The 144,179-nt window shown below is 36.9% G+C and overlaps 1 protein-coding gene across 3 annotated transcripts; it reads right to left on the bottom strand.

Annotated features, from left to right (window-relative positions):
• Positions 1-62,828: 62,828 nt before the first annotated feature.
• Positions 62,829-114,344, bottom strand: LOC310896257 (uncharacterized protein). 3 transcript variants are annotated; one of them, XM_083828321.1, is made up of 7 exons: positions 114,044-114,344; positions 113,304-113,494; positions 92,254-92,339; positions 87,650-87,771; positions 75,562-75,596; positions 71,809-71,911; positions 62,829-62,924 (listed from the first exon to the last, which is right to left on the bottom strand). In XM_083828321.1, the coding sequence occupies exons 2-6, from the start codon at positions 113,417-113,419 to the stop codon at positions 71,896-71,898; spliced, it is 375 nt and encodes a 124-aa protein (XP_083684447.1). In that variant the 5' UTR covers positions 113,420-113,494; positions 114,044-114,344; the 3' UTR covers positions 62,829-62,924; positions 71,809-71,895. The 3 variants fall into 3 exon arrangements, 1 of the variants encoding a protein (XP_083684447.1); XR_014581318.1 differs by lacking the exons at positions 62,829-62,924; positions 71,809-71,911; positions 75,562-75,596 and adding an exon at positions 93,127-93,191 and having other exon boundaries at positions 86,928-87,771; positions 113,304-114,344; XR_014581317.1 differs by lacking the exons at positions 62,829-62,924; positions 71,809-71,911; positions 75,562-75,596; positions 92,254-92,339 and having other exon boundaries at positions 86,928-87,771; positions 113,304-114,344.
• Positions 114,345-144,179: the final 29,835 nt, after the last annotated feature.

Consider the following 144,179-nt stretch of genomic DNA (forward strand, 5'->3'; position numbering starts at 1 on the left):
TGTGGATTCCTTCTGCAACAGATAAATGCTCTTTGTGATCTTTCCAGTAACAGACTTAAAGGAGATCATTTTGGAATTGAAACATTACTGTACTGACTGATGGTTTCCCCGAGATAATTCCTGCAATACTTTCTTGATGAGGTGAGATTATCAGCAACACAGGTAAAAAATAAAATAAATAAAAATAAAATAAAATAAAACAAAATAAAGCATTTCCAATAGTATCAGTATCAATTAGTAGAAGAAGAAATAAATTTCTATTTAATTAAATGTAAGAAGAGTTATTATGACCTTAATATGATATTAGAGAGAAACACAATATATATGCTATGTTAAAATGGCTAGAGACAGCAAATATGTAAATCATTTTGTTGAGACATCTCAGACTTTACTGTAGTTATTGTTCTCAATTTTGCCAACATAATTGTATGAGTAACTGTTCTCTAGTACAGTCTAGTTCAAGTAAACTGTATTAATGAAGGTCTATTATTCACACTATGGTTCTGCAGAGGTGGTGCGTTGGTGGCATTACGAGTTTTTCATTTCTCTGTTTTTCATTCCTCTGATACAAGTTTTTCATTTTCCCTTAACTTACTCTCAGAGACTCAGCTACAGAAGAACATGAGAACATGACCTCCCTTCCAGCCCCCCCCCCCCCCCCGTGCTGCTCTGACTCAGCTGGGTGGCCAGTTACCTCCCTGGGAAACACTGCTGGATGTTAACAATGTAGTCATTTAACAGTTACATATTCAATTAAAATAATGCATATGAATTCAGTCAAACCATTCTTAGCAGTGATGTACCTAAAGCACAAGCACTATCCAGCTCCCCGGCAATTTGGAGGACCCAGATTGTTATCAAAACAGGCTGCTTGCTTAATACCAAAAAAAATAAGGAGGAATAAAAGAAAGAACAAGAGAATAAGGAATAAAAGAATAATAAGGAAATCATAAGCTTTTGCTACATTTTCTCCTGTCCATAAAGTTAATGAAGCCCCCAAAATGTTAGTTTTGACAACTATGATAGAAATTTATTCCCCCCCCACACACACCTTAGTCACTTTCCACTAGATCAGGTTGCTCATAGACCCATCCAATCTGTCCTTGAACTCTTCCAGGGATGGGGCATCCACAACTTCTCTGGGCAACCTATGCCAGTTCCTCACCACCCTGTGAGGTGAATATCTAATCTAAATCTACCCCCTTTTAGTTTTAAGCCCTCACCCCTTCTCCTGTCACTACACTCCTTGTTAAAGAGTCCCTCCTCATCTTCGCTGTAGATGTCCTTTAGGTATTGGAAGGCTGTTATAAGGTTTCCTTTGGCCTTCTCTTCTCCATGCTGAACAATCCCAACTCTTCCAACCTCTCTTCAGAGGAGAGGTGCTCCAGCCCTCAGATCATCCTTGTGGCCCTCCTATGGACTTATTCTAATGGGTCCATGTCCTTCTTGTGCTGGGGTCCCCAGAGCTGAACACAATAGTCCAGGTGGGGTCTAATGAGAGCAGAGGGGATGAACTACCTCCTCAACTGCTCCCCCACTTATGTCGCAGCCCAGTATTCAATTGGTTTTCTGGGCATACAATTGGTCTTTCTGTGCAAACATCTCACATGCAACTTAATTAACAGAAAGCAGCTGGTGACAGAAAAGTTCTGATGTCACATCACAGCTCTCCTTTAGTGAACATAAGTTTACCACTTAGTGACTGGTTTTTATGGTCCTTGTTTTGGGACAAATACAAGCAAAGACAGAGGCAAGCACTAGAATTTTCAAAAACTTCAAAGTCTTGAGTTCAAAAGTGACACAGACTTAGTTATGTTAAAAGTATTTATAACATTTCTTCACTTCATGTGGCAAAGTCTAGGTAACTTGAAGGCTAAACCCTTTCCTATTGTGCACTTAAGTTGGATCCACAAAAGCAGATGTGTTGAAGACTACTGTTCCTTTAGATTTGCTAATACAGCTGTCTTCCTCACTATAAACTGAGCAGCCAATTGAGTTTGATACTAGGGTGAGCATAAAATATGCAGAAAGGCTTAAACTCTTGGGAGCACACCAGGAGATGTCTACATTAACTGCTAGGTGCCACAGGAACAGAATGTCATACATCCTAGTGTGGTACGGCATGCAGAAGGTAGCATATTTCTTTAGTCAGCTTTTATTGCCCGAAGTAATTTCTGCAAGTTTTCCAACAACTGTTAAGTATAAGACATGCTCATTGGGCCAGAAACATAGACACTTGGCTATGTGGACTTACGTCAGTCCTTGCCTGGTCCACTGAGAACATTTACTGAAAGAATGGATTGTATCTCTGATGGTAATTTAAAGGTTACAGATTAAGACCTTCAGATACCATTTCAGCAGGGAATTAAGTTGGATTTCCACACTGAAACAGTTTTGTGGAATAAGTACATTACCAAGCTGTTTGAAATACATTATATGAGTTCTGTAAGGAGAGTTTGTGTGTTCCTACCCTATGTTCACTTGTTTTTCAGTTTGGCCATGGGGAGAATGAGAGAGACTCCAAGAAACTTATGACAAAAGGAAAAGAAGTACTTGACTTTAGCTTGAAGCCTTCATCACTGCTGTGACACAGAATTTCTGTTGGCAGAGCTAAAATAATAATAGTAATAGTAAAGGTAAAGGTAAAGGTAATGGTAATGGTAACTGTAATGGTAGCGGTAGCGGTAATGGTAGTGGTAATAACTGATCCAAAATAGCACTAAACATATTTATACAGGTAATTTTTGATTAAAAATTTAGTCCCAAGTCCATCCATCTGTCCTTCCGTCCATCCTTCCTTCCTTCCTTCCTTCCTTCCTTCCTTCCTTCCTTCCTTCCTGCCTTCCTTCCTTCCTTCCTTCCTTCTTCCTTCCTTCCTTCCCTCCCTCCTTTCCTCCTTCCCTCCTTCCTTCCTTCCTTCCTTCTCCTCCTCCTCCTCCTCCTCCTCCTCCTCCTCCTTCTCCTTCTCCTTCTCCTTCTCCTTCTCCTTCTCCTTCTCCTTCTCCTTCTCCTTCTCCTTCTCCTTCTCCTTCTCCTTCTCCTTCTCCTTCTCCTTCTCCTTCTCCTTCTCCTTCTGCTTCTGCTTCTGCTTCTCCTTCTCTCCTCCTTTCCCTCACCTCCTTTTATTCCTCTCCTTGTTTTTTTTTTTTTTTTTTTTTAAACTGGATTTTAATCTAGCCAAATGAGAGAGAAAGCATTGAACCTAATTTGGAAATACACAGAGTTGATAATATTTTCAAAATATATGTGTCCCACTCTAAAGAAATTTAAGTATGTTAGGCTCTGTCAAGCTTAAACCTTGCAAAGCCAAAATGTTTTGAAAATGGACTTCAAGTCACATACGTGTGTTTTGAGAATTTTACATACTCTACTCATAATACATGTTCTTTACCTGGTCTGTAATAAGCAGTCTTTTCTTTTTTTTTTTTTCTTTTTTTTTTCCCTACTTTAATATTCAGCATCCCTGAGGCTAGAAGATTATATGCAAACAATGTTAGTAACATAATTTCTCTCCATATTTCCAATGAAACCTGTCAATAAATTAAGTTTAAATAAATCCCTGTCCTGTAAGATAAGACAATGTTTATGATGTCTCTAGTTACGTTTTGGATATTTATTATAAAATTTGTGTTGTGTGCAGCATTGGAAATGAATTTTGGTAGATAAAAAGAAACACAAATTCTATCCCCCATAGTTTGGTACAAATTCAGAGTTTAGCAAACTTTCTTTTGATAGAAATAAGAACTCAAACTCAGTAGTATAAATATTTTTCAGATATTGTCCAGGTGATGTACATCCATGCTTGACTTCAGTTTTACCTAATATCAATACTTCATGAACAATCTTTTACCTAATATCAATACTTCATGAATAATCTATACATCATTTATAAGGTTTTTCCCCTCCTCTCTAATTAATCTACTTCTGTACAGCAGCACCCTTAAAAATATCCCTTGACAGTTAATTGTTTGAACTCACTTTAGGCCACTCTGAAATAACAAGGAATATATCCTCTGGGACATCTGTTTTATCAGCAACCTTTTAGCTCACACACTCAGAACGAAATACTCCACTGGGTCTGAGTTGCAATAGTGAGATTTTTTTTCAGACACTGGTAGAGAAAGAGAACTCAGTCTGTATACTGGCCCATTGTCTAGCAGCCCTATGACTACTGCAACAGGTATAGCTTTAGAGCTCATGGTGAGGCCAGTGACAGCCACTTAGTTCAATCCATCATCAAATAGTCACATCTTTAAGTCACTCTTTAAGCTGGAAGGGTATCTGCAATTCAGTTGCTGTGTCCTGGACAGTAATATCTTCAACCATTACTACTACATTCAGAAATTCGCATTACAGAACTATTTCTACAGCCCTACTAGTACAGTGAACATGTAGGATATGCTGAATAGATCTTGATGGTGAAGGTCTGAGATAACCACCCTAGTCAATAGCACTATTTATGATATGTTGAAGTAGGTGTCTGAAGCAGGAAAGATGAATTACACCTCTGTGAAGTCTGCAGGGAGTCCAGGCTGATTAGTTTAAATGTTGATGTCTTTATTGTAACTTAGAGATAACAGATGATTCACAATAAAGGAGTGTCTGATAGTTATATCATGTCTAATATAATCCAAGAAGAGCAATCTTTTTTTTTTTTTTTTTTTTTTTTCCTATGGTTTTACCTACATAGAATCATAAAATCACAAAATCATCAAGGTCAGAAAAGACCTCCAAGATCATCTGGTCCAACCATCCAATATCCAACATCATGGCTACTGTTAGCATAGCCATTTCAGCTGGAAATTAAACTTTTACACCCTACTTGTTATAACTATGCTAATAAACATTACAGTAATTTCGTGGTCTGGTTTCCTTGTGAGCTGAAATCAAAATAGATATTTTGAAAATAAAAAACAACATTTTTCAAAATGAGCATATTCTAATGGTGAGAGTAAAAAAAAATATATCAGCCTGCCAAAAAAGGTTTCTGAAGTTACCAGTTATTAGATGAACTATGACTAAATATAATAATAACAAAAATAGGAAAAAAAAAAAGAGAGAGAGAAGGAAGAAAATGAAATAAGTGAATAGCTATCTACTAGTCATGTCATTCTAGGACATAGCTAGTTGACATACAAGCATTCATGTTGTTCATAAACAATCAGACATGACACTTTGCCCCAGAGTGTCAAAATCTAATTTGGCTATTACTTAGCTCTTCCTACTTCCACCATTTCTATAAGAATCTTTGTGTCCTGTCTACTGGAGATAAAAACAAGCTAAGGATATGGCTTTTACATTCATATTTAATTGGTTGTAGAGGCTGGGTAGATTTATCCCACATTTTAGAAGCATAAAGATTTAGAAGAAAAAAAATAAATCATATTGACTTCAGGTTTGCGTACACCTGAGAATTTCAAAATCAGTTTCTGAGGTCTGGCTAGAAAAAAAAAATAAAAAAATAAAAAATAAAAAAAAATACTATTCCATTTAAATTTTTACCAGTAAAGTCATGAGAACAGCTGTAGAGAATCAGATCAGTTGTTCCTCTAATCCAGGAGCCAGCTCTAACTGTGAGCAGTACCAGCTTCTTCAAGGAAAGTTTTGAGAAACACTGTAGTGAGTCCCTATTTAATTACCTGCCTGAAGAATGACTACATTTCTTTCCTTTCTAAATCTCTGTTTCTAAATCTAAATCTCCGTTCTTGCCTGAAGCACAAAATAATTCAATATTTTGTAATAGAGTTGATTTAGTTTTGTTTTAATGCTTTCCACTATAGATCTGTATTTTTATTGTTGTTGTCCATGTAGGTATCTGAATCCTTTTAAGGATAACCTTGGCAATGAATATTATTCCATCAATGTGCTTCTAAAGCTATACATCCACAACACAGAACCCTGACAGCACAGCTGTGAACTGCAAGGGTGGAAACAGCTGTGACAGCAGAAATATCCACTGTTCCCAGAACACCTATACTTAGACTGGTAGCATGGCACGTAGCATGATTCTATCCTACTTATATATGGACAAATTTGGCTGATACAAATGCATCCACACATTAGCCCATTTTCAATGTAGAATTGAAGTGTTGCTACTATATGTTTTGGTCATATGAAATACATTCGAATTAAAAATCATGGGGCAAAAAGATTATGTTGCTAGAACACTGTCAAGCAATTGCAAATTGTGGTGAGGGAGCCTGTAGGAATCAGGGTAATCCATAGAGGAAGATATGAAAGAGTGGGATCCAGAGAGAGCAGAGAATAAGGAGTAGTCTCTGCCTCCTGAGTCAAGCACAGACTGTGTGTCTTAAAACCCTGGAGTTGCAGTGGTATGTGAAACCTGGTAAATTCTTTGGTAGATAGTTTGGAACCTCACTGTGATTTTCAGTAGCTGTTTCTATCGAAATTGAGCATCTACTTGAAAATGAACCCTTTATGAGAGCCTGAGTTGTTTTGGAAATCTAAGACAACTTCAAAGCTTTCCAGGACATGCTGCTTTCCCATCATCTTATTTCACCTCCAAAGGATGAACACAAAATGTCCTATAAAACCCTCTGTCCTGAGCTCTCTTCACCCTGAACATTCCTGGTTGGCTGAAGGACCATTGGGACAGAGATGAATCACACTCAGGCACATGCTTATTAGGTGATTTAAGAAAACTTTATAATTTCCAACTTCAATACTCAGTGCTGTGAATATCTCTGGGACTCCAGACAACACAAGGAATAGACAAGAGAGTTTTGCTTTTGTCCTTACCATCATACATACCATGCATTTAGCCATGTGTGCAAAGTTGCCTGATAGCAGTTAGATGCTCTCTTCAGACCTATGGGAACCTAAAGTCCCATCTTTTGGTATGGGTAATGTAATGGTGCATCCTCCTCTTTTTCCTTTTAGAAGTGGAGCTGCATCTGCCTCTGAAACTGGTTGACTACAAATATACAAATATCTTAAAGCAACCTGTTTCTCATACATACACTTTCTAGATGTGTGTTGAGTGTTGACCAGACACACTGGAATCTAGAGTAAAACTGTTTTTTCAAAAGGGTTCTGGAAGACATACACTTTCCACCATGTGTCTTGAGAAATAATAACATGCGGCAGTTGATACTATGCATGGTTGTACCCACAAAACAGCTGGACCTTCTCACATCCTCCTTTTTCAAACAGACAGATGGGGTACCAGAAGGTAACGAGATGCAGGGAAACAGAGCTAATCAATAGCATCTAACCACTAGACCCTGTGTCCTTTGTACAGAAGCATAGAGTTCATAAAACAATGTTTTATTTGGAGTGGTAGAGCTTCTGTGAATGCTGCAGACAACAAAAATCTTTATGAAGAATATATTTTACCATGCAGGGTGGTTTATTATTATTATTATTATTATTATTATTATTATTATTATTATTATTTTAGTGTACTTTAACTTCTAGTTTTCCTGATTTTGGCTCAGACAGTTCAAGGAGCAAAAGATACAAACATCAATGCCCTTTTTTTCTTTTCTTCTGTCTTTTATCAGGACTGGATAAGACAAAAAATACCCACTCTGTTGTTGTTGTTGTTTATTGCCATTGTTTTACCCAGGAGCAATATAAACACCTAAGTGGAATGTCATGATTGAAGGAGAATTAAGCATACTAATCTGTTCTCTATTCCATCCATTAATATACTATACATCCTGTCTTCATTTCACTTTCATATTCATTACTTCTTCAGTGAAAAAAAAAGAAGATATTTTAATGGTCAAAAAAATCTAAATGATTAATGGTACATCAGTTAATGACATTTTAAAAGTATTTCAGGCTGGAAATGTGACACTACAATCATTAAAAATCAGATTCAATTTCCAAAGGTCCTAATCTTAAACTTTATACTGCTGGCAGAAACATAAAATGATATCCCATAAGCTCAGGTGCTTTTGTATGATGGAAAAGCTCAGGAGTTTTGTGAGCACTGCCAGAAAATAATGTGTTCTCGGAAATTCTGGAAGTTGAGCAGGAAGATAACTGGTGAGGATATGACTGAGTGAGTGAACAAATTGTTCAGCATAGAGAAATTCTCAATCCAGACTCTGAGACGTGGTTTGGGGTCCAAGAGCACCATACTAGCTCCGAATGGATAAAAACAACAATAAATTCCATTTCATGCATTATGCATGAGCTCTCACTATTGGAGTTTACTCCACCATCTGGTGTTTAATTATTCCCACTTTACACCACACGGTGGTGCGAATCTAATGAAATGAATATGTACATTATAACAATTTGGTGCATAGATTCTATTTTGCTAATTATTAGGTGTGAGTCATTCTTTCCTTTTTTTTTTTTTAATAAAAAACAAACTTAATTCTATAGATTCTCACTGGCACATACAATGACATTTAATAGTTACATTCTCTAAAGCTCTATTATTCCTATAAGGTTGGTTGATTTTCTTTAACATCTGTACAACATTAATTAAGTATACAGTAGTGTCAGAATTCCTATTCTCATACACATACATAGTATTGTTAGAAAAGACTTTCTGTATAATGTCTGTATTTTTAAATATATATATATATACTTTGGTATCAAAAGATTCACTTCTTGTCTCCTTTGCAGACACAGTGAGTGTCATTATATGAACAAAGTTTTGTTATGTATCCAGGTTATTATTTTTTCCCATTATCACCTGTAGGACATTAGATTTCAAACTGTCATCAGTTATCCGAAACCAATATCCTCTATTATTAAATCAGTTAGGATGATAGTTTCTACCTAGCACTAAGCCCTTCTGTGAAGAGTGAGACTCTTCAGTAAATGCAGCGTTCCCGATACTTACAGGAAGGACACTGAAGGCTGACTGTGGATCCCATCAACAAATTATACTCTCCACACATATTTCTGTGAGCAAAAGTTTTAATGAGTTAGGATACAACCCATAGAGAGACAACAGGATTTTCTTCCCTAACAACAAAGAAAACTTGGAAGGCTTTAGCACTATGTTTAGCAGTGATGTTTTTCTACCAGAAGATCATAGTTACCTGGTAAGATAATGCTGTTAAAGGATATTCAGATGATCACTTCATAGAGCCACGTAAACCTTCCTAACAGTTTACAAACTTTAGATTACTTTTCTACATTTTGATATACTCATGAGCACAGTGGTTTGGGAATTTGTGGGTTAAATGACAAAATTTGTTATGATGTATAGCATCAGAGCCTAAAACAAAAAGCATTTTATTTTTTTATTTCCTTCATTTTTGGAAATTCCTTATTCTTCTTGCGTACATTTTAAATTGAGATGTTTTTCAATACTGTTAAAAATGGAGAAAGAGAGGAAGAATCAGGAACTATTTAGATAGTTTTCTATGAAGAAAAAATCTCCATTTTATATTACTTTGACACTTTAAAACAGGCAATATTTTTCATAAAATCAAAGAATCATAGAATCATAGCATTGTTTGGACTGGAAGGGACCTTAAAGATCATCTAGTTCCAACCCCCATGCTATGGGAAGTGACACTTTCCACTAGACCAGGTTGGTTACAGACACATCCAATCACAATCCAATCCAAAATATCAACTTGTAAGGGTATTACACTCAGTGTTAAGACATTATCCTACACGAACATTTTTTCTGAACCATCTGAACTTGGTGTACTCGTATTGTTGCATTATTAGAGTTTCTGGATTTAATTGATGTCATCTTTTATTTTTTTTCTAATTTAAATTTTATTTATTTATTTATTTATTTATTTTGAAAAAACTGTATCCCAATCCATTATTTGGGCTGTGCTAGAAATAACTCCACAAGTGAATTCTGAAATGATATTTTTCAATATATTCCATTTTCAGACCTAGCCTAGGCAACAGCCTCTGTAATGGCTTTTTGGCACTTATGCTTGCACGTGGCAGGCGAGAATACAGAAGCAAAAAATTACACAAAATGAAAAAACAACAACAAAAATCAAGAAGCTAAACTCCTTTAACTTGTGGTAAAAGGTTTGGGGCAGAGGTTTGACACAGTTCTTATTGGAGCTAATCCTAATGCAGTGTTTTCTAATTATACAATAAACATTCCCTCTCATATGGAGCTGCCTGTCAGCCCGTTCTACAGGAGAAATGGCCATATGAAGTACTCTGCAGATGGCTGGGCACTAGCATGTGTACAGCTGTGCAGGACGAGCATCCAGGTGTTTCAGCCTGCCTGTGATAGGCAGTGAGCTGGTAGCTCTGCAAGATGGGGGAGGATATTCAGCAAGGGTGAAAGAAACCAGCAAGATGGGATTTGATAGAAAATAGCAATAATAATAAATAACAGCAATATATATGTATATATATATATGTATATATATATGTTTTGTTTTGTTTTGTTTTTTGTCTGACCAATATTTTACATTTCATCATGAACAGGAAAATCTGATCTCAGGCTTTAATGATACTATAAGTAAAAAATATGAGTATAACACAAGTGTAGGCACACATGAGGTAGCTCAAAATCATGTTAAAATAGCCATTGGGATGGAGTTGTTTTGGTTTCCTCATGAGCTAAATAAGCATACCTGAAGCAGACAGGTAGCATTAATTTCTATCCCCAGATTTGCTCTGTTCTCTTTCCTAAAACTGCTGCTACTGCCTTCAAGAGCTGTGGTCCCATACTAAATATGCTACTTAATACTATAGAAAGCAAAAAGTCATCTCAATAGTGCCTGATCTTCTTCTGTCTTGTGCTGGTGAAACGGTTACAGAAATGCTAGCTTTTGCCTGTCAGCTGAATAGAAAAAAAAAATTTATGCTACCATTAGCTGAATCCTGCATACAGCTGCATGCAAATTCACAGATACATGCCTACACACAAATAATAAAGCTGTGAAATGGTGAACACAAAGGAAATACACACTAAAAAGCTATTAAAAAGTGGCAGATAGTGTTTTATGTTATATAAAGATAATTATCACGATGTATTTACATTGCTTAAACAGATTTAGAGATGTTTTAAATAGATAGTTTAAAATAATGCAGATATAGGATGAAGATTTTCATAAAAAAAATGAAAAAAATCTCATGTATATGTTTTATACAAGGTGAAATGAATATCTATTTTACCATTTCAGTATTTATTTCAGCATTACAGGATTGATTTTCATCCAAATTCATTTTTTTTGTTTTGTTTAGTATTTCATTGTAATTACAGAAGCCAGAAGTTTCCTGTATATAAATGTATATATTTATTTATCTTTGTAAATATATGTGGATTGTTGTTTTGGTTTGGGCTGAAAAAATCAGAAGAAATTTTTTTTAATTATTTATTTTTAGAAAAAAATGCATTTTAAGAGCACAGTCTTGTGAAAGTTAACATTATAGGAAATGTAATTTTATTAAATATAAAAGAAGTATACTATTAAAAAAAACACAAACAAACAACAACAACAACAACAACAACAAACAATGCCAAGGTATTTACATTCAAACATTCCTTTGCATTATATACACTATTTGCTCATATATGCATTTGGAAGAAACAGGGCAAAGTGTTTTTGTTTTTTAAGAATGTCAGCCTAAGCATTTTTGCACTTTGTAACAAATTTGGGTGTGGGGGTTAGAGGAGGAAACAACATCCAATTATCCTAGCAAACTTTTGAGTGATTTAGCACAATGCCAGTATGTCAGGAGCCTTACACAATTGGGAGTCTAGGCTAAGGAATGAAACAGAAGTGTACAATACACTCTCAAGTTTTGGTCATTACTCTTTAATAAATCAGAAAATATTAAGCCTGTTAATCTTGACATACACTGGGTGTCACAGAAAGTCAGACAAAGTCATCTCACCTCAGGTTAGTTATATGAAAAACAGACTTCTTGGACTTCTCCTCCCTTTGCATAGAAATAAGAAAAATTCTTCTCTGGATATACCTGTCTCTCTCCACTGATTACAAAAGGACCCCAGACAGCTTACTTAGACTAGGCTAGATTTTGCATAGCTGCACTAAGAGGAATGAATCCCATCTGCAGCGTAAGATTTTCAAAAGTGCTTGCGTGACTTAAACATTTACTTTTCATAGGCTTTCCAGATTTTTTTTGTTTCTGTATTATATTTGCAGTTTATTTTAATGCTAATCAAATGAATAGACAGTCACATTAGCAAAATCCAAATAAGCTGATTACCTCCTTTAGTTCTCAGTGTGTTTTTTAAGCATACCTTACAATTTCTTTGTCTATTTTTTTCTGTTGACACATACTTGGAATAGCATTGCAGAAGATGTATGCATCATGATGGGAATACTAAGTTCAAAAATATAACAGAAGCAGAAACATAGCAGAACCTTCATTAAAACTGTTCAGAGGAAGAGAAAATAACCCCTAATGAACTCACACTGCCATGCATACACACAAAAAGTCCTTCTATAACTAGTAATCACTTTTTACACTTTAATGCATTAAAGTAGTACTTGTATTAATACTAGCTTAAGGGAAATTGCATATTGTATTCAGTCATACCTGTCATCTCTATCTGATTATTAAATATAATTTTTCTAAATATAGGATTTAATACTATGTTGCACTGATTATATTCCTAAGAAGAGGGGGAACTCTCCAGATGAAGTTGTGATGCATGGTAGGACAATTTAATACCTGACTGACAAAGCACGTTTGTTCACAGCACCACCAAATTTCACACCCCTACAACTCATGAGTAGTTCTATAGGATCCAAGGTTAAAGCCATTGGACACCTAAATTCCCATTTGTAAAATTTCATAGTCATTTAATCCTGGTATGTACAATAGTCCAAATCCACTAGCATTAAACAGTGAGGTGTCAAGATGCTGCCTAAATCCCATCTTGACTAATAAAATAGATATCAGAACCATTTTACTGGGGTTGATGCATAACATAGCCAGTCTGTTGAGAAATGCAAAAGCTGCTATACCTTTAAGTTGGTAATTCAATGGTGAGTATGATGTGAGGAAACTTAGGTTTGATTCCTCTTTTGGGTGAACCCACATGTCTCTGGTGAGTGCCATCAAAGACCTTTTCCAGGGTCATATTTTCTCAGCCTCCTTCATCTCGCTTTCCAAGAAATAATTGAATCTACATAGGGCCAGAAGGAGATCAGAATTACTCTACAGCCAGTTGATTAGGGCACTCATCCACAATATGGGATCAGTCCCTTCTCAAGCAAACATGTAAGTGATCCAAAAAGGATGGAACAGCTTCCCCATGTAGAAATGGAAGTATTGCCCTTTCTTGTAAACAGTTGGTTTTAATTTACGTAGTAGATGATAGTTTATACCCTTTTAGGAAAGAGGGAGATGAGATGGGGAATGGTAACTGACTATACCTTGCCGTATCATGAGTGGTTTAAGTTCAATAAAGACAGCAGAGAAAGATAATTTTCTATCTATCTATCTATCTATATATGTATACATATAAATCTAAAAGTATGCTTTTCAGTGCTAATCTTAATGCTATATGTTTAATCCAAGACCTGTGAATTCCCATCAAGGCCCTTCTCAGTAATAAAAGTTTAAAAAATTGATTTCTAAAAACTGAACAGCAACCAACTGTACTGATGTCTTTGGAGGAGTATAACTTTTAGGAGTTTCCTGTGGAAAAGAGCTCTTCAACAGATTCATGACTCGTAACTGCAAGCTATTGTCCTCTTCTTTCTCTCCTATGGAGTGATTTCCTTTCGAAAGTCTCTGACACTTGTTGGACTCTTTCTTGAACTGCCTCAAATTAGTATATCAACAGAAAACTGGACAATAACAGTGACTGATCAAGCTACTGAAAGACCTTAGTAAAGCCAAGAGTGCAGCAATACCAGAGCTGGCACAAGCAGAGGTCTCAAAATCCCAACTGAAAGTGGAGGAACAGGCAGGACCAGCAATTACAGTAGACCAGGTTACCACAGAACTGTAGCTACATCATTTTGTCTTTGTGTTCTCTTTTAGGTTCTTTTCTACCCTGATTTTCCCAGGCATGTGAAATGTGTACATCTGTATCCACAGGACATTATTTAACATTATAAACCTTAGTACACAACCATATACCCAAAAACTAACCATTCAAATCTGTTCTGTAAGACTATCCCATTTTGCTTTTCCAAATCTCATTAGACAGAATTCAAGCTGGCATCAGGAAATAAAGTAGAATATGTTCCTGAGGGGACAGTCACTAAATCCTTTTTTGCAACTCAGTCTAAGCATCTTCATAGCCTGGAAATGAACACTAGCTTTTAGTTTTAGATGATTTTTTATTATTGTTAATATTAACATTATTTATTTTTACAGTGTAACATTCAAAACTACTTTTCTATCATATCTGCTTTTCCTTTTGTTATTTCTAGACTGAGACTCTGACCTTGCAAACATTTAATTTTGAGCATGTGAATAGTGCCATGGAGTTCAAGAAGGGCAAAAGAAGTGCCAAAGAACATCTGACCTCAATTTAAACCTTACTCTTGTGAAGATTTTTGAATATGAAATCAATATGACTACTCAGTTAAAGATAGGAATGTGAACTCTTTACAGAGACCTAACTTGAACATGCCCTTTAAATTTCATTTGGTGCAAGAACTCTGTGTTCTTGACAATTTTGTTGCCCTTCTAACCATGTATATTATTGTTTTGACTTTGGGAAAAAGATGATTTCCTCAGGGGTTTCAGCAGGATCAAATATGTTTGGGTGAACCTTCCACTATCTGCCTATCAATATCTTGTAAAAGATCTGAATTTACAGTTATGAAAACTATAGCTATATGCTTATAAAATAATGCATTCAATTGCATTGTTGAACCTTCATAGAATGCAGGATGCTAATGGAAAATAGTCCCCTGCTGGCTTGTGTTGTGAAATGATCTTTCAACGTGTATCATTAATTTTCTTTTTATAATATTAGGCCTCATTAATCTATCCCTTGTTGCCTTGTATTTAAAAATAGAAGTTATTAAAGTGGATTGCTCTGAATTGCATAGTAAATAAATAATATAGGCTATTTGGCTCTTAAGCTCATGTCATAAAAATGTATTACTGACATGTATATGCACACAAGCATAGACACACAATCTTATATTTATCTTAACAAAACAGAAAATAAAGTTAAAGGAAAGCCAGTTCTTTCTACTTTTAGTAATGTTTAGGTACAATGATTTTGGCAATATATAAGAAACAGCCTGTAAACTTTAAATATCCATTCTTAGTATGCATCTTTGCAATTATTGTGAAAATTCAAAACTAGGAATTCAAGGTGACATACCGTTAGCCTAAGTCCCATCAAAGTCCCTAAAAGAAATCCAATATGTACCTACTTTTGAAAATTGTCTAATTCCTAAGGCATTTAAATTAGATGTTTTCATTCTTAGCTTAAAGCCTCCTGAGTGCTTAATTTTAATTGCTGGGAACTGCATTCATACCAGGCAGTGCAAATAGTCACCTGAACTATGTCAAAGTCTTCAGAGAACCTTGAAAAATATGAGTCTTATAGTTCATGCAGGGCAGAGTGTTCATACAACCAGACCTGTGGAGTTTTCCCACTCTTCACTTCTTTACCATCAGGCAGATAAGAGCTGCAGGACTAAAACAAAGACGTTTTTTATCTGGTAAGAAAGGAACTAGTTGATGTAGAGGAATGAGAATGAAATTGTTGTCCCTACTTTGGGTCTGATATCCTACTTCATCCTCCAAATGTGGTCTAACTGCTAACATGAAGGTGGCCACCAGATTGGCAAGGGCAGCTATGAGCAGGATGGATCGCTAATGATGTGGATAATTCACATTTCCCTTTTGTTCCTGAATTCCCAGGAAAAGAGGTAAGAAGTCTTAAATCATAATTTCAAGATGACATGATGGGAGGAGACATCTATATTCTGTATACTGTCAATATAGAAAGAGCTCTCTCCCCTGATGCAGAATATGAAGTGAGGCATATCCTTCTCCAAGCTTCCAGAGGCATCTTATTGAACTGCTGAGGGTACAGGGAACTAGGTATCTATGCAGCCAATTTAGATATCCATTCCCTTAGAAGGACCAGCTCCCCACATTTTTGGAGGGGAAATATTTAATCACTTCTATTAAGCAGCTGGAGTCCCCTTATAATTATACCGAAGAGCCAATAGAGTAGAATAGTATTCTGCATTCCTTTGCTTTACCTTTCCACTTTGCCTTGCTTGATTTACTCTCCAGTGAATAATATTTTGTAAAGATCCTAGTCTTGTTACATATTCTGCTTTTTCTGTAGAAAATTTCACAAAGTCAGTTTTATATTTTTGTATCCTCATTGTCTAACTACCTGTAGATACTTGGATACTCAAATATTTTATCACACTATGCTGAACAGGCCAATTCTAAAATCAGTTTTCTTCTAATGAATGCACTCTTTTATCAGCTCTGTGAGTGATAACCATGCTATGAATTTAACTGTGCCCTAATCTTAGATCACTGTGACAAATTATGTGAATGCAATGTTTTACTCCCTCCTGCATTTCGTCATTCCTTTATGGATTATTTCTGTCATTCTCAAGTTCAGATTCATTTCAAGCAATAAAAAACAGAAAATTGTTTCCTCCTCTCTCCCAGCTTTTTTTTTTCCAAATTCATTCTGCCTTTAGACATAAGGCAGACTGTAAGTTCAATATCTTGCAGCCCTGCAGGGTCAGAAACAGAAGCTTTATCCCATTAGAAACAGATGGTTCTTACCTTCCCAAAGGGACATACAGAGCTCTAACTAGAGTCCCTGGAAAATCCTGAAACAGTGTGTTGTGACAGACTTCACACATACAATCTTGCCAGTTACTAACCTACCATATAAACCTACCTTTAAAAATTGGAACGTGAATGAAAAATAAAGTGGCAAAACAGTAACAATTTCAGACAAAAATAAAATACAATAAATCAAAATAAATTAAAACAAAACAAAACAAAACAAAACAAAACAAAATAAAACAAAACAAAACAAAATAAAATAAAATAAATAAAATAAAATAAAATAAAATAAAATAAAATAAAATAAAATAAAATAAAATAAAATAAAATAAAGTAAAGTAAAGTAAAGTAAAGTAAAATAAAATAAACGCCTTTGTTTTAGACCCCCCCCCCCAAAAATAAGGAAATGTACTAACATAACAAACACTTCCATTTTCATTACTAAATTGATGTGCTAAATACAATTCAACTAGAAGTTGTATACAGCATGTACTGCTGCTGTTGATTAAGATTTTCCTCTAACATTACAACAAAGGGTTGTAATTATGGTTTTACATTAGCCTGTGATAAGTCAGTCCTACTGGTAAGTCAGCAAATTCTTAGGAACATAGAACTGGGTGAAAACCAATTTTTAATGTTGTTCAGCTCCTGCTACAAGTATTATTTAATTACAACACACTATTTTGTAATAGCATATTACATAATGCCTTAAACAAATTAAACAAGTTCCACTTTAAATATAGTACTTCTTTCTTTCTTTCTTTTTTCTTTCTTTTTTCTTTATTTCTATTTCTTTCCTTCCTTTCTTCCTTTCTTCCTTTCTTTCTTTCTTTCTTTCTTTCTTTCTTTCTTTCTTTCTTTCTTTCTTTCTTTCTTTCTTTCTTTCTTTCTTTCTCTTTCTTTCTTTCTTTCTTTCTTTCTTTCTTTCTTTCTTTCTTTCTTTTTCTTTCTTTCTTTCTCTCTCTCTCTTTCTTTCTCTCTCTTTCTCTCTCTTTCTCTCTCTCTCTTTCTTTCTCTCTCTCTTTCTCTCTCTCTTTCTCTCTCTCTTTCTCTCTCTTTCCCTCCCTTCCTTCCTTCCTTCCTTCCTTCCTTCCTTCCTTCCTTCCTTCCTTCCTTCCTTCCTTCCTTCCTTCCTTCAATCCTTCCTTTTTCCCTCATAGTTCTTATGACAGGAATCTTTTCTTGCCTAAATTTATTCATGACCTGACTGGTAATTTTTTATTTGTTTGTTTGTTTGTTTACTTATTTAAATCCTGTGTCAACATTATGAGCCAACCATGCCTGAACATGAGCCAGTAGTGTGCCCAGGTGGCCAAGAAGGACAATGCCATCATGCCCTTCATCAGAAATAGTGTGGCCAGCAGGACTAGGGAAGTGACTGTCCCTCTGTACTTGGCACTGGTAAGACCACACTCACTGGTAAAGCCCCTCACTGCAAGAAGGATATTGTGTTTCCAGCACTCATTAAGAGAAGAACAACAAAGCTGGTGAAAGGACTGGAAAACAAGACATATGAGGACAGCTGAATGAACTGGAGTTGTTTAGTCTTGAGAAAAGGAGGCTCAAGGGAGACTTCATCTGTCCCTAAAATTACCTGGAAGGAGGTTGCAGCATGGTGGGTGTTGGTCTCTTCTCTCAGGTTGCAAGTGATAGGACATGAGGAAATGGCCCAAAGTTGCAGAAGGGGAGGTTTAGATTAGATGTCAGGAAACATTTCTTCATGGAAAGGGTGGTTAGGCATTGAAACAGACTTCCCAGGGAAGTGGAGGAGTTACCATTCCTGGAGATATTTAAGAGATGTGTGGATATAGCATTTGGGATGTCCTGATTCAGCTAGAATAAAATTAATTTTCCTCCTAGTAGCTGGTATGGTGCTGTGTTTTGGATTTAGGATGAAAATAATGTTGATAACATGTTTTAATTGTTGCAGAGCAGTGCAGGCTGGGGCTGCAGCAGGAACTGGGAGGGGACAGAACCAGGACAGCTGATGCAAACTGGCCAAAGGGATATTCCATACCACATGACATCAAGGTGAGCATTAAATGTGGGGTGGCTGTCCGGGGGCAGAGGACGGCTGCTCAAGGATGGGATGGGCGTTGGTCATTGGTAAGCAGTTGCATTGTGCATCACTTGTTTTGTACACATTATTATTACTATTATTATTATATGTGAATATAATTCAATATAATTCATTAGATATGAAAATGTTTCAAATTTTACTTTATATGATTAGTTTTGTGTTTTTCATGGTCATATTACTTTCATGGCAGGCAGTTGTCTATGATGTGTAGAGAGATCCTCTTCCTCAGTCATATCCATGAATTCCAGATTTACTGAAAAAAATAACTAAATTACTAATTACAAAATGCATGGCCATATATTTAATAGTATTGAATTTCATTCTGTTCCTATTTTTTCAGTACTCAGAGTCATTCAGTTCTTTCTGCATGGTATCCAAATTTTCCTAACAAATCACATATTTCATATTTCTTTCAAGTTTATTAAAGAAAATATTAATGAAATAACTCCAGAGACCAATCACTGAGGATGACAGGCTCCCTTTAGCTTGGTCCTCCCTGTTTTGTACTCCTGTTTTCACCTTTTCTTTGGTCATTTCATTACCCACCTCATAATTCCCATTTCAATTCCCCCCACTGCTGACCCTCCTTTTTGGTATCAGATTGATCAGATCTTTTATTTTTATTTATTTATTTATTTATTTTCCCTGTCTAGAAAATCATTTAATTTTCAATGAATCAGGTTAGGCTGGCAAAATCTTATTCTTTCTTTCAATTGTCTTTCAGAATGAGCCTTATATGTTATTATTTCTGAGAATAATGAGTTGTCACTCCCTGCAATGTTTTTCATGCTTCATATTCTGTTCTCCACTATTATGAAACAACTCAGCGTATAAAATTTTACTACAAATTCTGGCTATGATCTCTGCAATTTACAGCTTGATTTTGCTGCAATTCCTGAAATAGAAATGGTTTGGTTCCTCTGTGATTTCAACACTTTGTCTTTATATTTTGCATCCACGTGAGTTACATTAATTTCTATTTCTGAACTTCTATTGACATACTTATCACCATACCTTTGTCATCATGTTCAACATCATTAATTTCATAGAAAACTGAGGAAAATATTCATTTAAATAAGCAACTTCTTATTTTCATTGTATATTACTCTTAGTTCTTTTTTCCTTTAATTATTTTTTATTTATTTATTTATGTGACTGAAACAACTTCCTATGTCTTGACTCACAAATGATATGTAAGAGGTATAGATGTATAATCCTTCCTAACTTCTCTCTCTCTTTCTCTTTTCATTTTTTATTCCTACATATACTTTGTTGTTCCTATTTGGTTTCTTTCCATTGCAAATCCTTCTGTCTGTCTGTCTGTCTGTCTATCTATCTATCTGTCTATCATAGAATCATTGTACTGGGTTTATGGGGCAAGGTTTTGGTAGCAGGGGCCATAGGGATGGCTTCTGCGAGAAGAATCCAGAAGCTGCCCCATGTTAGGTAAGCACTGCTGGCCAGAGCCAAGCCAATAAGTGATGTTGTTTGTTCTTCTGTGAGAGCATATTTAAGAAAGAGGGAAAAATAAATAAATAAATAAATAAAAATGTGGGGGAACAGGGGCTGGGAGAGAGAGGAGTGAGAAACAGCCTGGCAGAGACCAGGTGAGTGAAGAAGGAGGGGGAGGAGGTGCTCCAGGTGACGGGGCTGAAATTCCCCTGTGGCCTGCGGAGAGGACCATGGTGAAGCAGGCTGTCCCCCTGCAGCCCATGTCGTACCACGGTAGAGCAGGTTTCCACACTGCAGCCCATGAAGGAGACCATGGTGGAGCAGGTGGATGTGGCCTGAAGGAGGCTGAGGCCTGTAGAGAACCCCTGCCAGAGTAGATTCCAAGCCAGACTTGTAGCCCGTGGAGAAGAGCCCACGAAGGAGCAGGTGACCTGGCAGGAGCTGCTGCCCGTGGGGGACCCGTGCTGGAGATGTTTACTCCTGATGGATGGACCCCATGGTACAGACCCATATGGGAGCAGTTCTTGGAGAGCTGCTGCCTGTGGGAAGCCCACTCAGGATCAGTTTGGGAAGGACGGCATCCCGTGGGAGGGACCCCACATGGAGCATGGGCAGAGAGTGACTCTGAAAGAGCAGTGGAGACAAAGTGCTGTAGACTGACTGCAACCCCCATTCCCCTGCACCACTCAGGGGGAGGAGGTGGAAGAGGGTGAATGGGGGAAAAGCGTTTTTGGTTTCTTTCCTTTGTTTCTCACTTATCTAGCTTGTTAGTAATAGGCAATAAATCTTACTAGCTCCCTACTCTGAGTCTGTTTTGCCTGTCAAAATAATTGTTGAGCGATCTCCCCATTCTTATCTTAATCCTTGATCCCTTTGTGTCGTATATTCTCCCCGATCCTCTTTGAGGAGGGAGAGTGACAGAGTGGCTGTGGTGGAGCTTGGCTGCCCACCCGAGTAAAACCACCACTGTCATAAATCACAGAATGGCTCAGGATGGAAGTGAACTTAAGGATCACCTAGTTCCAACCACCCTAGATTCCACCCCCTAGATCAGGTTTCCTAGGGCTTCATCCAACCTGGTCTTGAGCACCTCTAGGGATTGGGAACCAACGTCTATGGGCAAGCTGTTCCTGTGTCTCACCACCCTCTGAGTGAAGAATTTCTTCCTAACCTCTAAACTAAATCTCCCCTCTTTTAATTTAAAACCATTCCCTCTTGTCCTGTCATTAACTACCCAAGCAAAAAGTTGCTCTCCATTTTTTTCATAAGCCCCCTTCAAGTACTGAAAAGCTGCAATAAGGCAATAAGGTCACGGTGGAGCCTTCTCTTCTTTAGGCTGAACATCTCCAGCTCTCTCATCGTTTATTTGTAGGAGAGGTGCTCTAGCCCTCTGATCATATTTGTGGCCCTCCTCTCAAGCCGTTCTAACAGATCCACATCCTTCTTCTTCTGGGGGCCTCAGACCTGGATGCAGTATTCTACGTGGGGCTTCACAAGGACAGAGTAGACGACAAACAAACAAACAAACAAACAAACAGCAATCAAATATTTCCCACCAATTACAAGATAAGGAGAGGGTAGGAATTGCTGGACCAGTGGTCACCTAGCACCAGACTCCCTCCTCACCCCCAAACTCCTTTAAATTTATTCTGTCTCCATAGGTGCTGCAGAGGAGGTGAGCTCCATCCTCCCTGCTGTGCACCTGGCTCCTCCACCCACACCTTCTCACTCCACTCTCAAATCTGTCGGTCTATCTATCTATCTATCTATTTAGTGGTCTGACAGCCTGTATTGCAATTACTTACCAAAAAGTCATCTAAACAATCAATGATTCATGTTGATTTAGTAACTAGCTGGTGAAGTAGGCACTGCTGTTTTGGGAATGACAAGAGGGAGGGGTATGAAATAAATAGAATAATTAAATTTTTCAATAAGAAAGGGAGCTGGTATATGCTACTAGCAACAGACTACATTTACAAAATCTTTGCAAAGTTTGTAAGTTTGGTAAGACCTTAATTTTAATTACTCTTTACTGATTCATTTTCTGAAGATATTAAGAAGAAAGTGTGCTCATACAAAATAATTCATAATATTTTGAAAAGCATCATGACATTATCTTGAAAGTCTCTTCTCTAAATATTGAACAGACCCACCCTTGTTTAGCTTGAGAGACTGTCAACATCAAGGTGGTTTGGCTGCAGACTGAGTAGTTTCTCTAGTGAATGGCAGGAGCAGAAAATTGAGAATCAGTACATCTCTACCTGAATATTGATTGTACAATATCTGTCTTTGTTCTTTCTGGAATTAGCTGGTGGTCTATTGCCCATTAGCAAACAGTTACCTGAGCAGAAGCTAATGTTACAGATGCTATAAAAAGAGCAGCAGCAGAGCAAACAGATTTAAATCAGCTCAATTCCAACAAAAACTCTTTCATCTTGAAACAATTTAAACTCTACCAAGGGTAAGTAAACAGAAAGAATATACTTTCTTTCACCTTCAACTGTCGGTAGTTGCTTTCACGTTCCCTGTCCTCAGATATGAGGAAAGTTTTTGTATCTTTCCTGGTACAAGAGTCCCTTAAGGTGTTAACACGATTATTTTTCTTTAGTTTACATAGCTCTTATTGGATTTACATAATATTTAGTGCAAAAATTTTCTAAACTGGAGTTCCTCTCACAGATACAGAGCTATCAATGCTGCTACAGTAGCATAGTCAAGATTTCTTTTTTTACATAGATTTTGTTTTGATCACACAAAAAGATATATATATAAAAGAAATGCCTCTTAACTAAGAAAAGTCATGGGCATGTTGAAAAACTCTCCTGATTGTTAAGTAGTACTAAATTTAAGTTCCTTTTAAGAATGCCAAGATGGCTGAAAAAATGTTCAAAGGTGGAACTTTTTTTTTTTAGAACTGACATTAGCAGTCATACTAACTGCTCCTGGTGCTCAGAACATAGGATTAAGCTGAACAAAGAGAAGATAAATGTTCATTCTTATAAGCAGAAGCCCCCAAATCTAATCCTCAACACACTGCTCAGAGGTGCTACCCTCTCAACTCTGCCAACAATAAGAATTATGTGGGTGCTTCTCATTCAAACTCTTCAGACTAATACAGATGATTTCTGTTTGAAGCAGGTTAGGAAGTATTCATGGGAACAAGTCCATCCGTTGGGCTTTTAGACTGTTGCTGCCAACAGGGGGGAAGTAACAAATATCTGGAATTACAATGCTCTTCAGCACCTGTCCACAGTCTGAGAATAAAATGATAGAGAGAATTAATACAACTTAATTTGCAGTGATATTAATTTTGACTAAAAGTTGCTTATTTTGACTCATCTGACTGATTTATCTAGTCCCAGCTGTTTAACAACAGAGATTGGTAGTCAGGAGACCTTATAAATAAGTACAATCTAGATAACATCAATTTAAGTTACACCAATCCAAGAAGAGATGCTTAGCCGTTCAGATAGACTCTTCACATGAGTGTATAAACCTCTACAGTCAGGGAAAAAACTTCATCACCGAGAAACAAAATACTTGTTATATAATATAACATAATACTTGTTAATAATAATACTTAATAATAAACATAATACTTGTTAATACTTGTTGTTATATGCCATAATCTGTCAAATACCACCCCTGAGGAAAAACACAAAATACAGATATGTTCAGTGGTTACTTTTGCAAAGTACAGGGAGACAGACATTCCTCTTTCATGCGTTTGGTGATAATATGGTAGATCATGGCTGCTATTTCTGTTAACGCTCCCAAACTACTTTGAGTTCTTGTTCAGCACCAGCAGATTCTCCCTGTTATGAAGAGATCTCTGAGTAGCATGCAACAAGCATATACATCTCTGCTCTCTACCCTCAGCCTTTCACATCTGATGAGCTAGGGAATAGGTAATTATCAACAGATGGTGCAAATTAGAATTTCATGATGTTACTTTAAATTTCGTCCAATGGTAGGATATCTTTCTAATAAATCCAGGGGTTAAGAAAATGCAAAGATAATATTTCTCTTCCTTTGATCCATTCATCTTTAGTCCTGAAATAAGTCCAAGAACAAAAGCAACTAAATCCACATATTTTGCTAACTCCTCAGATTCATTGCCCAGGTAATTATTGCCTAATTTAACCCTTAATCCAAAAGGTTCTCCATTAGTTTTATCCCTTAATCTGGTAGTTGACAAGGATGAAGTGTAATGTATATTATTATACAGCAAAATGATTGGATATGAACTAGTCACCTAAAACATCTGCATGAGAATGAGAAATAGTAAACTAAGGACTGAAAGGGATAATGTATAATTGTGGCAATGATTACTTACTGAAAACTTAAAGTAAGGGAATACTTAAGAGGTGGAAATCCTGTGCCGGTTTATGATCAAAGGTTACCATGTGTTAGGATTATAAATTGGACTATTCTTGTTGAATTATATTGCAGAAATGAGGTGTATATTTTTATAAAATAGTTATTAAGGAAGGATAATATTTCTTAATTTTTAGTTAAACAAGATAAATCTCATTAATTATTTATTTTATTATTTTCTTTATTATTATGTTGGGAAGAAATGAACTTGTTAGCAAATCCAAAATAAAGGTTCACAGAAGATTTATTTAAAGTACAAATTAATTTAATCTCATATTTCATAAAAAAAAAAAAACTTTCTCAATTAAACTTGTAAGTAAAATTGTTTTAGATATTTTTCAGAGAATAATTTGGTGTGTAGTTAGTCAGACATCCATATCTGTTCATCTATATTGATAAAAAGAGTTTGCAACAGAATGTTATGTCAATTTCCACTTTTTATCATTTGCTGTCTGCTTAGATTTATTTTCTGAATCAGTTTTTATTAACTTGGACACAACTTTTGGCAATTGGACACAAAGAATCCACAAATGATAATAACACCCCCAAAATTCATACAAGTCTTATTTGAAATGTCAAACATACCTTTTTAAAAGAAATTTTGAGTATTGAAAAGACATAAATTATGTAAAAATATAAAAATACATGGAAAATAATTATATATATAAAGTATAACATCTTTAAAGTTTGGCTCATGTATTAACCTGTATGAATTTTCTTGGGTTCAGTTTTTTCATTAGCTGGAGATGTTAGTTACTATGGTTTTTGGAGTTCCATAATTTTAGGAAAATTTAAAATAAAACCTGTATATTTACTTGATTAAAATGGGTCAAAATAGATTATATCTTTTCTTTACTGTATTTTCTTGGGTACTAATTTATTGAACAACATCCTTTTAAATACCTATGATGCTCTTATCTGTTCTGGAAACAAATGTAATTACAGGGTTTCAATCTCCACACACTTCTTCCGGGCTCATACTGGTATACTAACTTAATTACCTGTAATGGAATTACTCTTGATTTACACAGCTCTACCTGAGCTGCCGAGCCAGCCTATGAAATATTCAATTTGTCTCCTGCAAGCATACACATTGAAGACTGCAGAATTAAGTTTTTGACGTACAGTAAAGAAATAGGCAAGCACTCCATAGGCATACAATTATTTCCATTTCTATATTGTAAAATAATAATAATAATAATAATAAAAAATATTTTCTTATTGTTCTTCCACAAACTTTTCATAGCTTTGTCTTGAGCTATACACTTATATAATACATCCTTGAGTTGTTCAAAATAGTAGACGGCCACTCTTACTACCACTTGTTTTAAAGACAAAATTATTGTCAACTTCAGTGGGAGGAATCCATTCCCCAGAATGTATCTTCTTCTTTTTTTTTTTTTTTTTTTTTTTAATAAAAAAAAAGACTTGTGGAGGTAACCAAAAGGAAGCCACTGTAAAATAAAGCCAATACCAGCAGCTTAATATTTGTTATTTTCTAGATCTTTTTCAAAGAGTGTGAAAGAAGTGTGGGCAGTTGTATCGATGAGAAGACCCTTTGCCATCAAGGCTTGAGCACAATGTCTTTGAAAGTCCCTTCTTACAAATGCCAGTGTTTGAAAAGGACAAACAAGGAAATAAACCTCAAAGGGGATGACAATAGGATATGGAGAGGAAGTGGGTGGGATAATGCATCTGGGAAGCAAAGCCCCTTATAAAGGCACTGAAGAGGTTTAAGGTTCTATTTAGTGACAAAAGGAGTTATGGAATGGGGCATAGTTTTCCCACAGGATTCTTGTCTTTTGATGTATTTGAAACTTTTTTTTTTTTTTTTTTTTAAAAAAAAGGATAGTTTGTAGCTTAATAGACTGAAAGGTTGTTTAGTGGCTTGCTTCTATGTATAGATGGAAAAGGTGGAGAGCCACCAATACGGTGATGTATGTACAATCAATTGAACTTAACATTAATTCTGAAAACTATAAAAAATTTGAAAAATATCAAGTATTATTTGAAAGCATATGTCATGATTTATACCTCACGCCCCCTCCCCCCGCCCCCTCCAGTATGTGTGTACTCTCCCTGTATATGACAGAGACCTAGTGTTGATCCAGTTTTAGGACTACATCTGCCATTAGTGTCATCCTAAAGCTTTGTGATGGAAAAGGAATATGGAAGTGAACTGTAGCATTGCAAGGAGTCTATAATTTTAGCCTTCATAAAGTGACCTTGATCCAGGCCTCTACACTCAGAGTGGGTGTTGATGGAAAAAAAGAAATAGCCTAGGATTTAGTGGTCCTTTCAGAGGGCATCTCCACTGTTAGAGCCCTTCTTGAACCTTTCAAATTGTATTTTCCCTGGTACAAATCTCACAGGATGAACTAGTGTAATGTTTGTGGGAAAATGAAAGAAAATTAAAGATTTTAGATTAGAAGCAAAGTCTTCTTAGTCTATGTGTCCTAAGTAGGTTGTGCATACTGAAAACCTCTTTTCTTGGGTCAATTTTACTTAAATATTGCAGCAATGCAAAAACCTTTTTCATTCTCCTAAGATGTGAATTTCTCCTGATGTCTCAGTTACACAGGTTCATTTGTAACAATGCACAGCCATTACTCACCAGTGTGCTCCATATAGTTTATAACATCATATATATTTCCATATGCATGCATTCAAAAGCATACAAATTCATCTTGATAGTTTGCTTCTAATTATCTAGATCACCCTTCTCTGCCTATTGCACTATATATCAGTGCAACGGAGGGATAGTGCACATAGTCAGAAGTTCTAGCTCTAAGTCCAAAAAGCAGCTGAAATTCAACATATTTTTGCTCAACTAAAAGCACCTGAAGGACTTAGATTTGGATAGTCCTATGATCGGCTTCTGAGTAGAATTATGCTTATATTTGACACTACTTTAACTGGCCACCCAAAAATATAGTGATAATTAACCTTACTTATTACTTATTGCCTCTTTCAGTGGGTATCAAAAGGTTAACCAGCATTTGGATCCTTTCCGGGTAGGTCCCAATTGTCCTTTACAAAGCTCTGCAATTACGTTATTCTATACTTTTTCTAACAAAGCCAGCATCCTCTGGTGCAGATACTTGTACCCACACTGTTGCCTGTGGGATAAAGGTGGCTTATGCTGAACAGTCTGTCAACATAAAAGGACATCCCAGCTTCAAAGTGTTGTATCATCTTCCCTTACACTAGGCCTCCCATGTTATGATTACATACTCAAAACAGCTCAAAAGGCTTTTCTTGGATATAGGATATACTTGGATATAGGTATAAATATACTCAGAATTAACAGTCACAGTTTAGTTTCAAAAGTTTTAGTTTCAAAAGCATGCCCAAGTCCATGATTCTCATCCAATATAGAAACATTGCCATTGTTTCAATCCTGAAGCTTACCTGATAAATTGTTTCAGGGAATGGGAAAAAGAAAAACATAAGTGGGGATTGGTCTATTCTCCCACGTGCCTGGTGACAGGACGAGAGAGAATGGGCTAAAGTTGCACCAGGGGAGGTTTAGGTTGGATATTAGGAAGAACTTCTTTACTGAAAGGGTTGTTAGGCATTGGAATGGGCTGCCCAGGAAAGTGGTTGAGTCACCATCCCTGGAGGTCTTTAAAAGACGTTTAGATTTAGAGCTTAGTGATATGGTTTAGTGGAGGACTGTTAGTGTTAGGTCAGAGGCTGGACTAGGTGATCGTGGAGGTCTCTTCCAACCTAGATGATTCTGTGATTCTGTGAAAAAAAAAAGGGCTAAGTTCACTAGAAACAACAGCGTGTTACTTTCCTGATTTGTTGAAAATGGTTGTTTTAAAGTATTTAATTGTAAAGACGGTAAAAGACAGGAAGAAGACAAAACAAGTTCAGGAGGGAGAAAAACATTAAGAAAACAGAATGAGGAAGGCTGAAGGAAAGAATCTCAGAGACAAACGCTGGATGTGTTTGGAGCAAACCCCGATTATGACAAGGCAGAAAAAATGCTTCTTATTGTGGGGGAAATATTGTCAGGATCTGCCAGCCACTGCTCAGGCTTCTCTGTTATTTTCACTCTTTGGGAGAATTGTTAAAAAAATAATAAAGATGAAAACTAAATGTCATCCATAGTTTCACAGGCCTTGCTAAAACTTTAAATTGTCCCTAATATATCCCTAAGCTTTCTTTTACTGACAAAACTTCATCATCTGATTTAGTGCTACTCAGCAGCAGTCTTTAGAAGTAGAGGCTTTAACCTATCTTGTTCACTGTGATAGTTGAATCAGTACAAGGGGAATAGAAACTTCAAGTACCAAGCAGCCATGCAACTGCACCTTCCTTATGTCCTACTGAGGGGAGCCCACAGTCCCTTGAATGTGTATAGTGAGAAAAGGGACATGGCAGGGAATCTACCCTACAGATGCTAATACTTTCAGTGTTGTTGACACTCCACCAGACAGTCCCCATTACTACCAAGAGGCTAGTTCAGACTCTCTGGAGTTTTTATGAAGTCCTGCAGACTGAAAGCATACTATCCTTTTCACCAGTGCTTCTGATGTTGCGTCAGTGCTATCACATTAAGAGCAGAATGCATGGGAGAATCCAGTCCTATAAATGAAACAGAAAATCCCTTTGGATGATTAGTTCAGACTAATGTTAAAAGAATATTTTGTGTGCATGTCAGGTTCTTTGCCAGTCTCAGAGTAGTTATTTGGATTCACTTCATTATAGACTCTGCAGTACCTTAGGAGAGAAAGGGAGAAATAGAGCATGAGACAGAGTAATAATAATCCTTGAATGATGAAGTCTTTCTTCTAGCACAACTTCAAATAACTCAGACAACTATCTTTTATTCAAATATACAAGCACCAGTGTAACTGAGATCAACATAGCAAGCATCCATAAAGAGGAAAACAAACAAACAAACAAACAAAAACAACAACATAAGCAGAGAGGAATGCAGAGGAGGAGACACTAAATAAAACAAAAGGAGCACTACATCATGGACTAGACTTAAATAGAAGCATGAATACCAACTCAACAGCAGAATAAATGTATGCTGTAATGATGGTTTGATATCTTCCTTTCAAAGTCAATAGGACTATCTCCACTGATTACTGCAGGAGAGAAAACAGGCTATCATTCTTCAGCCTTGTTTCTTTCTATCAGTGTGGTTCTTCTCTCCATCTCAACTTTGACTTTCTGGCCTGTATTCTCCATCTCCATCCTGGGGACTTCTCTTCATTCATGCTCTCTAAGTTTTCCTCTTCTACACCTTTTCATTTTCTCTTTTTCTGAAACTGATACTTTACACAACCAAAAAGATCATTCTGTGTCAGGAGCAGGTGAATAGGTAAATGCCAATGAGGATCGAATGACAAGGTTGGTTTATGAAGAGTAGGATGCAGAATTTCAACTCGTGGTATAGTCAACATATAATATGTGCATTTCTGTTTTTAATTTCTATGTCTAGTGGATGAAATACTTATTAATTTGCTTTACCAATTATTAATCAGTTAATTAACCTACTAATTTATTGTATTTTTTTCTAATGTATTTATTTTTTCCAGATACAAGTTCCTACATAGAAGATCTTTAAATTCAGATCTGGTTCAGTAAAATTATTTTCAAATGCTGAATTTCAATATTATAAATAGTAGATGTGACCCAAATGTCTTACATGAAAATTTTCTTCATTAAAATCTACTTTGGGTTTCAAACAAGAGTATCCTGTGCAAACATAGATTTCTTTCAGATATATTGTTTATCATGGCTTTTACCTCAAAGTTTAATGAATATAGAAAGCAAAGAAAAGGAAGTTTTTAAAATGGTTGATGAAATTGGTTCTCTTTACTAAGAAGAGATTTCAGTAAATATTTTAATAACTGTTTATAAAAACATTGATTGTCATGAAAGTTTTGAGGGAAATGAAAATGAGACCCATTTGAAACTTGTTAAATGAAAATAGTTTGAAATTTGATATCAATATTATTTTCTTTTCCTCTCCAAGGCCTCTATTGAGCAATTCCATTGATTTTGGTACAGCTCTTCCCATTCTTGAACTTCAGCATGTAAGCACGTCCTTAAATACATTTTTAATGAAGGGTGGCTTTTGTTTTGTTTTTAAATTTTGCCTTTTACCTGCAACTCAACAGTAGGATTTGCCTACCATCAGTTATCTCAAAGTAACATGTCTAGTAATTTAGTCTTCTTCTGCAGTCAATGGAGAAAGATAGTTATCTTAAGAAGGTAGTTCCTTCCATCCAAAGATGAATGGTATTTGCAACTGGTGAGATTAATTGTCCTCAGAAGGCACTGTGTTTGCTTTGACTGTAAAAGAAAAAGAAATAACTGCTATGACTAGAATATTAAAGGCTAGATAGCAGTGGTTCATTACACCTCTCAAGAGACTAATGATCTCCTACTTTCTTCAGCTGTTATGAATTTTGTTGGCTGTTCTTTAGTCAGGGAAGCATCCCACAGCAAGAAATGAAAAAGTAGATATTGAGTTGTATATAAGAGCTTATCAGTTTTAATTCTTCTGTTATTGATTATATTGCATTCATAATTCCTGAGGAGCTTTTCTCCTTATTATCAACAACTATGTTTGTTCTAGGTTAAATTAATTCAACTGAATTCATGAATTCATTTAATTTTGAACTTCTGTTTTGTTACTTATATGCTTTATGAAGCAGGAGATTTATGTTCTTACTGAACATAAATGATTGTAATAGAACTTGTTTAACTTTCATAAATATTTGAAACACTTTTTTTTTTAAGGCAAAAATAATAATAATAAAAATCATAGTGAAAGGATGCATTTCTTCATCTGATATTCATCAGTATTTTCCACTTTCTGTCCTACAGGTGTCCTACAGCCAATTTGCTTGTTAGATATTTTCATGCTATACCAATAGGTGGCGCTGAGAATTTCTATATTTTTGTATGAAAAGGACAGTGACAATAGTTGTATCTTTTTATCAGTACAGTAGCATACTAGAAAAAAAATAATATCTTACAGGACCTGGAGAGAAGCAAAAGAGCAATGCTGACATGGCCTGCAGCTCTTTCTTACAACTATTTGATCTTTTAGATATAAAGGTAATATTGCTTAAGGAACATATAATTTATTTATTTATTATTTATTTATTTATTTATTTTAATGCTAAACATGCTCACTTGCTGCAGAAGTTTAGGTAGGATGGAGAGCTGAGCCATATTTCCTGTTGGCGTAAGTGTGCAAAATTTGAATGGCTGAAACAGAATTTCTCTGCTTATGAAATAAGTGTTAGATCAAGTAATTAATATTATCTTTTGTTGAATCATGGGGCACATCTTGACAAAATGAAAATTATTTAATATTTTGGCAGATATACTCCAGAGTTCAGCATTTTTTTCTTCTAACTAAAGTTTTATTTATTTTATTATTTTATTATTATTTTATTATTATTTTATTACTTATTTATTTATTTTTAAATTGGCTTCATAAACTGAACACCAAAATACAGGATATTGATGATGGTATTTTTCATGGCATCTTTGGAGGAGATATCCAAGCACCTGTTTATGACACCTTGAATCTATGCAGTGAAAAAAAATAATAAAAATAACTAAAAAAACGGAATGAACAGGACTAGTTTAGTGATAGGAATGACTAGTTCAAACTGTTAAGCTCCCTTAATATATCCTGAACATCAACAAAATGTTGCTGTACAGGAACCCAATTCTTTTACTCGCACTCATTTTGTAGTGTTTATCTCAGAGGTTCAATATGAATGCAACTATTTGAATTGAGTATGTAATAAACACAGATGAGCTTTACGGAGACTGAATTGTCAGTTTTCTCTGGGCTTGGACTATAAGATATATACCACATTTTTGTGTCTTGTCCTAACATGAGTTGTAAGAATAGCTATTGGTATATAATCCACAGATGGCATTTTACCTCCCTCCTGCACTCCCCCCCCCACCCCCCCCAATAAAATCTTTTAGATGTTTAATAATATTTAAGCAGACACTTTAAAATAAGCATATAGTAATTTCCTCAAATAAGAATTTAATTCCATGAACACTTTTTTCTTTTTTTCTCCCTCACCACCCAAGTTTTTGGCAAAACCTCAGGTATGTAAGGTTCAGCTTGGTTAGTAGAGGGCATAAATTACATTAGTAGATGCAGAATTGCACAACACTGGATTTCAAGTGGCTTAAGAGAGCCCTCTCCACTCAGAAATAGTTGGAAATCGTGTTTACAATGAGGAAAGACAGAAAAGAAGAGAGACCTCATAGTTTTATTAAGTGATAAAGACACATTTGTGTGACTACCTTCTGTTCAGATCACTAGCACCTCTCTTACTACAGACAAATTCCCAAGGTCCTTTCCAGCCCTTCAGCTATTGGAACAGTCTTTTCTGGTAAACTGGGGTCCAATCCAGTTTCACCCTAGCTTTAAGACAAGGTAAGCCATACACATCAGCAGTCATGTCGCATATGCATCAATAAAAGTCAGGAAAAGAGATTATTTAGAACAAGTGGCAAACAGTCGCACACATATGTATCTGTTTTCACATATCCCTTTTCCCTTACATCAGAACCATTAGTATTTCACCAGCTACAAGCAAGCAGACAAAAGTTCGTAGAATCATAGAAAGTTCATCTCATGTTTTAAACTTTATTTATTCTCATGAAATATACAGTTCTAGCTCAAGCTGAATTTAAGGATGAGTGCTTGATGCTTTGAAGGCAGTTCATAATTTTGCATGTAAAACTAGGCACTATATGGAAGCGGGTACTCAGGTACCTGGGAATACATCAGATCAAAATACAAAATTACTGGGGCTTAATCTTGTGAGGTAGTGAATAGCTTCAGCTTCCACTAGAAGTCCTGGGAATGGGTGGGGAAAGCTTGAGAGAGATAACTCGACACCTTCCATGACTGAGCTCAAGATGAATTAGTGTGATATAAGTGTCATGTCTTATTGCTTAATTGACTACCTCTAGGTATAATATAGTTGGTTTTATCACAGCAAAATCATTTTGATTTATTTGATGTATTGTATATCATAAGGAGGTATGTGTGAGACTATTAATGTCTTGCATAGTTGTAATATATTCCAATGGCACAGATAATGCATTTTATCATAAACAGTTCTAGACTATTAGATTAGACTAGATTATCCTGAAATTTTCTGTTTTTATTTTTGATGAATTTTATTTTTGATTGTATTTTTCCTCACATTGCCTGATCTACATGTAGGAGTTGAATACTGCTTCTGGCATAGATAACTATACTGTAAATATTCCAGAACTTTAGTTGGAACACAACAGTTGGAAATATTGACTATAAGTGCAGTTTACAACAAATCATATTTTGTTAATTTATTATAGGCAATTGACTTGTTAATTTTTCTCTTTGGCTCATAAACCTCAAGGTCTATTTGCGAGAGGTCAAGTGGCTGGACCATGCTCTCTAAATAAATGTGGGGCTCCATCACAAGAAAAGAAAAATGTGTCTGGTGAATATGATCTTTTTCCTTGTCTTTTCTTAAATCTTCCAGAGTTGTTGGAAGTGTAAGACAGTTTGTTTAAAAGGATAAATAAATAAATAAATAAATAAATAGAGCAGTCTAGAAACTAAAGAATTTTTTCACAAAGTTGAATTGGTATGATGAGTGCAAGACATCTTCATAGGGGCATCAATAGTAACATTTGGCTTAACCAGCAAAAGGTTGGTAACTTTATTCAGACAGCTTGAATACTTTAAAGAAATAAACATTCAAACTTGAATTTCAAGATCAGATTTACCTATTACAGGCTTTTAGTTTTGTCTTTTTTCATTTTTTCTAAAGTATTCTCCTGGAAACAGACTGCATTTTGTCATGCTCCACCTATACTAGTCATACCTTTAATAATTATGCTTTAATGACTTTTCACAATTATCCCCATGCACTGGGTGGGTTAGCTGAATTCCTCTCTACACAGTAGAAAAAGTTCAAAGAGAAAATTTTATTAATGACATTCAATAACAGCATACTACATGTTCTTATGTACTTCATGTAGAGGTGCATAGAGCATCATTTAGAATGGGAAACTCAATTATTGTTTGCTATTTGACTGTTCAGATAAGAGAAATCTTAAAGCAGGATGGTAACCTGTGAATGTTTCTCTCTGCCTCTGATAACTCCCAGTAAAGACAAAAAGCATTGTCATGCTTTTCATTGTTTTTCTATTCTAGTGCAGTCACTTATATTTCACGTCTATGTGAAGAAGAGGAGAACTAGGCTACTAGCATCTTATTTCTTCTCACTTCAGGGACTCAATCTTGTACATTTAAAGCACAGTAAAAAAGTCCACTACCTTTCTTTCACCTGGACTCTTGTATGAATTTTAGCCGACCAGCGGACATAGGCAAGGCTTAGCCCATGAAATTGTAGATGTTGAAGGAGCTTTTTGGAGATATACTAAGATCTGAGAAATGTTTCCATCTGAATATATTTTCCATACTAGCCACCTACTACAGGCTACACTTGACTTCACCTTAAATAAAGGGCAGACTAACTCATACACTTGATATGTCCATGTCATGATAACACACACATTATGTTTAGAGCCCCATCTGTACCTAACAGAGTTGTTTGCCATATAATCATTTTGGCAATTTATGAGGTCTACTTAGGAATAAAGCTGCCTGCAGTTAATTCAAATATACCCAGAGAATAGCATCATACACAATGTTTTTATATTTATTATGAGCCTGTATTTTAACAGTCTGTCAATGCATTATTAATAGTCTTTGAATCAGTATAAAGTATGGACTGAAACTACTGTTGTTTTTTTTTTTTGTTTGTTTTGTTTTGTTTTTTAAAAATTAAGATTGCAGAATTCATCAGGAAAATCTGCCTTGTGTTTTTGAAACTGAGCTGCTGTATGGCAATATTTAAAATACTGAACTTTCTCCCAGTGACTTCAGGAAGACTTGGAGGACAATGAAAGATTCTTGAGGTTCAATGATTTTCATTACTATTGATGACAAAATTAATTAAAAAAAAGATAAAATTATAAATAATAATAATATAAAAAATCTGCTGATATGGGGTATCAAAAAAGACAACAACAATGGGTTTTATGATTTGTTTTTTTTTTTAAATTCAGAAGGAAAACAAAACAAAGCAAAGCAAAACAAAACAAAACAAACACTAAATGCAGTCCATAATTGTAGTTTCACTGATTGACATGTACTTGTAGAAGTTATGTCACCTTAGCCTGTAGTGTGAGAACACATGGCTGGCACTGAATGCTAATAGTTTCAGGACGTGAAGAATATCTCCAATTAAGTGAAACACTGAGAAGAATATACAATCCATAAGCCATCTAAGTCTCAATAAAACTCTACTGACATATCAAGTCCTGAAACCTGGCTTTGAGGTTAACCCTGCTGATACGTCAAAACCTGAAATTGGGCTTAAATGATCCATTTGCTTTTAGCTACATCTCTTGAAATAATAACTTTACAGTTATCTACTAGCCTCGACCCAGTCATTAGCCAGTCAGAAACAATTGGGTATCCATTTTAACTTCTGCTTGTCATTTTTTCTTTCAATAAAAATGAAAATAAATAAATAAATAAATAAATAAAGCAGGAAATAAAAAGATATAAAGCAGGGAGATTTTCTGTTAAAAAGGTGGGAATGGTGATTGGCCTTAAGACAATTTAGGAAATTTCATTTTGCTCAAAACAGCTCTATAATTTCAGTCATTTTCTCTAAAGACACATCAGCAAACTTTTGGAAGGAAGATGACAAGCACCTTCAAATGCCTAAAAAATCTAAGGATAATAGCTAGAAGAACAGCTAGATATAAATCTATAAAATTAAATCTCAACACACACACACACAGAAAAAAAAAAAAGATTGAGTGATCTGCTGCACTGCAGTAGATTTAAGGATACTTTTCTATTTCTAGGGAGATTATAATAAAAGCTATCAAGCAGTCTTGGTCAAAATATTTATTGCTTGATCTACCATATTAAGAATGCATACAGCATTGGCAGCTCTTCTAGTATATGCTGAGCTGGTCACGCATATTGATGGAGCTGGGAGGCCTTTAAAGATAAACCAGAATTCACTCTTATCTCCTCCTCCCCCCCCCCCCCCCCCTTTCCCCACAAACAATTGTCTGTGCATTCCAACAAGGTGTTCAACAAGAAAAAGTCAGGTAAACATATTTTTTCTCATGTTTTCTTGTTCCAGGAAGATTACAGTTTATTGGCATTTTGTAATAGCTGAGGTAAAAATCTGTGCTTTTTTTTTCACATTTTAAATCTCTGCAACTAGACCTGTGAGGAAAACAATAAAATAAAATAAAAATTATTTATAGAAAAAAAATAAAAGAGGGAAAACTATGTTGTCAAAGATTTGAGAACCATGAGTTATTATAATAAAATACTAAAAACACTATCTTTTATATATTCTCTAAAGCATATTAAACATACCTACTTTATCAGACATAGTAGGTCCCAGTTAACATAAAATTATTAGTCATATAGAAAGCTCTACAAACACCAGAGATCTGGGATGGTTCAGCTGCACTGCATGTGGAAAGCTCACACTAGAATGTCTAAATCTTGAAAACTCATGTTAGCTCTCTCATGAATTCCTTTTGGGAACCATGAAAGGGGACAAGGCAATCCCAAACAAAATACCACTAAAGATGAATTGGTGTTATGTTCTATTAAGGCATGGAACAGGCAGATAGATTACTGAATCTTCTTATTTTGTTGGTTTGGTTTGGTTTGGTTTCTTCTTCATTTTATACTTTGCTTGTAATTTATTTTTGGAACTGATTTTTTCCCTCTTCATAAATGCAAGTGAACTCCTACTATAATGAGTTCATGGTGCTTTACTAAAGCCTTCAGGTACTACCAATTTAATAGCAGCTGGTCTAGTACAGATTGTTACCTGAAATCTTCAGTCAAAGAAGTGACAGTAACATTGCAACCTTATAACTTTCCCACTGCTTGTGGCAATAAATTCTGTTATTCCAAAGCACTTGGAGTCGCTATACATAAACCAGACTACTCAAACTTAATGTAGTAGGGTATATGAGACAAAAAAGTGCTTTTGACTCACAGTACAGCAGGAATATTTTTGTCCATTTTTAAATATTACACTGTCTTAATCCACTATCACAATAGTCTACTAATTCAGAAATAAAACATTTCTGTCAAAGGAATTTAGTCCCTCAAGACATTTAGCCAGCTGGCCTCTTGGGAGACTCTGTCCCTTGTCCAGACCAGCAGGCAATATTTTTAAGCCAAAGCCAACAGAGGTGGGAGGCACGAAATAGCCATAACCTTAAGTTTTGTCCTTTATTTTTTCCTCTATTTTATTCCAAACTTTAAGGAGAAATAAAACAGGTCAGGATAGTGAGAAGCTGTAAGCAGTAAGACATTTCATATGTATCAGTGATCACACACACACAAACACACACAAAGGCAAATAAAACAAATACTTCCATATAATTCTAACTGCAATTGGAAATCTTGAGGTCTGAACCATGACATGATAATGTTACATCAGTACAATACTTCATAGAAATAATGCACTGTGTGCAAAAGATCACATAGTGGAGCTCTGTAAAAAAGATCTATGCATCATTACAAATTGGAGAATGAAGGCATCTTCATGGTATGCAGTGACATCAAAAAGCAATAAGCATAGGAAGAAACAATATGGAAAATGCCATTGTATCAAGCAGTAGTAAATCTTTGCTCTGGATACTGTTTTCAGTTTGGGTTATCTCATTGCAGAAAGTCTGAAAATTATGTGAATATAAAAGAACCAAATAAGAACAGCAATGAAGAGGTAGTGGGTGAGCCTATTCTTCTGTTCTTTGGAAGTAGACAAGGATTAGAACAGAAAGCAGAGAACAAAAAAGTAGAAGATGCAGTGAAAGCATGCTACATATTCTAGTATACTTATTTCTGGTATACTTATTTCTATAGAATAGGCACTGGAAGTTAGTCTGACATTTAAAAACAATATTTTTAAAACAGGCATTGTTATTCTTGTAAGAGATAATTAACCTAAGAAACTCACTTCAGCAAAATATTTATCAGAAATTCCAATGTAAGGCTAAAGTCAAATTAACATTTTGTAAGACTCAACATTGCACAGAACTAAAAATCTTCATGCGCTAGGACATCAGCTGATCACCAGCTGGTGGCAAAGCAAAAAATTCTCATCTGTTAAGGGCAAGCAAAAATGCCTTAATGTAGGTAAATGTTATTTACCCTCTGAAAACAGAGTCTGAAAATAACATAGTATGGTTCTTTGTTCAGTATTTCTTAATGAAGTTCAGCTCAGTTCTGTACTGCTTAAACTTTATAATTTGCAAACTCTATCAGTTCAGCTGAGATCTTAATGATAAACTGCATTCTCTTGGGATATGCAGTTTGGCATCTTCAGTGGATAATGAAATTTCTAGCAAAAAGAATATATTGAGAACTGTAGATAACTTATAGTGTACGGGTAAGTCCAGCTCGCAACCTTACATGCAGAGGCACAGATCACCAGATTAGCAGCAAGACTGGCCAGTATGAGGTCTTTCTTGGACCAAGAAAATCAACTGCTTGATTCCCTGAGACTCAGCTTCATTATGAAATGAAGAGAAGAAAAGCCATTGCCACTTTTCTGTACAAATTTTTCCTTGAGCTCTCTTTTCCAGCTTCTTGAAGGGGTAAGGTAAGTGTTTTATGGCCATATGAAGGTTTTGGTGCGTGGCCCACAGAAAAGAAAGATTTACAAACCCTGGTCATTATCTATGCTAATATTAAGTTACAAATGACAATTATAATTCAACACATTTTCTCAAAACTAGAAATAAAAACTAAACAATTACCAAAAGATCTTTAAAGAAAGCAATAGACTTGAGCTGACTTCAACCCATACATTCCTTCCCAGTGACTGGGATCACCTAGTACCATGATGGTAAGCATATTATAGAACCTAGTAATGAGAACCACATTGGTATTTTGCTTGAAATGTGTATTGCACTTGCTATATTGTGCTAAGTGTAACTTAACTTTATATTGTGTTTTCAGAATATTTTGTATTTCTATGTGTTGTGGTTTAACCCGGCTGGCAGCTAAACACCACACAGCCATTCGCTCTCCCTCCCCCTCCCTCTCTGGGATGGGGGAGAGAAACGGGAAAGTGAAGCCTGTGAGTTGAGATAAAGACAGTTTATTAAGACAGGAAAATAATAATAACAATAATAATAATAGTGATAATGATAATAGTATTAATAATAATAATGTGTAAGAAACAAGTGATGCACAATGCAATTGCTCACCACCCGCTGACCGATGCCCAGCCTATTCCCGAGCAGCCGGCCCCCCCACCCCGGCCAGCCACCCCTATATATTGTTTAGCATGACGTCAGATGGTATGGAATACCCCTTTGGCCAGTTTGGGTCAGCTGTCCTGGGTCTGTCCCCTCCCAGCTCCTGCTGCACCCCTAGCCTGCTCGCTGGCAGGACAGAGCGAGAAGCTGGAAAGTCCTTGGCTTGGTGTAAACACTGCTCTGCAACAATTAAAACATCAGCATGTTATCAGCGCTCTTCTCATCCTAATCCAAAACATAGCACCCTACCAGCTACTAGGAGGAAAATTAACTCTGTCCTAACTGGAACCAGGACACTATGCTAGGTCAGAAATTTGTTTGTGGCATAATATACCTTCAAGTAAGTAAATTTGATATGAAACATTACACCCTCCACACATTGAATATCTAACAGAACTTGTTCAGAGAGTATTGGACTGACACCTATTTGTAGAGGTACGAGGCTTAGAGGTTTCTAAGCTCTTTTGACTCTTAGCATCAGTATTCTTATTTATGGGTTCATGTTTGCCACATTAAAATAAAAACTATCTATCCAAATCAAGTGTTTAGTATTGAGAGGTAATGTAAAATATAGAGTTTTTATTATTTAGTTCAGTTTAAATCAAAGAAATTTATTCTAAGATTTGCAGGATATCTTTTTCAAGTGAAAGGCATAATCACACAGTTGTGTTTGAAGATTTAGGGGGATAAAAGAGAAATGAAGTATAGACCTAAGCACTCACCTTTCTAATGGACATTGAAAAACACACTCTGCTCCTGAGGGTACCCAGGAAAGAATTATAGTTTCAAGCTGCCACACCTCTCTAACTGCACTGAATTAATATACGCTTTGGTCAAGTAGGGAAGTCAGGCACTGAATTAATATTTTATCAATTCTTGTGGTTTGGGAAAAGCAAAATGTTTCTTCTGCCCTAGAGAAAATAGAAGAATTCAACCATGAATGAAGAGCAAAGAAAGAACTAGTTATTAACATTAAGGTGTCTGCACACCCAGTCAGACATCATACATAAGGTAGGTCACAATGAACCAGTTGTACAAAAAATGTTGCACAGTTCAAACTCCAAGCAGCTGTTTCATACATAGCTGAAGCATGAGATATTACTAATATTTCTTGTGTCCTATAGTTTAAGTACATGGGAGTACAGTTTAACATAACAATACCTACCGTACTTATAGTGGTATACAAATGATGCAAATTCAGTTATATCAACAAATAATAACCCACAATGAAGAGAAACTTAAGAAAACCTTGATCATTTAACATTTATGTGCTCTTTAGGCTGTTATGCCTAACCTTAAACATACAATATCATTGACTTATTGACACAGCAGCTTCTGTCTTGTATCCTGAGCTGTTAAAAAATACAGCTACAGCTGGCAGCTAATAGGGCAAAAACACATTTTAGGATGCATTAAACACAGCATAGCCATCTGGTCAAAAGAGGTGATTTTCCATCTATATTTTGTGTCGGTACAGCCTCCCCTTGTCTGGTCTCCACAATATTAAAAAAATAAATAAAGTAATGTTATGGTCCTTGAAATGTCCAGAGGAGGGCAAAAAAGCTGGCACAAGGATTGGGAGGGAAAGGAACAATGCCAGAGGAATTAAAATCACAGAATCACAGAATCACACAGAATCGTCTAGGTTGGAAGAGACCTCCAAGATCACCTAGTCCAGCCTCTGACCTAACACTAACAAGTCCTACACTAAACCATATCACTAAGTTCAACATCTAAACGTCTCTTAAAGACCTCCAGGGATGGTGACTCAACCACTTCCCTGGGCAGCCCATTCCAATGCCTAACAACCCTTTCAGTAAAGAAGTTCTTCCTAATATCCAACCTAAACCTCCCCTGGAGCAACTTTAGCCCATTCTCTCTTGTCCTGTCACCAGGCACATGGGAGAATAGACCAATCCCTACCTCGCTACAGCCTCCTTTAAGGTACCTATAGAGAGGGATAAGGTCAACCCTGAGCCTCCTCTTCTCCAGACTGAACAATCCCAGCTCCCTCAGCCGCTCCCCGTAAGACTTGTTCTCCAGACCCCTCACCAGCTTCGTCGCCCTCTCTGGACTCGCTCGAGCACCTCCATGTCCTTCTTGTAGTGAGGGGCCTAAAACTGAACACAGTACTCGAGGTGCGGCCTCACCAGAGCCGAGTACAGGGGGACAATCACTTCCCTAGACCTGCTGGCCGCACTGCTTCTTATGCAGGCCAGGATGCTGTTGGCCTTCTTGGCCACCTCAGCACACTGCTGGCTCATATTCACCTGACTATCAACCAGTATTCCCAGGTCCTTCTCTGCCAGGCAGCTTTCCAACCGCTCATCTCCCAGCCTGTAGCTCTGCTTGGGGTTGTTGCGCCCCAGGTGCAGGACCCGGCACTTGGCCTTGTTGAACTTCATACAGTTGACCTCAGCCCACCGGTCCAGCCTATCCAGATCCTCCTGCAGAGCCTTCCTACCCTCGAGCAGATCGACACATGCACCTAACCTGGTGTCATCTGCAAACTTACTGAGGGTGCACTCGATCCCCTCATCCAGATCATCAATAAAGATATTAAAGAGGACCGGCCCCAGTACCGAGCCCTGGGGGACTCCACTAGTGACCAGCCTCCAACTGGATTTGACTCCATTCACCACAACTCTTTGGGCCCGGCTACCCAGCCAGTTTTTAACCCAACGAAGCGTACGCCAGTCCAAGCCATGAGCAGCCAGTTTCTTGAGGAGAATGTTGTGGGAAACGGTATCAAAAGCCTTGCTGAAGTTAAGGTAGACCACATCCACAGCCTTTCCCTCATCCACCAAGCGCGTCACTTTGTCATAGAAGGAGATCAGGTTCGTCAAGCAGGACCTGCCTTTCATAAACCCATGCTGACTGGGCCTGATCGCCTGGTTGCCCTGCAAGTGCCGCATGATGACACTCAAGATAATCTGCTCCATGAGCTTCCCTGGCACTGAGGTCAAACTGACAGGCCTATAGTTCCCCAGGTCTACCCTCCAGCCCTTCTTGTAGATGGGTGTCATATTTGCTAGGCACCAGTCAACTGGGACCTCCCCTGATAGCCAGGACTGCCGATAAATGATGGAAAGCGGCTCGGCCAGCTCCTCCGCCAGTTCTCTCAGTACCCTCGGGTGGACCCCATCCGGCCTCATCGACTTGCGTACATCCAAGTGCTGTAGCAGGTCGCCAAACATTTCCTCATGGATAGTGAGGGCCACATCCTGCCCCTTCCCCTTCCACCAGCTCAGGGTACTGGGTATCCAGAGAACAACTGGCTTTGCTGCTAAAGACTGAGGCAAAGAAAGCATTAAGCACCTCAGCCTTTTCCTCATCTTTTGTAACTAAGTTTCCCCCCGCATCCAATAAAGGATGGAGATTCTCCTTAGTCCTCCTTTTTGTGTTGATATATTTGTAAAAACATTTTTTGTTATCTTTAACGGCAGTAGCCAGATTGAGCTCCAGATGAGCTTTGGCCTTTCTAATTTTGTCCCTGCACAGCCTCGCAACAGCCTTATAGTCCTTGTGAGTTGCCCGCCCTCTTTTCCAAAGATTATAAACCCTCTTTTTTCTCCTAAGCACAAGCCACAACTCTCTGTTCAGCCAGGCCGATCTTCTTCCGCGCCGGCTTGTCTTTGGGCACGTGGGGACAGACCGCTCCTGAGCCATTAAGATTTCCTTCTTGAAGACTGCCCAGCCTCCCTGGACTCCTCTGCCCTTCAGAACCACCTCCCAGGGGACTCTGCCAACCAGTGTCCTGAACAGCTCAAAGTCAGCCCTCCGGAAGTCCAAGACAGCGGTTTTACTGGTCCCCTTCCTGACTTCGCCAAGAATAGAGAACTCTACCATTTCGTGGTCACTCTGCCCAAGACAGCTCCCGACCACCACATCTCCCACCAGTCCGTCACTGTTTGTGAAGAGAAGGTCTAGCGGGGCACCTCCCCTGGTAGGCTCACTGACCAGCTGCGTCAGGAAGCTATCTTCCATGCTCTCCAGAAACCTCCTAGACTGCTTTCTCTGGGCTGTGTTGTGCTTCCAGGATATGTCTGGGAAGTTGAAGTCCCCCACGAGAACAAGCACTGACGATTTCGCAACTTCTGCCAGCTGCCTGTAGAACTCCTCATCCGTCTCCTCATCCTGGTTTGGTGGTCTATAACAGACCCCCACCAGGATGCTTGCCTTGTTGGCCTTCCCGCTGATCCTAACCCATAGGGACTCAACCTTATCATTCCCAGCCTCCAGTTCCACAACATCAAAACACTCTCTAATGTAGAGAGCCACACCACCACCCCTTCTGTGCTGCCTGTCCCTTCTGAAGAGCCTATAGCCAGACATTGCAGCACTCCAGTCATGAGAGTGGGCCCATCACGTTTCTGTGATGGCAACCAAGTCATACCCTGCCTGCTGCACGATGGCTTCCAGCTCCTCCTGTTTGTTACCCATGCTGCGTGCATTAGTGTAGATGCACTTCAGTCGGGCCATTGCCTTCTCCTCCGTCCTTGCCGTTGTTCCCCCTGGCACAGCTCCAACAAGCCTTATTTCAGCCCCGTCCCCCTTCTTACCTAGTTTAAAGCCCTCTCAATGAGCCCTGCCAGCTCCTGGGCTAGGATCCGTTTTCCCCTTAGAGATAGGGACCCGTCTGCAGCCATCAGGCCGGGTGCCGAGTAAAGTGCCCCATGGTCAAAAAAAACCAAAATTTCTGTGTTGGCACCAGTCTCTGAGCCACGTGTTAATCAGGTGGGCTTTCCGTGTCCTCTCCGTGCCCCTCCCTGCCACTGTAGGGATAGATGAAAACACCACCTGTACTCCCGCTCCATCCACTAACTGTCCCTGTCCCCTAAAGTCCCGATACTCCATGTTAGCAAACATCATTGATACTACACTTATCCACAGGCTGCTGAGTATCATATACAGTTAAAGACAGGAAAGCAAGTCAATGAATAAGAAGGCATGTGCAACAAAGTGCATCACATATGTTTGCACCAGCATTTGATTGATAATAACTAGTGATGGATTGTTACCTCTAAGCAAGAGTTGATATCAGATTTGTAAAAGTGAAATGATGATTCTTGGTCAGCTGTGACAATGTGACAACCTTCTTTTTTTTTTTTTTTCCTCAGTCGGAGAGATTTATTTTATTTTATTTTATTTTATTTTTAATTTAAAGATTTATTCATTTATAAATTATCTATATTTTCTAGATTGTACATGTAGGGACTTCAGTTTATGGTTTATTCATTCCTTGGCTTCTGGAGACGTTGTCATGTTCCTCAGTGTGCATTGTTATGATTAATCCATGTCTGATACTTAGTACATGTGATATTACATCATTATTGTAGACATATCAATAGAGAACACAGAATGGCATCCCTGTGATTGTCATTTACATCACAGTTATTTACTTTGAGGCCCTTCTGATTTTCAAAAAGAGAATTTAATTAAAATCTTGCTAGCCTTCAGAGAATAGGCATCCTTATTTCTTGAATTTAGCTACAAGGGCAAGCTCTCTCTGCTGGTACATTTGCTTCTAGCACTGGAAAATTCTGTTTATTCATGCCAGTGGGCTAAACAAATAATAAGGCAAGCACAGAAAAATATCTCCAAACCTAAAAAGACTCAAACCTAGATCAGCTCCCTAGATCACCAATAATATTAGATAGCTAAAAGTATAGACTAATAATTTTGAGTAATTGCTATAAAAACAGTTTTAAAACTGATAAAAGCCTAGCACACATTACCTAAAAAATGTGTTTTAAAAGTGGGTTCAATTTTCATTGAAATGCAGCCTCAGTTATATCTGGTTGTAAAAGTCATAGCAAGAGATGTGTAAAGTATAAATTGTAAGTTTAGCCTCCATTGAAAGTACTGTTTAATTTGTTTTCCCTAATGATTTTAATCATGCAACTGATTAATGCCAGTAGCATTGCAGGAAATTGGAAATGGAATAGCTTCAGGTGTGAAGTGTCGTTGCTTCATCACTTTACTTAGCTAAGCAGTAAATTGAAAACTTTATGGTTAGGAAGAAACCTTGATTTGGTTTTGGTTAAGAAGAAACCTTGATTTGCCACATGCCTTTAGCTATGTTCTTGTTATTTAAAATTTGGTTGTATTCGATGCCACTGAAATGGATTCAACTTTCTGATATTCAGAGACAGACTCCCATGACAGATTTCAGAAACACTTCCCATGTTTCCGTGGTGGTTTTACCCTGCTGGGCAGCTGAACCCCACCACAAGTGCTCTCTCACTCCCACTCCTCGAAGGAAAAGTTGGTGATCACTCACCAGTTATCATCCTGGGCAAAACAGACACAGTATTGGGAAATTAATATAGTTTATTGCCTATCACTAGCAGACTAGAACAGCAAGAAACTAAAAGAAAAGTAAAAACACCTTCCCCCCATCCACCCTCTTCCACCTCCTCCTCCCAAGTGGTGCAAGGGAATGGGGAAATGAGGGCTGCGGTCCGTCCCTATCACTTCGTCTCCACCCCTCCTTCACGGTCACTCTCTGCCTCTGCTCCACGCGGGGTCCCTCCCACGGGATGCCGTCCTTCCCAAACTGAGCCTGCAGGGGCTGCCGACAGGCAGCAGCTCTTCAAGAACTGCTCCCACATGTCTCTGTACCATGGGGTCCATCCGTCAGGAGCAAACTGCTCCAGCACGGGTCCCCCACGGGTGGCAGCTCCCCCCAGACCCCCTGCTCCTGCGTGGGCTCCTCTCCACGGGCTGCAGCTCCGGCCCGGGGCCTGCTCCTGCGGGGGCTCTCCATGGGCCGCAGCCTCCTCCAGGCCACATCCACCTGCTCCACTGTGGGCTCTTGGAGCACCTCCTGCCCTCTTTCTTCACTGACCTTGGTGTCTGCAAGGTTCTTTCTTACTTCTCTCTCTCCCAGCTCTTTTTTTCACAGCAGTTTTTCCCTTTCTTAAATCTGCTTTCACAGAGACCCAACCAATGTCACTTATTGGCTTGGCTCTGGCCAGCAGCAGGTCCCTTTGGAGCCAGCTGGAGCTGGCTCTTATCTATCATGGGGCAGCTTCTGGACTCTTCTCACAGAGGTCAGCCCTGCAGCGCCTCTGTTACCAAAACCTAACCACATAAAGCCAATACAGTTGGGAATTGTTTTTTCAAAGTTTCCATTTCCATCCATTTAGGAACTGAATTTAACCATGGATTTGCATGACTTTTTTAACTTTAAGTCTTAGAAATTTTTAGAAATGGACTCTCTGATGTCTGACCTTATTAGACCTTATACTGTGACATGTCCAGTGTTTCTTAAGACCTCAGAATGGCACCACTATGCCTCTCACATGCAGTTATAAACAGTCACCGGGCTAATTATAGATGGAGAGTCTTCAATTTACTTTCTCCTGACTAGGTCTCACAAAGACACTTTCCTGACTATGCTCAAGAGCCACCATATGCTTGAAACTGGTTCCTGTTTTTGTGTTGTTTTGTTTTCAACCTACTAACTTGATCTAAGACAACAGATGCTGAATCAAGGCTATTTTCTTTATAAAATAGGCCAGTCAATAAGGCAGACTTTTCAAGAATGTAAATCCATATCCATTCCCCTTCTGAATAAATTCAAATCCATATACGGAGTGTCATAAGGAGAATGGAATGGAAGATAGTGCAGGACATTCAACCTCTTCTTGACATTTAGGTTCTGTACTGAAGAGAAGTCTGAATGTGTTGGGCCAAAAAAACAGAGAATAACGGATTCTCTTAATTTCTATTCTATTCTATTCTATTCTATTCTATTCTATTCTATTCTATTCTATTCTATTCTATTCTATTCTATTCTATTCTATTCTATTCTATTCTATTCTATTCTATTCCATTCCATTCCATTCCATTCCATTCCATTCCATTCCATTCCATTCCATTCCATTCCATTCCATTCCATTCCATTCTCCCTCTGAAATATATATATATATATATATTTTAATGATCAATAGTTGATAAAAATGGTAAGATAATTCCTCTGACTTGTGTGGTCCCCCTGAGTGAGAAATTTCTTGGCAAATATTTTTATGTCTGTATAGCATTATAAAAACAGTGTAGGTTATGTCCACCTTTTCAATATGTGATATAAGGAAACAATTTTAAGTAGAATATACCACAGACCTTAAATACAGTTTCACCATTGTGTACCTTCTTCATGGAATATAAAAGCATTTGACTAAACTAGGAAGACTAATTTCCACCCAAGACACCAGGTATAATATTGATTATTGTGGTAGCTTCCTTGTCCTCCATATGGGGACTCTCCTTAAGAACTCTAACACCTGCTGATACTTTTTGATTAGCAGTTTTTAGATAGAGTTACCTTAGCAAGCTGACAGAGCCAACAGACAAACCTCTTCTCCCGTAAAAGCTTTAACCTCTAATACTTTAACCTTTTTTTAAAAAATATTTTAATTATTATTTTTTATTAAAACTCATTATATTACAAGCTCAATTTCAGATTTCTCATTAGCAGTCACCAAAGGGCATGGAAGCCTACATCCTTCTCGAAACCAATAAAAGAGTCTTCAGAGTCTTCAAAGCAAACGTTTTCTCAGAAGCCCTAACCCTGCACCTCTGCCTGCAAAGCAACAGAAATGGAAGAAAGCAGTTACAATTCACAGAAAAATATCTGGTTTGGGGGCTGAGCATAAGATACCATCTAGAAAAGCTACTAATTCAGTGCTTTACATTAATGCTAAAGGGTACTTCCACAAAAATATTTAGGACATGCTGCCACTCAGACCCAGGCCATCATTGGGTTAGAGGAGCACTGCTATGAAAACCAGATTGTTCTTTGACCTCATGTAGAGTTGTTTCATATTCCATCTAATGGTTCATATAGGTCATAAAGTGTACATCTTCAAAAGACCTTATTAGACAGTTTACACTGCTTAGGCTACCTACAAGCTTTGGTAATGCACTATCTCTGAAGATGCTCAATTTGTTTAATGTTTGCTTTGCTTCTTTCAGCAAAATTCTTTAAACCACAAAATACCTGCTTCAGGGAATGCCTCTTTGAAGGTATAAGCAGCTAAATGTTATCTCCCTCACTCTCCCTCACATATTCCCAACTAGGCATTCCTCTATTCATCTTTTTCAATCAAAGTATGTACATATATGTAATGAAAGGTCAGTGATTAGAACATGTCCAAGGGATACCGAAATGGGTTGAGATGCATTCTTCTACATGCAATGGACAAAATAAGTTGCTTTTATTTATTTATTTATTTATTTTATTTTTCTTCCCAGAAGAATGTTTCAAATAAAAGATAGCTACTGTGTGGTAGTCCATTTATCATATCTGTCTTTTCCAAATATTTTCCAAATATTCATCAGGAAAAAAGTTGGTAGACCACTCATGTAGAATAGGTGAAACTTGCCTTCTTATTATGGTTTCTTCCTTATATTGTGTTATTCTGCTATGCATGGTTAGAAAACAGTTTAGCCATTTTCTTTTCATGTAAGAAATACAATATGCTTTCTGACAAATTCAACATCTTTCTGACAAGTTCAACAAAGGCAGGTGCAGGGTCCTGCATCTAGGGAGGAATAACCCCAAGCACCAGTACAGGCTGGGGGCTGACCTGCTGGATAGCAGATTGGCAGGGAGGGACCTGGGGTCCTGGTGGATGACAGCAGGCTGACCATGAGTCAGCCATGTGCCCTTGTGGCCAAGAAGGCCAATGGTATCCTGGGGTGCATTCAGAAGAGTATTGCCAGAAGGTCAAGGGAGGTGGTCCTGCCCCTCTACTCAGCCCTGGTGAGGCCACACCTGGAGCATTGTGTCCAGTTCTGGGCTCCCCAGTACAAGAAGGACATAGAGTTACTAGAGGGGGTCCACAGAAGGGCTATGAAGATGATTAGAGGACTGGAGCACCTGTCGTACAAGGACAGGCTGAGAGAGCTGGGCCTGTTTAGCCTGGGAAAGAGAAGACTGATGGGAGTCCTCATCAATGTGTATAAATATCTGAGGGGAGGGTGTCAAGAGGATGGAGCCAGACTCTTTTCAGTTGTCCCAAGCAACAGGGTGAGAGCCAATGGGCACAAACTGAAGCACAGGAAGTTCCATATCAATGTGAGAGGGCACTTCTTTACTGGGAGGGTGACAGAGTTGGGAAGGTGACAGTGTTCTATGGGAACAGGTTGCCCAGAGAGGTTGTGGAGTCTCCTTCTCTGGAGATATTCAAAACCTGCCTGGATGCCATCCTGTGCAATGTGCTCTAGGTGACCCTGCTTGGCAGAGAGGTTGGACTAGATGATCTTCAGACATCCCTTCCAACCTCGGCCATTCTGTGACTCTGTGAAATTAAGCAAATAAAAAAAAGTGTTTTCTATTCATTCATCAAACCAATGTTAAACCACAACCACAACTGATTTTGTTAAGGAGACTGAGACATTTTCTCCTTTCTCACTGCTTTCTTTGTTGAATATAACCATATATTTATATATATTTTTCTAGGTAATATAATAAATCATTACTGACAATTAGACTTATTATCTTTTGTTACATACACAGCACAGTCCCAGACTGTTAATTGCAGTAATTATATGATGGTATATTTTTTGTATGTTTCTCCATAGTTATGTATGTATGTATGTATGTATGTATGTAGTAAATAAATACTAGATAAAGAATGAAAATAAGTCCAAAGGAAATTGGTGTCATAATATGCTTACCTATTTGGGATTTTTTTTTTATTTTTTTTGTAAAGTATGAGTGACTTGCATTAATTGTTAAAGTGTAATGACTTAAATCATTACAAAAATAATTTTCATTTAATTCTCTCTGCTGAACTGCAGACCTTTCATAACACTGACCTAAGTTCCAATAAAAGAATAGAACAAATAACAGTTGATATGTACAGTACTATGCTATAATAATCCAATTATTTCCCATAGTGCAGAAATGGTATGCAATTTCCACACCTGTGACTCCTGAGAGATGTTATTTGCACAGTTTGGATCTGAATACATAGTTAAATTTTGCTATGGTGCCTTGGGTCAGATTTATGTTAAATTTCTCTCTTTATAAACTCCACGGTCACATATTATTTTCTGGTTACATATACTGCTCTCTTGCTTTGCAGGAAATCTGTCTTGATGATCAACTTCTGTACCCTTGTATTTAGTAGTCATGCCATAAAGGCAACACCTGCAGTGAGAATCTCCAGCTTCTCAGTAGTGGGAACGAGAAAGATGGGGACTGTGTTTTCCTCATGACATTTCATCTGTCTTTCATGATACATCTCTGTCAGAAACCTTAACCTTCAGTTGTGCAGCAAGAAGACTAGTGGCCAACTTCTGTGAGGTAGGATTTCAGAATGTCTTTGCCAGCAGATGTTAATACATTTGCAATGCAGAAAGGAGTTTGACATATATCAGGAGTTACAGTCCTAATAAACATTTATTTATTTATTTATTTTAATGAAAAAATGGCAGTCTACCCTGATGCTTAGGGCCACATAAGTACTGACAAATTGATTGTGGTATAAAGGATTTCTGTAGCCTTGAAGAACCTAGATTTATTATTATTATTATTAAATCTAGCAGTTGATTGCATTTTATGTTTTACATTTAGATTTACAACTACCTAAAAATTCTTGACTAAACCCAAAATGTTGTTGACTTCAATTGTGCAAAGCAGAGTCAGAATCATCCTTCTCTTTCTGTATTTACCTATACAAGATTCTCCTGAATCCATGTACAAAGATGTAGGTTGTTTGTGAATGAATGATTGTATGTTCTCTCTCCTTTTCTTTTTTCTTTCTTTTCTTTTTTCTTTCTTTCCTTCTTTCCTTCTTTCCTTCTTTCCTTCTTTCCTTCTTTCCTTCTTTCCTTCTTTCCTTCTTTCTTTCTTTCTTTCTTTCTTTTCTTTCTTTCTTTCTTTCTTTCTTTCTTTCTTTCTTTCTTTCTTTCTCTTTCTTTCTTTTCTTTCTCTTTCTTTTCTCTCTTTTTCTCTTTTTCTTTCTTTCTTTCTTTCTTTCTTTCTTTCTTTCTTTCTCTCTTCCTCTCTTCCTCTCTTCCTCTCTTTCTTTTTCTTTCTTTCTTTCTTTCTTTCTTTCTTTCTTTCTTTCTTTCTTTCTTTCTTTCTTCTTTCTCTTTCTTTCTTTTTCTTTCTTTCTCTTTCTTTCTTTCTTTCTTTCTTTCTTTCTTTCTTTCTTTCTTTCTTTCTTTCTTTCTTTCTTTCTCTCTCTCCCTCTCTCTCTCTTTCTTTCTTTCTTCTTTCTCTTTCTTTTTTTCTTTCTTTCTTTCTTTCTTTCTTTCTTTCTTTCTTTCTTTCTTTCTTTCTTTCTTTTTCTTTCTTTCTTCTTTCTCTTTCTTTCTTTTTCTTTCTTTCTTTCTTTCTTTCTTTCTTTCTTTCTTTCTTTCTTTTTCTTTTTTTTTTCTTTCTATTGTTTCATTAAATATTTAATTTAAACAAAATTCTAAGGATTTACTGAACTAATGATTTATTGTGTGCTTTTGGCAAATGTGGAAATTTCATCTCTCTGTAGTGCATAAAATTATGAGACATCCACTTCAAAAAGTCACTTTCTTGTGACTTTGAGTTGGTGACACATGGGAATTGTAACACACACTTTATAACACACACTATTATATGACTAACTGTAGCCCAGCAAGGTACCATATCTATCCATGCAACATGACCAATCTATTGAAATTCCAGGGACTTTAAGAAATTCAACAAAACAAATAAAAAAGTTCCTGATAAAGAGAATTCTGTAAATCAAAAACCAAACAACCCCACCTCTAGAAAGAAAACCAGAGTTTCTTAGTATGTTTGAAATTCACTTTAGTTCATAACCATGATTTATTTTTTTTTCTCTGAAACTAAGTTGACTGAAGAAATAATTAATCCATTAGAAGAAGAAGAAGAAGAACAACAACAACAACAACAACAACAAAGCTTTCTTACTATTATGTTCCGTTTTATTGGTGTAAAATACTTGAACTAAAACATAGCCTAACGGAAATGGTCTTAGATAACCAGTTATCTTTTGGATTAGAAAGTGATCAAATGCAGTGAAGTTTGACTTTAACGGTCACAGGAACACAAAATGCCTAGTAGAATATGTCATCCTCTCCCATATTCCCAGGGCAGCACCTAGCAGCCTCTGCCCACCTCTGTCTCAGGTCCACTTTCCTCTTTGCTAGGCTTCAAATTTTTATTAACACATCCTCCACTACACAGCTTTAAAAAGAGATGCTCTTCTTGCCCAGGTCACATATTTTCTGTCTTCACCCAGGACTGATTCTCCACAGACTAACCTCTAGATGTTCTTAATCAATTTAGATATCTTTAGATGTCGTTCATTTAGATGAGTAATATTCCCTTTACCCCAATGACTCATTTATGGACCATTTTTCTGACCCAAAGCCAAAAGTGACAAATCATAGCATTTGAATTTAACACTCAAGCAGTCTTCTGAGTACACACAACACACTTTTGTGACAGGAACAAAGACACTTTTTCAATGCAGAAACAACAGGGAGATTGCAGCATTAGCTGCTTGGAAAACTGTACGACTGTTCTTATCTATGGCTTCTAGGCTGGAGATATCAGTATTATCTGTAGCTTTATTTATTTATTTTTATTTTATTTTTTCCCCCTCACTATTCCTAAAAGTGTCTTCATGTCATCACTTGCTTTCTGATAGTATGCTTCTGTATCAAATCATCGGAAGTTCGAAGCTGTACCCTGAGGTATTTAACTTATTCATTCTGTTTTATATAAATGCTTTAAAGAGTTGTCTAGATGTTCTTAGTACTGTTATCTATTTAAAGTAAATAAATAAATAAATCATAACATTACAAGTGAAGCAGTAGAATTTAATTCAATACATGAACAGAAAGTCACACAATTTGAAAATGTGTCTCCCTCCCCCCTGGTAACCTAATTTTATGTGCATTTGGGAAAATGACACGAGCAAGGTGTCCTCATTGTCTATAGATTTGGCCTAATTCACTACAGGTGAGGATTGATTACAAAAGTCCCCACAGAAAATTACTGCCATCAGTCCCTTCTCACTCTTGCTAATTCTCATCTTAGCTGTGTTAGAACAGCAAAGAATGACAGGTGGTTTTCAGAGGAAATGCTACGTACTGACCATAGCTCTCCCACCATCCTCTCCCACTTGGAGGAGTGGATAGAGCAGTCTGTAATGAAGGAGTGAGGTTGAGCCTTTGAGCAGAAGATATTTTTATTTTTGTTTCCAACTATCTGGATCTATTTTAATCGGCAATAAATTATTTTTCCCCAAGTAAAGTCTGTGTTATCTACAGCAGTAATTGATAAAAAAATCTCCCTCTCTCTGTCTGGACCCATGAGGTTTCTCATCCTATTTTCTCCCCCTGTCCTGCTGAGGAGGCAGAGTGAGATAGTGGCTGTTTGGACATTTGACTGTTAACTCAGGCTACTGTACCAGGAACATATATACATATATATGTATAAAGATAAATATATATATATATATATATATACACAGTATGTGTACATAGATGTAACTCACAAATGTAAAACCTCAAAGGGCTTTGAGATTACTTTGAAAAAATTTTGGTATCTTCAGACTGAAAAATATTTATTTAAGCAATTATAAGAAATACTTCAAGCTTATCCTGTCAAAACTCATGCATCTTTGATCTGTCTTGTAGCATTTTTTCCCACAGAAAGTTAGAACTCCACAGGCTTTGTGCTTTGTGTCTAGCCTAGTGAATTTCCTCTATCAGAATCAAGTAGGTAAAATCCTACTGAAAAGTGACAGTCTGCTCTCCAGATGATACTGCAGAGTCTGCTGCATGGAAGTTTCAATATTTCTTATGTCTCAACTTCTGCTGCCACCCTTCTGTTTGGCTTCTGCCATGTTAAGTGGTATTTTTCAAATACTTGTCTCCTATTTAGTTTCTTGTCCATCATGCAGAAATTTTTCTTCTCATCTGAGCTCATATTTAGTTAAGTTCCTCTTCTGTCATGCACTGCACAGAATCACACCACAAAAGGAAAAAAAAATCTATTTAAAAACATGTTTTGGCTCAGCAAATAAAATTTCTTGAAATTTCAAAATGTATCATCATTGTAAGATCATTACTGCTTAAGAATTAAGACTATCTGGAGGACTTATTTTTGCTTTTATAAAAATGTCATTATGCGTTTTATTTTTAATCTGAACTCTGAATTCCATGAGCAAAAGTGTTTTGTTTTGATTCAGGGATAATTACATTTTTTAAATTCTTTTCCTTAAACTATAGATGTTTCCTTCTTAACCGAAGTCTTTGTTCTGGGTAAGTATACTGGGAAATACATGGATATTTACATGTACATATGTAAATAAAATATAAATTTTTACTTAGTAGTAGTACTCATCTATCAAATTGAAATTGTCAATTAAAGTTTCTTAAGTCTTCCTCTAAGTCTATCAAAAGTGATTTTTGTCACATTAGCAAGTAGATTGTTTTGGATTATTATTTAAAATCTGGTTAATTTAGCACTATATACATACATACATTGGATCACAGAATCATAGAATCATAGAATGGTTTGGATTGGAAAGGACCATAAAGATATCTAATTCTAATCCCCCTGCCATGGACAGGGACACCTCCCACTAGACCAATTTGCTCAAAGCCCCATCCAACCCGGACTTGAACAATTCCAGGGATAGGACATCCACAGCTTCTCTGGGCAACCTGTGCCACTGCCTCACCACCCTCACAGTAAAGAATTTATTCCTTATACCTAATCCAAACCTACCCTCTTTCAGTTTAAAGTCATTCCCCCTTGTCCTAACCCTATACTCCTTGGCAGAGTCCCTCCCCAGCTTTCCTGTAGGCCCCCTTTAGGTCCTGGAAGGCCCCTATAAGGTCTCCTCAGAGACTTCTCTTCTCCAGGCTGAACAAGCCCAACACCTTCAGTCTTGTCTTCATAGGAGAAGTGCTCCCGCCCCTTGATCATCTTTGTGGCCCTCCTCTGGACTTGTTCTAATACTTCCATGTCCTTCTGGTGCTGAGAATGCAGTTCTCTAGGTGGGGTCCCATGAGAGCAGAGAAGAGGGGGAGAATCACCTCCCTAGCCATGCTGGCCATGCTTCTTTTGATGCAGCCCGGGATAGAGTTGGCTTTCTGGGCTGCAAGTACGCATTGCCAGCTCATGGTGAGCTTCTTGTCAACCAACACCCTCAGGTCCTTATCCTCAGAGCTGCTCTCAATTCATTGTCTACGCAGCCTGTATTTGTGCTTGGGAGTGCCCCGGCCCAGATGCAGGACCTTGCACTTGACCTTGTTGAACTTCATGAGGTTTGCACAGGCCCACCTCTCAAGCCTGTCCAGGTCCCTCTCAATGGCATCCCTTCCCTCCAGCATGTCAACCACACCATACCGCTTGGTGTCATTGGCAAACTTGCTGAGGGTGCATTTAGTCTCACTGTCCATATCACAGACAAAGATGTTAAACAGTGCTGGTTGCAATACTGACCCCACACATATAAGTGTGTGTGTGTTTATGTATATATGGGAACATACACATATATACCACAGACAATTATTATAAACCACTCATAATATGTTTATAGCAGCAACTCTGGTAAGTTAAAGTGAACAGGGACACTAAGATCTCCAAGGAGCCTCTAAGAATCTAGTATAAAAACATAACTTGTTATTCATCAAAGAGGTAGTTTTCTCTTCTGTGCGAGAACTACACACATGCCTCATGATGACACTTGAGACCATTTCTGGTACAATTGTAGAGGCTTCTGTTTGTTTGTTTGTTTGTTTGTTTTTCCCGATGGTGGAATATACAGAAATATTTATTGTCACTTACAATGCAAATACCTTTGAAAGTAATTGAGATGTATCTTTTTAAACTCTTAAAGTATATCTCCATATCATAATCCAGTTCTCTACAGAGATATAAATGTTTGGGCATCAGAAATACTGATACAATTACGTATTTCTGAAAATACCACCAGACATGCAAGCATGCAGAAATGATATCTTGAGTACCTGTTGTCATTAAGCTGTTGTTCATTCTCACCATTTCCAGAAAGCTAACAAAGTATATGCTAGTGTGGTAATCAAAATGAAACTTGACAAAAAGAAAAATATTCATTGTTATTTTTCCCTTGATTTTCTACAGGACATGACATTCTCATACATTTTCCATCTTAATCCATTTCCGCTGTGTGTAAGTAAGCAGCTATTATGTCTTATTCTAGTGGTGGCTAAGTATCAGATGAAGGGCTTCTTCTGCATGTGATACATGCAAGTTCTCTATTTACACTGTGGACATCGTCAAACTCCATCTCTTTATGTCCCATAAAGATCATCAAGTCCAATTTCTGGGTCCCCACCCCCCAAAAATAATAATAAAAAAAATCAGGTCGTGTCTTAGAGCATTGTCCAAATGCTTCTTGAATTGTGGCAGGCTTGGCACTGTGACCACTTCCTTTGGGAAAAATTATGCACTAGAAGTGCTTGTGTCTTTCCACTGACTCTCTCTCACTCCCTATTCTCTCTTCCCCCCCCCCCCCCCCCCATCCCATCAACATTGTTCAGTTGTAAAAGATCTACTTTGCACTAGCTCAAATTTACAAGTATACATTGCAGGTACTTAAAAGTTAGCTGATATGAATTTCATTCCTAGTGCCTGTTGCCAGAATAACATACAGAATCACGTTTGAAAGACACATCAGTTTTTATGCGACAAAAAGCAGGACAGCAAACTTCCAAATGGATCCCTAAACATATTTAACCTTTTGGAAGCTTGCTACTTATAGCTCGAATGACTCATTGGAACTATGATGTGATGTAAATATAGCTAGAAAAATGCAAATGTCACAACCATCTTCAAGACGAGCTAGACAGAGTGTTTAGGAGATCTTCTGTCAAGGCAGTCTCATTTCAGTCCATGGAAAGATTAAAGAGTTAATGACTTCCCTCTGGAAGCCATTTAAAAGCATACAAAGGGCAAGAAAATTGCAAAGCAAAAGTGGGATGGGTTTGCCTAGAGCAAATTGTATCTTACTAACCTGATTGTCTTCTTTGTTGAGAGGACAGGCTCAGCACATTAGGGGAGAAGAGTACATGCTTTATACTTTTACTTTAGTAAAATCTTCAACGTGATCTCCCATAATATTCTTACAACCAGATTGATGAGATATGGACAGCATAAGAGGACCATACAGTGAACCATCAGACTCAAGGATTGTGATCAGTGATACAAATCTGGCTAGTTACTTGTGCCATGGCCAATATGTTTGCCGGCAATACCAGGTTGGAGTGAGCAGACAGTACCCTGGAGGACAGAGCTGTTGTTGACAAGAGAGGCTTTAATAAGCTGGAGAAAGGGGCAGACTGGAACCTCAGGAAGTCCAGCAAAGACAAATGTAAAGTCCTGCATCTGTGATTTAATAACCCTAGGCAAATGTGCACACTGGACACCAAAAGTATTGAAAACAGCTTTGCAGAAATGGATCTAGGGTCCGAGGTGCACAATAAGTTGATTATGAGTCAGCATTCAGAAATGAAGAAATGCACGCTGGCCTGTATTAACAAGGGCATAGACAAGGTCCAGGGAAGTGATTATTCCCCCTCTTGCACCCGTGATACCACACATGGTGTAATGTGGGTGGTTTTACTCCCCAGTACAAGACACTGAGATACTGGAGTAAGTCCAGTGAGCCACCAAGAAGATTATGGCCAGCAGATCAAGGAAGGTGATTGTCCCCCTCTACTTTACCCTTGTGAAGCATCACTTGGAGTACTGCATCCAGGTCTGGGGCCCAGAGCACAAGAATCATTGAATCATAGAATGGCTTGGGTTGGGAGGAATTGTCTTGTTCTACCATAGGCAGGTATGCCACCCACTATATCAGATGTGGATGTGTTAGAGTGGTTCCTGAGGAGGGACATGAAGTTGATCAGAGGGCTGGAACACCTCTCCTTTGGAGAAAGGTTGAGAGAGCTGGGGATGTTCAGCCTAAAGAAGAGAAGGTTCCGGGGTGACCTTACTGCAGCTTTTCAGTATTTTAAAAGGTCTTATAGAAAAGATGGAGAGCAACTTTTTGCTCAGGCAGATAATAACAGGACAAAAGTGAATGGTTTCAAACTAAAAGAGGGGAAATTTAGGTTAGAGGTTAGGAGGAAATTCTTCATTCAGAGGGTGGTGAGGCACTGGCACAGGTTGTCCAGGGAAGTTGTGGATGCTCCATCCCTGGAGGTGTTCAAGACCAGGTTGGATGAGGCCCTGAGCAACTCGGTCTAGCAGATGGTATCCCTGCCCATGGCAGGGTGGTTGGAACTAGATCATCTTTAAGGTCCCTTCCAACACAAGCCTTTCTATGATTCTATGATTCTAGACATACTGTAGTACGTGACGTACACTAAGAAGCAGAGAGAATTGTTTTTTTTTCAGCCTAAAGAAAGGAAAACTGAGAGGAGACACACTTTCTGTTTTCCCCTCTTTCACGGGAGGATGTAGGTAAGATACAGCTAAACTTCTGATGGGTGTATAGCAATGCATATTAATAGCAGAAGAGGCAATGGAGAGAAACTGGAATGGAGATATTCTGACCAGACATGAGGAAACTTTTTTCTTTATGACATTGGTTAATCTCTAAATCAGGTTGCTCAGAGAGGTTGTAGAATTTCCTTCCTTGGAGATATACAAACTCTATTAGATACAGCCCTAAGCACTCTGCTATATTTGACCCAGTCTCAGTTGGAGATTGGAGTAGATAGCCATAAGAAGTCTTTTCTAAATCAAGCCTAACTGAGTAGATCATTCTTTATGGATCTATTCACCTGAATACTTTAAAAAAACACATACATTAAGTTATTAAAGTACTGGTGAAATTTTGGGAAAAATAGATAACCATCTACTAAAATAGAATATTGCATATGTGCTATAATCAAAAAGACTCAGTTTTTGTATTCTGAGGAGTAATGTAAGTAGATAGCAAATGTACTAGGGACTGCTGTTCATAGAGGTACAGTGAAAACTTTGAATGTTCACACAAAGCTGGCAGCAAATGTGCAGAAACTTGGGTTGATTGTTGGAGTTTTGGAAGTTTCTGTGTCTAATAACACTTTTAAAAGTATACCTAGGGAGTGCTGTTGGAGTGCTATAAATGTGGGTAATTGCTTATTGATTTCGAAAGTGTTAATTTTAGTTTCAGTGTAGATTCAGTTTTCTAGTTATATCTTGTTGATATGAATAGCATCAAGTGTCCAAGCTGGTAAGTAATTGAGGCTCTGGGAGTTTGACTGTTCTTATGCTAATTAAAATCTAATCATCATCGTGAGAACAAACACCTACTGAGACTTTTTAACTGTAACTCCTAGAGGATCTTCTCAAAGTTTGCATGCACACACATTCTTTGTCAAGTGTGAAGGCTACTTAAAATGCTGAACACATTATAGCTGAAATATCACTGTTTCTTCCAAGCTTAGACACAAGAATGATCTCACTATTAGTTCACTGATTAAACCTGTGTAACCTCTTTAGTTTTCTCATGGACTGAGGACTCCTTGTTCCATCCATATACATCCCTACAGTATATATTTATATAAATATATATAATATATATAATATAATATTTATATAAATATATATAAAAATATATATATTAAATATATCCCTACAGTATATATTTAAGCACACATTTAAATATATATTGTTTAGAAACTGAAAATATGCCTTGAGAAAAGTGCTTTTGGATACAGTAAGACTGTAAACACTGACTAAAGTTGGACTGTCTGGAATATACCATGAATTCTGTCCAGTGACAATAGTGTGACTTTAGAACATTCAGCTCATCCAAGCATGTAAAAAAGAAAAGGGGGGGTGGGGAGAACGGGCCTAAAAGCACATCATGAAAAACTCAATGAAGTACAACAACCCCAGTTCAGGTAGATTAGAATATTATTACATGTTTTATTCCATCAATAGATTTAAAGAGCAAGCAGACTGTGATAAAGATTTTTTTTTTTTCAAAACAATTTTAGGAAAAAAAATCAAGAAAGTTTAAACAGTTTCGATAACGGTGAAAAAGATTACAAATTTTGAATTTTAAGCTCTCAAATGCTACTTTTTAGTGCAATCTTCTGAAGTCCTTCTGGAGAGTCATCTTAAAACCACTCCCTCCACTGATTTTCAAGATGCATTTAATTTTCTTCTGCTGAATGTTACCTGAACATGTCATCAGTAGCTGAGAATAGCTAATTATAATCATGGGAGGGGTGATAATTTAAACAGCAAGTTCCCAGTTGCCCTCCAATCATAATTTCCTAGTACTGAAAGTGTGCAAAAACCATCAAAAGTTAAACCAGAACAGATTCTGTCCCTTTCACCTGCAAATTCAGACTTAAACAGGTCAAAATAATAGAATGAACTTTTATTAAAGAGATTAAACAACAACAACAAAAATAAGAGTATCTTAGAGTAGACAATTATTTTGGGGGTTCATTGTTATGTTGTTCACACTACCTGATGTATTGGGTTTATGTGTCAAGGTTTTGGTAGCAGAGGGCTGCAGGTGTGGCTTCTGAGAGAAGAATCCAGAACCTGCCCCATGTTAGATATGGGCCACTTCCAGCTGGCTCCAAAGGGAACCGCCACTGGCCAGAACAGAGCCAATAAGTGATGTTGTTTGCATCTCTGTGAGAGCAGATTTAAGAAAGGGGAAAAAAAAAATGCTGCACAGCAGCTGCTGGGAGAGTGAGCCTGGCAGACACCAAGGTCAGTGAAGAATGAGGGGCAGGAGGTTCTCCAGGCCCTGGAGCAGAACTTCCCCTGCAGGCCATGGAGGAGACCCCAGTGGAGCAGGTGAGTGTGGCCTGGAGGAGGCTGCGGCCCGTGGAGGCCCCCAGCAGGAGCAGGCCCCGGGCCGGAGCTGCAGCCCGTGGAGAGGAGCCCACGCAGGAGCAGGGGGTCTGAAGGGAGCTGCCACCCATGGGGGACCCGTGCTGGAGCAGTTTGCTCCTGACAGATGGATGTACCCCATGGTAGGGAGCCATTTTGGAGCAGTTCTTGACGAGCTGCTGCGTGTGGGCAGCCCCCACAGGATCAGTTCAGGAAGGACGGCATCCTGTGGGAGGGACCCCACGTGGAGCAGAGGCAGAGAGTGACCATGAAGGAGCGGTGGGGACAAAGCGTTAGGAATGGACCACAGCCCCCATTCCCTGTTCCCCTGTGCTGCTCAGGGGGAGGAGGTAGAAGAGGGTGGATGGGGGGAAGGTGTGTTTAGTTTCTTTTCTTTGTTTCTCTAGCTTGTTAGTAATAGGCAATACATTTCTCTAATCTCCCTATGCTGAGCCTGTTTTGCCTGTGATGATAACTGTTGAGTGATCTCCCTGTCCTTACCTCAACACTTGAGCCCTTTTTATTATACTTTCTCCCCTTTTCCCCTTGAGGAGGGGGAGTGAGAGAGTGGTTGTGGTGGAGTTCGGCTGTCCACCTGAGTAAAACCACCACACCTGAAAACATGGAAAGGGACAAAAGTAAGACTTTGGTTTTTGCATTTGTTGTTGTTGTTGTTGTTGAGGAAGGGAACAGGACTCATCAGAAACAAAAACAAAACTTACGTGTATCTTGGGCTTCCGTGGGAGAGTCTTCAATCTGAACAAAAAGAAAATTGTCAGAGAGGCCAAATTTAGGACAGTTAGTTCTCTTGAAGTGCATCAGATAAGTGGATCAGAGAGGAGTTTCTCCTCTCTGTATGAGAACAAACACTTAACACATTGAAATTATTACTGGTATTGTTGACCAGGAACAAGCAAACCGTGTCAGGCACAAATGGGTTTAAACATAGTATTTCTGCATTGTCTGATTCCAGCTGTCATCATTGGTGTGAAGATAGCTTTGTAAAGACATCTGCTTATCATCTTTTCAGCACGAGAAGGAAAGACGAGAAAAGTAGTAAATTAAACACTCAGATCCACAAACCTGAAAAACAGAATAGGAAGGAGACAATATGAAATATGAGGATTTTTAGGTCATTTGGGCCACTGAAGGAACTACTCATGAACAACCTGTAAGAGATTTATCCAGAACACTGTAAGCGTTAACAAGAAGGGAAAGCAAAATTACCATAGATTTCATAAGACAGGAAAAAAAAAAGAGTTTGAAGATGTATAAAACTTTCTGAACGTCTTAGAGGATGTTTAGCAAGGGGACCACAGGTGGAAAAAATGTAGAATTTGTGGTGGATTATGCAGGAAGCAGTGTGGGATAAGAAGAGGGAGGACAAAATGAGCTGGCCATGTGTAAATGGTAGCTCAGTATAATTCTTTGCTTGAACCCTGCATCTTATTGCTGCAATCTATCCTTTCCTTCTATTAAACTCTAAGTCTGTTTCCTGTGTAATGCTCTGTGTGTGTGTAATTTTCTAATGAACTTTAAGCTGGACCAACTGGTGAGCAGGAAGACAAGGAGTCCAGAACCCAAATGGACTGAAGATTGGAGCTGGAAGCTGATTAAAAGGGGCTGAGGTTCTGGACATGGACTGTTGATAATTTTGTAGTGTCTAGTGTTTGTAAGTTATGAGAGTGAGGGTGTATGTGTGGTCCTACTGGTGAACTTCAAACTTGATTAACAAGAGGAACAGTATAGGCCTATCTGTGCTGTTCACATTTATGTGAGTGCTGTCAGTGGTAATGTGGCTACAAGTAAAGTCCATGCTCTCCTGTTTGTGTTTATCTATGTGTTTTACCATGTTTATTTTGTGTTCATGTGTATTTACTTCTTTGGAATATACACTCAGACCTACTACTGGCCTGGAATGGGGAAGAGCAGTAGCCATATCCATCAAAATTGTGAGGAAAAATCCTTGGTTCATCTGCCTTTCATAGTTGAGATTTTTAATGTTACAGCTGTTCAGATGGACTCAAAACTGACAGAATCTTTTTTTCTTGCCACCTACAACTCTGTAGCTGACATTACTCATACTGAAGCAAATCTGTGAGCATTTCTGCTGTTTTGCTGCAATGCCTTTCAAATTTCCTGGTGCTTTAAGCATTTCTTTTTTAATCTTGCTTCAAAGCACATAGCACATCTCTGAAGCCCTGGAAGCATTCAAATCTGAAGCACTCTGGGGTTTCTGAGTCATACTCTGCAATCTGAAGCATTTGAAGCACCTGGGAAGATCTGGGTTATTTGTATTAATTATCTTCTTATAACACGAAAGATATACATAGAGATGTACAGCCAAAATTAAAGGCATGATCTCTCTCTCTTTTTTTTTTTTTTTTCTCCCAAAAGCTTTAAATTTATGTGATTGATCATATAAAGTGCCATTAAGTGCCACTGAAAGTCAGAGAACCACTGGGTTCTCAAGTCCTTTGGATCAGGTTCTAGTAACAGGTAGAATATTTCCCTCTAAGGGTATTTTGAACTCTCAAATAAGATTCATTTCTACTGTGCGTTTAGGATACTTAGGTGAACTAAACTTGTAAATCTTTTAAATTCAAGCACCACTATTGTTTAAGGGATATTACTTCTTCATTCTTTTCAAAGGAAAAACAAATACACCAATACTTGCCAGTCCATCACAGGAAAACTTGTCCACTTCAAAAAAGCAGACAAATTCTGGTTACTGATAGTTGTCCCTGACAATATTGATGTCTGAGACTGCTGGTGAGCTTATTGCTAGAGGGAAAATCTGATTCAAGTTGTATTTTTTAAATGTAACTTCTTCTTCTTTTTATTTATTTATTTATTTATTTTTATTTTATATGCACATCAGACGTGAACTAAGATGTTTCCACAAAACTGAATGAAGCTCCTTCTCAAGACACCTGCTTGTCAGAGAGCAGCTTTTCCTTCAAAGTGTATTTTAGTTAAATTGAAAGAAAGCAAACACTTAATTCTCACCATGTTTTACTCAAAGATACCTAATTTCACAAAGTAATATACACAGTACTATTTCTGTGACTCTAAACTCAACAGCTTCTTCTGTCACCCTGTGCCAACAGTGTGTGTGTGATAAACATTCTTTCTCTCTTGTGCTATTAATGGGACTATAAGTGGGAAATAATTTACTGAGGCTATCTGTTATATCAGGCTCTAAAGAAAAAAACAGTCCATGTTTGTGGGAGCTAGGGTCTGTCTTCAGAAATTTAATCTGTTTATATAGCTTGTTTGTGAAATGGAGTTTCGACTCCAGCCTCAGCCTCCTTCATCAGCTTTTTTGTTTCTCATTCTTGTTTAGGTATTGTCCATTGTCACTACTGTGTCGTGAAGGATTATGTTCTCCCTCTTCGTGCAAAAAATATAATCCATGAATTTGCAACTCTTTTCTGAACTCCCCTCAGTTTTCCTGCTAGTGGGTAGCTTTCTCCTTTCTCATCCACTTATCTAGGCATGAAGTGATTTCCTATTTTTTATTCTTTCTCTAATTTTGGGCTCAGCCTTTCAAATCTCTCAATATACAGTCAAACAGCAGATGCATAGAAATTCTGGAATTATGGGTTTGACAGATTTTTATATATTTTTTTCTGGATTCTTTGCAATTACCACTTACTTCAAGGTATTTGAACCTATGCAATAGCAGACTTGAACCAAACTATAATAATTTCCCATTTTATTCCCCTCAAAATCTACTCCTTGCAGTAATATCACTTGGAGTATAGGATATCATAAATCATCCAAAATTGGGTGTGGACCTGGTGCTTAGGGACATGGTTTAGTGGGTGACATTGGTAGTAGGGTGATGGTTGGACCAGATGATCTTGAAGGTCTTTTCCAACCTTAATGATTCTATGATTATAATGAAAATACAAACAGAGCAAAGGTTCTACCACACTGGGTTCTTTTCCCTCAGCCAGTTTAACACAGTTAAACTTATTTTGTTCTTTTTCTGACTGTAAAATCTTACAAGTAGCTAGAAAACAATGCCACTGTATCTGCTACATTAAGTAGCAGTGTGATTAAACAGTAAAGCTGCTTTTTTCAATTGTTAAATCAGCAGTTCAGGGATTATTTCCCTGGTAGTTAAAACATGCACAGGGCCACATGTCATTTGGATTCCGATAGGTCAATTATAAACTCTTCCAGGTTTATTTAAGGATGAAGGAGGCCTTAGTTAAAAAGAAATACCTGTTGTTGAGACTAGTCATATTTTGGTAACACACTAAATGCTGGATTTGAAGAAGGGCTATAACCTGGCCTATGTTATTGTGCTGAAAGTAATTGCAGGTGCACATAATTGAGATACATTGTGGGTGCCAACTGTGCCATAAAGCTAAGGAAGCTGGCACTGAAAATACAGCCTGAAGGGTTTTGTTCCTATTGCCATTCCCATTGACCGCAGAATCTCCCACTGATCTGAACAAGAACAGGATTTGGTCTTAACCATTGGATATTGTGCCTGTGAGTGAGACTCCTTTTCTTTTAATGTAAATTGACATGCTTTAGTTTGACAAATTCTTTTCATTATGGGCACCAGGACTACTTCATGGCCTAAGGCATTCATGGTTCTAAACCATTCCTGGCATTTCTCCTATCTGACCACAGTTTGGGTCCTTTCCTTCTCAGACTTCTGCAAAATCAAGCATTGTAACACTAAACTTGAAAATATGAGCAATTGTATCACATAGGGCAAGGTAGAAGCACAGAAGTTGTGTAAAACACTGCAACAAACACTTTTTTTTTTTTTCTGCTTCACATTTTTGCAGTGTCTGAAGTTGACATATCAAAGGGTAAATGCAGGCCTCTGTAGGTACCTGCCTTCCCTTTGTTTTTGGTGTAAGGGAATGAAAGAAAAAGAAAGGAAGGGAAGGAAGGGAGGAAGGGAGAAAGAAAAGAAGGAAGGAAGGAAAGAAGGTAGAAAGAAAAAGGAAGGAAGGAAGGAAGGAAGGAAGGAAGGAAGGAAGGAAGGAAGGAAGGAAAGAGAAAGAAAGACAGAAAGAGAAAGAAAGAGAGAAGAGAGAGAAAGAAGAAAGAAAGAAAGAAAGAAAGAAAGAAAGAAAGAAAGAAAGAAAGAAAGAAAGAAAAAGAAAGAAAGAAAGAAAGAGAAAAAGAAGGAAGGAAAGAAGGAAGGAAAGAAAAAGAAGGAAGGAAAGAAAAAGAAAGAAGGAGGAAGGAAGGAAAGGAGGAAGGAAGGAAGGAAGGAGGGAAGGAAGGAAGGAGTGGGGAAGAGAGAGAAGAGGAAGAGAGGAAGAAAGAAGAGAGAGGAAAAAGAGAGAACAGGGTGTTAGCATTTATTTACAAAGAAAAATCATTTAGTCAGTTCAATAAATAAAGGCTGGGTCTTCCAAAGAATTTCTCAGTAGTTTTAAACCAATAACAAGAGTAGAAAAGTTTGGTCTTTTTTTTTTTTTTTTTTTTTTTCCTTTCTTTAAAGGAATAAACACTATTAGATATACATAAGGATATTTTGATACTGTACAGGTGGAATATCTAAGGAGGAAAAAATTGCAATTATCAACTTCTTTAGTAATTATATTAGTGGCAGTTATGGAAATTTACATCAAACTTGGATTTTTAACAACGGTGAAGTGGGCTAGGTGTTTTCACCTCAATATTTTATTCTTCATATTGTAGCAGCAGAGAAATCAATTATGGATTCTCCCTCTGCTCTTCTCTCTGCTAGTCATATTTGAAGTTTTGACGTTGTGCATTCCGTTTATTTGCTGCTGGTCTAATAATCCCCTGCATGCTGAGGAAACCTTTGTTCTCTGACAGAAGTAATAAAGCTGTCTGCACGATTCCCTCTTGTGAGACATGTAGTGCTCCCATTTTATTTAATCTAGTGGTGTGCAGCCTTTTCAAAGTAAACACTTCACAGGGACCAAACATGGAATGACATCCCAGTGACCAGCCTGTGTGAACAAAAAAATTAAAAACTTGCCTGTCAAGAAAAGAACACTGACTATTAATTTCTGGTTTCCACCCCTCAAGAAACCTGCATGTGAAACCTGGGTCAAATGGTTTTTAGCTCTCATTTCTGCTGGAGCGTGTGGAAGTGTTTCAGCTTTCCCCTGCTCTTCATTCACTCATTCTCACTGAATAGCAGCATACAGAAAATGAAGAGATCTAAATGCCAGCAGGAGGCTGGCTGCTTTCTTCTAAGCATGTCCTGAGCCCAGTCACCCAGAACAACTTGTGATCCCTGGACAAAGACACTCACAGCAGGTGGCCATATCAAGAAATTTTCCTCCTGGAATTAGATATTATTCCAGGAATCACTACTGAGTCAAACATAATGCCCCATCCTGCTGGGTCAAGTAGGATTTCATTTCAATTTCTTTACACAACGATGCGTTTCATCTTGTCTGTGTACAATGACAGTGCTCAGGCATGAAATAAATTGAAGTGCTTGAAAGGCAGAATTATCCCTTGAACCTGCAGCATTCCCGACCCCAAAAACATACATTGTCAAGTGAGTTCCAGATAAGCAGGATCTTCACTGAGTGTTTGTGCTGCTTGGCTTCCTTTAATCATACTCCCTTTTGTAAAAGGGATTTTCGAGGGGAAAGATAAATCATTGCTGAGGAAAAAGGTCATTTTCAAAAGGCTTTAAGAGCTTCATTTTGTGCAGCTTTTCAAGGTGAAACAGGTAATTCAGTGCAGTGAAAATGCTTTGTATTCAACTTAATTCACAGTTCACACTACCAAGAAAAAAAAAAGTAATGAAATAAGCTTGAATAAAATTCTTCATTAAAACTGTTCTCATAGGTGTGTGAATCACATTTTGTTGTTTGCTAATACATTGTCCTGAATATTGAAAAATAAATTTATGAGCAATACTGATTCTGTGTATCCTGGCTTTAAATCATCTGTGGCTCCAATATTGGACCATTTTCTTGCTGGAGTACAAAAAGCATCAATCATTTCTTCTGGGAACTGCTTTTGTAACACGTATATTGAATATACTGATACTGAGACATCCAGGCAAATCATTGGCATCCTGCCTGCTACCAAGCAGAGACTCGTATTTTGAAGGTAGGGTAGCAAATGTTTTGCAATGTTTTGTGGATAATGAGGTATTCTTTCTGTACCTCTTTCAGACTATCAAGAGAGGCTTTCTAGATCTCTGGTCACAAGTCAGACATTTGTCTTTGTTTAACATATCTATATTCTGCATTTTAACATCACGATCTGAACTCAGTATAAGAATGACCAGATGAATCTAAATAGTTTAGGTTACTAGACTAAGTCTTGACCTTTCAACTATAACATGTGCTTTGCATATTATAGAACTGCATAGTTCTTTCAGATTTTCCCACTGAGCTAAGTATCCTCTAAAGCATGACTCCATGTATTTGACTGGGAACAACTGTGCAAAATGTTCATTAATTTTAATTGAATCATCTAACCTTAAATAATAACCCTAATCAAGAAATTCTGCTTTTAATAATGCTTTCAGAATGATTTTTAAAAATCATCTGTATCAAGAATAAGGAATACAGAAACTGATCTTGTTTGCCTGCTGGTTATTCCCCTGTATAAAGTACTGTTGATCAAAACATGTACATCTTCAACTCTGATCCAGATCCTATACCTGCCATAAAGCTACTGTAGAGACTAAAACTAGTCATCTTTTAGTAAAAATAGGCAGAAATGCTGCTAAAAAATAACGTTCTTCTGTGAGATTACTTTATTTATTTGTTATTGCATCATCTAAGGGAATTAAAACAACCTTAAAGACAATCAACAAAGATTGCAGATAGAAGATGGCAGATAAGCGACATCATGAAGTGATCATTTTCACTAACTTGTCTTCTTTTCCTTATCACATCTACCTATTTAACAGAAATATATTACCCCTTGCTTCCAAATCCTTATTTATTTATTTATTTATTTTTGTTGGTGTGTGTGTGTGTGTGTGCAATAAAGTGTTTATTAAGGAATATCATAAAGAGATTGTGTGTAGCACATGGGATGAGTCATGCTTATGGCCTGTAGTGAAGTTCTGTTTAGAACAGAATCTAGTTTAACCTTTTAATACACTGAATCCCTCCAAACCAAAAGCCACAGACCAAGTGCCTAATCGATGTTCTTGACCATGTGGAGATAATATAAATATGGTGCTACTGATACACTACTGATACAATATTTATTGAAAGGATGAATTCATTTAGGAAGGAGATTGGCCTTATTCAAGAAGAAAATTAGTATATTAATTTCGTGAAAAAAAAAATCCCAAATGAAAAAAAAATATTTTATTTTATTGTATTTTGTGCACAATTCTTCTGTGCATAATATCCTAGTGACAAAAAGAAGCTTTGGAGAATATTCTCCTTCAGTATGAGCATTAGAGTAAACCTTATGTGGAAATAGCTATGGTAGAAGAGAATAAATACAAGAAAAGAAAGACATGGTTTCACCAAACTTCAGAGCAAAGCAGTTCATGTAGTCATTGACGTCCTTCTGACTACTTTAATATGAAACTATTCCAATTTAGTCACAGATGTTTCTGTGCCTTCAGAAAGAACAAATGTGGTCCTAGAGGCAATTTAATCACAAGGGTAATGACCAGTTTCATATAAAACCTTTTGCTTCAAGGCCATTGGTAGAATTTTAACCTACAAAGCAAGGTATATGTTCTATTCCAATGAAAATTTTGAAACCAAATCTACTAATTTTATAGTAAACCATGGTCTCTGAGTGCATTCCAGCATCTTCAGAGAAAAGGTTACAGGGGAAATCCTAATTAATTTTCCTGAGTAGATAATTAGCCTATTAATGTGATCTGAGTAAGAACTATTCTGGCATGGATTTACTTGTTAAAAATGGGATAGATCAGAGGAAAAAATAAAAAAAGTCTACCTTACATTAAATTTAAGTTTTGGGAAAAAAAAAATGTATCAGTCTTTCAGGGGGAAGAAAAAAGAGGTATATTTCCCATAGTTATTTTCTGTTCAGGATTGGAATTTACATTAATTTGTACCAACCACCTGTTTACTGCTCTTAGCTTAAATTTCTGATTTCTTCTTATCACATAGACACTATTTTTTATTTATTTATTTTTTCATCTGGGGAGTTTTTCAGCTGATTTCTATTTTTTTATTTTATTATTTATTTACTTGTTTGTTATTTTTATTTTTTGACTTGAAACATGACAATGTCTAACATAAATAAAATAGCTTTCCATGCTCCAGAGAGATTATTTTTATTTAGTAAGGAAGGGAAGGTTATATTTATTAATGAAGGAAAAATAATAACATAAGCTTTGATTGACTATGACTATCAACAAACATCTGTTTATATAAACTTTTCACTTATAAAGTTAAATGACTTTGTGGGCTATCTAAAAAAAAAATCCACTGACTAATAATTGTTAGGTTGTTCATATCTCTTTTTGTTTGTTTGTTTATTTATTTTAAATGAGGAAATTCATTATTTGACATGTAAGGGTAGCAGCAGCTTTCACAATAATCTAGTGCTCTTCTGCGTAATATGTACACATCACACCAACCACTACGGCTATAGCAGCAGAGATTAAACAGATCTCTTAGACATCACATGTTTATGTAATGAAAAATATAAGTATCATTTTTTGGTAAACTCATCCATTGGCAACGGAACTGAGTAAAGAGAGATGAAACAAAATGTTGTGGTTATATGGTCTTGATCTAAAGCTTGCAAACACTACCAATTTCCTGTAATTAGAGTGCCAAAAAGCTCATGACCTTCTCGTTTCAGAAGATGGGAAAGGAATTGAAAGAAAATTTTCGTTATTATTATTAAAGCATTGCCAACAGCTAGCAATCATGCAAATGCAAACAAGATAGTTAATTGTATTGATAATTAAGGCATCCACATTATTTTTGTATCATTTTTTCAAGATTTCAAACTATTCCACTGAAGAAATGATAAAATAAAATACCTTCCATTTTGGTGTAGTGAAATCACATAAATATTGAGTCCAAATATTCCTTCTTCTTCTTTTCTTCTCAAAGTGTTAATACAATGTTTAATCTGAATTAAGGCTGGAATATATTAAAACAAAACAAAACAAAAAAACTTATTTCTTTTTTGCAACCTGTCATAATTTTTCTACGTTATTAAAGAACACTTTTAGCTGGAATTTGGTTTAGGGTTTGTTTGTTTGTTTTCTAATGTATGTTTTCAATTCTAAACTTCACATTAAATGCAATTTGCATAAATATGTATTTATACTAGTGCACCAGAGATATACAGGGGAAGTCACATAGATATATCTCCCTATTCAAAAAGATAATTGATAATTCTGTTCTTGCAAAAATATAATAAACACAACTGTATTTTTATACAGTGAAAATTGGCATATAGAAACATTAATCTTGTTTTACATCTTTATTTCTTAAGGATAATTTTAATACAAGACAGAAAGATTGGGTAACTTTTTGAAATAGATTCATATTTAATTCTCGTTTTAAATACAGTTTTATATGTTTTTAAGTTACTTAAATCCAAACCACAGATAACATTTTATGAAAACTGTTCCTGTTTTGATAATTTTATTTTTTTCCATGATTTGTTAATTAAAAGAAACAAAAATATCTATCAGTTATTTGTAGTTATTTTTCTTGTCTCACTCTATTTATATCAATAACTAATTAATACATCTATAAATATATAATATTTATAAGTATTTGTATAATTCAGTGGGGGAGTTTACAAGGACATTTATCATGTTTACGTTACTGCTAAGCACCCCCTATGAAGGCACAGTGTTTTCTTTTAGATATATTAATTCTTATCTGAAGATTAACTGATAACTTGGTTACTTGACTTTGTTTAATTCTGAAGTGGTTCTAGGAATATCAGAAAAGCAGTTTATGATATAGTTTGTGATAAGCCTAGCCTTCATTTAAATCAGAATCTGCACAAAAAGATGGTATCATACTTAATATTACTGAGTCCATTTTATTTTTCAATTGTTCGGTTTGGTTGTCATATGCATATATAAAAATATAAAAGCATGGCTTTGCGTTAGATATTCCTTATTTTGAGACATATTTTCTCATGTGTAAATTGGAATGTTGCATAAATGTACATTTCCTCAAACATATATTCCATACGCTCATATATTATGCACCTTTTTTTTTCATAACTTTATTTTTTCCCATTGGGAAGTCTGGTCCCCTCCCATGGACAGCTCTTTCATGGACTGTGAGGTGTCTATCCTCATCAGGAGCTTGTAACCCTGAGTCTCCGGGAGTTTTATTTCCAGCTTGTGTAGGCACCAAACACAGCACACAGCATGCCAGGACAAGGAGCATGAACCAGAATCAGATTTATTTTGCAACCACACAGCATCCCTTGGTGGAGAGAGGCCCACACGCTCAAAAGTATGAAGGCCACCATTCCACCTACCTGGGGTTCTCTAGTTAGCTGTTTACAAAACTCACATATTTTTCACTGCTAACTTAGTGTAAGCATATATATCCAATGAACTCCCTCAACTGTAGCAATCTGCTAAACAAGCTGAATTTCACCAGCAGTACACAGTTCATGGCCAAACACTTTATATCATATTTTTTCAATATCATAGCTTTATTGAACACATTATGTCCCTGCCTACAATCCTGCCATCCATGCATCTTAGAATTAAGCATGGAACAAACAACAATGACCTTAAGTGTTTACACAGACTCTGTTTTATTTTTACAACTTCTTAATTTGTGCAAATGATGAGGTTGTAATTCATCAAATCACTACAGAATTTGATTTTATTTTTGACTCAGTTCTCCTGTAGAGCCTCATGCTTTGGAATCATAGGGCTATTCCTCTATTTCTAGCACATTCAGTGTCCGTAACATGAAAATAAAAGATATACCTAAGTTGGATTGCAATAGATAGCGACATTATTCTATTATCTCGAGTAAATCATTCCATTCTCCGTCTTCTTTCTATGTCTATATATGTGCCTGTGGGAATGGGGGGAAGGTTTGTGTGGAATTTTATGTTCTCATTCACACTGGAAGTGAAGATTCAGTCTTTTTTCTTTTAACAGGAAATTAGGCTTTGTTTAGCCCTTGATTTAAGGTATTATTATTAGTAGTAGTATTATTTCTGTTTTTATTGTTTACTGCTATAACAGAATGGGATGTGACTCTGTCTGGCACTATACCACTATATAGATACTAAAGGAAAAGACAGACCATGGCTCAAAGAATAAATATCCTTAAGACAATAAAAGTCTCAGTAGATAAAACAAATGGAGGAAAAAAAAAAAAAAAAGCAAGATTAATGCTTAATGATTGATACAATAAAGTCATTGCTGTATGTCAGTGCCAGGACCATGCTTTTAATTGTACACAGTTACACAAGGACTAATAAGGACTTCCAGTATTTGGATATGGAAAATTCTCTCTTACCTGCAGAGGATGCAAAGGTAACAATGAATAAAATATATACAAGTATATTCCTGGAACTGATGGTCAAAGAAGACCTTTTACAGGAACGTCAAGAAAAGCTACCAATAAATACCATCCACTCATCAAAATAGAGTAATTGAATTGAGTAGTATATCTCATAACAAAAGAGAATTTGGTTTAAAAGCAATATTCAAAACCTATTCTCCAACAAAGAAGAAACATTATATTTCATTTGAAGCTCTTTATAATGAAGTTTAATAATCTGCATTTAAAAACAAAGAATATGAGGACATTTCTGAGCTTCCATTTAAAGAAAAGAGTGTTTGAAAGGCTTGTTGATTTGTTATTTTTCTAACTTTTAGCCAAGAACATGGAGTAATGTTCTAATTCAGAAGTGCAATTCAGCTAAGAAACATAAGAGATATGTAATAGTTAAACAAGTAAATGATATAATTTACTAACTTTATGGATCCAGTCCTCTATAATTAAAAATATATATATATATGATTTTTTCCCAAATGATATTATATATATATATATGCATAATATATAGCTAGCTTATTAATCTTATTGTTGTTCTTGTACAATACTACTTATAATCTAACAGACATTTACCATAAACTATTTTTAAACTATGAGTGCAATATTTGGGACTGAAGATTTTTCAGTTCTTCATGGAACAATGTAAGAACTAATCAAAAGATTAAGACACTCAATGAGATTATTGAATTGATTCTATCAGGCATTTTTAATACTAATATCCTTCTCTAATTGTTCTGTAGATACAATTTTCCGAGGTATCAGTAAACATCAGCAAAAAGCCACAAGATGTTCCTTTCCATCAATTGCAGTTAAAATTCTCAGAAAGCTCTATTGCATGACATCATCAAATCACAGAATCACAGAATGGTTTGGGTTGGAAGGGAACTTGAACATCATTTAGTTTGAACCCCCCACCATGGGCAACACTAGTCAGCCATCAAAACCATCAGCTTTATATATATATATATATATGTATATATATATATATACATATACATATATACACACTATATATAGTTATATTTTATAACTATATATATTTATGCATACACACATATATATACGCACATATATATAGTCATATTTTATAACTTTCACATTTTATATGAACCTTTTGTAAAGACTGTGTGCATTCTTTTTAATGCACATGAGAGTTATGCTGGGTCTTCAAGATGAACATACATTTCTTCAAATAGGTATGATGTGAAATCTATTGGTATGAAAAATATACTTACCGTGCACTGAGAGCAAGACTGATGGTGGAGTTGTTCTCCTAGAAAGATCAGGAGAATGGAGGAAAATCAGTAAGGAATTAACTTGGTTTTGTTTCATTCCTGACACTAGAATTCATGGCAATACGCTGTACCACCATTTAGTATATAAGATGTATTGCAGAAGAAAATGTGTTGTCAGATTTTAAGCAGAGATCTTGCTACTACCAATGAAGTAAACAAGCAAAAGAAAGCTAGAGGCCTTGTAATTCTGATTCTTTGTGAAATAAATACTAAAGAAATGGAAGAAATGGATATCTTCTTATTTAATTCAACAGCTGTAAATACAGCAAGACTCTTGTTAATTATAAAGGAGATGAGGTGGTGGTATTAAACTTTGCATGGTCACCAAAGCGCAAATAAGTAATATAAAATGTGAATATTGCAACTAGACTGCAAGATGTGAAATACGTATCTCCAGAGAGGGTTTTTTTTGCTGTTTACTCAGCAAATTGGGTGGACTGACAGGTATATTTATTTTTTGCTGGCTCTCCTACGCAGAAAAAAGGAAAAACCTCCATTTTCACTGGTTTCCAGAATACACTTATTCTAAGTGCACAAAGAATTTCCCTGCAAAATGTATTAGCTGCTGACATGTCTCAAAGGTAAGAAGGTGGTTTCTGTTAATGACATAGTGAGTATGGGGTAGTATTACCATTTAATATCAGCAATTACTGTGTAGAGAAAAAATGTATTTTGTCATGAGAAAAATCAAAGATCATATTCAAATACCTGACATTAGCTTAGAAGATAACTCATTTGAAACAAGACATGTTGATGCTGCATCCAATTATAATGGAATGTGTGCAGCAAAAATAGGACAGCAGTTCAAAGATTTCAAAATATATTGAATTAGGAGAAGAAGCTCTGTCTCCCAATTATAGAACCATACAATCATAGAATATCCCGAGTTGGAAGGGACCCATAAGGATCACAGTATCACAGTATCACAGATTTCTAGGTTGGAAGAGACCTCAAGATCATCGAGTCCAACCTCCGACCTAACACTAAGTACTCCACTAAACCATATCCCTAAGCTCTACATCTAAACGTCTTTTAAAGACCTCCAGGGATGGTGACTCCACCACCTCCCTGGGCAGCCCGTTCCAATGCTTAATAACCCTTTCGGTAAAGAAGTACTTCCTAACATCCAACCTAAAACTCCCCTGTCGCAACTTTAGCCCGTTCCCCCTCGTCCTGTCACCAGGCACGTGGGAGAACAGACCAACCCCCACCTCTCTACAGCCTCCTTTAAGGTAACTGTAGAGAGCGATAAGGTCGCCCCTGAGCCTCCTCTTCTCCAGGCTGAACAAGCCCAGCTCCCTCAGCCGCTCCTCGTAAGACTTGTTCTCCAGACCCCTCACCAGCTTGGTCGCCCTTCTCTGGACTCGCTCGAGCGCGTCCATGTCCTTCCTGTAGCGAGGGGCCCAAAACAGAACACAGTACTCAAGGTGCGGCCTCACCAGAGCCGCGTACAGGGGCACAATCACTTCCCTAGACCTGCTGGCCAAACTGCTTCTTATACAGGCCAAGATGCTGTTGGCCTTCTCCCAATACTCCCAGGTCCTTCTCTGCCAGGCAGCTTTCCAGCCACTCATCTCCCAGCCTGTAGCTCTGCTTGGGGTTGTTGCGCCCCAGGTGCAGGACCCGGCACTTGGCCTTGTTGAACTTCATACAGTTGACCTCAGCCCATCGCTCCAGCCTATCCAGATCCTCCTGCAGAGCCTTCCTTCCCTCGAGCAGATCGACACACGCACCTAACCTGGTGTCATCTGCAAACTTACTGAGGGCGCACTGGACGTCCTCATCCAGATCATCGATAAAGATATTAAAGAGGACCGGCCCCAGTACCGAGCCCTGGGGGACACCACTAGTGACCAGCCTCCAACCAGATTTGACTCCATTCACCACAATTCTCTGGGCCCGGCCATCCAGCCAGTTTCTAACCCAGCGAAGCGTACGCCAGTCCAAGCCCCAAGCAGCCAGTTTCTTGAGGAGAATGTTGTGGGGAACGGTGTCAAAAGCCTTACTGAGGTCAAGGTAAACCACATCCACAGCCTTTCCCTCATCCACCAAGCGCGTCACTTTGTCATAGAAGGAGATCAGGTTCGTCAAGCAGGACCTGCCTTTCATAAACCCATGCTGACTGGGCCTGATCGCCTGCTTGCCCTGCAAGTGCCGCATGATGACACTCAAGATAATCTGCTCCATGAGCTTTCCTGGCACTGAGGTCAAACTGACAGGCCTATAGTTCCCCGGGTCTGCCCTGTGGCCCTTCTTATAGATGGGCGTCACATTGGCTAGCCGCCAGTCAACTGGGACCTCCCCCGATAGCCAGGACTGCCGATAAATGATGGAAAGCGGCTCAGCCAGCTCCTCCGCCAGTTCTCTCAGTACCCTCGGGTGCATCCCATCCGGCCCCATCGACTTGCGCACATCCAAGCTCCGTAGCAGGTCGCCAACCATTTCCTCATGGATAGCGAAGGCCACATCCTGCTCCCCATCCCCTTCCACCAGCTCAGGGCACTGGGTATCCAGAGAACAACCGGTATTGCCGCTAAAGACTGAGGCAAAGGCGGCATTAAGCACCTCAGCCTTTTCCTCATCCTTAGTAACTAGGTTTCCCCTCGCATCCAGTAAAGGATGGAGATTCTCCTTAGTCCTCCGTTTCGCGTTGATATATTTGTAAAAGGATTTTTTGTTGTCTTTAACGGCAGTAGCCAGGTTGAGCTCCAGATGAGCTTTGGCCTTTCTAATTTTCTCCCTGCACAGCCTCGCTACATCCTTGTAGTCCTCCTCAGTGGCCCGCCCTTTTTTCCAAAGATTATAAACCCTCTTTTTTCTGCTAAGCACAAGCCGCAACTCTCTGTTGAGCCAGGCCGGTCTTCTTCCACTCCGGCTCGTCTTTGGGCACGTGGGGACGGACCGCTCCTGTGCCATCATGATTTCCTTCTTGAGGAGCGCCCAGCCTTCCTGGACTCCTCTGTCCTTCAGAACCACCTCCCAAGGGACTCGGCCAACCAGCGTCCTGAGCAGCTCAAAGTCAGCCCTCCGGAAGTCCAATACAGCAGTTTTACTGGTCCCCTTCCTGACTTCGCCAAGAATAGAGAACTCTACCATTTTGTGGTCACTCTGCCCAAGACAGCTCCCGACCACCACATCTCCCACCAGTCCTTCTCTGTTTGTGAAGAGAAGGTCTAGCGGGGCACCACCCCTGGTAGGTTCCCTGACCAGCTGCGTCAGGAAGCTATCTTCCACGCTCTCCAGAAACCTCCTAGACTGCTTTCTCTGTGCCGTGTTGTGTTTCCGGGATATGTCCGGGAAGTTGAAGTCCCCCACGAGGACAAGCGCCGACGATTTTGCAACTTCTGTCAGTTGCCTATAAAACTCCTCATCCGTCTCCTCATCCTGGTTCGGCGGTCTATAACAGACCCCGACCAGGATGCTAGCCTTGCCGGCCTTCCCGCGGATCCTAACCCACAGGGATTCAACCTTATCATTCCCAGCCTGGAGTTCCACAACATCGAAAGATTCTCTAATGTAGAGAGCCACGCCACCACCCCCTCTGTGCTGCCTGTCCCTCCTGAAGAGCCGATAGCCAGGCATTGCAGCACTCCAGTCATGGGAGCGGTCCCACCACGTCTCCGTGATGGCAACCAAGTCGTAGCCTGCCTGCTGCACGATGGCTTCCAGCTCCTCCTGTTTGTTACCCATGCTGCGTGCATTAGTGTAGATGCACTTCAGCTGGGCCATCGCCTTCTTCGCCGGCCTAGCCATTGTTTCCCCCGGCACAGCTCCAACAAGCCTTGTTTGAGCCCTGTCCCCCTTCTTACCTAGTTTAAAGCGCTCTCTATGAGCCCCGCCAGCTCCTGACCTAGGATCCGTTTTCCCCTTGGAGATAGGGACCCGTCTGGGGCCATCAGGCCGGGTGCCAAGTAAAGCTCCCCATGGTGAAAAAAAACAAAATTTCTGTGCTGGCACCAGCCTCTGAGCCACCTATTAACCACGTGAGCTTTCCGTGTCCTCTCCGTGCCCCTCCCTGCCACTGTAGGGATAGACGAAAACACCACCTGCACTCCCGCTCCCTCCACCAATTGTCCCAGCCCCCTATAGTCCTGTTTGATAGCCTTGAGGCTTCTCTTTTCAACATCGTCACTGCCAGCCTGGACTATCAAAAGCGGGTAATAGTCAGAGGGGCGAACCAGGTTTGGAAGCTTCCTGGTAATGTCTCTGACCCTGGCCCCAGGGAGGCAGCAGACTTCCCTATGTGTGGGGTCAGGCCAACAAATAGGGCCCTCAGTTCCCCTGAGGAGGGAGTCGCCCACAACAATCACCCTTCTTTCTTTCTTGGTGGAGGCAGTCCTGAGGCGTGGAGTCAACTTCCTCACCTCAGGCATCCTCCTGGGTAGGCTTCCTACCTCATCCTCACCCACCGGTCTCTCAAGCTCCAGGGCCTCAAACCTATTGTTCAAGGGCACCTGGGAAGGCGGCACCGGAAGGGGAGGGCATCTCCTGCGAGGTCGAGCAGGGACCTGCCTCCATTCCTCCTCAACTCGCAGGTCCCCTCCCTCTGCCCGATGGCGACAGGGCAGGGGGTCCACCCCCCTTTGGGGCGTCTCACCCTGGTCCCTCTCCCTCCGGTCCTGCAGGGAGTCGCTCCACCAGTCTATCTCCCGCTCGCACTCCCTGATATCCCTCAACCTCTGCACCTCCTCCTTGAGTTCCGCCACCATGCGGACCAGGTCGTCCACCTGCTCGCACCTCACGCAAGCAGTCTCTGCCTCCCGCCGATGGCAGCAAGAGGTTCAGACACTCCCCGCATCCGGAGACCTGAACTGCCGCTTGTTTGGACGGGCAGTCGGTCTGGGTGTGTACTGACTTCCTAGAGAAAGCACCGTGCCTGGTGGAGACCATTGCAGCCCAGCTGACGGGAGAGTGCCGTTGGAGGAGTTGTCCCTATGGGCGGGTGTGAGCGCTCCGCCCTTCCTGCCCGCCCTGCCCGCGCTAACTGCCTCGCTAACTGCCGCGTCACTCCCCCCGCGTCACTCCCTGTTTGCCGGCCCGATTCGCCGCGCTCCTGGTCACTCGCGCTCCCTAAGGGCTGCCTTTGAACGGCCGGGGGGAGGAGCTGTCGCTGACGCTGCTGGCTCCGCCTACGCCTCGTCAGCCTCCCTCACGAGGGCTGCCGGTGCCTGGCGGCTCCCTCACGTAGGCTCGATGCCCGAAAAATAGCCCTGCCTGTCCCGATCCCGCGCTCCGCTGCAGCACGCGTCTGCCCCGGAGCCGGTCGCCTCGGCAAGTGATCATCAAGTCCAACTCCTGGCACCGCACAGGTCTACACAAAAATTCAGACCATGTGACTAAGGGCACAGTCCAAACACTTCTTAAATTCAGACAGGCTTAGTGCAGTGACTACTTCCCTGGGGAGCCTGTTCCAGTGTGGGACCACCCTCTCGGTGAAGAACCTCTTCCTGATGTCCAGCCTAAACTTCCCCTGCCTCAGCTTCACACTGTTCCCATAGGTCCTATCACTGGTGATTACGGAGAAGAGATCAGCGCCTGCCTCTCCACCCCCCTCTCGCGAGGAAGTTGTAGACTGCAATGAGGTCCCCCCTCAGCCTCCTCTTCTCCAGGCTGAACATGCCCAGTGCCCTCAGCTTCTCCTCATATGTCTTCCCCTAGAGGCCCTTCACCATCTTTGTTGCCCTCCTCTGGACACTCTCCAATAGTTTCACGTCCTTTTTGTACTGTGGTGCCCAGAACTGAACACAGTACTCCAGGTGAGGCCACACCAGCGCAGAGTAGAGCGGGACAATCACTTCCCTTGACCGACTAGCGATGCTGTGCTTGATGCACCCCAGGATATGGCTGGCCCTCCTGGCTGCCAGGGCACACTGCTGGCTCATATTCAACTAGCTGTCAACCACAACCCCCAGATCCCTCTCTGCGTGGCTGCTTTCCAGTGTCTCGTCACCCATTGAATAAGTCATTTGAAAAAACTTGTTTGTACAGAGAGATACACAGCTGTATGTTTGAGAGGTTGACACATTCACTTACTTTGACATTAATGATAAAACTGCCTTGTGATCAGCAAACTCCATAGAACTTTCATGGAAGAGATGTGTTCTGAGTTCTTACATCAGTATATAGGATGCAGTGCTGGCCTTCAATGTACATCTTTGAAATTATACTAGTTAAAGAGGAAAAGTGGAAATGCCTATTAAAAAATAAAAAATTAGCTGCTCACATTCCATGATTTCCTTTATGGTCACTGGACATTATTAACAGTTTAGAAAAACATCTGCCAGAGATAGTTTAGTTTTATTTGGTCTGTGGTTTGTACTAAATCATCCAATAATAGTGCATTTCTATTATTTTATGGATATAGGGCTTCAAAATCTAAAACTAAGTGCAAGCAATGTATGAAAAAAAAAAAAAAAAAAAAAAAAACCTGTCAGAAGCAATAGTAACTGGTACCTTGCAGTGTAGTGTGGTAATTGTCGTAAAAGTTCGTAAGGATTCATATTACCTTTCTTAAACTTTATTTTCAAGGGTATAGGTTCTACTTTGTGACCTACAACTGAGATTGTCGGTCCAGAAATACACACAATACACATACACACAAAAAAAATAGTTGTAGAAATAGAAAAATAAGTATGATTTAATTGGCAAATAAGATTAGTAGAATACCTGTAATGTTGCCTCAACTTTTTTTTTTTTTTTTCCTTTCACAGACCTATGGTATACTTACGTTCAGTTTATTTTTGCACAGAAATTTTATCATTAAATACAGGCTTTTTAATTTTTATTATTTAAATATATATATATGTAGAATATATTATATATATAAATATATACAAATAAATTTTATTATTATATTTTTGAGTTGCCCTGGGTCCTTTCGGAGCTGACTGAATAATTTCAAAGAACAATGATTTTTGAAAGGAAAAAGTTTGATAATCTGAAAGATTTCTTTTACCAAAGAAAAAAAAAAAAGTCCTTTTTAACCACTTACACACATAAAACTAGTCCAGGTCTATTTGATCTAGTTGGTTTTCATGACACAACTATGTAGGTGATATATATATGGAGATAAAAATTTTGGCATTATGCGTAAGCCAGAGTATGGATGACACCCTTTTTCTATATACCATGTGCTTAGGGCAATAATGGAAATCTGAGTTACTGTGTTGCTCTAACTACCACATGACAGATCAGCCAGGAATCAGATGGCTGATGCTCTGATGCTCACATGTAATTAAATGTTAGAGTACAGCCACATCAGTACTGACTTTAAGAATTTAATATACTTATTGTCATTTGAATTACTGTAAAATATCTCAGCTTTCACCAAGTCTCTGATACAGTTGGTTCTTAAATATGTACATAAAATTCCTAAAATTAAGAATGGAAGAGAACAGTAGCTGCAATGGCCAATGATTACAAAAAGAATCAAGGTTTATGGGGAGCGATCCATTGCTAAAGTAGGTCCTTTGCTAGGAAATTCAACAGAAAAATGGGTTTAGTGCCTAGAAATTTGTATTTCTTTCCCTACCTATATCACTAGGTTTATCAAAAGACATTATTCCTCTCTGCAACTTATGGCTTCAAGACATCAGCAATTCTGTTGGAGTCAGTAAAGCTATTTACATATTTACATTTCAAATGCATCTAATCACTTTACTGAACTGTGGCCTAAATTATATCAGACTGCAAAACAGAAAGTCAACAGTGGCCCTATGATGTTGACGTAACCTCTCTTCTTTGATACTTATTTAAAAATGCATTAGTTAGTATCTGCATTCCATGGCATAATTCCCATTCTTTGGTTCCTATTGAAGCAAGTTTACAAAGCCAATAGGAATCAGGCATCCCTTTATGTAGCCCCAATTTACCATGCAAATGTAGTCCTCATTTGCATGGCCTGACTTCTGAGGACAGAAGACACCAATCAGAACTGTTTTTGGTTCTCAGTGACAAACATTGACTCAGACACGCTCCCTTGCAGAATACTTGGGTTCAGCTAATGTTACTGGTTCCTCACATTCACAAATGCCAAAGGAAAAAAATAGTTTAAAAGTTCTATATTTAAAAGTAGCATGCACCATTAGGCTGAGTCTGCTGTTGTGGAGAAGCACGAATTGACTGATTTATAAAACACATTATGTTTAGTGCAGCAGTGCAGACCTACACGTGGCCTGAGAGTCTAATAGGAAGGGGGAGGAGAGCTATTTTTTTTGTTGTGTCAAACCGTTCTGCTGGCTCTGAAAAGAAACTCATTTTGTGATAATGAAAGAACAGGCCTAGAAACTCAAACAATAGTTACTGGATCTTAGAAGAAATCCACATATAATTTATTTCCTTTTTTTTTTTTTTTTTTTTTAATAGAGTGTAATGTATTAAAGTGTCCATAATGTTATTAAACTGGTGTATTCAGAGTAGTAGGAGAGAAAATGAGATCATCATGTCCCAGCTGACAGGCAGTTGTTCTGAGAACTGTTTCTTTCATTGATCCAAAAGATGCTGTCTTATGGTTCCAATTCTTTCATCATTGTCTGTGTGTACAAGAACCTCACTGTATCTATATTCTCTTTAGTGTTTTGTAATTAAGGGTACAAAATAAGAAACATTTTAGGTTCACAATGGTACGTTTGAGATCAAGTTTTCAGCATCAGTTTTATTTAACATCAGTACAGGTATCTGTACTCCTTGATCAGTTTCCTCCCCCACCTTCCGCCATGGCTTTTTAGTGCAGTTGATCAAATGTTGAGACTATGCACAAATGAGCTTCTTTTTCTTTGGCTACTCTGACTATTAGTGAGGCAGTCAAAGCCTAAACTAGGTTAAAATTGCTACATAATAAAGGTAATGAAATGTGACAATCTTTTCTACTTACTCTGTTGAGTGAGGCAACTGATTTTATAGCAATTATCTGCATTGAGTACAAAAAAATATTGGAGCCACAGTTTCTACCCCTATACTGTAGAGAGAAATATTCTTTGGAAACCCAGTAGGCAGGAAAAACACCAGAGAAATATAATAGGGAAAGCAGTTTGCTCTGTAAGTATTATACTATCTTACCAAAGGATAATTAAACTCAAATGATCAACTTCTTAATATAATAAAAAGAACATTGAGTATTCTATGGAGCAAAGAGGTATTTTTGGCATCCTACTACAGCTCCTCACTATTATAAAATAAGTACTAGTTCAAGAGCGCTTGCCAACAACATTGCATTGGAATAATGTTGGAAATGCATTGGTGTTCCTATTGTTGCTAATATTAACATTATTATTACAATAAATGGGGGGGGGCATGGATGGGAGGGCAGATTTCTTCGTGATATATCAAAGATAAAATAAAATGCCACAAATTGTATGACAGAGGTGATTTCCTGAGGTTTGATGCTAACACTCAGCTTTACTTTTACACTGAGAAGCTGTTTTTTAAGGGAAATTGGAACTGACTTATGGGAACCCTACAGAATAAAAAGGAAAAGATACAAAACAAAGCATGTTGGCTACTGATACTGAGAACAGGCTGTCTCATTCTTCTTTATTCTCTCTCTTTGATTTCATTTTTTCTCCTTACAATAGCTGACCAAATAGTATGTTGTCCAGCAGGAGAATGTCAACAATTACTGGAAATAAGAAAGTCCTGTATCTTCATTGATTATTGTAATTAATCTTAGCAGAGTAACACAATGAATCATATGTTAAGTGCTTCAGTAGGTTAGATAAAAACTGGACAGGAATTGAAAAAAAAAAGAAAAACAACAGAAAATTTAGAGTGCTGCAAATAAATAAGAGAAAATTTTAAACTAAAACTAACACTTTCACTTGGAATTAAGAATATAATACAACATCAAATGGATAACAACTTTCAACTTTGTTCCAGAAGTGAACTGAATACTGTCTTCATTTTGAACCAGTTGTTCCAAATGTAAACCAATCTTTTTGAAAAAACTGAATACATAAAAGAGCATTTCATTCACAGATGAAATCTATACCAAGGTTTAGATGTCTTCCTTGTATCGAAAAATGGTTGCAAAAAGATATTGTGAAGTACAATTTGATACTGAGGTCATGCTGCTCACATGTACTATATACAAGAAAGGACTCTTTATGCTTACTTAGTAGCAAACATTTATTGTTATTATTTAAACTGGTTAAGTTTTAAAAATGTGCTTTTGCCTTCAGTAAGGCCAGAGTGACATTAGTGCTGTTAGTGAGCCTCTAATTCAGCACTATTGCCACTGAGGCAATAAAAAAAGCAAGTGTCTTGGTGCATTATTTTTTTTTCAGTTAAGCAGATTTACTCTTTAACAGTGAAGCTTCAGTGGATGATTATGACATCAAAGTGTGACAGGCAGTGATTATGTACTGCAGGGGGAAAAGACGGATAAAAACAGACATTTAATTCCTTTAGCTTAAAGAGGCATTATCCCTGGCTAGTAGGGAAAATAAGCATTCCATCTTGTTTTCATTTAGAGAAAATCAGGTCCTGGTTTAACCAACTTGCCTTGTCTGAGAGATTTTCTTTTAAAATCTTAATTGTAGCATTATTACCCTTCTTTAATTATATTTTCATTTGTCATGTAACTTTTTTTTCTTTCTTGATTTTGACATTTAATGCAGGCAGCTTGTACTCCTTTCCAAAGAGCTCATCCATAAACTCCTCCCCCCCCCCCCCCCTTTCAGTAAAGCCAATGAACTGTGAAAACAATTTTAAAATGAACATACTGTATACAAAGGTTGAGGAACCTAAGTCATTAAGGAATAATTTAGGAATTTTAAAACATACTAAACTTCTTTTAAAATTTGGAAATACCTTTTGGAATGTTTATCATAATTTGTCATATTCTTTAAAAGAAAAGAAATTACAAATTCTGATGCAAGGAATGAATATTTGATATATCTCCCTGGAAATACTTTTGTTAGATTGGGTTTTAATTGCAGATATAATAGCTTCATTATTCTTTTTTTTTTTCTATATTAATGGAATATCTTGATTCCATTTTAAGTTGCATGAAATATGCAGAACAACAAATTGCTGTCAAGCCTTAAAACAAGACACTGAGAGACAATATCACAGATTAAATTCAAAACATTTTTTGGCTTTAGCTCAGAACATTTTATCCCATTAAAGGTGGAGAAGGAGATAGATGAGGGCTTGGGTTGTAGGTTTAGTCAGCCAAAAAAATAAAATAAAATAAAATAAAATAAAATAAAATAAAATAAAATAAAATATAAAATAAAATAAAATAAAATAAATAAAATAAAATAAAATAAAATAAAATAAAATAAAATAAAATAAAATAAAAACATAAATAAAAAAAATAAAAAGCTGAAAGAATCATCTTGATCTAAAGCCATTACGTGTCAATTGAGTGCCAGACTTAAAACACATGCTCTTTAATGAAGATATACCTTTTTAACTTTTCTCTGACCAAACAAAAAGGATAATTTTGAAAGCAAAACAAGAAGACAAAAAGATTGTCTGATTTTTAATATTGTTATTACTTTAAAATTCTGCACTTCTAAAAATATTAACCCTGGCTTCTGCTTTCACTAATAATATGGTAAACTAAATGGCTGATGAAGACCTTTTCTTTCAAGCCTGCTACTGAAAGCATTTTTAATGAAGAGAAAAAGGTTCATAAACAATTTGTTTGTGGGGAGAAGAGGAACAGATGAGATGATGACGGAAGAACAAGAGTGTGGAGAGTCTGATGAAATTGTAAGGAGACATTTGTCTCTTGTGTGCTGAGATTTGCATTGTTGTGTTAGAAAGGAACAAGAGAGAGAAAATTTCCAGCAATACATTGATGAGGAAAAGATGAGGGAAAATCCTACCTCCACAGAAACTGATGGCAAACATTTACTGGGGCCTAGATTTCACCTAGTTTGTTTGTTTGTTTATTTTCCCCAGCTAACAATTATGTGTCCAGATCAAGTAAAACATTCTTGAAATTATATTCTGGTTTTAGTTTAACATTCTTTGTTTACTTTTCAGCTTCTGGACAACATACTCATTAAAGTTAACTATCAACCTGCAAAAGTGTGTCTGCTCCTGTAGTTCTTGTAGGTCTGCAGTTTTCCTTCTCATCTTCCTTCTCTTCCACCTTATCTAGCTCCTGTCCTGGCTGAAACTGGTGTCCTGGAGTGGGCATAACTAAGAAAAAAGGAAAACAATTTCAAATTAACTGTTTCTAGTCTGTAATGTTTAATGTCTAAATACACAGACCAGTGTATCCTTTAATCAGACCATTGTTCCAAGGAGCTTGAAATTGCAGGACCATTGAACACTAGATTTTTCTAATGTAGAGCAATTATAAGAGCATCTGTGTTATACACTTTGCTCTGATTCAGAGTGAACATCCAGTTGGGTAGGTTAGGGGTCCTGTAGCATCAATCAGAGTCAAATTTAACACTCCTTCAATGTTTTAACATTGTTAGCAACATACAACTAAATTTCTCTCTCTCTCTCTCTCTTTTTTTTTTTTTTTTTTTTTTAAACAGGGTAGAAACAGTAAGTGCATGGTCTGCTTTTAAGCCTTAGGATGTCCTGTTAAGAAAAAATAAAATAAAAAGGAAAATTTCAGAGAACACAGGGCTTCCAATGTGCTAACACAGAAGCATACCCTAAAGCCCTGCACTGCCTGTGATCTTCTCTAAGATGATTTTAAGGTTTTCCTATACAACCTGCACTGCCATGTGGGAGTCTGAAAGAAGAATTTGATCCCCTATATATAGATGCCTAGAAGACATTTATAGAAAAGTGTCATCACATACATCTGATCTCTTCCCAAATGCACTTTTGCGATCATTATATTTTTAGGAGAGAATTTTTAGCTAATAATTTCAGACATGTAAACATGTCAGTATCTTTCCCTAAAAGATCAAGACAGGAATAATAAATCCAAAAGCATTCAGGTGGTGAAAGAGGATATGCTATTTGTTACTGCAATGAACTCTGAATGACATGCATGCATTAGGAAGACACCTCAGAAAGATTAGAGTATTTTTCTCTGATACATTTTAATATAGCTACTTTTATTTTATTTTATTTTATTTTATTTTATTTTATTTTATTTTATTTTATTTTATTTTATTTTATTTTATTTTATTTTATTTTATTTTATTTTATTTTATTTTATTTTATTATTTTTCCAGGGACAGAAGGAAAGAACTTTTGCTTGTGCAATGAATTAATGCTGACACATTTTCATCTTGATTTTCTGGTCCTTTAATTATTTCGTAATCTAGCTTCTAAAAATGTTAAGAATTTTGGCAGACTTCATGGAGTCCTGATATGAAGAATACAAAACAGGAAGCTGTTTTGAATGCTCTCACTTGATCCATCTTTGTGCTGGCAGCACAATGCCTGTAAAATCCACCTGCTGGAAGTCGGGTGGTTTATGCAAAGGGATGTCATGGTAAATTGGAAACTGCTGAATACAGAGTGAAGCTTTTTCCTGCCCCCAAACCTACCACACCAGTTTCTCTAGCTCATTACATGCCAAAACTTTTGATTGATGTGCTCACTTCAGTCACGGGTAATTTTAACTCCTATATTAAGTAGCTGCTGCTTCCACTCCATTATATTTCCTTGTATGGGGCAAATCAGAGCTCAAGCTTGGCTTGTATTGGTCTGACCTAAAAGCCAGAGTAAGCCTTTGTTTAGTTTTGTGTAGGCAGCAAGCCAATATTTCAAAACAGCTTAAGCAATCACTCTGCCTTTTCTTAATTGTCATGGTCCCTTGAAATGGAGCTATTTAGAGCTACTACATGGCATTTTGGGTGGAGCTCCAAGGAAGTAAGAAAGTTGTTAAAATCTTTCCAGATAGGAATATAAACTTTTTCATGAAATTTAAGTAAAATATTAAGTGCAGCACAGAATAACCTGTGATTGCTTTGCTTTGCATGGTTACCATAGAGAGTGAAACCTCGTTTTTTTGTTTTTTTCCACACTCTTGCTACTTAATACTCTGATTGGGTTAAGGACTGAAAGGAGTCACAGTGGCTGTTTCTGTTTGTCTGTCACATTCTCCGAAAAGAATCCCCTGCTTATATAGTCTTATAGAACCTGATCATAGGCTCAATTTCAAGAGTCAAGTGATTACTGAAAATGGGATTCATCCACCCTTCCTCCCTTAAAAGGCTCCTTAAAAAGCTCTTCATCTAAACTAACTCTTTGTATGCTCTAAATAGCTAACAGGAAAATAGCAGTACTTCAGTTCATCTCATCCTAAAATTAGTGTATAAAATGGGTGACGTTTTAGTGGCTGTTAAGGGGAAGAGTTGATGTATCTACTATTTGCTACATTTGACATCTAGATTCAGGTTTAGGGCTGTATGTCATTCAATCACCTAAAGATCTGAAAGCAATTTATATCATCTGTAGTTAGTAAGTGGATTCTCTTTTGTCTAGTTCCATTTCAGATACCACTGCTAGGACAAACTCAGTTTGAGATGGGGCCTGGTTTTTAGAGAGTAGATGGTACTCATGGCATGACCATTTAGGTTTGCAAACCTCAACTCCCAAATTAGATATATAGTTCAAAGATCCATGTAAAGCCATTTAGTGGAAGATTAAATATTCAGCCTCCTACCAATGTTTCACTAATGAAGTTCACATATGCGCATTTCATATACAGCTGTGCAGATCTTGGGGCTCACTGGCAAAGCAAATCTATTAAACTGTGCTGATTCTAAACAATAAAGACCAAAATTAAAAATGTGCATTGTCATGTCTGGCTCCATTTAATGTATTTCATGGAGCTTGGAACTAGACACCTAGCATCTTCAAAGTGATCTGCTGGATGGATTATTTAGGCCCGATATAAAGCCATGTTATTAAAACCATAGTATAATACATCATAAAAAAGGAAGTTAATTTAATAAATACAAACATCAGAAATGTTTATGTACCCATTTCTGAGCTAATTGTGAAGTCTTATTTTTTCATCATCAGAAATAGGCAGACACTTTTTGAGAATAGTTCTTCTCCTATAATAGCCACTTAATATAAGCCAGGTTAACTACTTCCTAGAAGGACTGACTGCCTTTATTTGGAAAAAAAGGAGACCAAAATGTAAAGCTTGGAGGTACATCTCTATACTGCTGGTGCCAAGAGTTATGTAAATTGAATCACTCCCAAAGATCCTTAAAAATCTGATGCTGAAACACAAAGAATCTACTCTGGGATATGTATTTTTAGAAGACTTTCTGAGATGCTTCATCTGCACAACTTCAAAAATAGGTTGTAGTGTTCTTTGAATCATTTAGAAATAGTTGAATGTCCTTGTTTGTTACTCCTGTTAATTTAAAAAATTTTTCTGTAGTCTATTTCATCTATTCCAAAGTCACTTTGTGGGAGAGAAAACTGTTATGTCAAGAATATATGTTTCACTTTGTGAAAATATCTGTTTATTTTCACCCCTTTGTAAAGAAATGGGAAATAAAATGGATTCTGCATTTTACTATTTCTAAAAGAGACACTGGAACCTATTATGTATTAAGATGACAAAAAAAAAAAAAAAAAGGAATCTTTATCAGGAAAGGGTTGGCAGTTATACATTATACCCAATAAAAGGAAATTACATTAGGCACAATAAAATGAATTTACATTTGAAAATTACACCTCCAGTGGCTGATTTATTCTGCCTGCTGTAAAGAGCTCCATGGTATCTCTTGCATTATGAAAGTACACATGCCACCTTTTACAAAAAGTCAACCTTTTTGAGTTTAAAAGATTGGTGATGGGAATACTGACACAAGGATGTATCATACTGATATCTAAGTGTCATTACCTCCTCAAACGACTGTGGTATAGATTCTTAATATGTTAATTCATCCAAAATAAAGCTTTCTCATATGTTGTTGTTACTATTATTATTATTGTTGTTGTTGTTTTAATAAAGTAAATAAAATATTCAAACTGAATTAACTTAGAAAATCCACTCTGTTTTAGAGGATAAGCTTAGGCAAATGTACATATCATGGATGAAAAAGGCCAAAAATAGCTTTATATTTTTAAGGAATAATTATATAAACATGTGAGTTAATTAACATGCACTTTTGCAAAGCTAAACAGGTTCCATAAAGTTTAAATTTGCCAAATTACAGGCACTATATATGGCAAAAATAAATACGCTCTAAAAAGAGATGCCATAAGCCAGCTTGCTAGAAACTCAGAATAAAGGGAATTATGAATAATAAAATCTGAGAACAATGGGTCTAAAAGAGGCCTCAGATTATTATTTAACATGCCCCCCAGCCAAGTCGGAATCAGCTATTCTATGATGTACATTGTATGCATTTCTTTATTGTTCCGAAAGACCTCCAATGCTGGACACAGCCTCCACATATAACTTAGTTCTGAGATTCGTTATCATTGCCTTAGAAAGTTTTCCTTTCCACCCAGCCTGAAATTCTCTTGCTGTTGTTGAAGTCTATTGCTACCTGTTTTAACCACCATGGACAACGAATACAAAGTACTTTCCTCTTGCAGTAGCCTCTTGTATATTTGACAATTGCATTGAATATTCCCACTTGGTATTCTTTACTTTTATTTACTTATTTATTTTCCTGTGACTTTTTCAGTTTCCTTTGTTTTATTCCTTCTAGTCTTCTAGTGATTCTTTCTACTTACTTTGGACTCTCTCTCTGTGGTCTGCATCTCCCCCTGAAGTGAAATATTCAACTAGAAAGACCTCCATCAGAAAGAGAAAATATCTTCTGATAAAGAAGAAAAGAATATCAGTTCTGAAAAGTTACATATACAATCACGATAAGGCAGGCCACAGAAATATATAAAAAAAGTGACTTACTAATAGTATAATAATAAAGCTAATAATAGAAAATATTTTCAAACACTTCAGAAGCACAGACTTCTAAGAGCTCATAATGATCACGGTATGAAAAAGCACAAAAGGAGAACATTACAGTCAAACTACTTGATTCTTGTATTTATTTTCACTAAAAAAAAAAAAACTAAGAGAAGTACTTGCAAAAAAAAAATTTTTTATCTTTTTGATGGGGATGATTTGAGACAAATAGTAAGAAAATCAATATAAAATCAATATTCATAAGAGCTCTAAAGAAGCTCAGTTGTGAGTCTTCTGGACTACTAATCATATTGATAACATTTATTTCAATACCAGAAAAATATAAAACAGCAAATCTTATACAATCTTTGAAAAGACCTCCAGGAGGACCTTGGGAACTGGAAACTAGTATAGAAATAAACATTTTTTCCATATAAGAATCTAAGTATGAAGGCAATGCTTATTTTTCTTTGATTTAAAGATGTTAGATTGGTTCGTGCAACACTACTATTAGTAGGAGAGTAACAAGGCTGTTATTTTAAAATCTTATTTAAAGTATTTTTTTTTCTTTTTAAAGACCTTTAAACTCCCAAATCATCTGTGTTCCCCTCAAGACCATTTTTATCTCCTTTTTCCAAATTTTTGCTTGGAAATAGACGTTAAAAATGAATTTTCATGTGTTCCATTTTGACGCCTACTTAAAGCACTGAGCAAATCCACTTCTTCATGAGATTCAAAGTTAAATGTAAATATATCATCGTATCTGTAAAAGAAGAAAGAACCTCATATCAATATGCAGATATTCCACATTGTCTATATATTAACTTCATATATCAGCTGTATCAACTTCAGGGACAGTCCCAGTCCAGGATTTTTGACAGCCTTGAATATGGCTTTCACTGTTACTTAACTCCAAAGTCAGGTTTAATACTTTCGTCTTTTGCCATCAGAAAATGTTTTCCTTGGTTAAATGGTATATATCAGAATTAACAAATTCCTTTCATTTCCCTATGGCACAAGATTCTTTATTTCATTTATTATTATTATTATTATTATTAATAATAATAATAATAATCTTTTTACATAGCTGGGATGATGCTCTTATTTTGGGTTTAAATCAGGTTTAGTTCAATTTAATATTCAGAAGGATCTATATAAAAACACTTTACCATTATAAAAATACCAAACAGTAAATTAGTAAAGTGATCCTAATGGAACCGTTATCAGACTGAACCTTTGTATCAATGTAATAAATTTACTGTCTTGAAGTAAATCAAGTAAAGCTCAAAGTAAATGCATTTTTGCTGGTACAAAAGAATCTATAGTGGGGATTTATGCCAGCTTAGATGTGTGAGCTTAAATTCACTCCCATACCTTGGCTATTTGAGTCAAGTCTTTAAGATAGACATAGTGTAAGTCAACTGGGAACACACTTAGAGGAAATGGCTTAAGCTAAGCTTCAGTAAACCAGTCTGAAACGGAAATAAGTGTGTTTAATGAGATCGTATTGGATTATAAAGTTAAGTTTGGCGTAAATTTGGTGCATTTTTTTGCTTGCATATACAACATCTGTTGTACTCTGAACCTCAGCTGTCACTTTCTCCTTAGTAATTCTCCCAGTTCCACCTTGAAATATATTTTATTCAAGCTCAGCTATCAGCTTTCTTTCAAGTATAGCCTTCAAATATAAGCAAATGTGTGTCAAGTAATTTAGGAATATGCATGAAAGAAATATGATTTTCCCTCATGAATCAATCAATCCTCTCTTCTTCCTATACTACCTATACAATTCTTATAAATGATGCCTTCACAATTCTATTGGGAGATTAAATAAGTGAAATGTTAATGCTGTTCTCATATGAGAGAAAATACATGTAGATTCCCAGTGCTCTGTAATCATGCTTCAAGATCATATTCATATCCTTGAAATGCTGGCTGCCTAAAATACTACAATATATGTTTCTTTTAAGAAATTAAAAAAGAGAGAGAGAAAAAAGAAAAAAAAAAAGGAAAGAAACATAAGTAGAATAAATGTCATTCTGTGAGAACCAATTTAATTAATTTGCTTCAATTGGAACCTTGCAAAGGATTTACAAACAAAAGGTTGGGATTGCAATTAACATGTTCCCTTGTCCCTGAGCAAGCCTCCCTTTTGATCTTTTCAGATGACAGGAAATGTGTCTTAGGAATTAGAATGTAATGCCATGATTGATGGAGAGGTATCAGGGCTGAGCAAGAGAAAACTCTTCAGGCAAGCATGTGCCACTGTATTTATTTCACTGCCCCTCCTCCTAGTTCTTGCTTGAAAGGAACCTTTCACCTTGGTTCAGCTTGTCATTAGCAAGAGCACTACTGATGGGCGTTTCTCTTTCTTAGCTATGATCTCTGGAAGCTATGTTCTGTGTTAGGTGCCCCTTTCTTTTGACCTGCTTTGGATTGCAACTTTGCTTTCAATAAGAACACAGCAGTCTTTTCACAGGTTTATAGTTACTAATGCAGATACAGCCTAAGGAAAAAAAAAATTAAAAATCCTGGTAAGCTTTGTCCCTTAAACCTGAACTAGCTTGGTGGTAAAACATACAGTATACATGCAAAAGGCAGGGTAGTTTTTTTTGTTGTTGTTTGTTTGTTTGTTTTGGTTTTGTTCGTTTGTTTGTTTTGTTTTTGTTCGTTTGTTTAGGTATATCAATAAAATATCTCAAGTATTGAAAGTGGTATAGCTGGAATTTGCACAGGATAGTTTATTTCTTGTAATACTGCTTCATAAAGTATGTCATCAAATAAGTTACTACCAAAGACTTGGTCAAAACAAATATGTTCAGCAGTCACTTTTCTCAATACACAAAATGTGCAAAATGATGTGGCTCAAGTGTCGTTAATAGGACTCAGCTGCTTATATCAGCTGGTCCTCAGAGTCGTTAGTTGGTCTTTGAATTATTTTGCAAATTATTTTGCAAATAGCTTAAATTATGTTTAAAATAAAAATAATGCATTTTATGCCAATGGTTTTTGTCTTGTGACTGCTCAGCTGACTCATTGCCATCCAAAGTATGATCAGATTACTGATATTGTACCACAACTGCCTCTTGTCTTAAAGAAAAAGTTGACTTTAGCTAATATTTGCTTATGCTATTCATCTGTTATACAACCTATGCATGAAGCAGTCATACGTGGAAAAACCTGGTCCAATCTGATTAAATATGGAATTAGAGAATTCTGGGAGGAAGGTGAGATGCTTTTCATGTTCATTTATGCACCCAATTCCATGATAATCTTTAGAGATTTCTATCATAATAACATTGTCATTCTTATTTGTGTAGCCTATTTTAATTATTTCTAATGACAGGAGACTCATCAGAAAATATAAGCATATGACTAATTTTCAGTATATACATAACTCAGTCCTTGTTCAACAAAGTACATTATTCTTTATAATAGGTTATACATTATAGAATGTTATAAAGTCATGCTCTTTTCTTAAAAAAAAAGTTTAAATGATTTTCTCCATGGACTGAGGGAGAACAGTGAAATTCTTTAGTTTCAAATAAGAAAGAAAATAAACCCTTCTGTTTTACATAAAGATGTCTAAGTAATTTATGCAATGGCTGTATAACCCCTACAAATCTAAAATAGCATTTCTTAAATAAGTATGACTGAACAGGAAATGTAGCAAGAAACAGGAATCTATTGAACCAGTTAGAGCTTTTAGGAGTGCCACGTGTCTGTGCTGCAAAGGGAGAACTCCCCTGTAACTGAAGAGACTTGTTGGCATTAGTTCTTTCTGGGATTTTGCCTTTACTAACTAGTTTTTTTATTAAACCCTACCAAACTTCAAGGAGGTTTCTCTCAGGTGGCATATTACAACAGAATACAGCAGCCTTTTATAGACTTATATAAATAGGGTTAGCTGATTGCTAAGAGAATTAGAGGGAAAACATCTGGAAAAACAACAACAAAACACCCTTATACCTTAAAAGCTGTGTTCAGAGGTACTTGTGTGAGTATACATAAAAGTCTAAATAAGTACACATTAACGATAGCAGATATATACCCTAGCTTGTTAATTAAGCTATCATGTAAAGATCCTGCAGTAAGCAGTCATTAGAGAGACTCTCAACAGACTTACCTCTCCTTTTCTCTCAATTTATTCTACTAGTCTTTTCATTACAGCTGAGGAAAAGCAGGAAAAATAATGTGTGAAAACTAGATCAGGAATGACAGTTGACTCTGAGCATAGCATACCTATGAATTTATTTCATTTGTTAAAAAACAGAGACGTCTTAATTGGCAAGAAGTCAGCATCACTCATTTTCTGACTTCTCTGTAGCCTTTCAGACAAAGTTTTATTCAAGTTGGAGGCTTTATTTCTTTTTGACTGTTTAAAATGTTTGACTGGTGAAAATATTCTTTAAGGAAAACTGTGGTGGCTGATCCAATTGTTTTATATTGTGGGATATATATGCAGTTTCCTCTCTGCATGTGTGTGCTGTGTATTCATGATGTGTTTATGAATGAAGCTATTTGTGTAAGTTAGAACGATGCATCTGACAATTAATTTGATACTCCATAATATTTAGATAATGAAACAAGGCCTTTGTTAGGAAAATGAAGGGGGACAGAGAGTAGAGTGAACATAAGCTTGACCAGGAGCAATTTCAAGCCAGAAGAAGAAATTTGCTTTTCTGCAAGCCTTTTGAAAGCCTGTGATCCCAAATTGAGAGCCACTAAGTTTTTTGTTGTTGTTGTTTGTTTGTTTTGTTTTGTTTCTTTTTAAGGTTGAATGAGAGAAGTATAAACCTGCAGACCTTGGAGGAAACAACTTGTAACATAGATACCTATCTTCCTTGGCCTTCCAGACCCAAGGCTAGACACTACTGATATTTCTCCTTTAGACTTGAAAAGGAATATCTCATAGGAGAGGAAGTTTGATAACAAAATCGGGTATCAGAAAAGCTATTTGTTCTTGGAGAAAAAAATGAATGTTTACCTGAACACTGGAGAAATAAATAAATAAATAAATAAATAAAACAAATCAAAACAAAACACTAGTGTTTCTTTGCTTGTGGCTTCAAACCACTTCTGTCCAGTGTGTGGTTTAACATGGGATCTTTCCAAGGCCATGGTCCCAGTGCTTTTGCAGTCTGCTTGTAATTTTTCATTATTGATTTCTCAAGCTTCTCTCTTTCAGTGACGATAGGTGATTCTCATTTCTTTTCTTTCCTTTTGTGTGTGTGTGTGTCTGTGCGCATGCGTGTTATGTTTCAATTCACATCTCTGTTCTCAGATCTTTTTCCAAGGAGAGTCTGGGGATATAGAAGAGTGATGTAGACCTGGGTCTTATTTTGACATGCGGACATGCTGATCGGGGTGCCAAGACTGAAGTCTAAGTGCAGTGGAGTATGCCTGTCCTGCTTGTAGGCAATTTATTTTTTTTTCTAGACTAGCAGCATTAATAAAGATGAAAAATTTCCTTCTGCTGATGTTACAACTTTCTCTCAAATCTATTTTTACAGGAACAAGTTCCACTTAGTTTGTCCTGATGTCAGTGCAATCATACCAAGTGTTTACATTACTTCTGTTGCAGATATGTCACTTACAAAAGCTAAGCAAACTACACAGTCCCAAGGACTAGGTTGTCTATGTAAACTATTAGCACAGTTCCTATGGTTTTGTGTTGAGTGAACTATTCTTCTCCCAGGCTATGTCCAGTATAGATGATGGCTGGCCTGGTTTAGTCAGCTTATATCAGACAGGTGGATGCAGCCACCTTTACTCAGTCAATACAAAAGTTTAGCTTGATAGTGAATCTACATACTGGGACAGGTGTTGTCAGAGACAAAAAAGCAAACAAACTGAAACTTTTTATATACTACTTTGGAGGCAGTCATAGTGTTCAACAATTGTCCTACCCAAGATCTAGTACATGCAAATTCTCCCTAGACAATGCAGAGAAAGCCTTTTTGGAGGTTAGGGAATCATTTAATTAGTTTCACATAGACAATTTGCATTTGTCTGGGGTGGAGACCATCACTGTTATAAGAATCTGATTAGATTTCTTACTGATTTCTTCATGAAAAGGCAGCCAACAAAACCGTCAGTTATATACATTCTTGAGTGCCATCTACTGGCACCTTTTCTATTAGAAGTACATATCCACATTTGCATGTATGTGTGCATATATATATATATATGCTTAAACATGTATGCATATGTACATGTACAGATATGCATACATACATCTGTACTTGCATATAGAGATATAAATATGTATAAGGTGGAATTGTTATAAACACCTTACAATGTGCATTTGCCCATTTAAGAGATCTGACCTCATTACTACTGTGTTTAGAAGCTAGCAGAATTAATGAATACACTTTTCCTATGAGTCTGTATCCCTTATTCCTAAGCAATTCCATGTCCCCTCCCATGTGCACAGAACAGCTCTAAGCTCCCCATCTCCATAGCACCTTCCTATCCTCTGCAAATTGGCTGTTATAATTGTTCTTTCCTTAGAGGTAACAATAATTTCTGTTCTTTACTCTGTCTCCACAGTTTGCGAAACTTTTAGAACATGCACATCATTGAGCTGTCTCCTGTTCTTCTCAGATGTGGCTGACATTAATCATTGAGGATGTAAAAATTACCAGGCAGAATAGTACAAAATACAGAAACTGTAATCCCATCTCTAATTTCATTTTAATTGAGTCCATTTTCATGTAGTTCCTTTTAATTATTTGGCTGCCCTAATAATCATTAAACACAAATTATCAGTTAAATAAATATATCATTTCTTCTTGAAGAAGATATAAATATTTATTTATTGTTTTAGGGCTTAGAGGTGGATGTTCAGGTACTGAACACATACTGAACATGCTGCTGTACATACTGTTGGCATTGGCGTACATATGGAAATCAACAGGTGAAAATGTGGCCAGGATATTTTTTACAACATTTCAGATATTTTACTTTTTACTTTGCCATTGTAAGTGGCATTCTTAGAGGCTAAACACACAGTATTAGGTTCTGGGCTGCAGTAGATTTCTTCTTAATGTGATGTTAAAGAGGTGGTAATTTTCTGAAGTCTATATTCAGGATCAGTCTTTACCATCTATTTCTGTCCCACAGAAAATTCCTTGTCCTGTTTGTACCAGATAATGACAAAGAAATACGAAAAAAAGACATGCACTCTCTGTAGACCAGGTATCATTTCAGAGGCTATACATCTGTTCTCTGTCCAGATGATGAAGTGTACTAGTAGACATTTACCAGAAACAACTGCTATTTATGAACTATCAAGCCAAGTAACTATCATTTGTGCCTTTTCAGTGTGGTCCTCTCTTACTCCATGTATTTCACCCTTCTGACAATAAAGGCTTGAGAAAAAGCATTTCATGTGCCCAGTTTTAATTTTATCCTTAAGAAACAAAATTCAGAGCTGAGCCCAAGATACGTAGAGTTACTAAATATCTATAGAAATAGCATTCAGAAAGAAAAAATACTTTTTCTAGTGTATAACCATTAGGTAAACTGAAAAACAAAACTTTGCCATAGAATCATTAATCTATTGAAATGAATCAAGATCCTGACTTAAAACATTTTATTCCTTCTTTTTTTTTAAAAACAAAAAACAAAAACAACAACAACTAAAAATCACTTGCTACATGAATAGTTTTGGTCTTAAACTTTCAAAAGAAAGAACAAAAAAAATTTAAAAATTGTAATCCTTTTGGAAAATGTGCTTCATGATATAAGTAGTTTGAGCAAAGTTTTGTATAAAAAAAATATTGAGAAAGGCTAAAAATCACCTCTAATTTAAGCTAACACAAAATAGGGAAAGGTAATAAACAACATGGAGTAGAAAAATAGAGTAAAAATATAAATCAGTTTATACAAATTAGTCAATGTGTCATTCAGTTATTCTAGTTCAATTTAACATGATTTTTAATGCTCTGGCTTTCCAATTAATATCCATTTACTCTTTCTAACCTCTGCTTTTTTTCTGCCTACTGATGTGTCCTACTTCTTTATAATTGAAGACCCTATCTATTTATATATATACATATATTTAATAATCATCACTATATGTGTGCATATTATCAAAAATATCACTTTCTTTATTGATTTCATTTTTATATTAAACCTTGATTGATTTCAATTTTTATGAAATCACTGCTTTACAAGCTTTGTTTTAATTCCTGGCTAGTTCTGGTATCTTTTTAGGAATTTTAGGAGTTTTATTTTTCTACAAGACATCTGTTGTATCATTAGAAATATGTTACATTCTACATGTTGGCTTTTAATTTTAAATTAGATCGAAACAGAATAGAAACATAAACAAAAAGCAGTATGTGGTTTCCTGTTATCTAGTTTCTTCCCCTCGTTCCTTTCCTACAGCTTAACTGCTCATCTTGCCTTATGTAAATAGCTGCAAACTATGAAAAAGCAGATAGAAAACAGTTACCAATGTTTCTCTGCATTCATGTCACACATACATCCACTTCACTTATCCTCCAGAATAGCTGGTATTATGGAAACACAACTATTGATTTTGATGAGCTTCGGATTAAGATCAAAAGAAATGGGAACTTTCAATAGGTCATTTCCCAATGGGGGAAAAAGTAAGATTTTCACCCACTGTTGAATCATAAATAAAGAGCAATATCATGATTTAGTCTTTTAACCCTAACCTGACTTGATAAGATCTGAGATTTTGTTGGAAGTAGACTTTGGAGCACGATACATTAGAAATCATAATATTGTAAGCACAGCCTCATGCATTATGATTTTGAAAACAGGAAATCTATGAAGAATTTGGAATTAGATGATCATTAAGTTTCTTTCAGATCTAAACCATTCTATGATTATATGAATTATTCAATAGGTAATTATTTTTTCATTCACTTATCCCACAGTGTATTTAAACACTTTTCTATTACTTTAGAGTAGACTATAGACAGTAAATGAGTATATATACCAATCTCTATAGTCAAATGAATCATTTTACATTATATCCCATTATAGTCTCTCACAGGTTTTCTGAAACTTTCAGCTTTCAGGTTGAAAATTCTCAGGTTTCTATCTGAATATGATATTTATTGGTACTGTCATTATCTTTATTACCAGTTACTAATTTCTGTATGAAGATGTTCTGTGCAAGACATCTGGCCAGTTTTAAAAGTAACCAAGACAGGGGGAGAGAAATAATATACTTTACTGAATATAAAAATATCTATTTGTAATGGTTTTTTAACAGCTTTAGTTCTTCAAATAATGACAGTAAAATTTAAATTTTCCAGTATGATGTCTTTACTGCCAAAGTCTTTAATGCAATAGTCTTTTAGTGTTCCCAGAAAAGCTGAAGTGAAAATCCAAGAATAAATAATATAGCATTAGATTGTGCTATTTGAGAAATATTATCTGATCCTACAATTAAAAACTACAATGATGAACACATTCAAAAACAACATTAAAGTTGTGTGTTCCACAGAGCAGACTGAATACTTGGCAGAACAATTTAGGAAACAACACTATACAAAAAGAATGAATTATATGACCAACAATAGAAATGATCCAAGGGGAAAAGAAAAAATAAATGGTGGGTGTGACAATTTTAACAACAAATATTCAAGCTATTAGTAGAATGTCTTATCCACATAATAATAACACACCATAAAGAATGTACAATTTAAACTTAACACAGCAACATTATTTATATTTTACATCAATTCTATAAAATGGTATAAAAAATAAGGGTATAGATTATATTTCTGGTCATCCTTAAAACCTTCTTTGTAAGATAATAGATGACATCAATATATGTCTTTTTCAATATTCCCAAATAAAGGGATTTATTTTACCTTTCTTTTTCTTCCTTCCTTCCTTCCTTCCTTCCTTCCTTTTTCTTTCTTTTTCTTTCTTTCTTTCTTTCTTTCTTTCTTTCTTTCTTTCTTTCTTTCTTTCTTTCTTTCTTTCTTTCTTTCTTTCTTTCTTTCTTCCTTCCTTCCTTCCTTCCTTCCTTTCTTTTTCTTTCTTTCTCTTTCTTTCTTTCTTTCTTTCTTTCTTTCTTTCTTTCTTTCTTTCTTTCTTTCTTTCTTTCTTTCTTTCTTTCTATTCCAATTCATTTCACATTTTGTCTTTGAAGTTTACTATCTGCCTTTATTTACCTTTGATGGTCTGGTAAGACTTCTGCAGAACAGTTCATATACCTAGGCTAATATATCATAAATGAGAAGGCTTCTGTTTGAAGTACCATTTTAAACTATTTTAAGCTATAATAAACACATTATTTTGACATACACTCACTAATAACATTTCACAGCTTTTAACTAAGCTGGTAAGCACTTTTTTTTTTTATCTTCTTTTTTTTTTTTTCTTTTTTCCCCCTTTCAAAGAAAGGTACCCGTTCCTGATCATGTACTGTTTCTGCCAATACTCTGATGTCTTTATTTAGGGAATTATAAAGAATGGCTTGGAGCCTTCTACCATCTCAAAAATAAAAAATGAAATTAAAAAAATAGGCATTGAAGGGGAGGAGGATGAAACCTATTCAGAAGACCGATGACAGCTTTTCATCTGTGGATCATACTGGAGGATGCTTTCTTCCATAAAAATAGATCCTGCAGTGTTGTTTGCTCCTCACATTTCACAAAGGCCAATTATTCTTAAAAAGGAAAAAATACCCTTAAAACTGTGAAGTCAGCTGAATCCTACAATCCTCATTCAGCCAAACTGAATACCAGCCAACTGGTTTTTTTTGTTTTTTTTTTTTTTTTCTTTCAGTTATTACTATTTTACATGTTAAGGCAGACAGAGTTGACTCCTAAAAGAAGTAGACTGTTCTAGTAGCCACCCCTCCCATCCTTCAAGAAACAATACAAACCTGAGTCAAATCAGCTCATGCAACTTTGTTTCACAAAGAGACCATTTTGCTGACAATATCTTTATTTATTTGTTCTGATTATTATTTTTGGGGGGTGTGGTCCTTTGGGGACCCAGGAGTTGGACTCGATGATCCTTGTGGGTCCCTTCCAACTTGGATATTCTATGATTCTGTGACTATTTATTTATTTATTTGTATGAGAATGCTGTTAAAGAGGGAAAAAAGCCACAGAAAAAGGAACATTGTGATCATTATTAAATAAACTGTCATCCTGTCTAACTGAATGAAGTGATTTAAATGTCAACATAATGAGCTGTTTTGAGTTTATTTTTTAACTTATAATCTGTTAATTAATGATTAATATGTGCCTTAAAGACATAGCCCACTGCAGGAGGTACTGCCAAGGCATTTTACCTCAGCAGGAGTGCTAGGCAATAGTTAACACAGATTAAGCAATTGGGACAGTTCTTCAGCTGGTTAGGATTTAACTTGGTATTTTCTGGAGGACAATAAAAATATACTTTGAAATGGAAATAGGCTACAGAAGTGTCTTTCAGAAGGTGAGCAACGTGTAGGGTTAGAATATGAAAGAGTCTTGGTCTACTGTAGTCCCTGAGGATAGATATGAAGTGATAACATTGGAAATTCATTAGCAAGAGACATTCGGGATGAACCATCAAGCAGACCAGTTCCTATTGAGAATGCCAAGTACTGAAAGATCAGTGATGGTATTATTTATCAAGATAAATGTTTCAAACATAAACAAAAGCAGGGGTTGTACTTACAAGATGGCAGTAAGGGAGTTATAAAGTCTATCACTCCTATTTACTTTCAGGTCTCCTGGAGAGCTGATGTCTGGCTGAAATAACAGCCACTGAAACTTTCAGTTTCTTTTTCAAATCAGCTAGTTAGTTATGAAAATAATAATAATAATAATAAAATATATGATCATATTACAGCCAAGTTATTCAGTTATTATATATATCAGATTGATTGCTTTATGCCATGTGAGCCAATGGTCTTTTCTTAGTGCTGTGAAATAATTGAGAAGGCTCACATCTTTGGGTGTCAGCCCCCAAGTTATAGTATGTCATGTCACTAAGTGCCAAATATTTTATTTAGCTATCGAGGAAAGATTTGAACTGGGAAGGTCAAATTATTCCCTGTGAGTGCAGACCACAACACCTGTATCGGACGCCATTGGTCCCTATAGTATCAAAAGCCCTGTAATCCTCTACAGATAGAAACTGGAAATTTGAATTTAAAGTATTCCTACCTTACCCCACCTGCTACTCTCCAATATTTATACAAGATAGCTTTGTAGTTTTCATAATTTCTTACAACTTCTTGACACCATAATGTGATTGAAAAAAAGTTGTTGAATTTAGTGATTAGGGTAGCAAATATGGCTGTAGGAAAAACAAGAGAGGATCATCATAAAGTTTCTTCATTTCTTCAGTTTACTGAAGATAGTAGCCTAATTTTTCTCCCCTCAAGCTGAAAATGCAGTGAAGTAGATAAACATCTCCTGAGGTCCCAGACATGACAACGTAGGCATTAGTTAAGTACTTTTTAGGTAAAGGAAAAAAAAAAAAAAAAAGCACTTGGTCAGTATGATACATATTTTAAGAGATGAAATTAAATTAGTCCAACTGAGAAAATCTCAAAAAAGTATCTCAGAAGTATCTTAGTAAAAAACAAGTGAATATTACAACTAAAATCAACTAACCTCTAATTACAAATTCATGTATGTAGAGGCATTGCTTCACCTTATAGATCAATGTCTCTGATTTCTTTTTATTTTTCCCCTTATATTAGTACAATCAACAATTGATTTTTTTTTCCATATTATATTTTTCCATTTTCCATTTCCATAATTTTCCAAATTATATTTCTCCATTTTTCTTGGAGAAATATCAAACTTAACTTAGTCAAAATCAGAAGTGTTCAGCTCTTCAAAATCACAATGTGGAGTTTCAGATGTACCTTGTACTTGTAAAAAGAATTACTGTGTGCTGTATTAAGGTTTCCAACCATCTGAATGCTTCCTACAGCCTGATGCCTACCTGTATACAGATCTGTGTACAGTCGTGGTCCCAGAATATACTTATTGTTTGTATTTGTATATGTTTTCACTAGCATTCAGGCTTCTTCTTTTTTTTTTTTTTTTTTCACTGAATTTGAATTTCTTGAAATACTAAGTCACTGTCTAAGTCACCTCACCATATTCTATTTTTTTGTTGTTCTTCTTTGTCTAAAATATATTTTTGTAATAGTCCTAAATTATAATGACAAACAAATGCAAGACATGTTGAAGTTCAGTGCAGAGAAAGAAAAAACACATTAAAAAGGAAATAGTTAGCTGGACTTAAAGGGAAAATAATGAAGACAGAAGTGCAGGCAAAGGAAGAGGAAAGGATATTTTTTCAGGTTATTTGGAAACACTGAGGTTTTATTTTAAATAAATCCAGGACCTATGTTAGCTTGTGTTCTTGGTACCAGAATTTCTTCCTACTGAAACAGGACAACCTTATGACAACTGCTCTGGTCCATGATAACTACTGGAAATGTATAGGGGAGTGCTGGTTGGCTCAGCTAAAGCTGCTTAAGAACCTGTACTAAAAATGTGAGATGATAGATGAATGAAAGTTTCCAAGAACATACATATATGGCCTTTGCAAACAAAGCTTATTCTGTTGAGCTGTGTTTTTTATCTGTTTTTAAGCATGTGCTGATACTGCTAGTAATGCTCTGCACCATCTCTAATAAGCCTTTCTTTTACCTGTGAAGTTTTAAGGTTGGAGTTGGAACACCTCAGGGTGCTCTGTGGTTGACCTTACATGTTTCTTCAGAAGACTGTGTACACTTCACTCTTGTTTCCTCAAGCAGGGTGTAAAACTAAAACTATCACACATTCTGTATTCCCTCATATGAAAACTGAATATATATATATTTTTTTCTTAAGAAGGAAAGAAATAAATATTATATCAGAAATAACAACTAGGAATAATTTATTCTACTAAAAACTATTACATCCTTCCCCACCTTCAAAGCAAAACTTTTTTTTTTTTTTTTTCCCCCTCCCCTTACTGGAAAGCCTTATGTTAAAGTGAATTTCATGTGATTATTTTCAGCACTTTGCTTATCACAATGAATTCTTCAGATAAATAAAATAACAATCTTCTTCCATTCACTACAAAGCGTAAATTCAGAGATAACAGTGATCTGGGGATTTAGAAATTGTTCTAAATTCATATGGTAATGAACATCTGTGATGTTTTGGTGACTCACTAGCTCAAAAGCATACAATCCCCAGGTTTCATTATTGTCTTTGAAAACTTTCAGGAAGTCCCACACTGAAAACTGATGACAGACAACATGGCATAGTTCTAAGCAGTCTCCCAGTATGATATAGGGCAATGTTAAGCTATAACCTAGTATGATACGATGGCTAATGTGTCATACAAATAAAACTTCTCAATACTTTAGTGTTTTAATGACAACCTCCAAACATTAATGAGAGTGTGACTTAATGAATCACCTTGAGTGCTATTGTAATTTTTTGCTTGTTTGTTTGGTTTTTTTCGTCCATTTGCTGAAGTGGCACAAATTGAGCCACCTGCTACGAAACTCTCTTCTGAATGGTTTAATTCCCTTCTTTTGTCTTTCATCCCACTCCTCCCTTAACAGATAAGACTAATTTTCAAGTGTGCTCTGAAAATCTGGGAGCATATTTTCCTAATCATTTGTCTTAAGACACTCATCTGTTTACACTGAAGGATTTGCTTTTGGAAAATTGGAATACCTTGCTCTCAAGTTATTTTGTCACGGCATTTGCACCAAAGCATTTTAATATGCTCAATGAATTCAAGTGGAGCAAACAATGAAAAGGAGTTTTGAATAGGAAACAACACAATGCTTGCTATTCAGAGATATGGAGAGGCCAAAAAAGGGTAAGATAACACTGAGAATCCAAATACGCACTGCTACTTAGGGTAGGGAAAGGGCTATAGAATGTACTGACATGTGAAAAGTGTGTTGCAGGTGAAAGCCTTCGAACTGTTGTACTCTGAAGCATTCATCTCTGCCCAAAACATTTATATTCCTTGAAAAAGCCCATTCAAGGGCAATGTGTGCTACATTAGGCCCACAGGAGCCTGTACAGGAAGGAGTGTGAACATAAGCTGCCCAACTGGGGAAAGAGGCAGCTAGCCAACAGCGTGAATGGGTCAGTGCTGCCTCTAACTATCTCGTCCTTGCATACAATTTTGATCTCCACTAATCCTATAATTTTATTGGGTTAAAATTCATATTTTTATTGGATAGGTCAGATACATGGTTTCTTTAAGTCTTACGATAATTTAGCTAACAAGCATCATAAGGGGACATTCTGGTTATAAAGGAAAAGATTTAGACACTACATTTTTGTGCATCTTTACATTTTTCCTCATTGCTGGCTTTATCATAAAGAATATGTATGTGTTTAAATATTTAATTTGTGTCCATTTATCCTGCTCTTTTCAGAAATCTTTTAGCCCTCTGGAGACTGTAGTTTCTAAGGCCATAAACTTAACCAAAAATTCTGGACTTGCAGATTCATATCAAGAGTATGTAGGATTTTTATAATTAACGTCAATTTTATTTAAAAGATCTTCAGCTTCAGGGTTTAAGCTTTCTCTAATATCAAAGATCAAGATGAGATCTAACTATAAATGTAGATTTTTCTAGTCTCCTTCTGTGAGGTTCTTACACCCTTTTTTCTGAAACTCTTGGAACTGGCCATGAGAAGAGACAGACTATCAGATCTGACAGATTTCACATTTGGTCCATCACGGCAATTTCCTTTTTCTTAAGAATACTTAAAAATCTGGTTTAAGTTTCAAGACATTTGGCTAAGCAATAAATCTCCTTTCCAATCAATTTTCTCTCTTAAATCCTGGGTAGTTTAAATTGCTCTAAACTTTGTTGGAATTATTATTCTTTTAATTGTGGTTATACAATAAGTATTTCATGATATGTATTCATTGTATAATCATAGAAAAAAATTAATCCTAAATAAGTTATTAATCCTAAATAAGATATTGAGTACTGAAGACTTGATTAAGGGTGTTCAGGGATTAGAAATGAGAACTAAAGATGTCTGTTGGGTCCAGTAGTAAATTCAAAGTTTTCAAACACCCTTTCAAGGAAAAAAAAAAAAATAATAATAAAAATAAAAAAGAAAAAAGAAAGAAAAAGAGAAAGAAAAAAGAAAGGAAGAAAAGAATCCCAAACCAAACAAAATGAAGCATGTTTTCAATGAGATTAAGAAATTTATTGGACTAAGGATTTCCTCCAGGAAGCAGTCTAAAAAAGCCATATAAAAACAACAGAATGCACTTTCTGAGCTCCCCAGAGAGTTCATTGTGTATCAATCTGATTAACTTCAGAGGGGATGTTAAACACCTGGACTACTAAAGGATTATTATTATTTTTTTAAAAAAATAATACTTTATAAAGAAGTGGAGTGAAAAAACAAAACAAAAAAACAAAACAAAACTTTAAGGAGAAAGCAAATCAGGAAATGATGGCTGAATTTTATTTCCCTCCATAATTGTGACCTGTTTAAAAGTATGCAGGTATTCAATCTGATATAAGACTTTTCTATAGATAACATATATATAATACATATATGTCAAGAAGTTTCATAATAAAACATGCTTTAAATATATGTATATCAACTGAGTCAACTAGAGGACATTTTGTGCAATATTATAGACGCATTTGAAATGAACAAAAATGAAGTATTTTCTCCGAACTGCCACAGAACCCAACTTCATGCTGATAAATGAGTGAAAACATCATATTTTGCTTAAGCAAGAACATATACATATTTGTACATAAAACAAAATGTACATACATATGTATATCTGTACATCTATGTATATATATAAATATATTTATATTACTTTTTACTTCAGTTCTTTGCAATTCTTCCTCACAGTACATACTTTTAGATCATTTCATTATCATACATTTCCAGTTAACGAATAGAAGATGTCCCCAAATGTGCAGAACAAAACACAAATATGTAAAGCTTGGGAAATATGCTTTCCAAAAATACCAACACCCCTATTTTTTAAAATAAAGTTTGATGGGAAGATTCTGTTCTGTTACCAATTGATGTAACTCTGCTGTCTTCAATGATGCTAGAAATATTTCTACCAAACAGGGGTTATTTAAATATCTAAGTTCTCACCTTCAAATTACGTATGTAGATACATGTGCTTACTTACTGGCAGAAACAGATCAAAAAGTGATTCCTTCAGAGAAGCAGTAGCCCTCTGGCACCTCTAAAGTAGTCAGGCTCTTACAAGAATTTAGCTGGAAAAAGGGGCAAAGAGGGTCTCCTTCTGGTTTCCTGTGTGTAAATTTACCCGCAAGTCACAATGAATAAGACTTTACTGCTTTGAAATGAAATTCTCCTACTTTAACATTTCCTAAAATTTGGTACAAACTATTCTGTATTTCCTTGTCAGTGTATATTAAAAGCCCTCTGGATATGCATCTGAAACTTTATGTTGGTAAATAATAAAAAACTTATAAAATCAACTAATTTACCTCTACTAAGAGATAAATTTTCCATAAGAATAGAAACAGGAAATCATTCTGAACATTGCTATTTCCCTCAAACTTTTCCTTTTTTAATTTCAAAATGGAACACAAAAAAGTTATCATTTTTTTTATTAGGAAACAATCAATTTTGATTTGATCAAAAAGTGTTGCTAGGATAGAAATAATATTAATGTGATTGGGCATATTGTATTTTCTGGGCTACATATTGAAATATAATTTATTTTCAAAGAATCAATTTTAAATAAAAATGTTAATTAGTCAATACAAAATACAGATGGAATATTTTTACATTATTAATAAGTCTTGGCTTTTTTTTTTAAAAAATTGTTATGAAAGACAGTTTTTTCTAATTTGGCATTAGAGGGCTTATTTCATTCTAAGACCATTCACAAGATAAACACAGTTTGAAGAAACATATTTCAGAAAAACAAACAAACAAAAAACTTCACTAAATCCAAAGCCAGTTTTGATTAAACCATCTAACAGGTCATGATTTGACTTAACTCTATGAAGTACAGCACAAACCTTTAAATCAGTGCAAGATTAACTCTGTCTTGAACAGCTCTAACACAAGTTAGTTAAATATGTGGCTAGCACTGACTGATAATTGCCTTCGCATATGATTCTTGGAAGGAATTAGCCTGTTGATCATCCAGAAATTAATTATGATTATTTTCAGTGATCTCACCAACTGATATTGTACATTCTTTACAGAGGAAGGAGATACAATACATAAAGTCACTGCCCACACGCCACACTGATAGGAAAGCATATACTCAAAGTACAATGATAATTCCTCTTTGCTTTTTCAGTCAACTGCAAAAGGAAATGGTGCGATATAAAGCAGAGCAGTGCCAGGCCAGAGATTAATAAGCACTGCTAATTGTGCCTCACGTGTGCAGAGAGGGAATGACAACATCATCATGAGTGACAGCTGATACTAAAACTCCCTGTGGAAAGACACAGTTTTAAGTGATGTCCCACAGACAGTTGCAGAAGTATTGCAGGCCCTGTGGTTTGAAATTAAAATTCAGCAGAATTCTCTGTATCATCTGAGATGCCTGAAGTTGCCTGAGACTGAAAAAAGGTTGGATCAGGCAACATGACAGCTCCTTTAGGCAACACCCCAGGCCTGTATCCTCTATAAACCCTGAAACTTTTATGAATAATGTATTATTTGTCATTATTCCATCTAGCAATACATGAGTTTTTAAATACTAGTCTTGTAATTATTTGTCCCTGTGCAGTTCATCAGCTCAGACAATTTAATCTGTGTTCTTTAACACACCAAGAAGTAAATGTTTCTTGTGAAAGGTTTAAAACAATTGATGATAGTTTTATAAAGCAATTATTACAAAATTATTATTTGTGTGAATGTATTACTGTCTCCTGTTTGATGGCTTAATTCTGGCTGCATACATACGTCCTTCTGCATCTCCTGTGGAATCAGCTATTATGCATGTGCAGTGACAAGTACATGCAGATGGAAGAGTACAAATGTTCTGTAATTTGTTTCTGTGTACCCTTGCTAATGTTACATTTTTGAATTTGCAAATTCTCCAGACTAATGAGGGTCAAGCATGTTTTCTATGAATTACAACCTGTGTTTGTTATGGCATAAACCATAAAAGGTGTATTTTAAATATTTCCAGAGAAAGTTGTACAGCTGATCTTAAGCTGTTAACAAAATAAATAAATAAATAAATAGACTTTGTCTATAGACAAAGTTAATATATAAAATAGGAAAATCACAGGGATAGATCAACCTTCATCTTGTTTAAGATAAACATTCCAAAGATCATAGGCTTCTAACTCCTGATTCAAGTTGATATATAAATTTATACAAATTCTTTGAAGCTCTGAAGCTTTTTCAGTTGTCATAGGAGCAGGATTTTTTATGAAACACTCTGTCTGTACTCATTCTCACCAGAACATAGTAACAGAAACAAAAGTTTTGTTTCCATAAGATTTTAGGAAAGCATGACTTTCAGATTTGATTTCAGATGAAATCCAGATTTGACAATCTGGAGCCTGATGCAAAGCTCAGCAGAGACATTGGATCTGCTGCAGTCAGTAGGTTTAGGCTAATGAGAAAAAATGCAAATTTATGTAGGTTTTGTAACAGATCATTTTCCTTTTATTATAATGAATGCAATTCATATACTATTTCTGAATTTCAAAATACCTTACTAAAATACTTGAAAGCATATCTGGAGTCTTCCATCAATACAATTTACTTGCTTGCTAGAACATATTTAATTTTATGTTATCTATTGCTTTGCTTATGGATGGAGAAATTTAAATTAAGTACTATTTTTTATTTTTAAAAATTAACATGGCAATTGCAAAAGGATAAACTGTTCCATATGCAGGAATATATCATACAAAAAGGGGCACCTTTCTTCAAGTTCAAAGGGAGATTAATGATCTTGTTAGAATGTAAATTACGCTTCCAGCGTTATGAAAGAAGCGCTGTAAAAGATGTACTGTATATATAACTTTGGCACTAGATGATACTTATGTGTAATTAATTTAGAATGTATATTTTCCTCTGTAAAGCCCTCCAATATGATGCATATAGTTTTTTCCCTGTGTGCCTCCTTTGTCATCCCTTTCCCAAATATCCAGTGTTTCTCAAACACATATCAACTGAATTATAACCTAGAAATTCACTTCTCTCTGAGTTTAGAATCGTGGAGAAGAAAACAAAACTACTTACGTTGTAATTTTCAATCAGCCTTTACTTAGCTGTGTATTAATTTTCAGATATATTTTTGTTATCTTATAAGTTTGATGAGTTTTGATTTTCCACAGTTATGAAAAAAAAATAGCTATTTGATTTTCATTAAGGATTTTAAAAACATTTTGGAAAACAAAACAAAGCAAAACAAAACACATGTCATACATTTAACAATTTATTTGCATTGATGAATTCAAAATATATCCTCAGGTAATTTTTTTTTCTTCCTCTACTGTAGGTATTACTAATATTTTAAGCTGCGTAACCTATGAACCAAAATGTATAAGTCATACAAATTGAAGTTTCACAGAATTGCAGGATGATTGAGGTTGGAAGGGACCTCTGGAGGTCATCTGGTCTAAATCTCCTGTTCAAGCAGGGCCACCAAGAACAGGTTGCCCAGGAACATTTCCAGGCAGCTGTTGAAGATCTCCAAGAAGGGAAACTCCACAACCTTTATGGGAAACCTGTGCTAGTCACCCACACATTAAAGAATCATGTCCTGATATTCAAATGGAGCGTCCTGTGTTTCCATTTGTACCCATTGCTTCTTGTCCTGGCACTGGACACCACTGAAAATAGCATGGTTCTGTCTTCTTTGTACCCTCCCCTAAGGTGTTTATATATAGATCCCCATGAACCTGTTTTTCTTCAGGCTGAAAAGTTCCAGCTCTCTCAGCCTCTTCTCATAGGAGAAATGCTCCAGTCTCTTCATCAACTTGGTGGCTCTTCGTTGGACTCTCTTCAGTATGTCCATGTCTCTCTTGAACTGGGGAGCCCATAACTATACACAGCACTCCAGGTGTGGCCTCTCCACTGCAGAGATGACAGACTGAAAGCAAAATGAAATAACCTGAAGATTCTTCTGGAGTGTGACCCATACCTAGACTATTTGGGCTGAAATATTCTATGCCTGATGTTTGCAGTAGGAGTGAAGGAAAGAATGTGAGTGTAAGAGATATCTGAGTCTTCTGGAAACTGGAGGAGCAGTAAGTGGAAAAACTTGTTGCTGCCTAAGCAACACAATTGAACTTTGCAGTAAGGTGAGGGATAAGTGTGGGAATTAGCAGTTTTAGAATGAGAGACTATTAGAGCTTCAGATGATTCAGAAACACAAGGAATAGGTCTGCAACATGAACTAGCAATCATCACAAACTCAGGAAAGGAGCAAATACAGGATGGAAAAGGGAGGAAAAGGATATCCAAGAGGATGAAGGCAGAGGTACATGGAGACAGAGAGTATGATATCAAAGATGAGGAATTATTCTTAATATTATTAGTTCTGAGTAGCAGTTTTGGAGAAATAGTTTAGTAGTAGTTTATATTTATGCTCTATTTAGGAAAGCCACAAATATTAAAACTACCAGAATGTAGGAGTTACCCTTTTATCCCTATCAGTGGTCCATGTATACAACAAATCTGCATGTCAGCTGCCTGTATGATGGTTAGAGGTGCAGGCTACTGATGCAGGCTACATCCTGCAGGCTAAGACCTGTCCTGAGGCTAAGCAGCAGGAAAATTCACTCTTCCTGGTGTGTATGGATCTTCCTTGCTTCTGGAGTTCCAACAGCAGAACACAGCAGATGTCTTCTGTTCTGGACTATTTAAATCCACTATGATTTATCCATAATAGGCTACTATCACTATGGTATGGCACCTGTACAGTTTTGCACAAGAAGCAGTTTTAGGAATGACTATGTCCACACCCAGACATACCTACCCTTTCAGAGCTGTATTTACAAAATTACTGACCTGAAAAGTAGCTCCCTGACAAACAACACGTTCAGAGGAAATTCAGCTTTGCCAAACAGACTTGGACTGTAAGCATTACCTTACATATAACACAATGCTGAAAAGGAGCCAAATAAGGGTCAGGAAATGTTTGCTTTAGATACTGGCAGTGTAAACAGTTATGCCGAAAGTAACAGAGAATTATTGCACTGTGTAAAGTTTTATTAGGTTTAATCTCTCATTAACTTTAGTTCTTTTGCAGTTCAGAAGTAAAGAATTATTTTATAAGCACTGCAGATCAATGTAAAATGAAAGCCTGGTTTCCAGATAATCTAGTTCTCAGGAAACAAATACATGTCCTATTGAGAATAATGAGAAGAAGAATAAGCCCAGGATACTAACTCTAATATTTTAAAGTGACACAGGATTTTACAGATGAAAGCAAAAAAAAAGGTACTGGCTTAAAACAAACAAACAAAGAAACAAAATTTTATATATTTCACCATGCTAAAGATTGTATCAGGGTGTACGATGGAAGAAAACAAATATATAATTTTACAAGGAGGCATTTGCTGTGTTTATTTTGGAAAAAAAAGCATGAATTACATCTGCAGAAAATGAATTTGACTACATCTGACGTATGATTATCTTCAACTCAGATTTTGATACATGATTCCAGGGAAGGCAGTGGGCCTGCATCAAAATGGTCCACTAAGAGAGGTCATTATCTTTGAAGACCCATGCAGGAGGATCCATCCCCGACAACCTATGTAATCCTCTCTTTACCCTCTCTGCAGAGACCCTCCAAGCATGATCTCCCTTGATAAAAATCTCTCTCTCTCTTTTTCAGATAGTAGGAAATTAGCTGGAAATATTATGTCTACTTTTACCTCATATCCAGTTTCTTATCTATGAAGACACAGAGGAGAGGTCATGCCTTTGTGGTGAGACATCTGGAGCCCCAAGCTCTAGCTGGTCTTTGGGTTCTGTAATGCCAAAATAGTTCTAAATAGCTATCCCCTGAGCAGAGCAGTAGTTACATAGCCAAAAAGGATTCTAGAGGTAAATTAGTGGTTAGGACACTCATTCACATTCAGGAAAGATACAATCATTGGATTCTGTCTGTTTTCTTTCATCTTTTATTGAATGCACTCACATTCCTGAAAGTGGGGACCACGCCTGCATTTCTCCCTATTCTGTGCCAGAACAGTAACCATGAGGGCAGATCCAAGCTTGCTCTTGCCTCTGTAACATGAGACTGTCACATCTCTAGCAGCAAAACAGCTCAGTTTCAATAAGGTGGGCAGAAAACTTACTTGGTAATTTTCTTCCTACCTGTATTTTTCACAGAATCACAGGATGGTTGTGGTTGGAAGGGACCTCTGGAGGTCATCCCTCTGGGGGGATCCAAGCCCCCTGCTCAAGCAGGGTCACCTAGAGCAGGTTGCCCAGGACCGTGTCCAGGCAGCTGTTAAAGATCCCCAAGAAGGGAAACACCACAACCTCTCTGGACAATCTGTGCCAGTAAATCACACTTTAAAGAAGCCACAAGTGACCCCTTTCCGTGGGTTAGTGTTCTGGATTCGCCAGAGTTTAGTAGTCTGTGTCCAAACCTTGAGGGCAGCAAAGTTTTGAGGAGGGTCATAGACATGGAGTACACACTTTTAGGTGTGCGTGGGAGATGGCAGCTGAACCCCTTGAAATCCTCAGAGTGTGTAGACACACACTCCTTGTGCAACTGGGCAATTTTGGCAGGTGCTGAAAAACAGGCAGACCAAATTACTTTAAATGCAACTTCAGAAGGTTATAGGTGCCCTGTTCCCTATTCAGGTGGATGTAATCTCACCCAGTGCCTCATCATAAGGAAATCTAAGAAGCCTTTCAATTGTCATTTCTATTATGATACTTTCATTGAACCTTAATTTTAGATTTTAGGTGTTTTGTTTGTTGTTGTTGTTTATTGTTTTTTATGAAAGATGTGTTCTTTTCTTATTTAAAATGATGTCCTATTACCCAGTTTCCAGGCAACTTACTGGGTTGCTAAATTGTGACAAAAATCTTTAAAAAATTAGGTCAGCATTTCAGTTATAAGCTTCTAGATCCTGCAATTGTGATATAGATGTTAGATTGGGTATGAGCTGAATATTTTCCTTATTTTGAAATAGATTCATAAGCATATTCTAATCTGTGTATTATTCCAAGCTCAGCCTTTTTCACTGACTGACACTCTTGGCACAAAATAAAACAATATGATTTCTCCTCATAATTCCTTTAAGTACTGTTTTTCTCTCTTTCTCCCAAACACTTTCAGTGTAACAACAATTAATCATTTTTTGATAATGATGCTTTAGATTTCATTTTTAATTTTTAAGAAAAGTGCTATACTAACTATAACCTATCATAAATGCTTATAAAACATAGTTAACATTTTGTTGCATGTGATGATACATAATAGTCAACTGAGGAACTACGTACAATAATGATTTTTTAAATATTTTCTGCCAGAGAACCTTTATAGTCGTGTTGTGGTTTAACCTGTCCGGCAGCTAAGCACCACACAGCCGTTCACTCACCCTCCCTCCACAATGGGATGGGGGAGAGGATTGGAAAAAAGTAAAACCTTGTGGGTTAAGATAATGATGGTTTATTAGGACAGGAAAGAAAGGAAAATAATATTAATAATAATAATGATAATAGTATTGCTAATAATAATGTGTACAAAACAAGTGATGCACAATGCAAATTGCTCACCACTGTCTGACCAATGCCCATCCCATCCCTAAGCAGTGGTTCTCCCCCACCCTGGCCAGCCACCCCATGTTAATTGCTCAGCATGATATCACAGTATCACAGTATCACAGATTTCTAGGTTGGAAGAGACCTCAAGATCATCGAGTCCAACCTCCGACCTAACACTAAGTACTCCACTAAACCATATCGCTAAGCTCTACATCTAAACGTCTTTTAAAGACCTCCAGGGATGGTGACTCCACCACCTCCCTGGGCAGCCCATTCCAATGCTTAATAACCCTTTCGGTAAAGAAGTACTTCCTAACATCCAACCTAAAACTCCCCTGTCGCAACTTTCGCCCATTCCCCCTCGTCCTGTCACCAGGCACGTAGGAGAACAGACCAACCCCCACCTCTTTACAGCCTCCTTTAAGGTAACTGTAGAGAGCGATAAGGTCGCCCCTGAGCCTCCTCTTCTCCAGGCTGAACAACCCCAGCTCCCTCAGCCGCTCCTCGTAAGACTTGTTCTCCAGACCCCTCACCAGCTTGGTCGCCCTTCTCTGGACTCGCTCAAGCACGTCCATGTCCTTCCTGTAGCGAGGGGCCCAAAACTGAACACAGTACTCGAGGTGCAGCCTCACCAGAGCCGAGTACAGGGGCACAATCACTTCCCTAGACCTGCTGGCCACACTGCTTCTTATGCAGGCCAGGATGCTGTTGGCCTTCTTGGCCACCTGGGCACACTGCTGGCTCATATTCAGCCGACTATCAACCAATACTCCCAGGTCCCTCTCGGCCAGGCAGCTTTCCAGCCACTCATCTCCCAGCCTGTAGCTCTGCTTGGGGTTGTTGCGCCCCAGGTGCAGGACCCAGCACTTGGCCTTGTTGAACTTCATACAGTTGACCTCAGCCCATCGCTCCAGCCTATCCAGATCCTCCTGCAGAGCCTTCCTGCCCTCGAGCAGATCGACACACGCACTTAGCTTGGTGTCATCTGCAAACTTACTGAGGGCGCACTGGACGCCCTCATCCAGATCATCGATAAAGATATTAAAGAGGACCGGCCCCAGTACCGAGCCCTGGGGGACACCACTAGTGACCGGCCTCCAACTGGATTTGACTCCATTCACCACAACTCTCTGGGCCCGGCTATCCAGCCAGTTTCTAACCCAGCGAAGCATACGCCAGTCCAAGCCCCGAGCAGCCAGTTTCTTGAGGAGAATGTTGTGGGGAACGGTGTCAAAAGCCTTACTGAGGTCAAGGTAAACCACATCCACAGCCTTTCCCTCATCCACCAAGCGCGTCACTTGGTCATAGAAGGAGATCAGGTTCGTCAAGCAGGACCTACCTTTCATAAACCCATGCTGACTGGGCCTGATCGCCTGCTTGCCCTGCAAGTGCCGCGTGATGACCCTCAAGATAATCTGCTCCATGAGCTTTCCTGGCACTGAGGTCAAACTGACAGGCCTATAGTTCCCCGGGTCTGCCCTGCGGCCCTTCTTATAGATGGGCGTCACATTGGCTAGCCGCCAGTCAACTGGGACCTCCCCCGATAGCCAGGACTGCCGATAAATGATGGTAAGCGGCTCGGCCAGCTCCTCCGCCAGTTCTTTCAGTACCCTCGGGTGGACCCCATTCGGCCCCATCGACTTGCGCACATCCAAGCTCCGTAGCAGGTCGCCAACCATTTCCTCATGGATAGCAAAGGCCACGTCCTGTTCCCCATCCCCTTCCACCAGCCCAAGGCACTGGGTATCCAGAGAACAACCGGTGTTGCCGCTAAAGACTGAGGCAAAGGCGGCATTAAGCACCTCATCCTTTTCCTCATCCTTAGTAACTAGGTTTCCCCTCGCATCCAGTAAAGGATGGAGATTCTCCTTAGTCCTCCGTTTCGCATTGATATATTTGTAAAAGGATTTTTTGTTGTCTTTAACGGCAGTAGCCAGGTTGAGCTCCAGATGAGCTTTGGCCTTTCTAATTTTCTCCCTGCACAGCCTCGCTACATCCTTGTAGTCCTCCTCAGTGGCCCGCCCTTTTTTCCAAAGATTATAAACCCTCTTTTTTCTGCTAAGCACAAGCCGCAACTCTCTGTTGAGCCAGGCCGGTCTTCTTCCACGCCGGCTCGTCTTTGGACACGTGGGGATGGACCGCTCCTGTGCCATCACGATTTCCTTCTTGAGGAGTGCCCAGCCTTCCTGGACTCCTCTGTCCTTCAGAACCGCCTCCCAAGGGACTCGGCCAACGAGCGTCCTGAGCAGCTCAAAGTCAACCCTCCGGAAGTCCAATACAGCAGTTTTACTGGTCCCCTTCCTGGCCTCTCTAAGAATAGAGAACTCTACCATTTCGTGGTCACTCTGCCCAAGACAGTTTCCGACCACCACATCTCCCACCAGTCCTTCTCTGTTTGTGAAGAGAAGGTCTAGCGGGGCACCACCCCTGGTAGGTTCGCTGACCAGCTGCGTCAGGAAGCTATCTTCCACGCTCTCCAGAAACCTCCTAGACTGCTTTCTCTGTGCCGTGTTGTGTTTCCGGGATATGTCCGGGAAGTTGAAGTCCCCCACGAGGACAAGCGCCGACGATTTTGCAACTTCTGTCAGTTGCCTATAAAACTCCTCATCCGTCTCCTCATCCTGGTTCGGCGGTCTATAACAGACCCCGACCAGGAAGCTAGCCTTGCCGGCCTTCCCGCGGATCCTAACCCACAGGGATTCAACCTTATCATTCCCAGCCTGGAGTTCCACAACATCAACATCAAAAGATTCTCTAATGTAGAGAGCCACGCCACCACCCCCTCTGTGCTGCCTGTCCCTCCTGAAGAGCCGATAGCCAGGCATATCATGTGGTATGGAATATCCCTTCGGCCAGTTTGAGTCAGCTGTCCTAGTTCTGTCCCCTCTCAGCTCCTTGTGCACACCCAGATGGCTCACTGGCAGGGTGGAGTGAGAAGCTGAAAAGTCCGTGGTTTAGTGTAAGCACTGCCCTGCAACAATTAAAACATGAGTGTGTTATCAACATTATTCTCATACTAAATCCAATACACAGCACCATACCATCTATTAGGAGGAAAATTAAGTCTATCCTAGACAAAACCAGGACAAGTCATCATGTATTTTATATCATTATTAGCCAGTAAAACCTCTCCCGCACCCAACTTCAGGTAAAGCATTTAGATATTTTGTTTTGTGACTAAGCTTATACAATAGAGAGTAGATACCTCTAAAGGCAATATTTGTCCTGTTAAAACCATAAGATTCATAAAACAACATCACAAAGGAATTTTGATTTAACATTATCGCCCCTTTATTTATTTATTTATTTTAAGTGAACTAATTTAGTAATCTTGAAAGTGTACACTTTTCAAACCATATTGTTGCTTCAGAAAATATAGTCCTACAGAGCTCTTTAATCTCCATGGAAGTCTTATAGGCATAATTAAGCCCTGCAGGTTTAGGAAGTCTAGCATGAATAGTAGACTCTAAGATGCAGAATACAATTCACTGGACAAATAACACCGCAATGATATTTCCCGCAGATGTAGGTGACTAGAATAAGGAAAGGCATTTGATTTCAAGATAAAATACTTTATTAACCCAGACAAAAATTTATTCCTGATAGAGCACTGAAAGTTGTAAAGGTCTTCAACTCTTCATCCTGTTACGGCTATTCAGAAGGTAGATCTGCAATGGGACGATGACTGTTTTCTGTTGTCTAGAGGAAAATAAAGCACTATGGCTACAGTTGTGACAGGTCAAACTGTAGAGTTTGAAAGTGTTAATCATTCTTAGGAAAAGGATAAACAAGGTTTTCTCACTTACTTTCCACGCTCTGGGAATTTTCTTTTCAAGAGTTACCAGAGTATACCTAATGACCTTGAAACTGATTCCCAACCAGCAGAAATTACAGAAGGTAGTGAATTGGTCATGATTTATACCAGCTGACGTTGTCTTCTTACCTTTTGAATATTTTTTTTTTTTGGTTGATTGTTTCCTAGAGAAGATTTTTTGATATAATTCAAAACTATATCGAAACTGGAACTTTAATTTTCTTCACATTTTTTGTTCATTCTTCTGAATTTAATTGAATAATTATGTTGTTTTCATTACTATTGTAGTTAGAATTATTTTTATTGTTCATTCTTAAGGAAAACATGCTATGTGCAGTTGAACCTGTACATATTTATTGCTTCATTGGGTCCTCCACCAGACCTGACATGCCTGTGTAATACATACTCAATAAAGTGCTAGATAATGTGAGCTGGAAAATGTCATGGAAATAATAGGGAAATGTTTCTTTTTTTCTGTTCATCTGGACCACCAAAAATAATTGCACTGGAGTTTAAATTTCAAACTTTCTCTGCAAAATATTTTGACATGAATACATTGAAAGTTTGGGTAATTTGGTAGGGAGGAATTCTGTCTTAAATTTGACAGCACTGTATGTGTCAACGCAACTGATCAATGTGTTTGACATGAGACATTTCTTCCCTAGAATATTTCCAGATATTTGTCAGAATGTATTTCCTCAAAAGAAGTCAAACTGTTAAATTCATTTTGCCTTCTAACAAGAATCATCCATACTGCAGCAGCAAAGCTAAAGTTCCTGTGTGGAAACAATGGCAGGAGATACTCAACACTGTTTTACAGTGTGGCTATTGCTGAACACAATGGTAATGGCAACTTTCAGATTAGATTGCCTTAACACCAAAATATTATTGGTTCATGAAGTCATGTACATGAAAATAAATAAGTAAATAAATAAACTATCATTTTATTTCTGCTTCCTAAATCAACGTGGAATAAAAATTAGAGAAAAGCGGTGTTTACTTAGAGTGTGCAAGGGGGTTATTTTTTTTGAAATAGCATAATAACTTCAGTCAAAAATGTTAGCCATACCACTTACTAAGTTTTATCTTTGTGAGTGCAATGGAATTTTCACATTCCAGTAGGAAATATATATTTCTATTATTTTCATCAACCCATACTCATGGTTTATATTTGAGGATAGAAATACCGCTATAGCTTGTCACTCTTCACATCACTCGGTATTTGAATAACAACAAATACCATGCCATTATGATCACACTGTTTTGTATTATCAGGGATAGATAGATATTTTATGATTTCAGTTCAGAGAAACTTGTATAGCTCAGCCAGAGAATTTTCTCTTTGCTTATTTGACAGACTTAAACAATGGCCTTTGGACTTGTAAATCCGAAGAAATGCACAGGTTTACAGAAGACCACTGTACAAAGACACTGAGAAGACTCTTGGGGGGATAGGGGGATGGAAGTCAAGGTGGTTCAGAAAAGAACAAATGGTTCAAAATTGACTGCAGGAGTACTGCAGTTGCCATGGTGTAAAGCAGTGCCATGACCTTCATGTGACAGCCTGGCCTGTAGTCTAGCCCGGCTGCTGTATTGAGAAACAGTCTGTGCTGCTGTAGGATCCAACATGGCTCACAAAGACACAGATTAAAACTCTTTTACCTGTTGTTGGTTAAGTCCTAAGTTAGGTCTGATACCTTATATTTTCCTCTTTTCTGTTCAGTCCATTAAAATGTCCAGCTGCTTTTTGGTAGAAATAATGCAATTATTTCCAGCAGCGAAGCTACGCTCTTTCCATGAATACACACCTTTCATGCCATGTGGGCTAGCCACAATTTAGGTCTCAATTTCTGCACACTATAGTATAGAAAATATTATCCTTCATTTGGCCACTATCTGTAAACAATCAAATCCCATCAACTTCGGTGCTTATTTTTGTTGAATATTTTATCTCAGATTCAGTTCTCTTGTTATGGGTCAAATTGGACCTTGCAAAGTTATTCACATAATCAAGAGAAAAAAACAAAACAAAACAAAACAAAACAAAGCAGTATGGAGCATCTTTAAATAGAACTCATTGCATATATTTTAAAATATGCATACTTTAGGCTTAAACTGACATAAATGGATGTTTTAGCCCCTGATGTCTTCCTGTAGAGGGGAAAAAAAAAAAAAAAAAGTAAATAGTATGATGGAATGGGCTGTTTTGCTTTGGTGTGTTAGCATTTGAAACTAAGGATTGAATTTCCATTTGTATACATAGGCCTCATAATTGGATTGCTATTGGTAGTCATATACCTAGCAAATTTCAACCACTTTCAATAGACTATGAGGCAGACAGCTGGAGGGGATCAGCCTATGCACCCACAAGGTGTACAGATTCAAGCTAAGACATTAATGTATGCTTGAGAAAGATTTAGAAAACAAAAGAAACTGAGAATAGTAGTTTGTGGTCATCGATCAGCCAAAGATGACTCAGCCATGTGCCCATAGGTACTGCTGACACACAAGGATGTCTTTTTGGGCTACAAGAACTGTCTGCCCAAATTCCATGTATCTTGTGTTAAACAAAACTCCCCACTGAGCTGAGCTGTGGTCTAGTGTCCCTGTCTGCATCAGTACTCACAAGCAAAAATGGTATGTGGGCAGTTGCTCAAACCCTGGCCCATGTCCTCCTCACGTTTTGTAAACATGGTTCCTGGCGTGGGTTTGGCACCAGCCAGCATGCCCTCACCAGCCCGCAACCTTTTGTTGTTTAACCCATCCTGCAGCTAAGTATCATACAGTCATTCACTCACCCACTCCCCCTAAGTGGGATGGGGAAGAGAATGAGAAAAAAAGAAAAAAAAAAAAAAAAAAGGGGTACAAGCTTATGGATTGAGATAACGACAGTTTAATAGGACAGAAAAGGAAAAAAATAAATTAAAAAAAAGATGATGATGATGATGATATGTACAAAGCAAGTAATATACAATGCTTACCATTCACTGACTGATGTCCATCCCATCCCTGGGCAGTGGTGCGTCCTCCCTTCCTTCTCTTCCCTCTGTTGTCAAGAAGGGTCTCACCTTATCCCAGGGACACTGTAACAATAGGCACCTCAACAGTAATTGTCCTAAGTTTTAAGGCCTTGTTCATTAGTGAAATTGTGGTATGCATACTTGCCATTATTGTTACTAAAAAGATAATTTCCATGAGCAGGATGAAAATAATGCAAGGCCACAATCTGTCTTCATTTTCTGCCCATAGGCATCAGATTGCAAAAACAAAAAAATTTATAAATACCCAGGGAAATAGTATCTGGATAACTTCAAAACACCTTTTTACATTCAACATACATAATTTCTCGTAAAATTCTTTTTTTTTTTTCTTTTATGTTTGTTTCCCTTTCTTCTGCATGCAAGACAAAGTCAAATTTATAATTACATCACCAGATTTTGATTATATATTTTGTAGTTTTTCCATACTAATAATTGCCTCTTTGTGCCTCACAGATTAAATACATGCAAATACATACAGATATTTCTAATACTATTTATAATTTCTTGTATATGAGCTTACATTATGTAAAGATTTTCAGAGAGCTAGGTCCTGATTCTTAAACCAAAATACTGCTTTTGCTCTAATGCTATGAGACAGGAGGTAGCAGCCAATGTTTATATTATTGATTAATCAGGTACTGAAGGGATTAGGCTCCAAGATTGTTTAGCACACAAAAATCCATACTTATTGCATTAAAACAGATTTTGAGACCTTGTTTATTGGTTATATCCAGGGTCAGGCCTCTGCAATTTATTCAAGCTGAAATGTCTATATTGTATATTATGTGAACATAAAGCAACCTGTTAAGAGGAATATCTAATGTGGGTGACACAACAGCAAATAATTGTAGTAAATTACAGGTCAGTAATTGAAAAAGACCATTTATGCAAACACTTTTAAATTTATAAAACTGCTTAAACAATAAATACATTGAGTAAATAAAGATGAAGTTTGGACTATGCCCAATTTTGGCTACTGTTTTCTTTATTTAATGGATTTTCTGTTAGGAATTTGTTTTGTAATTTTCATGAATAAAAAAAAAAAATCATGGGCTTGTCCATAACTTCTGCATGTCTACTCAAACAGAACAATGTGTGTTATTGCTCTTCGTGGTGTAATGTACTGGCCAGTGAAAGCAAATACTGTTTGTTGTTTGAAAGAGAAATTGTTATAGGTACTCAAGTGTGTTGAAAGGTATGTGTTTGTACATGTATAGCTGTGTATTTGTATGAGAGACATTCTGAGCATAAAAACCTTAAGGAAATGTGAAAAAAAAAAGCATAAATAACTGATAAATTATTTATTTGGTAAATTTCATCTCTTGCCGTATCTGTGAACAATCTGCAAGGAGAATATTGTGTTTTCAGATTTGTTCCATCTTTTCTGTAATTTGATATGCCATTTGGATGCTTAAAATAATATGGTTTACGTAATAACCTGTATCAACTTTGTACAAAAAAGTCATGACAATCCCATTCTAAGTTATGTATAGAAATTAGGTTTGTATTTTTAACAAACTTTTAGAAGTATTTTACTCAGTACTTACTAATTGTTTTTCTGACTTCGGGTTCAATCTTATTTGTAATATTGCACACATTTGCATGGAACACATAATCCTACTAATAAAGAATATGTTCTTTTCTCTGTATTTCTCCTCTGAAAAATTAATCCAAGGAGAATTTTTGGTGGTACTTTTTCCTGTTTTGTTGTTGTTGTTGTTGTTGTTTTGGTTTGGTTTGGTTTGGTTTTCTGATTGAAACTGTGGTATACTTAAAACATATAGTAGTATTTTCTGTACAATTAAGTGGTTAGTGGTCTACCTTTTTTCAGTGTTATTCTTCCCAGCATCAGTAATTGGCTGTATGTAGCAGCAACAGTACAGTCTTCATGGCTTTCAGTCCTCATTTTGTTTTAGAGGTCAACAAAGTAGTGCGTTGGAGAGAACATTTTTATCTTCTCCAGAATCATGACATTCTATATATCATACACATTTCCACCATGCTTCTCTTTCTGAAGGTCTGCCTTTTCAATCTTCTTATTCTGCTTAAGTATCTTGTCTTTGGAAGTATGTAATATTGTTTTCCAAAACTATGTGCCTTGGTTGAAGCTTTGCCATAATGCAGATGTAATTTTTGACAATAGTTTTAAGCTGCCCACTGCTTGCTGCTGTTGCTCATATTCTTGTATTTTCCAGCCATAAGGACTTCATAAAACAGCCCATGCGTATACCTCAACAAGTAGGTGATTTTACGCAAGACGTTTCCTTTCTACAACTGTTCTTGCAATTCTGTTTTCATTTCTATAAACTATTGCCAAAAAGAATCTTGATACAAAGTCATGGCTTGTCATTATGAACTGTGAATTTTTTAGTTCAAATGCCCTTTACATTGAAATGCTTTATTCTGATTCCTTACCTTCAGTGTGGGACTCCATTTTATGTCGCTGAAGGCTTTGTTGACAGGCAAAATTTCACTCCTTATTTTAATATAGTTTGGAAGTTTTTAGAAATGCATTCTCTGGGGTAACAAACGTATTCAGAACTAAAATCACCTTTTTCCTACTTAGCTTAAAACTCTTCCTTACTGACATAAACTGGAACGATAAAAAGTAAAAAAAAAAAAAATTTATTCAATGTAAAAACATCTGCATGGAAAGCAAACTTTAGTATACAAATGTTGATTCCAACTAGCACCTGAGATTATATAGAAAATATCTCCCTATGTAAGCAAGGTATAAACAATAAATATCAATTAAAAATTGTTTAGATACAGAAATGTTTCAGGTTAGTCAACTCTTTGTGAGGGAAGGCAAACAGAGAATAGATCTGTCCTTTTAGGAGAAGTATTTACTACCCCAACACAATTTGTTTTCTTTACATGGGTAGCTGTGGTGCTTATAAAGGAACTACAGATAAACTGTAATTAATACTGGACTCTGTGAAAATAAATAAATTTGGAAAAATAAGTATTGTATTGTTCTTAAAACACAATTCATGTAAAATGATGATAAGACGAACACTTTACTGTGGCAAACAAATACTAGTGTATTTGTTCTGAAAGTACTTACTTTGTACTCTTACTGTTTACTTATCTTCTTACTTTTTTGTATGTTCCAGTGTCTGATTTTGCTACTGTGTAGATGATATTAAAAGTATTTTCTTATTCTAGTATCTTTCTGTATATATCTAATAGAAATATCACACACACAAAAAATCAATTTATTTTTGTTTTTGCTTAGTTTTCCAAGTATCACATTATTGCCAATTCAAATGCTAGTGAATGTCATTTTGTGAATCTTTTTTTTTCTTTTTTTTTTCAGTTACATGTATATGATCTTTTCAGTAATAAAACAAACACTTAAAATATAAAAATGTATTGAAGTATTTTGGAAACAATATAAAATATAAAAGACTCCATAAAATACCCATTAAACAGAATATTAGCAAATACTTTTTTTTTTCCTTACTTACACAGTCTAGCAAGAATTTAATTAGTAGGATGATTTGCAAAGTTTAAATTAAGAAAAAATTCCTTTTCACATCCTGATTTTTTTGTACTCATTTTCTTTCTCTTCAGATAAATGTGAATGTTACTAAAAAATAAAAAATAAAATATTCAGCTGGTAGGTTCTGTTCTTTTGATGCCTTGCAGTTTAGGAACATACTACATTGCATCATCCTCCACAAAGGTTACCTTTCCCTACTGTCCCATTGTGTTAATGCTGATCTTGTGGGATGACTAAAACCTTTCCCTCATACTCTTTCTACATGACTGGCTCAAGAAGATACACCAGAGACCTGGATCAGATCTATTACAGGGCATGAACACTGCTCCCTGAATGAGTCTCTTCTCCAGTAACTGGACACAGTTACTTACAGCCTTAGACAAAAGTGGAGTCAGAAGTGCCTTAATAACAGTCTTGCCTTTATTCTCTGACCACAAGTCTGATCAGACCTTCCAAGGACTGCAGCAATTTATTTCCTTCTGCATTTTCCCTCCCATCCTCAACAAACACACAGCAACAAAGAAAGCCAGAAGGACTTATTATCTTTCTGAGTGCATGCTGGATGCTAGTGCATGCTGGATCTAACCATTTCTTCTACTCTACTTCTGTCACACAAACTAGCTCTTGGATAGTGTTACCAAAGCTGAATGAAAAATAATCAAAGTGGGATAAATTCCAGCAATCTTCCTCCTCAACATACAAACAAACCAAACCAAACCAAACAAACAAACAAACCTTGCATTTAGTTCTCTTTGGAAGTTTGCAGATTCAGAGGGTGACAAAAATGGGCAGTTTGTCTTCTAATGGAATATGAATGTCATATATAATGTTACTTGAGAAGATGCAAAATGTTTATACAAACTGTCAGAGATAGCAAAACTAATTTGTAGCATGTGGCATGCATGCTGTTGAATGAAAATTTTGTCATACACCTACAGTTTGGCTGTAGAATGTATGAGAATCTGAATCTTGCTGACACATTGCAGCTGCAGCTCAACTGAATGTGAAATGCTTTGATTTGCAAAAATTCACACCATGTGCCAGAGAAGAAGAAAAAGGAGTGTTACAGTCTCTATTTTAATGTCTTTCACTGAAGGTAAACTACTCTGATTTTGCAGCTGCAGCTACTGTGGTAAGTGAAGCATCTCAGCTCTTTTGGAATGCAAATCCAAATTGAGGTAAATATGACCTACCATACACTCATGTTTCATAGGAATGTGGGATGGAAGTCTGCCACAGCTAGAGAGGCACTGGTAAAGAAGGTGTGAAGGACTGGCACATAGCGCTGATGGTGCTGAGGGTTGTAGGTGAGGTATACATGCTTCAGGAAACAAAACACTTGATATGGGTTGGTGTGGACTTTAACAACTACTGAAATATGCAATATGCATTTATCATGCTCTTTGAGAGGCTCTCTCTTGACCAACATACTTCAAAAACAATGAATCTTCCTTCTCCCTAAGACTAAATGCTCTCCAGTAAACATAAGAGAAGTGGCAAAGAATTATAAGTAAAGAAGTGGTGAAGAGTTTATAAAAAGAGACTTTTAAAAATATAACTTGAAAATAGTCTAATTCAGCTCAAATTGCAAGTGAAATCCTGACCATATATCAGCAATAAGTGAGACTATGTTCTACAGTGTTATAGGCTTTCTTTATTTCTCATGTCTCTACATCAGCATTCTCGGGAAGAGTCCATAAATGGCTCCAGATGTTATCTAGTAAATTAATTTTGTCCTACGAACTATGCATTCTGTTTTTATATGATGCCATTTGGGTCAGATTTGCTGTCTGTCTGTTACTTGTTTTTCTACTTTCTCATTTTGTTTCCCTGAAACTGATGATTAAGTAAATACTCAGTAAATAGATCCAGAAGTTAAAAGATAATCTCCATTAACTTTAAATTAGGTGCATAGATTCTCTTAGGAGCAAAACTACTTTTCAATTATTTTAAAATGTTGTAATCATGTATACATAGATTTCTTACTACAATAAATTCCATGCTATTTTTTAATATAGGTCCACATTTTTCTGATTTTCCTACAGAGCTGAATAATTTCCTCATTAGGATTTAAAGAAAACTGGCCTTGACTGTACTGCAGTATCCTATGCCAAACAGGTATCTGATGGAAAGTACATAGAAAGTACATAGTATTTTCTAAAATAGTAAACTCTTATTATGATCTTCTGTAATGGATTTCCTAATAAAGCCATCATACACATTTAACTTGAAGTCATGTTTTCACTGTGGGCAAGACTTCCTATATTCTTCAATTACTAGTTATTCTAATTTAAATTGGTTCTACTAAGAAAGATTTCTGAGCCTATCAATTCCAAATATCTAGCATCATCAGGTTAAATAATACATATATATGTTTCTCAGGGATCATTCAGAGTATATATTGAAATATATACAAAGACAGAGATATTTAAGGATCGAATTATTCCAAAATAATGTCAATCAGAGCATGCTGGGCTACAAGGAACCATTTCAATTCCATTTTCAGAGTTTCATCAAAATGATATTATGAGGCTGATGAAGCATTAGGGACTGACTGCAGCCCCCATTCCCTGTTCCCCTGTGCTGCTCAGGGGGATGACATAGAAGAGGATGTATGAGTGGGAAGGTGTTTGCAGTTTGCTTTTAGCTTCTCACTACTCTAGTCTATTAGTAATAGGTAATAAATTATATTAATCTCCATATGTTGAGTCTGTTTTGCCCATGACAATAACTGGTGAGTGATCTCCCTGTCCATATCTCAAGCCTTGAGCCCTTTCCATCATATCTTCTCCCCCCTTTCCCTTTGAGGAGTGGAAGTGAGAGAGTGGTTGTGGTAGAGTTCAGCTGCATAGGTAAAACCACGACACTTGACACCTGCAGTTTTCTTGGAAAGGAGGGCTGTCATCAGCTTCCTACTGTCTGAAACACTGCAGACTTCTTTCTTGCCTTGGAAATAGAAGACATATTGATTGACCCTAGTAAAGGCCCTATCGTACAGACTGTATAATACTGTGTTGTTATTTTCCCATCAGAAGCTACCAAAGGAGGCCTGGATATTTTTCTGCAGATTGGTAGGAGAGAGAAAGTGTATCTTCATGAAGAGCAGTCTCTGTGCTGCTGCTCAGGATTCTTCTGGATGGTGGGGGAAAAAAATATAAAAAGCTCTAATGTTTATCTCAGGATAATGATGGTGCTGAACTTTGAAGCTATTTATGTGGCAACTCCTGCAGGGTGCTTACATAGCAATGCTAGCAAAGAGTAATGTTTTGCTAGACTTTATTGTCAGCTGCAAGATTTGCTTGAAGTTTAAGAAAATCACTACAAAAAACATAGAAATTTGCAAAAATTATACTGAACAATATGATGATCAATGAGACAGTTCTGTTCATTTACACATACAAATCACATAGATAACAAACTGCACTTTTATTAGTGGGAGAAGATGAAAGCTCTGACAAGATATGGTAAGAAAAACTCGTTAACAATTTGTAGTCTCCTTCTTTTGGAGAGGTAACTGTTGGGTACTCTGGTTGTCTCACCCTTACCACAGCTACTGTTTCAGATGTTTCAGGTTTGCTGAGCAGCCAGGCCTGGTTCAAGGTGATGTGACCTATCTGCTTGGTATGTTTCTCTTGATTACTCTAACATCTCTACTGTGCCCAGGAGCTACTCCAGGGCTCCCATCATTCTTGCCTGTTGACCACCCATATTAGCTTGCCTTTGCTCTGCGTGACAAGACATGATGGAGGCAACTATTTTAAAACATGGCATTGGAGTGAGGCTTCTGGGACCCAGAATGGAGAGGAATTTCAGGCAATGTGCTGGTGCTTGGTGTTCCCTAACAGATTCGCCTGGATTGGTTTCAAGTATCATATTGTTCTGCCTTCTCTCTTCTCAATCAGTTGAAAGGACTTATACAGCCCAGTATAGCTATGACGAATCAAATATCTACTCCTGTGTTTTTGTTTCCTCCTGAATGACCACTCACTTTTGAGCTAAGTGGTCTCATTGTATACATCTCCTTTTTTTTTTTTTTTTTACACGATTCATGTTTATGAGGAACATACCCATACTTCAGATAATTCTGTCTGTAAGCATTTTTGAAGTGAAAATTTTGAAGTACTTTTGTTATTGTTAATTCAAATATTCATAAAAAATAAACAATGAAGCTAATATATAAATTTGTCTAACATCTCTTATCTTTTGAGTTTTCACTGAAGATAAGTCTCAAAATCCAGGAGAGCATGATTTTGGAAAATTTCCAAAAAAATATCAGATGTTGTATAATGTTCTGATATTTGAAAGTCCATTTTCACTAATTGCTTTCTGGGGAGCTTTATATTTACTTTTTAACTGGGATCGTCAAAATTAATTCTCATTTAGCCTTAGCTATTTTTTTTCTAGGCTTATCATCTCGAAGTATTCTAATGCCTTATGTGAGGCATATGTAACAAAGAATCATAAATTAGATAAAGAAACAAAGATTAAAAAAAAAAAAAAGAACTTGTAAGAGAAAGAATTCAATACATACAGTGAGCCAGTTCCTGACTTGAGACTTCATGCGCTGGAACTCATAAAAACATAGAGGCTGCTTGAAAGATTTTCAAAATTAAAAAAAGCATTTGTCTTTAGAGGGAAAATAACAAAACCAACAACAACTACAACAACAAAACAACAATAATAATAAAGCAATAAATAATAATAATATAGCAATAAATAATATTAATAATAACGGCAAGCATACAAGTGGGCAGATTCATATGACATTACTTACTCAAAATGACCAGTACCCAACTTGGCAATAACCATAGATTTTAACTGCACCAAAAGAAGAGTAGGATCTTTAAGTTCTCATGGCCTAGGGTAAGACATGAGGATCTCAGAAGGGAATCAAAAGGACAATTCTGTACATTATAAAATGAAAAGAGATTGTGAGGTTGGGAGCTACAAGACTGCAACATTTACTGACATCTCTTCTCCTTTCTTCCCATTGCAGTATGATAAATGGATTGCAGAGGAAATTTGAAGACTGAACTTAACTCTGATTGACTGGAAAGATCAAGGGGCTGTGAAGTCTGAACTCCTGTTGTTCTTGGTGTGTAGGAAGATTACCTTGGTGTCACATATACATCACATATATATGTACATATGCGTGTGTGGAAAAAAGAGGAAAAATAGGTCTACGAACTGAGAAGATCCATCCTTTAGAGTTGGTGCAAGGCTGAACGGACTGTCTGTGGTGAGCAACCCAAAAAGCTAAGGATTTTGATAGCCTACTCTATTTCTGACTATTTCTTTTATCAGAGCAAGAGAGGAAGGTGCACCAATTTATGTCTTGCTGACCTGCTTGTCCTCTGGGACAGGAACATTACAAGCCACTGGTTCAAATACAGGCTGTCATTTTAGATGATAGAACAAAGAGAAATGACTGAAAGTAAATAAAACTTGAATTCACACAGGTATAAAAAGATCTTTTTTTATAAGCAAGTAGTTATAAACATGACTGAATAGTTTGTGAGGCAAAAATAACGGGCTTGTTTGAGAAGCAATTGAGGTGCTTTCTGACAAAAATAATATATTAGGAGATTAGTCTCCAAGGGGTGGATAACCTTTCCAAATTCTAAGTATTTCTTCTGTTCTCATGTGTGAGTTTACAATCTGTTAGTCTCAAAATATATCTGCAAACCCACAGGCCCACCTTCCTGACAGCTGCTCAAACAACAGAGCGTAGGAGCAGAGAAAAACTGTGCACTGTCACCCACCCAGAAATTCTGAAAAGCTTGCTAAGTTACTCATACAATCCAGAAATGCCAGTCAGAGCAAGGGGGGGGGGGGGGGGGGGGGGGGGAAGCGGCGATTGGAGACGGGGGAAAGAAGTCTCTTAAAGTGCAACATTTGCAGCACACACTAAAAAACTAAAGGGGCCAATTATTATAATTGGTTTGAAATCATTTCAGCACAGTCCTAAAGACAAAAGAAAAATTGTCCTTCAGAAATGGGACTTTATTGTTCAGATGAGTATAGAGATGAACAATGAATTCTATCAGTTTTGGAGGCAACATTCCTTCTCCTTCATACTGGACCATACATTATTAATGAGCCTTATTTTCGAGTGTGAAAGAACTGTTTGAAAAGCATTAACATAGTCTATTGGATGTGATTGACACTGTCATCCCTTTCTTTTTGCTGTTGGCAAGAGGCATCCCTGTAGATTTATGTGCATCTGGACATTACTAATATTCTCCTTGTTATGCACTCTGGGCAGCTGTGATATGGAAATTTCTAGCACAGTTTTTAAGGGGGGAGTTTACTGTTGTTATCTGCACACACAAGCACACAAAAAGGAACATTTTTTTTCCTCTAAGATTCTATCAGTCAAAAATATTTAATGCCTCGTTCCTTAATAACTCTAATCTGTTTTCAACATATGCACTTTTTAAAGGAATTTCATCAAAATCATGTGGATTCTCCATATATTTCCAGTGACTTTCTAAAAGACAGTTTAGTTTCCAAGACTCACGTCTGCCTCTGTTTTAGCTTCCAATTCTTCAACTTGATTTTTTTTTAAATTGGCTTGGTGCATCAAGTACTGCAGCTAGTGTTTACCAGCTAGGGTTTATCTGAACAACCAAATATCTCTGATTTGTCTGTGTAATGGTTTTTAGTCACAAAAATTAAGATTAGTGAAATTAAGAACAATTGAAAGAAAACATCAAACGACATGCAAAACAAAACAAAAGTAACAGAAGTTATGATTTTTTTTTAATTTTTTTCCCCTCAAGGAAACATTATTTATTCTGTTTTTATATGAAGATTTAGAATTATTTTAGTTTCTCAGACCATATAAGAAAGTATGTCATCATTGTGTATACATGAATGTTGTAATCTCTAGCAAGGAGAGGAAAAACCCACATAACAGAGTGAAGACCAATATTAAACATGAATGAACATGTAGATTTTTCATGAAGACACTGATATAGAGGTTTAGGTTCTAATCTAGATTTATTAGTCTAAGCTTTTATGTATGAGTGTAACTATATAAAATTACAGATACAGTCAAATATTTTATTGGTAGAGGGGTGCTTTGTTATCATTTTGGCTATAATTTTTGAACATCTTTTCAAGATAATTCTTTTGCTTCTCAGCTGTCTCATGAGAAATCCTAACCCAAACAAAACTTAATGTGAAGCATCTGTCTGATATGTTGGAATATGACAGAAGGTAACACCCTTGGGCTAGAAGATAATTGAAGTCAATATTATTTTAAAATATGTTTTTATATCTACAGATATTCTACACAATGAGATGAGAGAAGCCAAGAGTTTGGAATTCTAAAGAATTACCTTCCAGTCTTTTCTGCTTCTGTCTCTGTATTCATGAAGTGTTACTTGCTTCACCCGTTTCCTTTACATTGGACCTTATGCAATACAAGTTTGTGTCCAGCTATTAAAGCTACATGGGCAGCTGCTTTCTGCTCACAGTCAGCAGGTCTGCTTTTTGAGTGACACGTCCACCACCTTCCCTAGAGGTCAGGATCATCTTCTCTATGGCAGGCCCATTATTGGCCATCCCAGGCTGTGCGAGTTCAGCATGGAGTTCCTTCCCGGTTAGCAGCACAAGGAATTGCCACTGCTTCACTAGACAGCCTAATTATACCAATCAGTCACGTAAAATAATTCTCATGGCTGGAAGTGGAAAGGTTATAACTCATAAAGACATTTGCCAACTAAAGATATAAGGGAAAAAAGAAAAAAAAAAAAGAAAAAAAAAAGTAAAGTCAATGTATAAAAATAAAATAAAAAAAATCATAATACTTAAACAAAATATGCTTGAACCATATCTCTCTGATGATTTCATTTTTTTGGGGCCAAATCTAAGTGACATTTAGAAGATCTAAACTTAAAACCAGTACCAGTAATAAGTGTTTTATTATTATTATTATTATATATATTTTGAGTCTTAGTAATTTTAGGCTCACAGTAATATGAGTTTAGTGACTACTTCATAGTACAAAAGACTACTTCATACAAATGACTCTTGCGGTGCATAAGATAGTTAGACACAGAATTGTCAGCATATATATATACATACATATATATATATAAAGATGAATTTTAACATTCTTATGTAGCTTCTTCATTTTTATTTCCACAAGTCTTGCTTGTGGTATTTTAAAATTCTACTTAGTAATCATACTTAAGGGCCACATGGTATTATTTTGTGGTTATTCCCACAAGAACAGACAGGTAAAATAAAATCTCTTTATCTTCCATTGAGAAATTTCTTACCAATTCTCCTGCTTGTCATAAAAAAGTTTACTTCACTTCCTTAGCAGAAGGAAGAGTGGTTGTTGTACTGGGAAGAGTTGTACCAGAAAAAAGAAAGTTGTACTGGAATCACGGTATTCTTCTGCATGGTCAGCTGTGCTGGATTAAATGCTGCCCAGAAACTATTCCTTGCTGGTTAAAAGCACAAGTTCAGAACCCAGCTCCATTCCTTGATGTTTCTGAAGACATTACAATTCAAAACCAGGATTTACTATATGAATTCCAAAAATATTTGCTGAATGACTTCACTTTACTATGAGTAAAATATCAAAATATCAAAATATCATCTTTACACATGATTGTAGAAAAAAAAGTAATAATTTTATATTGCACAAACACTATAAAATAAACTAACATTACAACGTTCATACAACCATTTCAAGTAGAAAACAGAGCAGCCGTTCATTTTCTTATGAAAGAACAGCATTTTCTAACATTATTTTTTTTTTATTTTTGCATTGTAAAATTCTTATTTGTTGTTGTTGAATTTTATCCCTACATTTGCCACTGTCCAAAGTCTATTCCATGAACCTGTGTTCAGTGTGAAGTTAAGGTCCTTAAAAAACAAGAGCAAAAGACTATGGTGGTGTTTTGTGCAGATATGTGAAGTTAAAAAAAAAAAAAACAAAAACAAAAAAAACAACTACACTTCAAAAATACCTGTCATATCCATGCAAGTCTGTGATCACCTGATTTAGTGTCTCTGCCATGATGCAGTTTTGCCTTTTCCTCACAGAAAAGGTGAATTGTTAGCTTTAGTAAATAATTTCATAATAGTTTGATAGAGGTGCAGTTTATTAATTTTCCTTTTCTGTCTTGGTATAAATCAGATAGTCTTGTCTTAGACTTATATTTTTTATCTGAATCCATTTTAGGAAATAGATGTCTTCATTTGTAATATAAAGAATTTAAGTACCTTGTTTACTGAATTTAAGCAGGAAAAGGAAGAAAGGTATGTATTGGTAGCACAGGCTATAATCCTGTTCTTTAGGATCTTCCTTGTGCAATGCTCCTGAGTGATATATATTGAAGTCTAAATAGAAGAAATTCATCCGAGAATATATTTTTTTGGCTCTGTTTTGCTTGAACAAGACTAGAGTATCTATACATAGACAGATATGGGAGAGTTTTGGGATTGCAACAGTTCTCTTTCCTGTTGCTGGGATTTGGAGTATGCAAGAACTTGTTAACAAAACACATCACCCACCCCTCATAAAGAAATGTAATGCCAAAAGCAAAATAAATGGTGAACTGTAAACAAGCTTTTTGTGGAAAAATCCCATATAATCTAACAACAGAAAAAATACAGGCATTATTCAAAATCAAGGACTTTACTAAAGAGCATTTTTGCTACAATGCTCCAGGTCTTCTGTTTTTCACTTTTTTCCACAGTAGTGTTATATAGAGAGGATCATTAAATCTGATGGGATTCAGCTATATACCTGCAGTGGATTTTCATGTTTCTGAACTAACTGTTAAAAAAGTTCAAACGGAACAAAGTGAATATTCACACATGGATATTTAAAATTTACACCAATTAAAGCCTGCTCGGTTTCTCTGGCAATTTCTTTGTCTGATACTTTTTCTAATTATTAAACAGATGGTGCTGTGTCAACGTTTTCTTTCTGTGTTGACCAGTGAAGATGATTAGACATTAGCTGTACATATTAAATGTTCTATAGCATTTGAAGAACAGTGTTTCTGTGTCGATCATATGATATGCCAACACTAGTCGTGAAGGTATAAAATGAATAAATTCACTCTTTTTAGGTGTTATATATAAAATCATAGTCAAGTCTTTAAAAGCACTAAGTCAACCTATGTACTGCTGCATAAAATCACCATTTTTGAAATTGTTTTGAATTGTTTATTTATAATGTTTTTATATTTTTATTAACTTTTTAATATTTATCTTATTTTATAACTTTCCTTACTTTTCTGTGGGGAATCTTTCTTGCTGAACAGTCTAAAGTAAATTCTGGGACTTTCATCATAAGGTTTTAGTCTGCTTCTCCTGAGAGCTTCTTATGAAGTAGTAAATACTGCATACCGGCAAAATAGTCCTGTGGTTCTCACCTTATTTTGCTGCTTAGTTACGTTTGTGGAAAGTTATTTATTTATTTTTATGTCTGTAATCGATATGCCATGGCTGACGATTTTGATTGAAATAGAACCAGAAAAGAATATTTCCCACAGGAATCTCAAGGGAGAGTAATGTTTGAATGTATATAAAGGATATAGAGTGACTGCAGTTATATGCCTGAGGAAATTCACGAACAAAGGATACTGTAGTAGGTATTCCAATCACTGCAAAATAGTTTTAAGTTGCCTTTTTTTTTTTATTATTATTATTATTTAAAAAGTTTAAATATCTAGGTTATATAATATAGTGCAGTTTTTTATTGTTGGGGTTCCTGCCCACACAATTCTGTACTTCTAAGTTTATTATGTCTTCTCCTGTTGTTCAGCTACAAAAAGGAAAAACAGAGTTCAAACCACAATTTTGCCATATGTAGTTTAAGCAAAGACTTGCAGATTGTGTGACAAAATAGATATAAATTACTGTGTGAATTCCCAGGTATTTTGTCATGTTTTCACTTGTTGAAGTCTAATATGTGTGACAAACCTATCTGTTTGGTAACACATTTGAAGTCATCCATTGACCCACTAAAACAAATGGGAGTTTCACTTCTCAATTTAATGGGATCGTGATTGGGCCTAACTTACTCTATTCAGGAAGTCAGTCCTTCGTGAAGACAAAGTGGAAGGAAAAGTAAGAAGGAACATGAAGAATGGATGCAATTCAACTTTTCTCAGGTTCCCTGTAAGAACTTATCAGTCTTATTATCTCATTTTTGCCCAACCTTCTTTTGTTATTATTTTTTCCTCTAATTTCTTGTCTGTTTCTCTATATTTTTTTGTTATTATTATCATGTAGTTCTGATGGAATACTCCTTTCCTACTCTCTGTGTTAGCAAAACTGAAGAGTTTTGGTGGTTATGACCCTAAGCTTTTAATCAGATCATAATTCTATTCATACGTATAGAATACGTTCTATTCATACGTGTAGAATATTTCCACCTAAAGATAACCAAAGCTGATTAAATATTAATTAATTTTCATGAGACCAGTGAAGTAGCTTTTACTAAGTTGGGATATTTTTAACTGGAGATCACTATGGACATATAAAATAGAATTCATTATGAGATTAAAACACTGGCACTGAACGTCTGCAAGTTGAAATCCACAGGCATGCAAATTAGTTAGTGTTCCATTATGTTCAGTGGAGATTTAGTCAGTACAATAAATGAAGATTAGAGGGCAATTCATCTCATCTGAACATAAACAACTAAGGTGGAATTTGGTTACTTAAATATTGCTGTCTAGTGTTACTTGAATTACTAAGAGCATATCATATAACATATTTTCTGCGGAGAAGGACCTGGGGGTCTTGGTGGATGACAGGCTGACCATGAGCCAGCAGTGTGCCCTGGTGACAAAGAATGGCAATAGGATCCTGGTGTGCATAAAAAGGAGCGTGGCCAGCAGGTCAAGGGAGGTGATCCTCCCCCTCTACTCTGCCCTGGTCAGGCCTCATCTGGAGTACTGTGTCCAGTTCTGGGCTCCCCAGTACAAAAAAGATGGGGATCTCCTAGAAAGAGTCCTGCAGATGGCAACAAAGATGATACGGGTCCTGGAGCATCTTCCCTATGAGGAAAGGCTGAGAGACCTGGGTCTGTTCAGCCTTGAGAAGAGAAGACTGAGAGGGGATCTTATTAATATTTACAGATACCTTAAGTATGGGAGTCAGAGGGATTTGGCCAACCTCTTTTCAGTGGTTTGTGGGGATAGGACAAGGGGCAATGGCCACAAAATGGGTCACAGGAAGTTCCACACCAACATGTAAAAGAACTTCTTCACGGTGAGTGTGACAGAGCACTGGAACAGGCTGCCCAGGGAGGTTGTGGAGTCTCCTTCTCTGGAGGTATTTAAGGCCCGTCTGGACACCTATCTGGGCAACCTTTTCTAGGTAACCTGCTTTGGCAGAGGAGTTGGACCCGATGATCACTTGAGGTCCGTTCCAACCCCTAAAATTCTGTGATTCTGTGATTCTGTAATTCTGTGATATCTAAGATATGTGCATAAATGTGGCTGATGTCATAATGCTATAGATGATCTGTACATTTCTGGAGCAGTAGATGGAAACTGGGCTGAATGCAGCTGTAGGACAAGATACATCAGACTCTCTAAAGTAACATCTACACTTAACTGAATAAATCCCCAAGCTATATTACTTGTATGGATTAGTTCTCTACAGACTCTGATATAACTTCTGACACCTGGCATAAACTTAGACACTTAGAGTTAGGTTTTTGAATCAAGGGCTGAATCATATCTAGAATTGTAAAATGAAAATACTGCCCCAATTAAGGCAAGGAATACAGCGTTTGAAAAAAATAATCCCCCAAACACCACAAAATGAGAGTTCTATTTCTGTTTGCTATGGTTCATCCACAATTCTTCTTCCTTGTGTCTCTAACTTTTGACTTAAATTACCAAAATTGATTAATGGAAGCAGCACTAGCAAAGTTTTAGTCATTGACCCTAACCAGATGTCTAACCCATAGAGAACTATTTTTAACTGTCCTGACTGTTCAGCCTTCTCTTAGTTGTTGATTAGTAAGTTAAATCAGTAAGAGACACAGCCTAAAGATGCTGATTTTATCAAAGCCTTAATTTAAAAAAAAAAAAAAAAAAAAAGCTCAGACAAAAAAAAGCTCATCACACTAATGATTCAGGGACTTAAACCCAAACTTCTCACATAGTTTAATTTCTTAACTTTTACAGATTTTTTGAACAGTCAGGCAGCCAAATGCCTCTGACTTTGTGAGTCTGTATCCTTAAAGATTACATTAAATGCTTTATAACATGATTTTTCTAATTATGTGACATGAGAAGGGTGTTCAGAATGCAGGAGTGCAAAGGCTTCCAGTGCAGTGCTCAGTGAGAATCATGTTGCTCCAAAATGGCTTCCACTGTATGCAATGCACCAAGCTAGCAGTCATAGGAAATCAGCACATTTGTTGATGAGATACGGGCAGCAGATTTTAATTCGCATATCCCAATTTTTGAAGACTGCTATGACTATTAAGTTATAAACTGTACTGTAACGAGAGATGCTCATCTTTTTATGAGCTTTAACTCACAGGTACTTATTGTTTCCACTTGTACTGAAAATACCAGATACTGTCACCATGAAAAATCTTGTTCTCATTCCTTCCAGATCTAAAGATTCAAAATGTCATTTTCATCTTTCAACAATTCAAGAAAACATTTGGCTTAGTTCAAATTTGAGACAAAATTAGGCTTAATCATTTATCTGATTGCTGTTTTACTTAAACAGTAGCACAGTTGTTCTGATTTCCTGTTGTGACATTTCCTCTTCTGAAGTTCTTCCTTTTAATTATTTTTAAGTGTATTTGATTTTCTCTCCCATTCTTTTCTCTCAAATTATTTGCTTTATTTTTGTTTACAGTTATTCTGGTATAAATCCAGAGTAGTTCTCCAGCTTCAGTAGATTTTTTCCAGATGTCTGTTGTTGATTAAGCTGAAGGAAGGTTTTGTCCATAAGTCTCCTCCTCTTTTGTATATTTTAATATTCTGAACTTTCCACTATCTTCTATTAGTCCTTACGCAAGAGCTTCTTAAGCCCCAGGACAGCCCTCAAAAGCAGTCGAATGTGGTTTAGACAAAAAGAATGCTTGACCTATTCTGTAATGGGAGCATGCTACTTGCAGATAAGGAAGCGTGAGTTATAAATTTCATGCCGGCAGCTCATGATGCATTTCAGAGTTATATATTCACATTCTCTAGCCAAAAAGTGCCTCCTTTATACACTGGAGAAGGAAAACAAACAATCGAAAGAACATTTTTTCTATTAAAGGGACATTTAAAGGAGATGCCACAGAACACTATAAAAGGGTAGACTGAAATTCTTTGATGATTCTCCCACTGCAGAAACTTAATATGGGTATTAATTGGTTCATACAACTTTTAATTATTCTTTAATAAGAAAATTTATAGGTGGAAACCAGATTTCTGACTGTAGGGATGAGTATGGTGGGGGAAGTGTCGGGAAGTTGTTAGAAGAGGTGTCATTGTTCAGATCACAAGACTTCAGCTTATATATATAGTCAAATATCAAGACATACAAATAGCAAGCCAATCCTCTTTTCAAAATGTTCATTGCTCACTCCTTGCATCTGTTTATCCAAACAGGTCACTTCAAAGGCAAACTCTACTTTCCTGAGGAAGGATGAAGCACAATAAAAAACATTTAATGCCTCTCCTATAATGGTAAAAATAATGCAATGATATGTGGAAAAGCAACACTCATCTTTACGTTATTATAGAAAAGCTTTTTTTTTTTTAAAAAAAAAAAAAAAGCAAGAGATGCTCAGGAACATTCTGAGAAGTATTACTAAAGTATTACTAATTCTAAATTTATCCATCTATAGCTTGAAAGAACTTGAGGTGTTACACAGGTGTGGTCACTTAAAAAATGCAGTGTGCTATCACCACCTCTGAAAAGCAGCCATCAAGTAGTCCCAGACTGGGTTTGCAGGAAAGAGTACAAAGATCTAGGCTGTAGCATTCACATAAGAAATGGTACTATTTAACCACAATGCTTTGTATTTGTTCTGAGGAGAAAATAGTGTCAAGGAGTGAGAAACACCTTACATTTTGATCCTCTTTCCAAAAAAAAAAAAAAATAGAAGCAGAGTGTGAAGTGAAATTCAAGCAAATAGTGTATGTTATAACTCAGTCCACTGATGTATTTTTCCTTATTATATATTAGTGGGCTATTAAAAAAAAAAAAAAAAAGTAATTCAAAGACAGATGAAATCTTTTTATCAGTTTTACTGCTCAGAATTAAAGAGAGGCTTTGAAAATATGCACTCAAAAGCTACGTCTTTTTAGGAGACGGATGGAGTGTTAAGGTGTTTTTTGTTTAGTTTTTGTTTCTCCAATACAAATATATTTCAAGTGAGGAGATAGCTTAAAATGTTTTTAGATTAAGTATAGGCTCACTCCTTTTGTTACTCTTTTCCTGGATTGGCCAGATAGAGGTAAATAAATCACTGATAATTTTGTGTGGTGGGCTGGCCCCTCAGAGCCTGATGCAGATTCAGAAATGACATCACTTTGAGATCAATTCCCATTTGTGCTAAACAATTAATAATTTCATAAGAGAAAAATGTAAACTGTTAAAATGAACTGAAAATAGACTACTCAAATCTCTTCATATTTGAATCAAAGGACTAGGCCAAGTATTTCACCATTCCATTTTCCCCTTCTTTTGCTAGAATAACTATTTGCATATTGCATTTAAAAATATATAAATATATTTTTCTTTGTTAAGAAGGAAAATGGAACCATTGTTTTTGTTTAATTATAAATATGTGGCCAAAAGACATTAAACATCAACTGTCTTGCTGGAAAATATAATTGTTATAGGGATAAAAAAGAGAAGTCTAGTGATTCTGGATGGTGGTATACTAAAGGATCATATGAACATTTCCAACTTTAGATATGACTATGAATTTGAACTAGTGCAACTTACTTGTAGCTCTCTGAACAATCAGAGCCTAAGTAACACTATTCTTAAAAAAAAAAAAAAAAAAAAAACTTTAACATTGATACTCTCCTAGAAAGCATTCAAAATATAGAAAATAAAATAAAACTGAACAGAGAAGAATATCTAAATTGCTCCATCACATAAAAACCCTGTAGCTGAAAAGCCTGATGAATTTTTCCTGCCTGGGCTGTTCTACAGAGTAGTACTGACAGCTGTAATGAGGTTGGGGTTGTTAGAAAGACATAAGTGTAGACATATGTGTAGATACACTTAGAAAGACAGGTTTAGTGGATCGGGAATAAGTTTTTGAGGAAGTTTATACCATCTTCAGACTATTACATGGAATTAATCCCAAATCCAGTAAGTGCGTCAGGGTAGATCCCCACCTTTTGATGTTGCAAAAACAGTAAGCCTAAACCCGGTATTTTGTGCTGAAAAGGCTCAGTTGGCTCAATTGCATTTCAAGCTCTGTCTGAATCTGAAATTGCTCAGCACTAGACTTTATGTTCTGCCAAAACAGGCCACAGGTATCTGTGGCCTCCTATGAGCATTCAAGACACCAGAATGCCCCCAGCAAGTACTATTGTGAAGGTCAAACACTCTCTGCAGACACTACTGCACAGAATCTTGAATGTCTCTCTGACATTCAGGGATTTAGCTTCAGCCTTGAATGTCACAAAACAAATGACATGCAATGCTCAGGCTGGAGCATGCCTCCTGC

The sequence above is a fragment of the Anser anser genome (assembly GCF_964211835.1).
Source record: "Anser anser genome assembly, chromosome: 3".
NCBI classification, from domain to species: Eukaryota; Metazoa; Chordata; class Aves; order Anseriformes; family Anatidae; genus Anser; species Anser anser.

Coding starts and splice junctions, on each gene's coding strand:
- LOC310896257 (XM_083828321.1), bottom strand. CDS start 113,419: ATGGACATACTGAAGAGAGTCCAACGAAGAGCCACCAAGTTGATGAAG. Junction 87,772..92,253: donor CCACAGAGAGAGAGTCCAAA/GTAAGTAGAAAG, acceptor CTTTTTTCTTAG/TTATGCCCACTCCAGGACAC. Junction 75,597..87,649: donor GAGCAGACACACTTTTGCAG/GTTGATAGTTAA, acceptor TCTTTCTAGGAG/AACAACTCCACCATCAGTCT.